Genomic DNA, 111824 nt, shown 5'->3' with positions numbered 1-111824 from the left:
AATGAAGTATACAGGTTTAGGAACCCGCCCTAGAGTTTAGAGTGTTACCAATCCTAATCCAATCAGCATAACTGTTCAAAGACTGGGACAGGGGCTCCAATATCTATTAAAGACAGAGGGTGAGAGTCTCAGTAATCTGACTCATTTAACTTACAATAGAGAGAACAGGACTGGCAGAAATCTCTTGCTGAAAACTTTGATTAACAGCTGATATCATCATCATAACCTTAAATGCTAAATTCAATGTGCTCTACCTTAGTCTTTCATGTTATGTTATGTAAGGACATAAGATCAGCAGATCTTATACAGATTCTTAAATTTGTAACTCCACAGGGCCTTCATATTCACATAGGGCCCAACAGTAAATTCGAGGGAGCCCTCATAGTCCAAGAGCCTTGTTTAAGAGGCCTTGTGTAGGCTATGGGACACATATATTACAGAATTAATAAACATTTGTTTTCATTGTTAATGGGTTTTCTGAACCAAACTGGATCGCGTGGCCTTAACCCCCAGGGCCCCCCTGGGCTTCTAGTAGTCAAGGGCCCCTGGGCACTGGCCCCATAGACCCGGTCAGTAATCCATCCTTGAAAGCACATGAAACAAGGCACACAGACCAGACAAAACAGTAGTGTCAGGGCTCTGTCACAAAAACAAAAAATAGACTAGACAGAAGTGACAGAACCCTGACACTACCATAAAAAATCGTATTTTCTGATGTATTTATGCTTAGTCAATGCCTATTTCTTGAACATCACATGATTTGCAAGAAACCATTTCTTTTAGCAGTAGGTTTCGAATGTGCAATTCCCACAGAAAAAAAATATAGACGATGCAAAACAAAACATGATGCATCATCAGTTGGAATGATTTTAGGGGCCCAGATGTACAGGGGATCTACTCAATTTCTACATTTTCTTTTAAAAGAGTAAAGGACATAAGGAAAGGGTAAAGGAATGCAGAATATTACTAATGCAGAACATTTTAGAAACAATTTACATTATTAGTAATGAAGTAAATATTACACTACAGATGCATCGTTAGTTCTGGTTTATGAGACGTGACAGTGGGTGGATTGTGTTCTGAAGGATTGTTATTTTAGGATATGGAAAATTTCCACAAAACTTGTTCTGGTTCCTCTTCTGTGTCTAAAATACATGTTACTCAATATTAGCTTCTTGTTTATTGAACTATTGTTCTGAATATCAGAAGAACTTTGCTTAAATATATCCATTCTTTACATTATTTTCACAACTGTACATTTTCAAAACTCTTAGTACAAAAATCCTAACTGATCATACTTGTAACAGTAAGACATTCTTTCAAAACCTTCATTACAGGTATGGACATTTTCAGTCCACATAATCATTGTTTCAAACACAAGATTATTATAATATGTAATGAGGACATTGGTTTAATCACAGAAACACAACAGTATGATCTTCTCTCAATTTAGTACTTTTAACAATCAGTTCATTTAACAGCAAACAATGCAAGATACATGTTTCAATTCACCCTTGTTGCTGAAATAATTACAGTAATACAGCCTACAGTTGCCATATTAGAAAATAAACTTACATTAAATAACTTATTTAACTGAATCCATATTGTTTTTAATAGTTTTATGTAGTGTGTTATAAAAAGGTGTGATGAAGTATGACACAGCCACAAGGTTTTCTGCTAGAACTGAGTTTGCTGCCAATAGATTAAATGTTTTCACTGTGCCATATGACTGATTCTATACTGTACTTGACCTTTACTGTATAAGGGTGAGTTACAGTAATGTGGCAGTCTCTACCATGGTAATCTGTTTACAGTATCACATGGCATACATACTGTAATGTAAAATGCTGTAATTGATGCCATCTGTCTCCGTTCTATTGATGCATCTCTAATCAATTTGATGTTTTACAGTCATTGGCCGTTTCCTTTCCCTTGTACTCTATCCTGCTTTATGTTCACAAATTGCAAATCTCTCTGTCACACACACACACACACACACACACACACACACACACACACACACACACACACACACACACACACACACACTTTGAACATAGTGGTTTATATAAGAATAATTCATTACGTTTGATTATCCGTATCAGAAATCGCAAATAAAGTGGAAACTATATCTATAGAATCTGTATCTATAGAAATAATTCATTGATTAACCATTAAGATCATTTGGATCAAATAATAGACAAATGTATTAAATTGAATGAAAATAGATGCAAATGAAAGATAATAGCATAATGAAAGGCATTACTTTCAATACTGTCAATGAAATGTTTATAGACGAAAAGGGTACTTTGTGATTTTGAGTATTGTACTAACACAATTGAAAATATGCTGAAATGTTTGAAAAAAAGAGCACTTTTGGTGATCTGTTGTGATATTAGTACTATGAGTTTTTACTGTAAAATGTAACTTGCCTGTGAAAATTGCACCAAACCAATTTTTTTTTTTAAATGCACATTTCTTGAAGATCAGGTGATTTATAAGAAAGTTACAAATTATTTTATTTCCCTTTATTGAAAGGATGCAATCTCCATAAGAAGGAAGGTCAACATTTGTTCACATGCTGATTAAGTGAATAGTTGTATTTAGTTTCAGTTCTGTTCATTATTACACAAGTATGTGGTGGAACAGTATTGTTGATTTCCCCCTCTAATAACTGCCATACTTTCACCTTGACTCAAGTCACTGAAAGTTCACTAAGAATGAATGACCATATATATCACGTATTATGTATCTTGTGAATCTTTTGAATTTTTCCCTTTCATGTTTGGTATCATTTTAAATGTCCCAGTGCAAATGGTCTGAATTTAATATAATAATATTTGTGTAGTAAATATTTAGAACTCCTTTGTTCTGGTCTGGGTAATAAAGGGAAAGTGGCAGAGCAGTCACTGGGAAATTATGTAGCCAAGACCCCCAAGCAGTGCAACTGATGTTATGTTTTTATCATTTATGATTCAGCTTCTAATTGTTTAATTGTGTAATTGGCATGATACATTTTTACCTTGCAAATAAAATGTTATGTTTCATTTATTCAGTGTTCTTCTGAAATCATTATGACCAGTCAGTATTTTTGCAAATCTATGTCAGGACAAACTAAAGGCTCCATGACAGGAGCATGTGGCACATCATGTGGGACCTTTTGATTTTTGTCTATCACGGACTTAGCAAGTTGCAGCATCGTGACAAAGAAAATTGGAGAATTTTTTATTTATTTTATTTTTTTATGAACAATGGAGCGGTCGACGTGAGTCTCTGTGTGACATCGAGTCCCTAATGAAAGAATAATTGAAAGATTACACACACAAAAAAATACATTTATGTCTAAACGATTTGTGTATTTTAATCACATATAAAAATTTCCATCCATTTGGATTACATTGTTTTAACATTAAAAAAAATTAAACTGAATGTGAATCATATTTCTCAGTGATACATAAGTGAAACATGGTACGATTTATGTGATTGTATTAACCAAACCTCTTTCCAGAGACCTTGGCATGGTTGTATATTATCAGTATACGGTTTTCTAATTTACATTAGAGGCAATATAGCAGTTAATAATTAAAATAATCTTTCATTTATTTGTTTTATGCATAATAAGTTTCTTCTTCTTCACTTTATTATTTTCAGATAAACAACAGTTTATCTTTCCATAAGATAACACGACTCTTCCATAGCCACACTCAACTTAGTCATTTGTATTTTATGCGTCTTATAAACTTCCTTTATCGTTCATGGTGTTCATTTAGTAGTTTTGTTATTCTTGTTTATCTTTTGTTAATAAAATCTATTTGATCACACTTGTGTCTTCCTTGTGCTGATAATACAGAAGAGGCTCTACAAGAAGTTTGCAGTCTCACCAATCTTTCAGATAAATCAGCTGACCAACTCCCTCCACTTTACATTAATTCTACATGGTTGAACAGCCTCTGCTGGAGTGTTCTCATACTGCTTGTGTAAAAGACGTTGACTGATATTCACAGTTGTCAAATGGGACGTTGGTTCAAAAAATTGAGCTTTATCGCCATCTGGTGAGTCTGTAAATATAGCGCCATGCCCTAAAATGTTTCTCACTTTTTAATTAAGGTTTGTAGCCTTAGTATTGTACTTTTGCAATTACGCTATTTTTGTTTTGTTTAACAAAAGGTGAATTTTAAAGCATTATTTAGGCTACATAAGGCATGAGTTGTTGTTTTTTTGCTAGCTTCACAGGTATACTGAAGGTATATGTCTGTGGAGTCTATCCAGGGTTAAATAAATGCACACAATGGCATTTTTCCCACACTGCCTGGCAAGAGCAAACTTGTGACGTTGATGTGATATTATGGCCTGACCCAGACCTGAGATGAGATGAGAACGTTGACGCTGAGTAATATAACCTGTACATTTTCTGTGTTTGGAAATAAAACTTTTGAAAATGTAAGTTTTTGACTGTGCATGGACTCTTCCTTCCATGTTTTGTCAGTGTGACATTTCAAAGGTCAGGTTTTATTATTATTTAGCAAATAAACAGTCAAGTACTTTGTGCTTTTGACAGATTTGACCGTTTGGTCAGGGAGTTTTTCAAATTCTGTGTGAAGATTTGACAAAAATGGTGAGTTGTTCCCAGAATTGTGTCAAAGCAATTGAGAATTTTTTTTAAAATTCAGATTAGTAAACTGGTTTAAAATTAATATTGTTTATTTTTGTTCAGGACTCCATAGTCCAGGTGTTAGTAATCTGTGTTTCAGAAAGCCATTTTTTTAAACTACAATGAACTATTCTATATTAAAGGTGCATTGCGCGAGAGTCTGAGTTTTCGCAGAACTACGCCCCCTCTGGCGGCAAGCGAAACTGCAACCAGAGGTGTGCACGCTCACGGACCACACGCACACGCACGCTTGCACGAGCTCGAGCTGGTCATAACCCAAGGAGCATCAGCCGCACAAATCTTTTGTTTACAATCATAATGTCTTCAGAGGTAATAAAGTTTTAAATCTGCAAGTAATTTAAAATATGTGAAAGGAAAGGCAATTGAGTAAATAACACACTTATGTGTGAGGGAAAAAATGGGGGTAGTAGAAAACTTCGTTTTTTATTCCCATCTATCTCCATGTTGAACTGTGTTATGTGTTTACTGTATCCACTTATGACTATTATTATGGAAACACGTTCATGAACAATATAAGTTATAACTTTGTAAAAGCTCAAAATTGTAATCATGATACCATACCATACACAGTCGGTCAACAAAGTACACCCAAATGTCTCAAGGTAATAAACAATCAAGTGGCACTATGACGTTACCATAAAAGCCAAACAGGCTAATCCGCCGAAGATTTGCGGGGGTTTAGCCTGTTTTATTGATCAGCTAAGTAGCATATTCCAATAGCAATACATCGTAATTAAGCAGTAATTTGCTCAAAATTTGTGTCTAAGTATCTAACTTATATATCAGCATTTTATATCACAATCATTCTGAACCTGATCACTGACAATGGTAAGTTAGTAAAACCTATTCCGATTGTACATTTATCTAGCTTACGCTAAAGCATTACACATTTTATGGATCGTCATTTATTGTCATTATTGGCCGTATCAGACATTAGAGAATGGGATATATCTTACCTTTTTATCAAGAAAAAAGCCAACTGAGGATCCCGTTTGAGCCCTAGAGCAGACCGGAGATCTCTCCATTTGTTGAAAGCCTTCCCTATGTTTACTCTCGTCTTACCCCGACGCCTGTCTGACTCCAATTTGGACCTTTTGGTTGCACTAGACAAAAGTTCTCTTTTTTTTATCTTACGTGGAGTTTGCGTTGGTGTTTGAAATGAACTACAAGCCGGTCTCTTAGAATCCATTTTCTACGGAGAATGGCGGCGTCGGCGCATACACAATCACAAACCTGCCAGACATATGAGCGTGCCGTGAACGCGCATGACGTCACGCCCAGTCTCAGATTCCGACCCGAATCCCTCTTATTTATTTTACTGTACAGGATTATAGAGGCAATCGCAGTGATCAGAGAAGGGCTCAGTCAGCCCATCAGGCAATTGTTTAAGCATGTATGGGTTAGAAAACGGGTATTTTTAACATGAAAAGTTGCGCAATGCACCTTTAAGGCCTGCTCCTGCCTTAATATAAATCCTGAAAAACTGAGCACTGCCACCTAGAGGTCATATGAGAAAACACAGAGTACCATCCTGCAGGGGGAAGAAAGTCAAATGCTTCATCATTCCTCCTTGCATTGTGATTCGGAGATTCATATGTAGATTCATGATGTCTGTGTGTGATTGTAAAACTTTCAGATCATTAAAACATTGCTGGAAGTAACTACTGTAATGAAAAATTAATAAACATGTGGATAATCAGTTTATAATGATGGGTACCATCATTGAATCAGGTCACTAGTAATTTCATCATCAAATCATAACCAGGTATTTATCCGCCTTGTTAGAGCGTCTGACTTCCACGCCGGAGACCCGGGATCGAGGCCCGCACAGCATTTCCCAAAAGCATCGTTAGCCAACTATGGTTGCAAGTTATCAGTAGTTCAACGAGTCGGTGTTTCCCATATTTCAAACTCTAGTTCTAACGAACATTCACAACTAGCATCGCAAAGTGTGTTTGGAACAACAGCTCGCGACCTGTGTTTAGAAGCAGAGTTTGACTGACATGTGGACTCAATAAATCCTTATCTTGAGCAAAATAATCTAGCTGACATTCAGTACAACCTGTATCTTTTATTTAGAATACTTACAAACGTCATTTAAGTCTTTTATTTTGTCAAGAGATTTAAATAACTGTTTTGAAGAGTGCGCAAGTGCGAAAGCATTTAATAATCTTTCTGTATATTCTGAATAAACACGTGAAGCATGAAGCAATAAATGCAAGGACCAAAAATTGAGCGTCAGCGTCAGGGGCGTCATGCAAGCCAAAATTCTGGGGGGGGCACAATCTGAGATGTTGCAATTGTTTTCTGACGGGTGACATGGATCATGTTAGGAGGGGTCAGGGGGTTTCTACCCCTGAAAATTTTTAAATTCTGGCTGCTAAACATACCATTTCAATGCAGTTTGGGAGATACCTTAACGGAGCTAGCAGCAACCCTCCTCTATTTGAGTACTAAGTTAAAGTATCTATTTTGTAATGATTCAGGATGGATGGCGTGCTCAATTCCTTTTGAGTTTGATTTGGGTGCTCTTCGGTCCAAGGTAGAACATCTAAGGTGCAGTGTGGAGAAAAAATCTCTGGTAGCCGAGGCACTCCTTAGTTAAAATGTCTTTATTAAAGAAATGACATGTCCTAAACGGACAACTTTAAAATGCCCACGCGTAGCGGCATGGGGCCTTCTTCAGGGCATAATGAAGCAGATAGAAAACAGGTCTTATAATGACAGAGACACACAAGTAGAAGCTAACACACAGGTGCTAACAATCAATGTTGAAGATCTGCAGGTAATTGCTAGGACACGCCTCTCACATGGCTCTCAGCACCAAAGCTACAAGTCACAATAATTAACAAAAACACAGGCACCAAATAGCATGCATATATATTCATGCATATACAGAACAAAACACAACCTTTCAAAACGCGAAAGAGATGCACTGAATTCCCTAACAAAGAATGAGCAGATAATAATAAAGCCTGCTGACAAAGGAGGTGCAGTTGTAGTAATGGATAAATGTTCATATATTGTTGAAGCTCAAAGACAATTAGGAAATAATATGTATTATGAGCAATTGCAAAGAAATCCAATTGTAAAAATGAAAAACGAATTGAGGGACATTTTATCCTATGGTAGAGACCAAAAATGGATCTCAGACAATGAATTTGTTTTTCTAATGAATGAGAATCCCCAAATGCCATGTTTCTACATGTTGCCTAAGATCCATAAGAATTTAGAACAACCTGAGGGTAGACCCATTATCTCAGGCAATGGATCTTTGACTGAGCCCTGCTCCCAATTTGTGGACTTTTTTATAAAACCTCTAGTGCGGAATCTCCCTTCTTTCATTGAAGACACTACTGATGTGCTATGTAAACTTATGAATATCACAAATGTTAAAGATTGTTATTTGGTGACTCTAGATGTAGCCTCCCTATATACCAATATTAATCATCAGGAAGGCCTATTAGCCTTACAATACTATTTGATACATAGGTCGGAGACGTCACCACCTAACCATTTTTTACTTTCTCTCACAGAATGGATTTTAAACAATAATGTGTTCCTCTTCCAAGACAATTTCTTTAGACAGCTCAAGGGCACAGCGATGGGTGCATGTTTTGCTCCTAATTATGCTAATTTATTTTTAGGTCACTGGGAAGAGCAATACATATATAATCGATCCAATAACAAATTCTGTGACAAGATGGTATTTTGGGGACGCTTTATTGATGATATCCTTTTTGTTTGGTCTGGAAATGAGGAAGAACTTTTGCAGTTTCATGAGTGCATCAATACAACTAACCCAAATATAAAACTTTCAATTGAACATTCAAAAACATCTATAATTTTTTTGGACTTGACTATCTCCATAGATGACAATAATCTCTTATACACAACAATATATAGGAAAAGCACAGATAGAAACACTTTATTGAGGGCTGACAGCTTCCATCCAAGGAGCCTGAAAGATAACATTCCTTTTGGACAATTTCAGCGTCTTAGACGCATTTGTAACAATGATTCTGATTTCGAAATGCAGGCTCAAGATATGTCATTAAGGTTCAGGGCTAGGGGCTACTCACCAATGATAATAGAAAAAGCAATAATAAAAGCACGTTCCACAACACGCTCTGACCTACTAAAGAAGAAAAAGAGGAGAAAAGACATGGTCAAAAACAATTCTAGACCTGTCTTTGTTACCCAATATAGTAGCAGTGCCTCTGAAATGAAACAAATAATTAAGTCCAACTGGGGGTTAATTCAAAGTGATCCTATTCTGAAAGACGTTTTTCCAGAGCCGCCTATGACAGTGTTCAAGAAGGCACCATCCATAAGGGACAAACTTGTAAGAAGTTATCTTCCAGGTCCTAAACAAAAAACATGGCTAGAAAAAGGGTTGTGGGGGACCTATAGATGTGGATCTTGCAGTCATTGTGAGGGTGTCATCCAAAGTAAAACTTTTTGTGATTTGAGAACACAGAGAGAATTTAAGACTAATGGTTTTATTAACTGTAACTCTGAATATGTGGTCTACCGGCTACAATGCCCATGTGGGTGTTTCTATGTGGGCAGAACTAAAAGAAAACTAAAAGAGCGGTTTTATGAACACAAATACGCAATCCGAGTCAACAACGATGATTACCCTATGGCCAAACACTATAAAGAAATACACCATAGTGACCCATCATCTTTGAGAATTCAGGGCATTGAAATTATTAAAAAATCAATACATGGAGGTGACATTTTAAAACAGTTATTGCAACGTGAAACCTTTTGGATATGGAGCTTTAAAGCGATGGACTATCCAGGATTAAATGAGGAGATAGATTATAGACCTTTTTTGTGATTTTGTAACATTGTTCTTTTTTGTGCCTACTTACCTTTTTTTTTTTTTTTTTTTTTTTTTTTTTGTGTATTGTATATGTATGCATGAATGTGTATACATGAATATATGTATGCTATCTGTTGCTTGTGTTTCCTGCTTACATTGTGACTAACAGTTTTAATGCTGAGAATCATGTGAGGGGCGTGTTCTAGCAATATGTGCATGAGTGTATACTATGCATGCTATCTGTTGCTTGTTTTTTGTTTATTATTGTGACCAACAGCTTTAGTGCTGAGAACCATGTGAGAGGTGTGCCTTAGCAATATATGCATGAATATATATGCATGCTATTTGGTGCCTGTGTTTTTGTTAATTATTGTGACTTGTAGCTTTGGTGCTGAGAGCCATGTGAGAGGCGTGTCCTAGCAATTACCTGCAGATCTTCAACATTGATTGTTAGCACCTGTGTGTTAGCTTCTACTTGTGTGTCTCTGTCATTATAAGACCTGTTTTCTATCTGCTTCATTATGCCCTGAAGAAGGCCCCATGCCGCTACGCGTGGGCATTTTAAAGTTGTCCGTTTAGGACATGTCATTTCTTTAATAAAGACATTTTAACTAAGGAGTGCCTCGGCTACCAGAGATTTTTTCTCCACACTGCACCTTATCTATTTTGTAAGTTTATGTAAAAGACAGGTTGATGAAAGAACTGTAAGCTCAAATTCAAAAGCTTTTGAAGTCTTCTTCAGTAAAGCATGTTTACACACACACTTACTGTACACTTAGGCCTACTACACATGATTTTAAAAACAGTACCATTGCAGTTTTTATGTTATGATTTTAAATTGGTATGTGACCTAAGAACGATCTTACATTAAAGGTACATAAAGGTGCTGAGGTCTGACTTTGTGGTGCTCTGAAATTAAGTTATTTTAATATTAATATGTGATGAAGGACTTTGAAAGTGTCCCAACTATGCTGTAGCTATGCTGTAGCTTTCGAACGGGTAGCCTATCTTTTTTCACTGCATTTGAATTAGCTGCCTGATCCGTGAAGAACCGTGAATAACAGTCTATGGGAGAAACATCAAGTCGATGCCTTGATAACGTTAGGTTGGATTTTGCAGTTAGCCTACAACAAATTTAACACCCTCGTTTCTATGAAACTGAAAACAATTGAACCAGCTGGAGACTTTGACACAAGACAAAACAGAACAGATGTTTCAAAACCGATCAGATAACGTTACTATGGCTTTGTATGGCAGTAACGTTAGCCAACTAGTTTACGGTTAGACTAGGCTAGCTATCGATAACGTTACACTGACACAACTTAAGTTAATGCTCTGAATTCGCAGCTAATATCAAATCCATAACTTTTTGATCAAGTTAAAATTTCCAGGTCAACCACAAATAATCCCACTACCTTTTAATATCATCCGATAACTAATTCAATGCTGATTTGTTGCTTTGCCCACTTACCACTTCAAGACCATCTGTAAAACATTGCCAGCTCAACGTGCGAGACGAGTGAGTTGCTTGAACATGCACAGCAAAGATTCTAGAGTGCTACGCGCATAGCGCTCTAGAACCTTTGATACAGACACCATTAGGAAAAAGGGCTGATGCAGTGATGCTGACCGATTTATTACACATCCAGAAGAATACATTTGAGTCGTTATAGGCTCTGGTATATCATGGAGCATAATAGGAATAAAGTTGTGACAAAAAAATGATCAGGGAGGAAAAATCTGAGGGGGCACGTGCCCCCTCACTTTGAATGGGCATGACGCCACTGGTCAGCGTCAGTTCTGGCAGGCCAGGTAGTCAAGACGCTGCTAATGCTGTTTGCTAACAACACTGTCCTGTCAGCTGATCTGCTCCAGCTGAGCTGCATTAGCTTATTAACTCCCCTCGCTGCTCAATGGCCAAAGCTCAAACAAGGCGCCCTATTTAAAGCACATTCAGTTTGCTCATACATGCTTGCTGCTCACTTCTGCTGCCCGCCACCTCCCCAGCTCCTCCTTATGCATAACGTGGCATTTGCTTTGTCATGTTGCTTGCTCTGTTCACAGGGGGGGATATTTTAGCTCTCACAGTCCTAAACTGTGTGAACGTTCCCTAATGCTGCTGCTGTCCTCTGACTCTCTGCTATTTCATGGTGCTCATGAAAGGTCAGAGGACTCCCTGAACAGATCCATACTGCCAAATTTCAATTCAGGAACATCAACTTGTTTGCAATCTATTCAATAAAAATTCTTAAATTATTTTTATTGTCTGTGTGTTCTTGACTTAATGGACCTGACAGAAATGTCATAGAGAATGAACAGCACAGTCCACATTTATAATAAAGCAGAGCTTAGAAATGTACAGTATATCATGTTTTTCACCTGTTGGATGATATTCAACAGTTTCTCATGTGGCCTCTATTGCAGTGCTTTATAATTCAATTAAACAGTCTCTAACAGCCTCTTAGTGACAATGATTACATGTGTAACCCCTCATCCAGGTCGTACTCGCCCCAACAGGAGAATTAGACAGCTATTTCAGAATGAGTTTGTTTCTCTCCCATACATTGTGTCCTATTGGAATGGCCAATTTGTCGATATTACATGGAAGAAAGTGTGGACTTTGTCATCTAAATATTTAATAACCAATAAGGTAAAAGAGGTGTCATATAAATTACTTCATCGTTTCTATCCTGTGAAGCTCTACTTAAAAAAAATGTTTCCTGATATTGACTCTTTATGTTCCTTTTGTGGTACCGAAGATTAATCTATCTCTCATCTCTTCTGGGAATGCACTTATACCAGTCTGTTTTGGAAGGATTTCTGTATCTTTGTACGCACATTTTCATCACAGAGTTTTTCTTTGTTGTACAAAGATGTTTTATTTGGTCAACACAACTTTGGTAAAGATGTAAAGGACCAATATTTTTTGATAAACTTATTTATTCTGTTAGCGAAATTTTTCTTACACAAATGTAAATTCCAGGGTGCTAAGCCCTATTTTTTCATATTCTGTAAGGAACTTAAATCGTACCTGGACACTCTCCTTACATCCAGCAACTCTAAAGCCCTTAAAACGGTTCCTTTATGTCATTTGTATGATATTTTCCTGATGTTGTAATATGTAATTGTAATCTAAATTGCATTTACCCCTGCATTGATTTATATATGTTCTAAGCATTAATAAAAAAAAAAAAAAAAAAAAAAAAAAGGTCGTACTCGCCCCGCTCTCGGGTGCGTTTCCTGTACAACGACGTAACTCGCTGCTAAACTACGATACATCGTTGAAGAAATCAACTAGCTATTAAAGACTGTTTCCTGAAACCATATTGTCGCAAATTGGTCGTTCAACCACATTGGTTAAAGATGTCATGCAGGTTGTGGAGTAAAAACTTTTTTTAAAAGATTCAGTTTGAGATCGAATTAACGCTAGATGTTTTGCTATGAATTACGGACATGGCATCTGAGGACTATTTCTTTCTCAGTTATTTTGCTTTATTTCCAGATTCAATCATAGACTCGTTCTTGAGCACTAGATCACGTTCACACATGCGCACTCTTCAAAAACGACACTTAAAATCTCTTGACAAACTAAAAGACGTAAATGATTTGTATTTATTCTAAATAAAAGACAAAGATTGTACTGAATGTCCAAATGTCAGCTAGCTTATTTTGCTCAAGATAAGGATTTATTGAGTCCACATGTCATGCAAAGAAGAAACTCTGCTTCTAACCCAAAACACACAACTTTGCAATGCTGTTTGCAAATGTTCGTTAGAACTATGGTTTTAAGAAACACGACTCGTTTAACTGCTGATAACGACAGAACTTGCAACCATAGTTGGCTAACGATGCTTTGGGAAACACACCCCTGATTGGTTCCATCGTCTTTCATAGGCATACATGATAGAAAATGTGTTCGCAGTTGGTGTAGGAAGGAGTAGGGGAGAGTGGGGCACAAACTAACACTTTTTGACCTACTCCGTTTGTGTAAATCCACTTGGGGCTCAGAGTACTTATTTTCCCCACGTTAATTTCCCATGTCTAGTACAATTATGTGGTTTTGTTTCTTTAATACAGTGTATGATAGTTGTTAAGGTGCAGTTCTTAAACTAGGTGACAACCACTACAGATTTAGGCAGAACGTGTTCACAATAAAGTCCTTTCCTGTTGTCTTTTGATTCATACATGAGTATGGGTGTGGTTCTATAAATGAACAATAATAACAATAATGAATATACAGTAGATACAGTCACGATGCAGAAAAAGTAATAACTGAACAATATAAAAGTAATAATGCAATAGCATAAAGATAAAAACATATTTATACAAGTTCAGCATCTGTAAATTTCCTCAGGTTTATACATGTATTCACTTATAACAATACAATATATGAAATGGATGCAATAAATAACGAACTAAACAAGAATACTGCCAGTTGACTCACTGTTATTGTTGATGAATGGTGGTTAAAAAAATAATGTTCTCAATTTCAACAAGACAGTGTATCAGAGACATAAAATAAGAAAAACACTTTTAGCTCAGCAGGGAAGACATGAAAGAACTAGCTTAAAGATCTGCTAATTGTCTTACCCAGTTGTGTACAATGTCAAGTCAAGTCAAGTATATTTGTATAGCGCTTTTCACAATACAGATTGTATCAAAGCAGCTTCACAGTATTCAATTAAAATAATACAACAAGGTTTGTTTCTAGTGGAATTTATTGATTGATAAAATCAAATTAAATATCCCCAGAATATCCCCAACTGAGCAAGCCAAAGGCAACAGTGGCAAGGAACCGAAAAACTCCATCAAATTACCTAATGGTGTCCTAAAACTCCATTAGGTGACCCAATGGTGTCCTAAAACTCCATCAGGTGACCCAATGGAGAAAAAAAAAACCTTGGCAGAACCCAGTTCTCCTCTGGCGTTTATTAACTAGAGACCGGATTTAACTGTAAGATAAAAAATATTATATGAATGCCTGGCTGAAGAGATGCGTCTTTAATCTAGTTTTAAACTGGGAGAGCGAGTCTGAGCAACAAACACTATCAGGAAGGCTATTCCAGAGTTTTGGAGCTAAATGTGAAAATGCTCTCCCTCCTTTGGTGGATCTGGATATCCTAGGTATGACCAAAAGCCTCGAATTTAGTGATCTTAAAGAGTGCGATGGATTATAGGGCGATAGAAGATCCGTTAAATAAACTGGAGCTAAGCCGTTTAGGGCTTTATAAGTCAGTAGCAATACCTTGTAATTAATGTAATATTATATGATCATATTTTCATTGTTACACAATGTGTAAACTAGCCGTTCTGACGGAAACACTGAGACGTTACAGTGTGCAATTATTTTATTGCAGTGTTTTCACCATCATTTTGCAAACAGCTAGTTAAACACTTGTGTTTTTGTCTCAGTTTTATCAAGAGGTAATGGGTTCCTACACTGATGCTTTGAATGCTCTACACTCACTCCTCATCTCTCTCCCTCTACTCATCTTCCTCACTGTGTGTGCCGGTGCTGCTGCAGAAAGCATATCAGTAACACTTTATAATAACGTTCAGTTGTAAGTCATTAATAAGTGGTTAGTTAATGATGAACTAATCATTTACAGAACATTCATAAATGATTAGCAAGTGATATACTAACATTTTATGTATGTTTTGTAAATTTCGTTACAAGCCATTTACAAGTGATTAGTAATGATTAACTAATAATTTACAAAACATGACTATGCATTCATAAATAATTAATTAGTGATATGTTCATTATTTTATGTATGTTTTGTAGATTCAGTTATAAGTCATTTACAATTGATTAGTTAATGATTTACAAAACATGAATATGCGTTTCATAAATGTTTAATAAGTGATGTTACATTTTTTTTGTATGTTTTACTCACATCAGGTGCACAGTGGTTAAAGACTCCATGTGTTTCAGAGAAGACAGCTGTCTAAACCCTCACCAGTCAGCACTTACACTGCAGTACACACTACACTACACTACCCTACACACTACAGAAAACAGCTGTCTATACCCTCACCAGTCAGCACTTACACTGCAGTACACACTACAGTGTTCAACACCTGTTATAGATGATGTGTAAAAGCATGAATAAATAATTAACAACACTTTCTGCATCCCCTAATCTAGTGTAAACTATTCATCACTTGTAAATGTGTAACACTTACCTGTTAAAAATGATCTGTACAGGTATTCAAGGCATTTACAACACTTTCTGCACCCTCTAATTGCTACATATATACATACTAAAAAATAACATTATTTATTAAACATTTATGAACACACAGTCATGTTTCATAAATAATTAGTTAACCATTTACTAATCACTTGTAAATGACTTGTAACAGAGTTTACAAAACATACATAAATGTTAGAATATCACTTGCTAATCATTTATGAATGTTCTGTAAATGATTAATTCATCATTAACCACTTATTAATGACTTACAACTGAACGTTATTATAAAGTGTCACCAGCAGCATATCTGTATCACTGAAGGGCCTGATTCTTTTTTCTAATTTTACACTATTTCTCTGCACCTCCCTTGTGTTTCTTCTCCATCTCTCTGAATATTTTGTCAGATACACACTGACATTGCACACTCGTCGCTCGCTCAGAGCCCAAAGGAGGACGTGTTCAAAGCAGTGGCAGAGCTGGAAGGGACAGAATTGTGGAACACCATTTATTAAATTCATTAAATGTTTAATAAAAGACAAGACAAATATGCTTAGTTCCTTTTTTATTTCAATTATTCTTTGTAAAGAAAAGCCAGTGATCAAGTCACCTTTTACCTGCAATAAGAGATATAAATACAAGGTCAGCAATAGTACTCTGTGTGAAATAATGTATTAGCACTTACTCTGAAGTTCCTTTGAAGCAACTCTATCTCTAGTGCCAGTGTTTTTAGAAGTAGTCTCTATTTAAGTTCTAGTTCTCTCCTAATTTTAGTTTTTTTCTAAATACTCTATTGTCTGTTGAAGACTCCTATATAGGGAACGGATATCACCCTGTGTCATTTGTGGGGGGAAACCCTGTCAACACACGCTTCATGCAACAAACATAAAAAGGAAAAGTCCAACACTGCCCACCTCTGTATCACTTCATTGTGCAGATTCTTCTGTAGATGTGGACTCCTGCAACTCAGAAATAATGCAGTCAGGAATAATAGGTACACAAGTATACATTAAGTAAAGCTATTTATGCACTTACAGGTACTTCCTCCAAAAGACATCATCTGAAAGGGTTTCTTCACTGTCCTGTGCATTGGAAACAAATGGGTATTACAAAGTGTTGCACTTTCTTCACTTTCTTTTGCTGTAAAGTCCACTTACTGCACATGCTTCAGCCAGCACTTGCTTGGGAACAGGTGAAATTGTTGATGTATTTTGTAAAACTGCACAAAAAAAAGTACACTGGAGAAAAATGTGATCAATAACTCATGGCAACATTTTTTTACATTGACTAGCCTACATGCAGTGTTCACTTTCACAAGTCAAAGCAATTCATCACTACTCAAGGTTTAACAGTTGATATGACTGGACCAGCCATTTGGATTATAGGCCTACTTAATTTAATTCAGCAACAAATTATTTTACAGTGTAAAATTCTAAGAGAATTTAAAGCTCATTTACCAGTAATGAAGGTATTGCTGCTACTGGTCCCAGCTGTGGGTCTAAGGAAGAGCTGAACCCAGGGATGCCCTCCACAATGGTTCGGTTCACATTCTGACAGACAAAGATACATATTTGATGCTGTTCAGTCTTTATTCTGGAGATATACTGCTGAAAACATGGTCTTGCTCTTCACACACTCAGATGGAGCTCAACCGAAAGATGACGGCTGTTAAAGAGGCTAAAATCAAGTGTGCAGTGAATGACAAGAGTAAACCAGTGTTTTTCCTGTTTGACAACTGTCAGGCAGACGCTGCTGATGAAGATGATGATGACATTCAGGAAAAATCATGGAAACTCAGTTTTAGAGAAATTAAAGGACTTTTCAAATTTCTTCATAACAAACAAACAAAAACCTTGAAGATGATCCAATATACTCTACAGAAAAGGTATATCACATATTTAAGAGATATACCCAAAACTAAATGAGCTGAAACATACACAAGAAGTTCTGGAGCAGAACAAGAAAGTTGTTGAAGAAAATAAGAACTTATGGGAAGTAGTATGATGTTCCCTACAAAGAAAAGATTCTGTAGTCTATAAGGCCACAAGCTGCAGCGTCTGTGAGGAGAACGGTCATTATCCAGGATCCTGGGTTTCCAGAAATCTCTCATGGTGAAGTTCGATGAGAAATAATCACTGTACAGTGTTTACGAATAAATGCATATCCAGCAAACACATATGCGATTATGCGATCAAATAAGCAAAAATATATGTTGAATCGGAAAATTTGAAAAAGTGCATGCATTTAATCATTGTATTCATTGAAGCAACAATGTGTTCATAATTTGTTAGTCTAACTAAAGCCTTGCTAAATATTGCAATTTAGCCAAATTTGTGTGTTGTCTAGAAAATATTTGTGAGGAAACAATTAAAAAAACATTTACACGTCAATTTACATGTTAATATTTAGTCTCTCTGTCACAATATGAACAATAATGTTACTTTCACTGCATCTTGTATAGTCAGTCACTAGTCCTTTAAAGCTGTAATATTCTATATAGCCTTATGCGCTTGCAGTGTCTCACGCTTTAGCCACGTGAAGTTATAATGAATCAACAGTTTAAGCTATTAGGTTATATCGGAATACGTTATCTGTTTTATTATAGAACTGCACACATCACAAACTTCACGAATTATACATCACACACACACAAGCATATCATGACACATACAAGGATGCATATCTATGAATATATCTGCCTGTTCAAGTTCCCATGTGAGGATTGCATGGAGCCTAAGGATCATCATCTGATCCTTATCAGTTCAATCAAGAAACTATTGAGACTTATTAGAACTGAGAATGAAACTTTCTTTAGAGATTTGACTGACCAGAAGAGGGCAGCAGAGACTGACATTTCACACCGAGTCAAACTATTGTAAATTATATTGATTTGATCCAAATCTTTAAAATAACATGCAGATAATTTTTTTTTTTTTTTTTTTTATATATATATTAACTGGCTCATTCCTGAATCCCTTCAACCCTGTAACTGGGAAAAACTAAATTAAGTGTTGTAATTTTAAGAGGTCATTATAGTGAATGTCAGACTTCAGACAAATCTGATTTTCAACTTCAATAACTCTATTTAATGACAGGAAAATGAACTGGATGTTCATATAGAGTATAGGTGAATCTCAGTGAAATACAGTTATCTTATATGAGGACGTCAACCTGAAGAACCGCTAAAAACAAACTTTACCCATTGATAATACTGATCCTTACTGATGTTTGTGCTGTTGTTTTCCTGCCAAAAAAACATATGCCATATATATATATATATATATATATATATATATATATATATATATATATTAGGGCTGTCAAAAGATTAATCGCGATTAATCGCATCCAAAATAAAAGTTTGTGTTTACATAATATATGTGTGTGTACTGTGTATAATTATTTTGTATATATAAATACACACACATGCATGTATATATTTAAGAAATATTTGCATACATATACTTTATATATTTATTTATATGTCATTTATATTATATATAAATATAATTTTTTTATATATAAATTACACATTTTTCTTAAATATATACAAGCATGTGTGTGTATTGATATGTACAAAATAATTATACACAGTACACACACATATATTATGTAAACACAAACTTTTATTTTGGATGCGATTAATCGCGATTAATCTTTTGACAGCCCTAATATATATATATATATATATATATATATATATTCAGGAATCTTCCAATGCAAGCCACCTATATGCAGATCTAAGAATGTTTGTTTAGTCATTCAAGAATGGAGATCGTTCATTCATTGTAACAGTTTGTGGGGGGTAACGTGGGGGGTAACGTGGGGGGTAACGGGGGGGGGGGGTAACGGGGGGGGGGGGGCGTCGGCTAAGTCACAATCGATGACAGGGTTCAATTGTAAATTTTGTAATTGATTGAAGCGCTCATCACACTTCAGATCTATCCATCTGTTATTATGTTTCTGTTATTAGTGGTCTGTTGAGAAATCAGGGGCCCTCTGATTTTCCATCCACCCTCATAACAATCAGAAAGTTTGAACATTTTGAAATTTAATAGCAGGTCTGTCTCTGCTTTATACTTTGCATCATTGATTTGTGACTGTAGCCATTCATATGTGTATTAAAGTGTTTTCCCATGAGTTGGCAGTGTGTTGTGAATGGCGTATTATGTGTGTCTCTGTTAGACTGTCATCATGGGATCAGCTTTACCATCCTATGTGTGTGAAGCTATCTGGATCTGTTTGTGTGAAGATGGACAATAGATCTTTAGAAAAGTGACACTTTTGGACTCTGTCATCTTTATCTTTTTATGATGTGTTCAGCCTGGATAGATTTGATCTATTCCAGGTGATGATGCTGTGAGGGTGTAGTGATGGAGGTGTGTGTGTTCAGTGTTCATGTCTAGGAGATAGATGAAATAAAATCTATAACAATTGTGTTGCAAATTTAAGGCGGGCATACACTGTGCGATTTTCGTCCGATTTTGAGCCGAATTCTGACTCGTGCGACTCTTTTTCGGGTCGGCCCGATTTTCAGCTTTGTCGTGCGTCGTTTGTCGTGCAGTGTTCGTGCAGTGTACAGGGGGAAACGAGAGGCGATTAACCTCTCACGACCGGCAATCGGATGGTCGGATGAATTTCTGGCATGTTAGACATTTTGGTCGCTCCTCGTGACTATATCGCACAGTTGAAGCAGAGATACGAACCGATTGCCCTAAACTCAGTGTTTTTTCCCTCACTGCGCCTGCGCGAAAACAGATTCATCTGCAGAAAAAAAACGAAAAAAGGGAGATCTTTAAGTTCTGTAGTTCAAAGCTACAAATTACTGTTGCTTACCTCCAGTTCGTGTTGCAAAATGGATTAACCATTACCCACTTCTTCCAAGCCACCTGCGATGTAGCCTACACTTTGCCTCTTTTATTGTTAAAAAATGTTTTTGAAATAAAGCTGTTTTTAATTTTCATTGATGAATTATTGCAGTGTTCGGACATATTATAGACTGTTAATAATTAATTATATGTATATAATTCATTGTAATCGACCTAAATGTTTTAGACAATTTTTAATGAGGAGAAGTAAGCTTCTATGTAATATTTTATTATCCTCACAGCGCGTTGGTTATGCGGTGATGGCATGCGCTATGAAATTGTTGCGTGGCAATTTAATTATAATAGTCTATCACTTTAATAATAAAAAGTAGCCTTCCCTAATAATAATAATAATAATGCAATAATACTAGCCTACTAATAATTCAATATATAAATTGGAAATGCTAAATCTTCTTGATATTGATAGCTGATGCTTGTTTTGACAATATCTCTGGATAGGCTACATTATATCGTCCATAGGCGCAACCCGGCACGAGGATTTATTGCGCTTATTCGCGCATATTTCACACGTATAGTGTGAGCAGTCAAGTCGCAGCTCGACGTTCGGACCGTAGTGTGAGCACATAAATCCTGAGATTTGGCTTTACATCGCATGCGATCTACTCGTTCAGTGTGAGAAGGTTCCTTGCTGAAATCGCACAGACATCGCACAGTGTATGCCCGCCTTAAGTTCCAGTTCTATACTGACAGGCCATATTTATGCAGTGATGTACTACTGTGAGGTGTGAACGGCCTCTTGAAGTGTCTTTTCACCCATCACCCGAGTCTCAGGTTATGTTTCAGTGCAGTGTGTGACACCTAAAGCTGCTCTTGAGTTCAGCCTTCACAGTCTGCTGTGTCATATGAGCATTAGAGATTAATCAGAGTTTTTATCACTCGTAGTGTCATGAGTTCCAATGGGTCAAAGCTCATGGCTTTACTTCAAGTTGCTCTCATTACAGTCAGATCTGTGGGTTGCCTGCTTGGCATTTGCTGTTTTATGGTGTCGTTCACACATTTAGTTAGTGCAGTTCTCTTGTGACCTGCAAAAGGCTGTGGTACTTCTGTCTGATGTTTAGCAGTTCACATCCTCCTTGTAAATTTACTTTCCTTCCTGATCAGATTCAATTTTAGTTGATGCACCCCAGTCAAGGATGATGGTTTGCTATTACCTGTGCCACACTCCTAGCCGTGTTTTTTTTTTTTTTTTTTTTTTTTTAAGGCAAAAAAGGCAAAAAACAAAAGCACATCCCTCCCCTTTTGGCACTGGGTAGTAGACCAATTAAATTGAATTGTAAGGATTAATGTCACACTTCTCCAATTAATGCCCTGCTTGGCGATTATAGCATAATGTATATTATAATTTGAGTTATAATACTATTATATTTAAGAGCATAAATTAAATTATATTGTTTCTGGTCTCTGAAGAGTCTCTGGAACAACTTATTTGTCAAAGAGGTTGTTTTGCAAAAGATGATTTATTTTAGATTAGGCCCTGTAGTCGCAGCTGTACTGGCCAGTGCATTGTATGTACAAGAACAGTCAGGCTGAAAGCAAATGAGGGACTGTTGTTGTTAACACCCAATGAACCGCAGGCACATGCTAAATGCAAATCTCTGCTCGATCTCACGTCAATACATTTGAATATGAAAAGGTTTTTGGCTCAGGGCAGATGAGATGCACATTCACCGTTTCTCTTTTTTCCTTGTTAGATTTCAAATGCCTTTTCGTTTCATTTAGTCTTTTTAAAGACTATATGAAGGCAAAGTGGCCATTTTAACATTTGATTATATTTTACTCGTATATTTAGATTAGGAAACTATGTCGCTCAGAGGTCCTCGCGTTTTCTGTTTAACGTTGGTCTCCCGATCACAATCCTGTCAGTTTCGGTCACTAAACAGAGGTAATTGGCTATATATCTGAGATTTGCCATATTCACATGTACACAATCAATACTTTGGTATAGCCCCCATGGAATTGCATCTACCTTTAATTTAATCGTTTTACTTCAGTAGAGGTTTTGGCCACCATTAAAGACGTTAGTCGACCAACTTTACTTCTCTTATAATAGCTTTGGATTGGCCAAGCCCGTGGTGTCCCACGTACACTTATCTGAAGTAACACTAAATTAAAACAGAGGTAAAACAGACAGCCAGATTTAGCCTGGTCAAGCAGCATTTTGCTCTTCTAAACAGAAATAAACCCGTCTTTGCAAACCAAGTACACTTGAATCTGTGCCGAATATTAGTCGTCACTAATCTGACGCAAAAATTGCGGTAACATACAAATCCGTTTCTACTTGGGAAAATAATTGCAGAGTAATTCAGAATAAATTCAAACGTAACAATTTATAAATTTTGTTCAAAGTTCAGAGTTGCTGAACCCTGTTGTGCGGCTAAACAGCTCCCATGGAATGGAGAGAAAGAGTGTGCGTTCTCTGAGTGGGTTTACCCATGTGCTTTGTTATGAACCACTCTCAGAGAAATTACATTATCCCAACTTTGCTTTTCATAAACAAATGCATAAACCTGCCTTTTTATTTATCCAATCACGTTTTCCGATCGTTTACAAACTTAGAATTTTCTTTCTGTTGTTTGCTCATTCTCATCACATGTTGCTAGTTTGTTTCAACAAAGCCAATACAACAATGGCTAATTTTGTCTCAACACTTCTAAAAAGGCAAAAAGAATTGACTTACCAAAACAGCGGAAGAAAGAGAAGATGTTCAAACCTTTTGATTTTAAAATCCCAATAGTTTGCTGGAAAAGACGTTTTGCTCGCCTGTGTTGCGAGATCACGGAGCCGAGGTCACCACCTGTAAACTCGCACTCGATCGGCCCAAAGTCCGGCATCCGACCAGCGTGGAGGGTCTTTACGTGTTACTGTCTTTTCTCGTGGCAAAGTATTTTTGATTAAATGCAACACATTTGAATATGTATTTTCTCGTTATTTCATCTGACTCTATTCATGATATCTGTGCATCATTAAAAGTGAGCGAATGTTTGACTATTCTTTTTAACTCTTTAATGAAAATAATGTAAAAGTCAGTTAGAATAATCAAATGTAACAATTTATTATGCCAGGTAAATGTATCAGGCCAATTACATAATCAATTCAAAGATAATCGAATGCTCTGGAATAAAGAGAAGAGATGTGAACCCGACATTAAAATAAATAATGCTAAGAGGAGCTATGCTTTTGGTCACTCTTAGCATCATGGGCCAACTTGAGTTACAAAAAGGCCCTGAACCCTTTGTTGTATTCCATTATATAGACAGAAACTTCTATAACATGGAAAACATCAGCTAACAATGGTAATTTACATTCAGAGTTTACACCTTTTGGGGGTAGGAGACAGAGACCACCTTCCTTTGTGTGCCAGTTATCTCTAAACTCTTAAAAACTTTATTACCTTTTGTTTTACTTATTTGGAAATGAGACATTTGTACCAGTCGCACTGAGACATTTCAAATGATACCAAACATGTATAAGACTCTATGATAATCATTCACATTAAACCATATGTATTTTGGGGTAATTTTCATGTGGTCTCAGCATGAGAGAGGGGGAGTGGGGAAGAGGGAAAGAGATATATTCTGAGGTGAGACTTCAGTCTCAAATGGTGAGTTCAAATGGTAATTTCCAGCAAGATCCTGTCTTCTCAGGGTCTGGTCGCTCCTCAACCAGACTGTCCGACAATTTCTAATTTCTCAATTCTTACATGGGATACCCAGAGTAATCAAAGATCTAAATTACTTAATAATCAATATTTATGATTATTACTTATTAAGAAACATTAGTGATTATTGATTATCCTTTGAAATTGGAGTCAGATTAAGTGTAGAGCTAAAGTAATACTGAAACTAAATTCTAATAAATTAAGTGAACTTCACTGGAGCGCTGAAAAGACATACACACATTATCCCTTCGCCCATATGATTGGACTTCCATCGTTGGGCCAATGGGTGATCTTTACAAGGCACAGCTGGCTAGAATTTGGAGAACAGAATTCATCAAAAAATAGGGCTAAATACAATTCTATTTGTCAATTAAATATTGAGGGGTCTGTCTCAGAAAATCCTAAAGAAATTTCCCAATATTGTTACTAAATTTTATTCAAATTTGGATAGTTCTAAACTGAATGTAGCTGATTTAGTTACTTTCTGTAAGCACCTTGTTATGTTAATTCTATTAGTCAGGATGAAAACGTTTTTTTGTGATTCACCAATTACTGTTGCTGAGGTTAAGGAAGCAATTTCTCAACTATAAAGTAACAAGTCGCTTGGTAACGACGAGATAACGGCTGAATTTTATAAGTCTTATTCTGAGATTGTATCCCCTTTCCTCCTTGAAGTGTATATACAGAGCTTAAATTGCTCTGAGCTTACAGCAAGTATGAAGCAGGGTGTCATTTCAAACCATTTCAAGTCGATTTTGAACTCCATTATTGATGAAAATCAATCAGGTGTTATGAAATGCCACCATATTTTTATTAGACTTGTCTCCGACCTCATTGATTACTCTGATCTTTTTGAGGATGACAGTTTAATTATTTTGTTGGACTTTTTCAAGGCCTTTGACACTATTGAGCATTCTTAAAAAAAATTCTGTTTAGAGCGTTTTGGGCCCTATTTTTGTAATGCCATGAAAACTTTGTAAGCAGGAGGAAATAGCTCAGTGAAATTAGTACACGGTACAACAAAGAGGAATTCGGCAGGGCTGTCCAGTTTCCGTATATCTTTTTCTTATTGTAGCACAGGCCCTCTGTCATTTTATTAAGGATAGTAAGCTAGAAGGAATTTATATTGCTTGTAGAAGTATTTTAGTAGATTTACATTTGGCAGACTCTTTTATACAAAGCGACTTACATTGCATTTCAATTCAAGGTACACATTTTACATTCTCATCAGTTCTTGCTTTCCCTGGGAATCAAACCCATGACCTCAGCATTGTAAGAGCCTATGTTCTGTTTGAGCTACAGGAAAGCAATTTTAATTAGTCAACTAGCGGATGACACAGCCTTATTTAAAAAAAAAAACTCTAGCCAAGTTTATCAGGCAATTAGAAGTATTCAGTTGTTTTCAAATGCCTCAGGTCATACCTTAATATTAAAAAATGAGAAATATTAGCCTTGAAAAGCTCCCCCATTGTACCTATGGATTTATTTATTTGTTTATTTGTCAGGGACAATGCAAAAGAGACACATTGTAACACGTTACAATAACTTGAACAGATGTGTTGCATATAGGGTTTCTAGCTGAAGCTAATTTGCAACCCCTGTCCCTGGTTAGGCTACATACATCACCATTACCAAGAGAACAGAAACAAACACCAGAAACAACAATAAAAAAATATAAAAAACACAACATTATATACATGTGTGTGTGTGTGTGTGTGTGTGTGCGTCTATCTCTCTATCCGTATGTACATATCCATTTATAAGTGCGTCTGCACAGTTACATAATCAGTGATCACAGATTTGGTTTTGTTTCAGCCAGTGTTTCACCATTTCATTAAATGGTTTCAGATTGGTTTGTGTTTTTATTTCTGTTGATAAGGCATTCCAAAAATGTATCCCTTTTACAGAAAAAGATGACTGACCGAAAGTGGTTTTGCGCTGTGCCACCCTGCAGTTGCCATTTGCTGATCCCCTAGTGGTGATTCTATTAGTATTTGTTTTTGTCACATATGGACAAAGTACAGCTGGTGCGAGATAATTCACCCATTTAAAAATCAATTTGATGGTATCGCTGTTAAAGAAGCTGTTAGTTATTTGGGTGTTGTCTCGAAAAGTGAGCAAGATAGAGTTTGCCCTTCCCTTAGATGCACTGAACTGTGACTCTTCACTCCCATAGCAAACACACACAATGCATACACACAATGCACCAGACTCAACTGCCAAACCCAACATAAGAATATAAGAAAGAAAAAAAAACAATACTTGTTTGGTTTTGTCCCGTCAGTCAGTCAGACAAATGATCTGTCCTCCATTGTCGTTTGTCTTGTGGATAATAATCTATTTATTTGGAATAAAGGAACAAATCTAACTCCATATTTATATTGTTGAAGTTTGATTATTTAAGAAATTCATAATATTTAAAGTGCAAAGGTAAAACATAAATTAAAATTATTGTGACAGATGTGAAAGGGGAGAATTTATATGTGTGTCAGTTTTTTTTGACAAGATAGACTTCCGCACAGGACACACTTTTTAATTTTCAACAGCACTAGTATATCAGATAAATTGCATTGGCTGTAATATTCTTGTAATTTTATCTTGTAAAATTTTGGTTGGACATGAAGAAGCATGCAGGTCATTCATCTCTCCTCAGGCAACATTATAACAAACAGGTCTGTTTCTATTTTAAAACACTGAGACCACAAATGATTTACTTTGAATTATTTTATTTATTTATAAGTTTATTTGAAGGGACAGTAAAAAAAAAAAAAAAACATGATTTCAGTCGAAAGCTGGAAATATGCACATAGAGAGTATACAGTAGCATAAGATAATTTGCATATCGGGTCTGTAAAAAGGCTTTTCTAATTTAAATTTTAAAAAGGAAAGAAAAAATGCTTATCATAGAATAAAGCTTTCAGCTAATGTACAGTAAAACATACATACATACATGCAAAAACATACCTAAATGACCTGTACCTATTTTAAGGATACTTCCAACCCTGGCAACATTAATAACTAATTAAATCAAACATTTATTAAATTTAAATACGTGTAAATATTTTTTTAACATAAATGTAAATTACTTTATATCATGTACTGCTTTAAACTCATTTGGCAACATGTACCAGGTTTGGGAGCCCTTTACAGAAAAGGTTCTTTGCCCTAGTGCAGTTCTACGGTAATCAATCCTACAATTATTCACCTGCTGTACTTCTAGTGGTTCTGTCTGTATTATCCTGTCTCTTTACCAATTTACATAATACAGGTGGTGCCTTATTGTGCCAACATTTAAAAATCTATTTTATATATATGACTCATTTTTTAAATTAGTAAAACTAAGCATATTCCAATTTCTTTTTTTATATGACAATTATCCAATCGATTTGGCTTTTTACCATTATTTTTAGAGCCTGATTATACAACATCTCAAGTTTTTAGTTAGCAATCACTAGTTTGAGTCCAAACTTACAGTACAAAATGCAAGACAAGATCATTGCATGCATAAAAAGATGAGCTGCTTCAATTGTGATATATTATCTAAGAAGTTAAACATACAGCAACACAAACTAAATTTTAAAAACATAGTCATTTATAAACTTTATAATAGTCATTTAAAAACATGATTGCAGCAGCTATAAAGGAATTCTTGTATCTCTTATTATTCAGTCGATAGATGTCACTGTTTAAGAGCAAATTGTCTGTGTAATGATTTTTTTATTTTTATTTTTTTTTTTACAATTGTCTGATTAATTGTTGCTGAAAAAAGCTAGCATGGGACAATACCTCATACACACAGTCATACTGTTTCAAGATTGGACACAAACTCAAAAAATGTAAATGTATATGAACACATCAATGCATAGTGATAATGCAGCTTTATATCACATAAAAGGACACATTCAGAGTGCACTTGTCTGATGTTCTTTAACTAGCTGCAGGATTAAATTTTTTTACTTGTCTTGTTATGTATCCCAGAGCTCCATGTTTTCCTTCTCCTGCTCTCTTCTTGATGTTTTCCAGTGTTTTTGCTTTTTCAGTCTCATTTATTTCCTTCAGCTTCTCAATCAGAAAATCAATGTGCAGGAGTGTGTTCAGAGAATCAGTGTTGAGTGCGATCATCTCCAGAGTTTCCACACAGTGAAAAGCTTCCTTCACCAGCTTTATTTTCTCTTTCTGTAATTCTTGCAGTTCTTCTTCCAGCTTCTGGACCAGAGACACACTGTCTCCAATTTTGTCTTCATATTTCTTCTTTAACTCTTCATATGTCCTCTTCTCCTTCTTTGTCTTTGTTTCATATATTTTTGCTTCTTTGACGTGTTTGCTGTAGTGGCATTTATTTGTGCACACTGTACAGTGATCATCTTTCATCACGCTGCACCATTTGAGATCTCTGGCCCACCAGCATCCTGGATAATGACAGTTCTCCTCACAGACGCTGCAGCATGTCGCCTTTTTAGTTAAGCGCCACTTTTTTGGATCAATATCAACACTTTCTTTGTAGGACACATCAACTTCAAACTCAAAGTCTTTATTGTCCTCTACATCTTTCTTGTTCTTCTCCAGAGCTTCTTGAGTTTGTTTCAGCTCATTTTGCTTTAATTCTATCACTTGAACACGTGAACGTAAATTGGAAACTTTTGCTTCCAACTGATTCCGTTGTTGTAACACATCTTGAGTCATCTGCAAGGTTTTTGGTTTTATGTTGTCAAGAATCTTGAAAAAATTTGTCATTCCTCTAAAACTGAGATTCCATGATTGTTCATGTATTGTTTCATATTCTTCATCAGCAGGTTCTGACTGACAGTTGTTAAACAGGAAAAACACCGGCTGATTCTTGTCATTCACTGCACACTTGACTTTAGCCACTTCAACAGCCTTCAGGGCATTTTTAGGGGGCTTTCCATCTGAGTGTGTGAAGAGCAAAACAATGTTTTCAGCAATATCTCGTCCAAATAAAGACTGAACAGCATCCAAAACGTATTGTTGTCTGTCAGAGAGTCGATTTTCAGTTGCTTTAATCACCAGGCAGACTATGTGTATTTCATGGATATAGTCATCACATCTGCTTAAATTAAGCAAACCTATGGTGATCTCTTTGTCATTCTCAATATTATGTGTGTCTCCATATCCTGGTGTATCAATTATTGTTAGATCGATTGGACTCTCTTGTAGATAAAACCCATAAACAGTGATGCTGGAGGTCTGACTGTGAACTAACTGATCATTCGTCTGTAAAGACTGATCCTCATCTGTGATCTCAAACCAAACCTTGTCTTCTCTCTGAACACACAACATGTAGTTGATCATCGCATTGATCAGGGTTGTTTTTCCTGTTCCTGTTTCTCCCACCATCAGAATGGTTTTATGAGGTTTGTTGTTGTCTCTTTCCCCGAAGGTCATTTGCCTAAATGGTTCAGATTTATCATGAGAGTCTGTTCTCGGTTTTAGACGACATCGACCTTGCTCATATTCACTTTGACTGATGATTTTAGACATATTATTTTGTTCCATGCTGACCATATTTTGTCTGTCATATAAAGCAGAAAGCAACATAGTTAGGCATGTAATTAGTAAAAGTAGTAATAATTTTTTTACCAATGAAATGAGGCAGAATTATGCAACTTTTCATCAACACTACTTTCATCATAATAATTCTTACAAAAAATCAAGGAACTCCCGCACACTATCGGTTCTTGCAAATAAGTATCAACATTTTTATTAGCAATGTTTCAGTCTCACAACCTTCATCAGGCATATACAAATATTCAAACTCAACACCATTTAAAATAATCACATGACCAATGTAGAATTGAAAATAATCCAAGATATTTTAAATGAACAAAGACCTTTGCATGACTGTTTTTCTACCCCCCTCTTTCTACCACAATGACCATTTGGAGTTCCTATAAGGCACAGAGGGGCTGATAGAGATCTAGGCCTGCAGGCCAAATGTTTGTACTTTGGGGGGTCGATGAATTGTCACACCTTTAGTACAGTGATGGAAGTGTAATTATCTGATTGGTCAGTTTGAATGTCTCACAGTTGGGTTTTAGTCACATGGTCAAGGAAAGGATAAAAGAAGATTGTAACTGTTGCTCTGGCCCCTTTGATGCTCTGGCTCTCTTCTTCTCTGGGGGTCCCTTTCTTGGGGGCTCTCTTCTTATTCTTGGGGCTCTCTCCTTTTGCCTCCTCTTTTCTCTCTCTCTCTCTCTCTCTCTCTCTCTCTCTCTCTCTCTCTCTCTCTCTCTCTCTCTCTCTCTCTCTCAGGTAACATTTTTCACATATGCTGGGTACATTTAATAATATAAGTTCCCTTTCGAAAGGGAACTCTACACTACGTCAGAATGACGCTATGGGGAACGCCTCAGGCGTGACAGGTGTCTGAAATAAATATCAACTCACGTCAATTATGTTGACCGGCGACAGCCCGTGAATCATCAGCTTGATTGATTAACGCGCAACCTGGATGTATAAAGGGAAGCCTTGCATACATGACAACATCTTTTCGTCTTCAGGGACTGTTTGTCTGTATTGAGAATATCGCTGAAGCGCGCGGGAGGCTCTCGAGAGAGCCTCTTGTGCAAACTGTGAGCGTTTTTTATTTAAAAATGCTCCGCTTTCGCGGACCCTTTTCTCGAGGGAGGAGGGTTCAGCATCTGAGCTGTGGTGCGTGCGATCTGTGAAACAATACTGTTTGGGTACGAGGCGTTCACAGTCAGTTCCTGAGGGTGCTGGCAGTGTTCATTAAGAAATATCTCGGCGCGCGTGAGAAAGAAAAAATCCGTGCGCTGTCGGATGTTTCAACCTCGCAACTGTTGACTTTCTTCTCGAGGGATGAAAGCCAAATATTTTTTAACGGAATATTATCTGACTTTTAAGAAGTTAGATATTTAGTAATTCAGCCTATCATCCAGATCGCGTTACCCAGTGTTTTTGGCTGCATTTTAATTGAAAAATGAGCAGTGAACAAAAAGAGCAGGTGTAATTCTGGTCTTTTTGTAAAATGTGAAATTAACACATTTCTGTTTCTTTTCAGACCACATCTCCTGTTTTAGAGTCTGGGGCAAAATGTTATGGGAGTAAATCTAAAGATTTTTTCGATGGTCAGGTAGTAGGTCTTAACAACCGGACAGTGCTTGGGCCTCCCTGAGGTGAGCTCCCAGGAATTGACTGTCAAGGAGTAATGTGGTTATCAGGTTATAGGCCTCACTAGGCCTTCCTGAATATGAGCTTCCACATACTATGGTTAAATGAGCTCCCACATATTATGGTTATCAGGTCATAGGCCTCACTAGGCCTTCCTGAATATGAGCTCCCACATACTGTGGTTATCAAGTTATAGGCCGCTCCAGGCCTTCTTGAATATAGCTCCCATATAATGTGGTTATCCGGTCATAGGCCTCACTAGGCCTTCCTGAAAATGAGCTCCCACATACTGTGGTTGAATATGAGCTCCCACATTCTGTGGTTATCAAGTTATAGGCCTCACCAGGCCTTCTTGAATATGAGCTCCCACATACTGTGATATGAGCTCCCACATTCTGTGGTTATCAAGTTATAGGCTTCACCAAGCCTTCTTGAATATGAGCTCCCACATACTGTGGTTATCAGGTCATAGGCCTCACCAGGCCTTCCTGAGTATGAGCTCCCACATACTGTGGTTGAATATGAGCTCCCACATACTGTGGTTATCAGGTCAGAGGCCTCACCAGGCCTTCTTGAAAATGAGCTCCCACATACTGTAGTTGCCAGGTTATAGGCCTCACCAGGCCTTCCTGGTTATGAGCTTCCACATGTCAGGTTACAGGCCTCACCGGCCTTCCTGAATGTGAGCTCCCACATACTGTGGTAATCAGGTTACAGGCCTCATCCGGCCTTCCTGGTTATGAGCTCCCACATACTGGGATATCAGGTTACAGGCCTTTCTAGGCCTTCCTGAATATGAGCTCCCATACACGGTGGTCGCCACGTTACAGGCCTCGCCAGGCCTTCCTGGTTATGAGCTCCCACATACTGTGGCGCCAGGTTACAGGCCTCACCAGCCTTCCTGGTGATGGGCTTCTACATGTCAGGTTCCAGGCCTCACCCGGCCTTCCTGAATGTGAGCTCCCACATACTGTGGTCATCAGGTTACAGGCCTCATCCGGCCTTCCTGGTTATGAGCTCCCACATACTATAGTCGCCAGGTTATAGGCCTTACCAGGCCTTCTTGGTTAAGAGCCTCCACATGTCAGGTTACAGGCCTCACCGGCCTTCCTGAATGTGAGCTCCTACATACTGTGGTCATCAGGTTACAGGCCTCATCTGGCCTTCCTGGTTATGAGCTCCCACATTCTGTGGTTATCAGGTCAGAGGCCTCACCAGGCCTTTCTGAGTATGAGCTCCCACATACTGTGGTTGTATATGAGCTCCCACATACTGTAGTCGCCAGGTTATAGGCCTCACCAGGCCTTCTTGGTTAGGAGTCTTCACATGTCAGGTTACAGGCCTCGCCAGGCCTTCTTGAAAATGAGCTCCCACATACTGTAGTTGCCAGGTTATAGGCCTCACCAGGCCTTCCTGGTTATGAGCTTCCACTTGTCAGGTTACAGAATATGAGCTGTATGCTTCCTGAATGTGAGCTCCTACATGCTGTGAGCTTCCACTTACTGTGATTATCAAGTTATAGGCCTCACCAGGCCTTCTTGAATTTGAGCTCCCACGTGCGGTGGTCGTTAGGTCACAGGCCTCACCGGCCTTCCTGAGTTTTAACCTTCCACAATTAGTGGTCACCAGGCTTTAGGCCTCTGCGGCCTTCCTGGTTATGAGTTCTTTCATGTCAGGTGGCAGGCCTCACCAGGCCTTACTGAATGAGAACTCCCACGTATTGTGTCTATCAGGTTGCAGGCTTCTTCTGGCTTTCCTGATTATAGGTTCCCACGTAAGGTGGTTCCCTGGTTACAGGCCTCACCAGGCCTTCCTGGTTTTGAGCTTTTACATGTCAGGTTACAGGCCTCATCCGGCCTTCCCGAATGTGGGCTCACACATACTGTGTTTTTAGAGTGATGAAGTACGAGCAAACCTTTACTTCATTCCTTTTTGGTACATACGTTCCGTACCTTTTTTATACCATGCTTATGGTAAGTCACACGACTTATGTCTTGTGTATTTTCTAAAATCCATTTTCTATGGTAAGGGTCATGCGCGTATCGCTTCTGTCCCTTCCTATGTGGCTCAGACCCTGGTCTTTCTCTTCGGGTCCCATTCTAGATTCTTCCTGTCGTCACTTTATTACGACAGATGTTTTTCTCTAGCTAACTTCCACATTCTGATGAGCTCCCACACACTGTGGTCACCGTGTTACAGGCCTCACCGGCCTTCCCGAGTATGAGCTCCCACATGCTGTGGTCGCCAGGTTAGAGGCCTCATCAGGCCTTCTTGGGTTCAGAATGGCTAAGTACATGCACTTTCTTTCATGTACTTTCTATTTCCATTTTTTATGGTAAGGGTTGTGCGCTGTACGCTTTATTCCCTTTCTGAAAGTGAGCTCCCACATCCTGTGGTCGCCAGGTTAGAGGCCTCACCGGCCTTCCTGATATGAGCTCCCACATGACGTGGTCGCCAGGTTAGAGGCCTCACCGGCCTTCCTGATAGGAGCTCCCACATGCTGTGGTCACCAGGTTAGAGGCCTCACCGGCCTTCCTGATATGAGCTCCCACATGTTGTGGTCGCCAGGTTAGAGGCCTCACCGGCCTTCCTGATAGGAGCTCCCACATGCTGTGGTCACCAGGTTAGAGGCCTCACCGGCCTTCCTAATATGAGCTCCCACATGTTGTGGTTGCCAGGTCAGAGGCCTCACCGGCCTTCCTGAAGGTAAGCTCCCACATATTGTGGTTGAATACAAGCTCCCCCATGTTGTGGTCGCCAGGTTAGAGGTCCTACCAGGCCTTCCTGGAGGTAGCTCCCTTTAGGCCCTCACAGGCCTCCTCAGTGTTTTGAAACACAAACACTGGGTAGATCCATGGATCGAGTAGAGAGACTCCCCTCGCTGGCAAGGGTTGTAAAGCACTATGCTGAGTCATACTCTCCAGGGTTTCCCGTCTCTGAGATCCGGGCTGAGTGGTTCACTGCCTGTTTTGCAGTCCCTCGGGTTGGATGCCTTCTAAAGGCAAGTGTCCAGAGGCTCTGTCTTCAGACAGACAGGAAGTGGCCAGACTCTAGTGTCTTATGTAGTGACACCAGGTCAGGCCTGCCTGGTGGTATTTCAGGTGGCACGCTCCCCTGAATAGTGACTGGCTGGGAGTCCCTTGGGCCCCCTAGCCACACTCCCTAGAAGGGACCCCTTCTTTTGGAAGCTGTGGTCCTAAGCCTTTGAGCTGGCCCAGATATACCCCCCATTAACTATGTTCTGGCGGTTTCTTGGTTCATTAGCTTGGGTGATGACCGGTAGGGAGTGCTGTCACTGACAGCCCGATGTGACCTAAGGGTGAGTGGTTCCAGTGTTTTCTGAATTACTGGTTCGGACAGTTGTCACTGCCTTTGGGCATGCACTCCCCTCAGCATGGTGGCGTTGGTATATCGTTCCCCATAGCGTCATTCTGACGTAGTGTAGAGTTCCCTTTCGAAAGGGAACGTCTCAGGTTACGACTGTAACCTATGTTCCCTGAGAACAGGGAACGAGACACTACGTCTTCCTGCCATGCCTCGGGGCCTGCCTGCAACAGTCCCTTCAGACGATAGGATGTTGTCATGTATGCAAGGCTTCCCTTTATACATCCAGGTTGCGCGTTAATCAATCAAGCTGATGATTCACGGGCTGTCGCCGGTCAACATAATTGACGTGAGTTGATATTTATTTCAGACACCTGTCACGCCTGAGGCGTTCCCCATAGCGTCATTCTGACGTAGTGTCTCGTTCCCTGTTCTCAGGGAACATAGGTTACAGTCGTAACCTGAGACGTTATCATCATTTCATACATTTATTTTGTAACTATTTTAAGTGTAACCATAACCATATTTTGTCATTAAACATTTTCAATTACAACTAATGTGCTAACTAGTTTTGATTTGGTATTGACTTTGAAGTGCTACATATTGCAATACAATATCGTCGCTATCTATAGCAACGCTCTCCCACAAATATTAAGCTACTGTAACTGTACTTATTTCCGCCGTTGGTATAAGTGGCAGTGGGTGGTTAAAGACAAGAAATGTGCAGTTTTCTACCATCTTGCCAATAACGTTTCTTTAGTCATTCGGCAGTTCTTGCAGCTTGAACCACTGCAGGAATTCCACCCTTACACCAATCAATGTCAAGATTCATTTGTAACCAATTAAGCTCAGTGACTGAATACATAATCAACACCACATCATCATAAACAGGTTCAAACATAATTGTAAATAATAAAGTAAAAAAAAATAATATATATATATATAAATAATACTAATTATAATTTATAACATCACATTAAATAATGCTTCATCATTCATACCCCGATGGTGATAAAGTCTGAAGGGTACAAATCCAAAACAGTTAACATCTCTGTAAGAGCAATTCAACATCATCCCCTCTAGGTGGCGCACTCACTTTTTCAATCCCACAAAAACGTAAGGAGGAAACATCATGATTCGAAGATAGAAAATGAGCCGCAACTGGATAATATACATATTTTTTCTGATAGAACTCTTATGTTCACTAATTCTTTGTTTCGATTGACAATTGACACATAACCTAAACCACAAGGACAACGGATCAAATAAACAACATGAGTGGAAGCACAAGTAATCACAGAATTGATTATATATATTTAATATTTATACAAGTTCTTGGATGAAAAAAAAAAAAGATGTTTTAAATGTATTATTGTACTGAGCAAAATTCCCACACCGATAATTCCCATTCTGTATAGGACTGAGTAAACTCTGAGACGGACGAGGACTGACACTCTGAAAACGAGCATGTACTGGGCAATCTTTTTAATTCCTAGCCCGTTTACACAATCTAAGGAGGATGCTGAAACATTTTGCTCAACTCTGGATCAGAAGACAACAAATGCCAGTACTGGGTTTTATAGCATAGGACTTAGGTGAGTAAGTCGTAATAAAAGTAAAATAATGCTTTTTAATTTTGTTATCTTCTTTTTAACAACTCAGAACTCTTTTGAAATGATGAATAAAATGCTTCATCAACCCATTCTGATTCTATTTAAAACAGTATTAATTTTTTAATTGGTAAAAATCTACTCTAACAGCCCAATTGAGCCAATGTCTATAGTCCTTCCTACCTTTCAGTAGAATCCACCACGACTGGTTCCAGCTTAGAGAGTCCAACAGGTTTTTTGCTAAACAAAGCAAACTGATGCTAAACAAAGTTAATACATGTTAAATTTGTTATTTAAAAGATGCAAGTTCAGAAAGATTTGACAGAATTTATAATGTGATTTTTTTTCAATGGAAACATGTAATCTTTCCTTTTCTTTTAATTTCTTTATTTATGAGTAGGTTTTAGCAATAATACACAATTTGAGATATATAATCAAAATCATTACTACACTTAGTCACAGAGCCTACAGAAGAGCAAAATAAGTAGAGTTAAAATATTACCTGTTTGTAACAATGCTTCCTTCTGTAACTCACTTCAGGAACTTGAAAAAAGGAAGAGACTTGGTTGTGTTTATACCAAGCCAACACCCATTTTTAACCATCACGTGATTTGCAGGAAAGAGTCAAACTTTTAGGTTTTAAACATGCAATTACTGGAAAGATATGTGGGTTGTGAAGGTTAATTTTAAAATGTATTTCATTACAGATTACAAAATGCTTTAAAAAGTAATTTGTAAATGTATTTTGTTAGATTACACAAGTGTTGTATCTTAATCCAAATACTTTAGAATACTTTGGAATACTAATAAGGTATGTAACAAAGGGACCACCAAGCATATAGTACTTGTTTTTTTCTCTGCATATTATTTTAAACAACATCAGTTTTCTACAATATTTGTTTAAGGAACAATCATTTGACATAATCTTTAAAAAAGAAAAAATGACTGATGCTCAAGAAGGCAACACGATGCATTAAGAGCTGGGGTGTGTAAACTTTTTGAATTGGATGAACAGGGTAAATTGTACTTATTTTGTCTTCGGGGAACATGTAATTACTAGGTTCTGAAGGGCAGTACTAAATAAAAAATATGATCTTTAAACAAAAATGTACACATCATCCTGTTCAAAAGTTTTCACCCCCAGCTCTTACAGTTTGCTGCTTACACACAAATCCTTACTTGTCACACAGTTTCTGAAACCTGACACTCAAACACCAGAACCTGCAAAACTATACGCTAATTATCTGCCAACACAACATGTATGTGCACAACAGCTAATATTTCCTGTTAGATTTTTGTGTTACATAGAGAATTGTATACAATTCTCTATGTAACACAAAAATCTAACAGGAAATATGTTGATTTCCTTTTTCAAACATAACCTATCAAAATGCCACAGTAATTCATCAGTGCCTCACACACACTCCTCACATGTGCAAACACTCATTGCTTTACTGAACACAAACCAATTAGGGATTTAGAATAGGCCAAAAGTCAGGTTATAGGTTTTTCGGACTGTGTAATACTGTATTAAAATGTGTGCTCAAAGAGAAGCAAGAGTCTGCATTAGTAAAATTCGAATTTTACTGATTTTAAGAAAATCTTGAATGGACGTGTAAGCCTCCCATGCCAACAGACTATGCACAGCTCTTTTTAAAACATACATTTGCTAAATGCTGGTTGAATTGGCACTGGTACACATTAGTTTCTATGACAATGACTTGTTACAGAAAACAGCAACTCCAAATAGGGCATACGTCACCCTGACGCCAGATTGTAAGCAAACCACCTGAGCTGGGTAAGCTAACACGACCTAGCGACCCTTCGTTTAAACTACTGTTAACCTAAAAGTGTGCATTTGATCATTCCGATCCAAATGGGACACAACATGCGATACGCATTTTGATCACTAGTTGATGGCTTGTTAAAATGCAGATAAAACGATAGCTGGAATTGACATCTCTACTGTAAGTGAAAGAGTCTTAACACCTCTTAGCATATTTTCAAATGGTATCGGTATAATTTTAATCAGATTTTGGCAAAGAAATCCTAATTTCAGCATTAAAAGCGTAAGTCTGTTTGACAAAGGAATCTCATCTCAGCGGCATGTAAACTGTACCGGTATTTATTATTCTGCTTTGGTTGAAGAAATCCAAATTGCAGTATTGCTTAATCAGTTTCTGATGAAGAAATCTCAGTACAGTGTTATACATACGTAGACTTGGGTGACACTCCACTTTCTACAATGTAAAGGCCTTACAAATTATTGTTAGATTGATGTAATTCATCTAAATTTTAGCTGCATCTACAAGCAGAGCTACCTGGCGATCAAAACTGTGTTTCACTCGCTGAAAGGAATGTCAGTATTCATGCACAAGATGGACGTCTATGCTATGTATACTTAGACAAGCTTTGACTTACAGCAAATCTATTTCCTTACCCTTTAAAGGTGCAATGTGTAATATTTCTGAGGATCTATTGACAGAAATGCAATATAAGATCCATAACTATGTTTTCAGTGGTGTATAAAGACCTTACTTAATAAACCGTTATGTTTTTATTACCTTAGAATGAGTCATTTATATCTACATAACCGAGGGCACCCCCTTCTATGAAGTTGTTGTGACGTCATGTTTCTACCGTAGCCGACAGCAAACAAACAGCTCTACAGAGCGCGTTTCATCACTAATTTGAATGAGAAGCAGCAGAAAAAGATGCAGAAGAATACTCAGGTTGTCCCTGACTCTGCAAACGTGGAGAAAAACATGCTGTCTGAATGACGCCTCGGACATCGTAACGTTAGCTATTTCGATTTGATTTGAGCAGAGGAGGTAATCATGGAGAGGAAGAGGCGATCTAAAGCTTGGCTTTATTTTATTAAACGAGACAAATTATGCTGTTTGCAATAACAGGGTTTTTCCTGCATTTAACTTGTTTTAGCGCCCGCCAAAGCGAATTTTTGTCCCGCCAAACTCTTTGATCGGTGAGTAACTGCTGCGCTTGTGACAGAGCGCATGTTTAACTGAAAGAACGAGCAGAGAGAGAGAAAAACCCGGTCGCGCGCTCTCTCTCTCTCTGTCTTCGGAGCCAGGCGAAAGTGTAAACAAGACTTCACCGTCTCCAAACTAAGTGCTGTCTTGCTCTCTCTCACTCGCACATATTAATCAAAATAAATTAAATGGTAAAAGGTCGGAAGACCAAAGTTTCATGTGGAGCATTCAGAGAATTTTTTTTTTTTTTTTTTTTTGAATTACCGCTGGGTGTGAATTGTGCTAAATAAGTTGCCTTATCTTCTCTGAAAAGCGTTCCGGAAATTCAGCTGACATAAAACAACACTTTAATTAAACAAAAAAACTATCCAGTGATGAAATGTTTTCTGTGTTGACACAAATGTACTAACTGCTGGAATAATCACGTCCCACGTCCAATTCGCGAACTAATGACTCCTTTTAAACAATTAATTGTAATGAATGGTTAAAACAACTGATCTTTCCAACAGTGAACTCAGGAGACGTCTGAATCGTTGTATAACTAATCAGTAACACTTTACAATAAGTTTCTGTTTATTACATAAATTACATAAAAAGTACAGTTTGCTTACTCAAGCTTAAGCTTTAAAATAAATAAAACCACTAGTTTTTTTGAAAAGCATATGACTACATTTTTCCACACAGTGCTATCAAGAATCGATAAGAGAATCGGATCGATAAGCAGAATCGTCAGTGGCATTGATATTGATAAAATCTTATCAATTCCCATCCCTAGTAAAGTCAGTGAATAAAAGACTAACACGATGAACAAATAAAAATAACAATCGCAATAACATGTGGTTTTACTGAATAATTAAGTAAATATAATTTAATATAAAATATAAAGAAACCTCATTGCTTGACTTGCTACTCTCTGCTGACTAAAGAGAAGAGTTACAGGAGTAAAATTGACAAATGCCAAACCATAGCTGCATTTACTGAATGTTAAATTGCAGTTACCTTGTCAATTAAACCTAAATTTAATTACATGTAAACTGTGTAGCTAGAGAAGAATTCTTATAGTAATGAGAATTTTCATATGCATGTTGACTAAACTTTTGGAGGGACACATACGGTGTGGTCTTGAACACGCAGCAGCTGTGACCCACTATGGAGTGTTGGTCCAAGCAAATCTAAAGGTTAGTCACTAGTGCTATTGATTATTCCCCAATTTCTGATCATTCCTGCTGTTTTGATCACTTATTTAAGTCCTTTTTATTTTATTTTACTTTGATAATAATAGCAGTCAGCTATTCACTTGTCTATTCTTTCATCTATATGATTTATTTACATTTCCCCTCTTGTTCTAATGTGGTTCCATTTCCCATAGGGCCCAGAACGGAACCAGAGACAACTTTATTTGTGATTTTGTTTATTCTCAACAAGTGCACTCATTTTTTATGACCCTGCTACACAAGTAATCTCAACGATTACTAGGGCATAACTATAGTCCTGAGTATTGATAATAAGCTTAATCTAAATAAGCTTAATCTAACTTCGTCAAGGCCGTCTTGAACCATCAGTTAAGTCCGGAGAAATAATTTAGCCATAAGAACCATTTTAAGTAATTTATTTAATCTCGGCTTATGCCCTTTCCAGAAAATATTCTCGGAACCACACAACTCTTAGCCTCCTAACATCCACAGCTAAGATGATAAGGATGACAAGCTAGCTACACATGAAACACCTAGCTTTATGCTACAGACCTAGCTAACCCATCAAACCTTAGCTCTGAACTCTTTAGGGTCATGCATTAGTCTCTCACCACAAGTGTGCCTAAATGTCGCAGATGCTCGACTTAACCTGACCTTAACCAGACAGGAGACCAAAAGGACCGACAAGCCATCACAAGGTACACTGACTGTTCCACCCATGGCTGCTGACATCCAGCACCAGAGCCAAACGTAACTGCACCATGAGAGAAGAGGACAACGACCCATGACCCAAGCCAGAGTTACAGCCACACTGAGCTGATCAAGAGTATCATCTCCTTACCCCACCTTATGGATATGAAACAGAAGGTAAACAACCTCACATAACAGATCACAGTGTCCCACAAGGAGCGGACCTGTGCTCAAAGCCTCACATACCAGCTAGAGACTGAGGTTCAAACCAGATTCAAGGCAGCTGGACTGAGCATGCCCAGGACCAGCACAGAACTGTCACAATGGCAACAACCCGGGTACCAGCCAAGCCCCTGGGAGAATCCATGGAAGGCAGCACCCTCAACCTGCAAATACCACAGGATGACCAACTGCTTTCGACAACAACATCCTCCTCCACACCCTTCACACAGGTGTCAATCGGAGGCTGCACAAGGACAGATGGATGCACCTGCCTCATAGTTTACAGGAGCTGCTGACACACGCAAAATAGCTCCCTGAACAGGACTCACCTGAGGAGTCCTACGAAGAACAAAACTCTGACTCTTGCCCAACACAACTCAGGCAAGCTCAAGTCAGCACTGCCACCAGAGCAGAGTAACACTGCAGACTTCAAACTGCTGGTGACTGGGTGCAGAACCAAGGGCGAATGACCACCTGCTGCCCCTTTGCTAACAGTACTAGGTCAGTCTGAAACTCTCTCCGCGCTACACAACGCCCATAACCACTTCCTGCAGCAACAAGCAAACACCTGTATCAAGCAAACTGACTTCATGATGACAGGTGACACACTGTCAAGGCACCTGCTGCAGAGACCTGGACTTGGCAACTGTCTACATCACCCACCGTGGAATGACCACTGCTCCAGGAGACACAAACCGGAAGGGTGTCTGATCTTTCTGCACTTTCGACGTCGCTCATGGTTGTCCATAGGAGGGACAACAACGATCAGAAGGGGGGAATTATGTAACGACTGAGACAATCAGACACATAACTATTTTTTTACATTTAACAAATAAGCTTCAAAGCCCACTCTTAGGAATGAAACATCCCCCCCAAAAGAGACAAAAGAGCAGGAAAGGTTTCAGTTGCCGGGGAGACGATCAGATAAGATATCTTTATTGCTGTGAAAAATGTGGTCATGTGGTCAGGACCTCGGCCACAGGAGAAAAAACCTACAGACATTAAAACAGACTTTCCTGCATTCATTTATCGACGAACTGATCTATAAATGAGCAAGCATCCCATAACATTTTGTGAATGATTTACTGTCTTGTGTCTTTTAATGTCTTTTAATACTATTATTTTGTTGATGCTGTGTATTTTACAATAGAATCAATGGTCACTTATACCATGTTTGGTCTCTATAAATTTGTACTTTGAAGATCGAAATGATCGTGTATATACAGTATGATATGTCAATAGCTGCGCAACATATTAGTATTACAAGAATCTTTCATAGTTTCTTCATCAGCAACCAATCCAGCTGCAAATGCAAAGGAGCCCGCTTAATTGCAGACCTTACTGAAGCGGTACAACTACCGGCCAAAGTGGCCATAGTGAAAGACAAAGGTCACTTGACTGGGGATGATGAAACATCTATGGGAAATAGGCACGCAGGTGAAGCAGCAAAGAAAGCAGCGCAGGAACAAATTCTGTCACCAGATAGCCATGATGTTATATCTGGCAGGCCTACATGGCATTGACATCAAAGTGATGCATAGTCAGCCCACAGTACTAGACTTACAGCATTGGAGCAAAAACAATTGTAAGACAGATGATGAGGGCATTCTGAGAGATGATCAGACTTTGATCATATTTGATTAATTTATTATTATTTAAAAAATTTTCGTGACCTTTCCAATGTGATGACATAATACACACAAACATGACAAACACACACAAAGTGTTCATGTAAACACTACGTTCGGATCCATCTATCGGAATGAATTCAGTCCGATTAAAACAAAAGATGTGCATGTAAACATAGCCACTTGTCACAAGATCGTTTGAATGGATTGGCCGAAATTACACACACTACATTATAGCCAAGCATGCGCCCTTAAAATAGCATCTGAACGCGCCACTGACTTTAGACGAGGTTTCTCCTGGTCAGTGGCGGAACTGTTTTCTGGAACTGCAAAATAGCACCAGGGAACGTTTGCGCCGGAACACGCCTCCTCTTTTCACTGAACCGCCCCCGGGAGCGCAAGTTCATTCCCTAATTTACCGACGTGCGTCTGTGGAGAGAAAAGTCCACTGTGTGTTGGGTGAAAATTAGGAATGATACGTGCGTCGGTGTACAAAGTACAGTACACATCGTTTTTCAATACAACACCAGAGACTATCCTTTGAATTAAAAATGATTATAATTCTGATAATTCTACTATCCTCTGTGAGGGGTCTTCCCATTGCAAAAGAAGACTGCTTTGGGATCTGATAGACATACAGAGTAGGTGTTTAGGTGAACGAGGGTCTGACAAAGTGAGTAATCACTGTCAGGGAAGCAATAGCAGTGTCTGTTCTTCTAGCCCAGCCTGAAACCTCAGATCATGAAGGATAAGCTTGCATTAGTAAAGGGTCTTTCCCCCACAAAAACAGCCTTGGCAAATGTGCAAACTCTGGTAAATCATAAATGATTTAAAGTGGCCAAAGGAGTTAAAAGAAAGGAAGTGTTTGCACATATTGTACTCTGTGTTTTTCCGATGTGCATGAGTGCATCGCATGAAATACCATATATGGATTTGTCTGTACAATGGTAGTTATCACACCACATCATCATCTACAAGGTTGTGGTTTACACCATTTCTTACACAACGCACACATAGTTTATAAGCTGAAGGCTCTCAATAAAGACTTGACTTTGAGTGAACTACACTTCTGTGTCATTCCTGATCTCTGATATCAGTGTCACTCTCTGTGTATTTAATTCGATAAGGAAGATCCTGTTGTGTCGTGCTGATTGAACACAGAAGACATATCCAAAAAAATTTTTACTTTTAATCTCAAAGAGTGAAGACAGAAGATTACATGCAGTTTAGCACTCACTCAGAAAAGTAACCTAACTGAAGGGAACAACCCATTTACAATAACATAGTCCCTCTTGTGGCCATTATGTGAACTGCACTCCAATATAAAGTATTGTAGTAAGGATACCAGAGATACATAATTATTATCTAACAGAAGTGTTTGTGAATCTAGAGGAGAGTTTTCGTAAAGGTCAATTTTTAACGTGCAAATTTCTCCGAATTTGCTTGTATATTTACGAAAGTTTCATGAATGAGGCCCAATATATTTTCATTATTTTTTCTGAATATCTGCTTGTCATAGTAATATCACTGGGTCAGCGGCACAATATTTAAACAAATAATTAACAAAAACGTCTGTAACATCAGTTCCCTGAAGAGGGAACGAGACGCTGTGTCGTAAGTTTTATGATACAATGGGAATGCCTCTGTGTGATTGCGGCTTTAAGCTTTTTAATGGGCTCGAAGGGAGCAGCCGAAAGGCCCTTCAAGACCAAGTCCCAGGCCGGAACCCTTGTGTGAGCTGCAGGCCTCAGCATCAAAGTACCAAGGAGGAAACAAGATACTAATGGGTCTCTCACCAAAGACTTGCCACACAAAGGAGTGTGCTAAGCAACTATGACCACCACGTAGACCTTTAAAGTGGAGTGGGATAACCCTGCAGTGAACCACTCAGGAACTCCAGCACTGCACCAACCGGGCAGTTAACTGGTCCAGCTGACGATTCCCACACCATGAAGTGAATAATCTGCACTTCAAGGCATACAGTTTCCTTGTGGAGGTAGCTCTGGAGTGAAGGGTGGTCTCAACAACCTCAGTTCAGGACACAATCACGCAGAGCCGTTCCCATCGTGTTGAAAAATTTACAACGCAGTGCAAGTTCCCTTGAAAGGGAACAGAAAACTACTGTTGAATTACAAAACCAAAGATGATCTATAAAACCCCCAGTAATTTCACTGTAAGATGCCTCAAATAATTTAAGATAAAAAAAACCTAATATTTATACTTTGTTAGTAATGCGAGAACATTATTACTGAGAACTTATTTCACAGAGTATTTCTTATTATTAAATTAAACTAAACACTGCACAAATCTGTGCATAGCAAAGTGAAATAATTAAACCTAAATACATACATTTAACTAAAATCTCTTGGAGTTAACCATTAGCTAGCAACAGCACACATGCATGAGCTAATAATAATACTGAGTGCATTATAGTCTCTAATATACAAATTCCCTTTGTTGATAACAAAACAGAGCAAAAACTGGATGAAACTTTGCTATAAAAAAGAATGCTATTGATTAATTTTCTCCAAATTCCCTGTCCCAAATGGTGCATTTGTGCACTTAATATACATCTGTCAATGAAGTGTGTGTGTGTGTGTGTGGGGGGGGGGGGGGGGGTGGGTGTGTGTGTGTGTGTGTGTGTGTGTGTGTGTGTGTGTGTGTGTGTGTGTGTGTGTGTGTGTGTGTGTGTATGTGTGTGTGTGTGTGTACGTTTATGAAGTTGAAACAACTTTTTTTTTATTGCATGTTACTGGAAGCAAGCATCATGGAAGCAAATGATGAAAAGAAGAAGTGGTGATTGATTATTATCAGTCATTTAGCTTCCTCTCAATTTGGAAATGTAAAAAATTTAAGTTTGTTTGAAGATTTTACTGACCAGAAGAGGGCAGCAGAGACTGACATTTCACACAAAGTCAAACTATTGTAAATTATGCTCATTTGATCAAAATCTTTCAAATAATGTGGAGATGAACTTGATGATGAACTTTTGAGAACTGAACTGGCTCATTTCTGGATCTTGTATAGCTTGGAAAAACTGAATTAAGTTTGGGTTGTCATTTTAAGAAGTCTTTGCATTACACGGTGTATCAGGCTTCAGACAAATCTCTGATCAAGTTCAAACATTTCAACTTAATTAATTAGGCTATTTAATGCACATGTAATGCATATATTTAATGACAAGAAAATAAATGTTCATAAAGGGTCTCAGTGTATTTACAGTTATCTTAAAGGACAAGTTCGGTATTTTACGCTTAAAGCCCTGTTTACAGATCGTTTCTGATGAAATAGAAGTGTTAAGATTAAAATTTGGACACATGCTGCTGTCCCAAGAATTTTAGGTTTCTTTCGCTTTCCCTGCCCACAGTAGACTGGTTGTATATGTGCACTGGAACACTCCTTCCTAAAACGCATTAAACTTTCGTTTACAAAGACGTGAAACTCAGGGGTGTTCACTGATATGCTCACACAAAAATCGCTGCAAAAGATGCTTTCCAACAGGTGTTTTACCATTCGTTGTAAAACTGTGGACCTATTTTTCCAAACGTCTCACACCCGTACATTCTTCCGCTGAGAGCTTGAATAATAAACACTCCAGCCCAGTTGGTGGCGATAATGCACCTTTGCAAGCAAACCACTGGCATTTCATTGTTTGCGATCATAGACAGTTTGCGATCCGCCGTAAAAAAAAAAAAAAAAAAAAAAAAACACAAAGAAGAAGAAGAAAACAGCCCCATTTCAGTTTCCAAGTAATACCGTACCTCACAGCACATCCAATACAAGTCAATGGAGTTGGACAAAAACTACGATAAAACCTGTTGGAAAGCATCTTTTGCAGTGATTTTTGTGTGAGCATATCAGTGAACACCCCTGACCACTCGGTGAGTTTCACGTCTTTGTAAACAAAAGTTTAATGTGTTTTAGGAAGGAATGTTCCAGTATACCTATACAACCATTCTGTAGGTGTTTGGGAAAGCGAAAGAAACCTAAAATTCTCGGGACAGCAGCATGTGTCCAAAATGTAATCTTAACCGTTCTATTTCATCAGAAACGATCTGTAAACAGGGCTTTAAGTGTAAAATACTGAACTTGTCCTTTAATTGAGGACATCAACCTGAAGAACCACTAAAAACAAAATTCATTCATTAATAAAACTGTTGCTGCGTCCCAATTCGCATACTATCCGTCCTAAATAGTATTCGAAAATAGAATTAGTACGTCCCAAATCGTAGTATGTTGAAATGAGTGTTCCAAAGATACCCGGATAGTCTACTATTTCCTGTCAGAATCCGAAGTGCAGATCGATGCGCACTATAACCATAGACAGTAAAAGAAAGACTATAACGGCTAATATTGCCCACAACCCATCGCGCGTTGGACGAGGATTCGGTTAGAACTACAAACGCGAGTGAAAAGTGTTAAAAAACTACAGACATGGAGGATGAACCCAAAAGAACCCAAAGCTTGCCTACTCTTTTGCTACACACTCAAAAATATGTACTTTTTCTTCACAAAAAGAGTACATACTTTTAGGGCGTAGTATCGAATTGGGACACAGCATGATCCTTACTACTACTACTTCTTCTTCGGTTTTATGGCGGGTGGCACCAACTTTAAGGTGCCATAGGCGTAATTCTATGGGGGGACAGGGGGACACGTCCCCCCCAATATTCAAAGAAGGACAATTTGTCCCCCCCCCCCAATATTTGATCATACTGTATGATTATGTGGGCAATATCGATGTGATTGCAAATACGTCTTTCTTTCCAGCTCCGAAAATATAAAATCCCGGCCGGTCCATTTCCCAAATCCATTCGACTGGCCTTACACTATACATTAACAAAACCTATTTCTCCTGAAAACCATGTCATGTTTTCCCTATACCTTTAGTAGCTCGTGCACCGTCAGTGAGTTAGGAAAAACCAAACAGAAGAAGAGTTAGGAGCGCAAAATCTGACAGACATTTACATACCTGTCAACACTCCCGTTTTTCCCGGGTTTCTCCCGTTTTTTAGCCCTATCCTCCGGACCCCTCCCGGTTTGTTATTTCTTCCGGGAAACTCCCATAATTTGCATGGCCCAAACTCCTTTATGAATAATCGGACCAATATGTTTGTCTAATGTTGACCAGTTGCCAGATCTTGTATTAAATGCATTATATTCACACAATCCACACACCAATTTCAACCCGTTTGTCACCTCAACCTGGCAACTATAACCCAGTTGCGCAGTCGTGGAAAGTTTAACCCGAAAGCGAGCCGATAGACATGGCAGGTGACGGCGGTGTCCTCGCAAAGAAACCGAAGTACAGTTGTAAATTTATGTTTCCATTTATGGGTATTGCCAGAGTTTTTCCTGCATAGAGAATTATGAGGCGGCCGCCTCCATCAAATTTCGTGCCGCCTCCGGCTCTCGACAAAACTCGGACAGACAGTCACATGGTCAGATACACTTTTCCCACCATGATGGTTCTGTTGCGGTTATAAAAATATTTAAAATAATCTAATTTAATACAGTTATAATTTTTCAATGTAAATTATTTAATTTGATTGGTAACAGCCTAGTGTCTTATTATTTTAATTGGATATCTAAGAATTTGAAATGAAAGATGGAGCATACAGTTAATAAAATTAGGGGGAAAATGCCCTTTATAAAGGTACAAAAAACTATTCTGAGTGTTTTCAAACAGTGATGTAATGAAAAATGGACAATTTTAAGTTTGAAGGGAGTAAAGCCTCTGTTTAGGCCATTAAGGAAATATAATTTTGCCAAAAGAAGAACTTTTATTTTAAATAAATGTTCATTTTAAATCAGCCTATGTCAGTGTGATATGTTACCATATTATCATGCTTAACACTAAGAATTTGAATAAATGTAATGTGATGATCAGATGTAGATATCTAAATCAGAGAATATCATAGGTTCGGGCGGTTTGCGGGTGGATGACTTATTTTTAACAGTGGATTTGGGTGACTCAGAGTTCACCAGATTAATGAACTTACCTTTAAAATGTACAAAATTTTCTTCCGGGGGAGCATGCCCCCGGACCCCCCTAGAGGTACCAAGTACACTTAACAGCATGGCTGTTGTATGCTGTTAAGTGTTCGGACTCTGACTTTTATTTTATTTTGATTAAAAAAATGTGTGCATGCGCCAACACAAAAATTCCCACAGCTGTCCCCCCCAATGTGTGATTGACAATTTCGCCCTTGTAAGGTGCAGTATCACCACCTACTGTATTGGAGTGTGAACCAGAGTTTACCCATTTAATTTAATTATCTTACAGTTTTTTTCTGATGGCTTAAGCTCATTTTTTGTAACTATTGCCTATTTTTGCAAAACTCTACACACAAATAAGAAAACCTTTCACCAAATCAGCAAAACATTGTAGTTCTCTTGCAAAAGCTAATAAACCTTGCTTAACTCTTCAAATCTTCGTAAAAAAATGTTTTTTTCGTATCAAACAGTTAACACAAGCCATCACATTAATAAGCACACAATCCGCCAACTATATTGATATATACTGATGGTATGAATAAAAAACACATCTGGCTTTTGGTTTCTCTGTGCACAAGGTAGGCTATGTCAGTTTGAGGTCATACTTTTGTCATAGTTCTGTAAACTTACAGGGATCCAAACTTCAAGTATTGTTGTTTATATACACACACATCAAAACAAACACAAGTGTTTTTTTTCCAAGTCAAAACACAAAATAGTAATTTCACTGAAAAAAAAAAAAAAAAAAATCAGTCTACATCATGTCATCTCTCTGGGTCCGACCGCAAAATTTCGTCTACATCACATGCAATGTCCTCTAGTCCAAGGCACCGGGGAAAATATCTTCTGGAATGCCGTATCCAGGCCTGACCTGGGAGGGGAGGGGAGGGATGCTGCTAAACTGTCAATGGATTGAGGTGTATATATGAATGTATACACTCCTCTTATCGTCGATTGCTGAGTGCTCTCCATTTATGTTAATTATCTGAACGTGCTCCTCCCGAACTTTGTTAATAAAAACATTGTGTATGTGTATAAAGTTATTTTTCTTAACTGTGTGGTTATTTTTGTCATTTACCTTTTTGAGTTATATTTTTGTCTTTGGCCTAAATATGAGAAAATGAAGCACATAATAATAATTCATTAGATTTATATAGCGCTTTTCTAGGTACTCAAAGTGTTTTACATGCACTGCATGAAAATTGGGATTCCCGACCCCGTAAACGGCCGCAAATCTCCCTAATTTTCGGCAGTTAACGACAATTCACAGCCTGTGAACGTCGCGTTCGTCTGTGCCGAATATTGTCGGAAACGAACCATGACGTATGCAGAGCGCTCGCGCCGGAGGTGTGAATGGCTCTAATTACCATATGAATAGCAGCTCCCGCCAGAGAAAGGCTTGAATTTCCTCACTCACTATTGGTTGAACCCACGTGTTAAACAAGAAAAATCACTCGTGATTGGTTGGCAGATCTGTTACTAGGTCACCCTCACTCATTAAAAATTCAAAAAATTATAATATTCATATAAATAATAATATATAAATTATTTTTTTATATTCATAATATGCTATTCTGTGGTATATTCATGTCATTGTTAACCTATGGACTACACTATTATTGCCATCAAGGACATGAATTTATAAAGGAATGGAAAATTTGCCAGGGACATGCTGTTTATTCAAAGAAAGAGCTTTATTAGCACAGACACAAAACAATATACACAAAGCATAGATCATCTGCACACACAACAAATTGGAAGCTCAGTGTCTGTTTTCATCTTCGGAGCTGTATGTGACTAGCGGCGTTCTCTCTGAATTCGATCCACTTTGAAAACGTCTGTGGTGCGTTGCCCTGTATTTAGGAGTCGCCTCTAATCTCGACTGCAGCGTAGCACAGAGCTCTGTGAGCTCCTGGCTGGTGGTTGAACTTCCTCAGACATCAGATCTATGGTGGCGCACTTCCAAATGCCCACGTCATCCTCACCTAGCACACCGTCTCGCTTCTAGCAGCTGTAAAAACAACCAATACAGACAATCAGTACTGTGATGCACTGTGTATGGACACAAAACATCTATTAATGCACGTGAAAAATAGTCACATTGACTAAAAATCTTACCCTCTTTCTTCTCGCTCGACTCCGAGCTGAACTCTTCACAGCTTCGGCCTGCAATGCCAGATCTGGTTGTTTGTACCTGAAGCTCCTGCGTACTGTCTCGTAGTATGTCTTACAGGCAGCTGGAAAACAATTAAATGAGAGTGATATGAATAAAAACAACGCAAGTCACAGTAAAATGAAACAAGGAGAAAATAGTAAAAGTTACTTACAATGTCGTCATGATCAGCGTCATGAAAATCTGGACTTGCAGACATAGCTCTGAGTAAATGTGAGGTTACGCCCTCGTTATGAGGCGAGGTTACTCTATGGAAACAAAATGTATGATTAAGATCGTAAACTATAACGGATCTATTTTCTTATACAAGAGAATGAAAGCATATTCTTTGAATCTTACCTTTAAAATGTTTGTAAGTTTTTATGAAAGTAAAAAAATAAAAGAATGTAAGATTCTTTTATTTATTTTTTTACCTTGCTCCAGTTCGTAGCGCCCACAATTTGTCTCAGAGTTGAGAAGATGGCATACTGCTTCCTGTAAATTACAGGATTATTTACAATTATTAAACAAATAATAGCCATCAATCCCATGACCTCTTGCTTTATGATGAAATCATGAAAAACAGAATATTCTTACATTTCACAAGGCCTGACAAAATACAGCTGCAGGTAACTAGCGGCATTCTGTCTGAATTCGGTCCATTTTGCAGACGTCTGTGGTGCATTGCCCTGTACTTTGGAGTCGACTCTAATCTCAACTGCAGCGTGGCACAGAGCTCGGTGAGCTCCTGGCTGCGAAAGGACGGAGGTCAGACAATCCATCCAGACACCCCGCCGACGATGCCGTCTTCCTCATCAGACATCAGGTCTATGGAAGCACACTTCCGAAGGCCCACCTCATCCTCAGCTAGCACACTCTGTCTCGCTTCTAGCAGCTGTTAAAACTAATAAACACAATCAGTACTGCGCAATGCACTGCATATGGACAACACACATCTATTAATGCACCTGAAAAATTGTCACATTGACCAAAAACGAATCTAATCTAATAAATCTTACTGTCTTTCTTCTCGCTCGACTCCGAGCTGAATTCACCACAGCTTCCGCCTGCAATGCAAGATCTGGTTGTTTGTACCTGAAGCTCCTGCGCACTGTCGTGTAATATGTCTTAAAGGCAGCTGGAAAACAATTAATTGAGAGTGATATTAATAAGAACAACATAAGTTGTGGGTAGGCCTAAGTTACAAGAGAAATAAAAGCACTTAAACAAAGCCACAACCCACGTTTAATCATGCCATGCGGAACCAGAAATATGCATTTAACCATAAAGTTATACTGTATAAATCACAGAATATAGATTCAACTCATTAACAGATTTATCAAATAAACATGCCATCAGTAATTTCCCCCATAAACCATGAAACGTACATACCCAATCCTTTACCGTCCGATCACCACGAGGTTCACTCGTCACACATGCCCACCAAACAGGGACGTCGTTAGGCCTATTTTAGGGGGGCTGAAGCTACCCCAAAATTTTCCTGAGCCCCCCTAAATGATAACAAGAACAACAATAACAATTCGATTTATCAATAACCTATCCTCATTCATATTTAGACGCAACAAATGATATACAGAGACACGCGTTCATACCAAACGCGAATAGAGCGTCTGGCGCGAGTGATTTACAAATATGCGTTTACGCGCGTCTGGAGGTCCTGCGGCGCGAATGAGGCGTTGGGCGCGGCGCGTCAATTTCGCTTCAAACTTTTGCCTGTTACGCGCGTCAAATTCGCGTCTGCCGCGTCTAGTTGGACGCTTGAACATTTTGAATCCATTCGCGCGTCCAGAGCTAAATTGACGCGCGAATGGATTCAAAATGTTCAAGCGACCAACTAGACGCGGCAGACGCGAATTTGACGCGCTATTCGCGTTTGGTGTGAACGCACAGTAATGGTGAAAGGAAGATTGGTAAGTGTCGTGATACAGAGTGAAATTGTAAGTTGTTTTTAATTGCCTGCTTACCTTTAGCTACGTTTTCTTGAGGTAAAGGAAAGGGGATATTTTGGTTTGCTATGGAAAACTGTAGTCTAGCTATAAAGTGAACAAGCAAAATACAAGAAATGGTTAACTTAGCATGACATAAGTGTAGCTCTAGATGTAAGTGCAAAGATTTTGCAAACGCAAGTTACAAATATCCTGGACCTGGGGGCTAAGCCCTCCCTGTCTTCCAATCCTAGTGACGTCCCTGCCACCAAATAAATCTATAAACAAAAATGTACACATCAAATGTTCTTTTAACTTCGCTTCACAACTTATTTGTGCATATTAAAGATATTGGAGTAATATTTACCAAGAAAGAAGAACGTATAACACAGAATCCGATCGATGCACGCACCGTCATGGAGCTCTCCTGAACAGTGTAAAATGGCTTCCGGTCTCTGGTCGCGCGCACGCGTCCAGCACAAGTGAATAGTATCGCGAGAAGAGAGGGATTTCTTAAAGCAGCACTCAGTAGCTTCGGGATTTTTTCGCTGTATTCTCGCTTTTCGCTCGCAGGTTTCTCTCTAGAGCTCCCCCCACAGCTTCGGAATAGATATTTGACAACACTGTTGTAAAAACTCTTTGGTGATTCTCAGACACCAGAGGCTAGTAGATCAACGACATCAAAGCAGATGGGACATTCTTTAAAACGTCTTCTTCCTTCGGGTTCGGACAGCGTGAGGGAGCGCAATAATGACAGTATTTGAGCAGATTTCTTTTGGCCGTAAAGCAATTGTTTACATCGCGAGACCTGATATCACGCGATACTTCCTGCCGCGGCGGCCGGCGGCCCGCCGTCTCAAAGTTGCAAGTGCGAATTTTCCGCTCACGGGCACCAGGGGGGTGCGAAACGACCACCATTCAACCCGAAATAAGTAATATAACCATTCCAATGACTCCGAAGCTGTTTAGTTAAGGTAAAAAAAAGTTACTTAGTTCACCTTTAAAGGCGCCACAAACATTTTTAATGCAAAATAGAAACGAGGAATATTTACACTACTACTAGGCCAGAAAAGTAACAAAAAAGTTACTTACACACAATATCGTCATTATCAGCATCATGTCAATTGATCTAAGTAAAAATATATGCACAGAATTGAGAAAATAGTATTTATAGAGATAAATTGTGGCCTATCACAGGGCAAACATGTGAATGTTCACGGTACATTTTATGCAAACAACTCTAATCGTAGTTGTAACTCTATATGTACAGTAGGCATAATTATTGTCATTGCGTATGTGTATGCAGCATGAGTCAAATACAATCTTCTGTTCGTGTTGTATTATGCACAGTTGTTGGGCTCTAAGAGATTGTGATGCTGTTTGCATGGAATGCACATTTTACCTTTGTGGCAAAGCCTGATTGAAATTAAATCAGGCTTTGCCACATTTTGTTCATTCAGATTGTGTTGCCTGCAAATTGCCGTGTGCAGTCGTAAACCTGAACTTCCACGACAATCTACAGTGCCGCTCACTGACAAAACAAGATTACGGCAAACAAGAATATTTTTAAGGATGGCCTTAGACTATTGTAACTCACTTTATTTTGGGCTATCTCAGGCCTCTCTCTCTCGTCTACAGCTAGTTCAAAACGCAGCGGCTAGACTTCTCACCAGGACACGCAAATATGAGTCGATCACCCACACCGTTATCCCCCTCCAATCTAAAGGTTTAAGTGGCGGCCTAGCTCCTACCACGCATCTTTGGGTGGTGTCTTTGGGGAGAAACTGTAGGGGTTTCGCCCATGGTGCGTCGGATCAGGAGGAGTATAGAGGCTTTGTAAGCCTTATATTAGGGGTATCCCTACAAGAAGTGTGTGCTGCGGCGGGCTGGTCCTTGGGGAGGATTGAGGTGAATGTTGGCATCAGCATCTGCAAACTCAGACATGTGTAAGTACCAATCTTTTATACTAGGAGTATTAGAACACGATTGGTTAGATGAGAAAGTAATAAGTGACTTAACAATTGAGTCTTCCTGGCAGACCTTACGCTAAAGCTTCCATTTCCCTTGAAAGTGAACGCTTCGGTTACGTCTGTAACCTCGGTTCCCTGAAGAGGGACGAGATGCTGCGTCACCCTGCCATACTTCCGGTGTGCCTGTGATCGACTTGCTTCAGCCTATCAGAAGCTGACAATGTCTCACAAGTGCTTCACGACATCTCGTTCCCTCTTCAGGAAACTGAGGTTACAGTCATCACCGAGGCGTTTTTGGAAGTAAAAACAATTTTCTCATTTTTGTTTTCAGTAAAGTACTGTATGTGTTAGTGTTTTAATTTGACATAAAATCCATCCATCCATCTTCTTCCGCTTATCCGGGGCTGGGTCGCGGGGGCAGCTGTCTAAGCAGAGATGCCCAGACTTCCCTCTCCCTAGACACTTCCTCCAGCTCTTCCGGGGGGACACCGAGGCGTTCCCAGGCCAGCCGGGAGACATAGTCTCTCCAGCGTGTACTAGGTCTTCCCCGGGGTCTCCTCCCAGTGGGACGCGCCCGGAACACCTTCCCGGGAAGGCATCCAGGAGGCATCCGGAACAGATGCCCGAGCCACCTCAGCTGACCCCTCTCGATGTGGAGGAGCAGCAGCTCTACTCTGAGCTCCTCCCGAGTGACCGAGCTTCTCACCCTATCTCTAAGGGATCGCCCAGCCACCCTGCGGAGAAAGCTCATTTCGGCCGCCTGTATCCGGAATCTTGTCCTTTCGGTCATGACCCAAAGCTCATGACCATAGGCGAAAGTAGGAACATAGATTGACCGGTAAATCGAGAGCTTTGCCTTGCGACTCAGCTCTTTATTCACCACGACAGACCGGTACATCAACCGCATTACTGCAGAAGCTGCACCGATCCGTCTGTCAATCTCCCGTTCCATCCTTCCCTCACTCGTGAACAAAACCCCAAGATACTTAAACTCCTCCACTTGAGGCAGGAACTCTCCACCAACCTGAAGTGGGCAAGCCACCCTTTTCCGACTGAGGACCATGGCCTCGGATTTGGAGGTGCTGATTCTCATCCCAGCCGCTTCACACTCGGCTGCAAACCGTCCTAGTGCATGCTGAAGGTCCTGGTTTGATGAGAACACGACAACATCATCCGCAAAGAGCAGAGACGAAATCGTGTTTTCACCAAACCTGACACCCTCTGGCCCCTGGCTGCGCCTAGAAATTCTGTCCATAAAATTATGAACAGAACTGGCGACAAAGGGCAGCCCTGCCGGAGTCCAACATGCACCGGGAACAAGTCTGACTTACTGCCCGCAGTGCGAACCAAGCTCCTGCTTTGGTCATACAGCGACCGGACAGCCCTTAGCAAAGGACCCCGGACCCCATACTCCCGGAGCACCCTCCACAGGCTGCCGCCAGGGACACAGTCGAATGCCTTCTCCAAATCCACAAAGCACATGTGGACTGGTTGGGCAAACTCCCATGAACCCTCCAGCACCCTGTAGAGGGTATAGAGCTGGTCCAGTGTTCCACGGCCTGGACGAAAACCACACTGTTCCTCCTGAATCCGAGGTTCTACTATCGGCCGTATTCTCCTCTCCAGTACCCTGGCATAGACTTTCCCAGGGAGGCTGAGAAGTGTGATCCCCCTGTAGCTGGAACACACCCTCCGGTCCCCCTTCTCAAAAAGAGGGACCACCACCCCGGTCTGCCATCCCAGAGGCACTGTCCCCGACTGCCACGCGATGTTGCAGAGGCGTGTCAGCCAAGACAGCCCCACAACATCCAGAGACTTGGGGTACTCAGGGCGGATCTCATCCACCCCCGGTGCCTTGCCACCGAGGAGTTTTTTGACTACCTTGGTGACTTTTTGGGTGATGGACGAGTCCACCTCTGAGCCCTCGGCCTCTGCTTTCTCAATGGAAGACGTGACGACGGGATTGAGGAGATCCTCAAAGTATTCCTTCCACCGTCCGACGACATCCCCAGTTGAGGTCAACAGCTCCCCACCTCTACTGTAGACAGCGTTGATAGGGCACTGCTTCCCTCTCCTGAGGCGCCGGACGGTTTGCCAGAATCTCTTCGAGGCCAGCCGATAGTCCTTCTCCATGGCCTCACCAAACTCCTCCCAGGCCCGAGTTTTTGCCTCCACAACCACCCGGGCTGCAGTTTGCCTGGCCTGCCGGTACACGTCAGCTGCCTCAGGTGTCCCACAAGCCAACCAGGCCCGATAGGACTCCTTCTTCAGCTTGACGGCATCCTTTACTTCCGGTGTCCACCATTGCCGCCTCGACAGGCACCGGAGACCTTACAGCCACAGCTACGAGCGGCCGCTTCGACAATGGAGGTGGAGAACATGGTCCACTCGGACTCAATATCTCCAGCCTCCCTCGGGATCCGGTCGAAGCTCCGCCGGAGGTGGGAGTTGAAGATCTGTCTGACAGGAGACTCGGCTAAATGTTCCCAGCAGACCCTTACAGTACGCTTGGGTCTGCCGAGTCTGTCCAGCTTTCTCCCCCGCCATCGGATCCAACTCACCACCAGGTGGTGATCAGTTGACAGCTCCGCCCCTCTCTTTACCCGAGTGTCCAAGACATACGGGCCGCAGGTCAGATGAAACGACCTCAGAGTCGATCATCGACCTACGGCCTAGGGTGTCCTGGTGCCACGTGTACTGATGGACACCCTTATGCTTGAACATGCTCCAACACATGGTGGCTGAGCTGGGGGGCTATAAGCAAACCCACACCAGCCCGCCGCCTCCCACCATGGGCAACTCCAGAGTGGTGAAGAGTCCATCCTCTCTCAAGGAGTGTGGTTCCAGAGCCCAAGCCGTGCGTAGAGGTGATCCTGACTATCTGTAGTCGGAACCTCTCAACCTCACGCACAATCTCAGGCTCCTTCCCCGCCAGCGAGGTAACGTTCCACGTCCCTAGAGCTAGTTTCCGTGTCCAAGGATCGGGTTGTCGAGGCCTCTGCCTTCGACTGCCGCCTGATCCTCTCAGCACCGGCCCCTTACGGTCCCTCCTGTAGGTGGTGAGCCCACGGGAAATGAAAAAAACCCTTTTGGTGAATTACAGTATTTTTCTGCAGAATACAGGCTACATACATGAAGGGAAGTATTGTCCAAATTTTACTTGTAAGTCAGTCTTACAGGAAGCTTCTACGAGCTTTGGAATTTGAAAATGTCTGTTTTTAAATATTAAAAATAATTTGAATTAAAACAAATTATACGTTTTAACACAGTTAGTGGAATTGGCAGACGTTCCCTTGTGCATCATGAGCTGTGGTACTTAGCACGTCAAAGCATTCTCATGTGTATATGCAGCTATACACGCGTAGGGCCTAGGTGATTTTCAGTTAATATTTCATGTCGATATACAATGGTTGCATATTGTTAAAACTCATCGTGCTATAGTAGCCTACAGACTATAGCCTGTAACAGTGGCTAAGGGTCAAGGGAAAACAAATGTACTGCGAAAATCTTCTTTAACATTTAAAAATAGACATTTTCAAATTCCAAAGCTTGTATACTATGTGTAGTCAGATAAAAATAAGCCTATAATATGAACGCAACTGCGAAATTTCACGTTTTTTTAACAGGAAAAAATGCCATTAACGTGAAACGCAGTGCGTCGCGTTCATATAGGCCCTTGTCTGTAGCCTATATAGTTTTCCTCCCATAGAGCATATTATAAAGAAAAAGCTTAACATCAGTGCAGTAAGACGGTGATATTTAAACTCAGTAGCCAATACACCTTATTGAACATGTAATGTGCTATTGCACGTTAAGCGTTATAATGGTTTTCTGTGGGTGTTGTTCATAATCTGATGCAATCTGTTTGCCTCTATAAAGTATGCTTTATTAATAAGGTAGGCCTATATTGTGTACTAAATTTGGTGCTTCAATATCACTCTCATTAAGCGTCTTAAATGGGGAAGAACGCTTGATTACGCTGCCGTTGTCTGTTTCAGCAGAATACTGCCATCTAGTGGTAGCAGCTTTTCTCAGACATCTGTGTGTGGATCGTGCAAGGCGAAACCTGCGAAATGAAAGTCTCAAAATCCAAATGAATCAAATAGGATCGACTCAGAAACGAGTCAATGAATGCACGCGTGTCACCTGATCCACAAATGCAATCTTACTTGTTGCATGCACAAATTCTGGCCTACATTAATACAAAATCGAGGTTTTGTATTAACAACTATGTCTCTATTTGTACAAAATGCTGCACATTCATGTGATTTTTAATTTTGCACACACAAGTTGTACTGTATTAGTTTAAATGTAGTGACGCACATTTGTGAATTTGTCAAATAGATGGGTAGTTGTGCACACATTAATAATTAGCACCAGGCCTATTCATTTGTAGTTGTTTGTGTTGTGAAATGCATAAAAATCGCGAAAAAAACGTCCAAATGATCCAAATGAATCAAATGAGATCGACTCAGAAAAGACGTGAATGAATGCACGCGTGTCACCTGGTCCACACATGCACATCTTCTTTGTTGCATGTGCAAATTATGATACACTAATACAAAGGAAAACATTGCCTTCACAAAAATGTCTCTATTTGTACAAATTGCTTCACATTCATTCAATTTTGAATTTTGCACACGCAAGTTGAAAGGCATGGAAAAACATTTCTGCAACATGTATCAAGTTCATTGAAAAGTGTGCTTGCACGTGTTAATCATTTTGATACAATATTCATCCCATAGTTTTTCAGTGGCCGTCATAACATTCTGTCTCGGACTGGTTCTGGTTCTAAAGCCTCAGTCACCAATATTACCTCTATGACCTATGGCACTTCCATGGATGGTGGAATGTCTATTGAATGACCCTGGACTACATTCAGAGTTAAATATACTTTTTTTTTCCTCCAAAAAATAGAAACTTTTTAAACTTCCTAAAATTCATAAAGCTTGTAAAGACATTCCCCTTGGGAGGCCTATATAGTAGCAGCTATTGGTTCACTCACAAAAAAAGATGTCAGCCTTTGTTGATTTCTTTCTTCAACCTTTAGTCTCGTTATTTATGGCCCTCTTATCAGAGACACTTATTGAACTCATTCATTCTGTGATATTACCTAACTCTCGTTTTTTTAGTGACTATGGATGTTGAATCTCTTTATAAAAATGTTCCATTCCAGGGTGGGCTTTTTTTTTATCAACGTTCTGGTAAAGTTCTCAGTATGGTGTTGGTGTTGTCATACAATTATTTTTTATTTGGGTCTGATTTTTATTTACAGATTTCTGTTGTCATTATGGGTTCGAAAATGGTCCCCAGTTTTGCATCCCTGTTTTGTGGTATGTTTGAACAACGATTTGTGTACCACCCAGGTTGCAACCCTTTTTAAAAATATATTGTGCTATGGAAACGGTACATAGATGAAGGTTTTATTTTTTATAATTTTTTCTATGGAATGGTACTGAGTCTCAGTTCATAGACTGGTTGATGATAGCTTCTGTGCACTGAAATACATTTTTTATCGTTATCAAGTCTGTATATCAGGTCTTGAACAGCTCGTATCATAGACCCACTGATTGCAATACAGTTTTACAGTACATGATCCGTCTTATCCTGCGTCATTAAAAGTTCCTTATCTATCTCTCAATTTAGTCATATACGTTGTGTTTGCAGTAGAGACGATTTTTCCAACATCAAGCAGAAATTTTATCAGATAGGTTTAGAGCAATAGCAAATAAGGAAGAGTTTTTTTATGAATATGTCTCAACGTATGTGTCTGGTTAAGAGACCAAAGACCTTTGAACATCGAGTGAACTGTTATAGTCAATATTCCCCACTGGCAAACGACATATAAGGCATTTTACTTAAACATAGGCATATTGTGGACAGTAACCCTAATCTCAAGAAATGCTTTCAAAAACCACCACCATGTGTAGTATACAAGAGACCAGCTAATCTTAGCAATATTTTGATTCAAATGTGGATTTAACCCCTCCCTCACATTATATAAATAAAGTGACTTTTGACAATTATAGATGCGGCGTAAGGATCAACTGTGTAATCCAATGGCGTGGGCGAAGGCATAATGGGTGTATGTCTTTTCAGCTCTCCGGTGAAGTTCACTTAATTTATTAGAATTTAGTTTCAATTTGACTTTATCTCTACACTTAATCTGACTCCAATTTCATATGCTTAACAAATTTAGATTGTGTTTCTAATTAGAAACTAATCATGTAGCTACATTTGTTATTGATTCATTTAGATATTTGATTATTTAATTACTTTCAATTATCTGTTCAGTCGGGACCCAATGCCGCATCAAGGCCTCATTTACACTGCAGGTCTTGATGCCCAATACTGATTTGTTGCCTATATCCATTTTTTAAACTGTCCGTTTACACGTTCTTTCAATTGTAACCCATATCCGATTCATGTATTTACACTTGCCATACTATCTGAAACATTGCGTATGCTTTAAAGGGTTAAATTATCTTGCACAGATGGACGAACGCAAAATTTGCTTGATGCTAGCTCTGCGATATATGCAAAGTTTGACATATTTTTAAAAACATATTGTGCTATGGAAACGGTACATTGATGAAGGTTTTATTTTTTATTTTTTTGCTATGGAATGGTACTGAGTCTCAGTTCATAGACTGGTTTATGATAGCTGCAATGCACTGAAATATTTTTTTTTTATCATTATCAAGTCTGTATCAGGTCTTGAACAGCTCGTATCATAAACCCACTGATTGCAATACACTTTTACATGATCCGTCTTATCCTGTATAAACTCGCGCTCGATCGGCCCAAAGTCCGACATCCGACCAACGCGGAAGGTTTCTACGTGTTACTGTCTTTTCTCGGGGCAAAGTATTTTTTGATTAAATGCAATACATCTGAATATGTATTTTCTCGTTATTTCATCTGACTCCATAAATGAAAAGGTTTTAATGATATCTTTGCATCATTAAATGTGAGCGAATGTTTGACTAATTCCTTTTAACTCTTTAATGAAAATAATGTCAAAGTCAGTTAGAATAATCAAACGTAACAATTTATTATGTCAGGTAAATGTATCATGCCAATTTCATAATCAATTCAAAGATAATCGATACAAAACATCAAATGCTCTGGAATAAAGAGAAGATGCAAACCCAACATTATACATGAAGCTGAGAGTCTCGGCCTCAAAGGCTAATCTGAAATACAGAAAGGCCACGACCTAACATTAAGATACATGATGCTAAGAGTTTATACTTAAGTAAGAGTCACTCTTAGCATCATGGGCCAACTTGAGTTACAAAAAGGCCCCAATCTTCTCGTTGCATTCCATTATATAGACAGAACCTCTTTCACATGGGAACATGTGCTAACAATGGAAATTTGCATTCAGAGGTTACACCTTTTGGGGATGTGAGACCATTTGCCAGGAGACCTTCCTTTGTGTGCCAGTTATTCCTAAACTCTTAAAAACCTTATTACCTTTTGTTTTACTTATTTGGAAATGAGACATTTGTACCAGTCGCACTGAGACATTTTAAATTATACCAAAATGTGCAATACTCGATGATAATCATTCACATTAAAACTATATATTTTCTTGAGTGAATTCAGGTGATCGGAGTATGAGAGAGAGGGGGTGGGGGATGAGGGAATGAAATGTAGATTAGGATGACTCGGAGGTGAGACTTTTGTCTCAAATGGTGAGTTCAAATGGTAATTTCCAGCAAGATCCTGTCTTCTCAGGGTCTGGTCGCTCCTGACTGTCTGGCATTTTCAGACTTTAGCCATGAAAATGTCACAAGTAACAGAAATAAGCACAAATGTCAGAGCATGTCAGAACACCTCCAGAGCCCAGAAAACACCTCAGACCCAAATACAATACAATAATACATTTAATTGGTTTAAATATACAACATATCACTGTTGCAGAACACATTCAGACAGCTGAGTAATGTAAAACGTTCATGGTTTATTTAGCTTTATTTACAATTAAAGATGGCATTATTTTTTTTTTATTCAGATGTCAGATGTTGTAAAACAATGCATGTAAAAATATATATAGTAAAATAAACAAAACCAAAAACCAGCAGCCTCCTTCACTTCATTTCTCATTTGCACACTTACATTTAGCAAATTTAAATATACAACATAATTTTTGAGTCATGTTTACTCAGCAAATCAGTAACTACAAGGTGTTTACAGTGATGTCCTCTGATTCCTATTGGGCAGCTACAAAAACTCTCAGATGGACAAACTTTGTAGGACAGACCAGGAGTTTGTTCTGATGGAACTTCATAAAGGTACATACAAACAACGAATGTTGGATATAAGATAAATGCTATCTTGCCAACCTTTTTCCACCAATCTACAGGCAGACTTAAAGGGATACTCCACTTTAAAATGCAAATTCTGTCATCATAAACTCACCCTCATGTTGTTTCAAACCTGTATGAATTTCTTTCTTCTGCTGAACAGAAAGGAAGATATTTAAAAGAATATCAGTAACCAGACAGTTTCTGGTCTCATAGTATATATATTTTTTTCCTACTATGGAAGTCAATGAGACCAGAAACTGTCTGGTTACTGATATTCTTTTAAATATCTTCCTTTCTGTTCAGCAGAAGAAAGAAATTCATACAGGTTTGAAACAACATGAGGGTGAGTATATGATGACAGAATTTTTATTTTAAAGTGAAGTATCCCTTTAAGTATTTCTCCTGACTTCAAAGAGGCATTTTTTATTCTTCCAACTGCCTGCAAATCGTGAATGAATTATCCATCTGTCTTCTTGATGAGAATGCTGATAAGATCATCCAGTCTCCGGTTCCTAATGCCACCCAAAAACTGATATTTTTTAGGAGATGGAAAAATCTAATTGGACAAGCAAAGAAAAACAATGCATGTTTTAATGTGATTGTGTTAGTTTGATCTTCTGATATGATAACTACATTCTAAATACTTGTGATTCTATTACATTAATTTGCATTAACTCATAATCAAATTTCAAATATTACCTTTCAACAAGATTGTTTGTATCAGAGTCAGCGTTGTTGTAGCACCGTCCAAAGTCAGACCATGTGTGTCCTATTTCCAGCCAGTGATCCTTGAAGTATGAGCAAAGAGCTGGGACATCTTCAAAGCTCTTGAGGAATTGTTCAGCAGTTGACTTAAAATCTTGATGCTATTTTAACAAAATTAAAAAAGAATAGGTGATTTCATGTTAAATGTAACTGATGTAATGTTTATTTTAAAAATTGTTATATAAATAGTAATAGTACAATTAAGGAAGCAACATTTAATTTTTTTATTTTACGCACTGTTGCACAAAGCTTCATCTTTCTGATGAAGGAAATTATTTCTTTTCTAACATCAGCGATGCCAGCGGACAGCCTGAAAACAGAGACAATAAATAACTTTGGTACATTTTTCAAATATAAAGATATATAAATTTGTATGTATACATACTTGCATAACATGATACCAGCAATGCAAGATATCTGACTCGAAGACTTTCCGTAAGGCAATCATCTCACACATATCCTTGTCCACCATAAAGCACCTAGAGGAAACAAAATAGCATACAAGAAGGAAGAAGAAACTATAGCCATGTTAACTAATATATATATATATATATGTAATATATATTATATATGTATATATCTGCCAGTGGATTAAGACATAATGGATCTATATTAAAGATACATTCTCTGAAAACAAGTCTTTTACAACTAATGCAGTGTTGCATTAGAACATTTATTTTTTATTTTATTTTATTTTTATTTTATTAATTTAGCTGACGCTTTTATCCAAAGCGACTTACAATTGCTATATATGTCAGAGGTCGCACGCCTCTGGAGCAACTAGGGGTTAAGTGTCTTGCTCAGGGACACATTGGTGTCTCACAGTGGATTTGAACCCGGGTCTCTCACACCAAAGGCATGTGTCTTATCCATTGTGCCACACCACCACGGAACATAATTTTTTTTCTTGTTTTAAGGATGTAATTACTATGGTAAGTACATGTAAGATATGTAAAAAGGACACTGTAAAATAAAGTGTTACAGAGTAACTTTTTGGCAGGGCAGTGATATCTCTGGGGCTAGACCAATGATTCTACTTCAAGTATGTAAATTTAAAAATAAAAAAATAAAAAAAAACTAACTAAAATATACATACCTTGGTGTAGCAGGACACACTCTCCTTAACTGCTGTAAAGCTATCTCTAGTGTTGCCTCTTTCTCATTGCCTGTTACTATAAAAAAAGACTGGAACTCCATGGCCATAGTCATCTCTTATAGCCAGGGTATAAAGTGGAAAATTATACTGGTTGACGCAATGAGTAGCATCCCAAAATATAACGTTCTTTCCATGTCTGTGTAGATTCTCTCTCATGTTGGGAGTCTGAAGGATAATTAAGAGATCCTTCTCATGGGAAAAAGGCTGGAAAAAAAAACATATTCTTTGAGGTGACTGGTCAATAATTTGGCTGAACTAACAGCATCATCTTTATCCTAATGACTTCGGCGTACCAAGCATCTACGTATATTCTCAATGTCCACTGGAGTGACAAAGTACTGACGGGATCTGACCATTTGTGGGTTTCCAGTAGAATGATATCTGGCTTGACACCCAATGAGATCCATTCTTCAATTTGTTTGATCAAATCTGGACACACTGTTTGAAAGTGTCCTTCTTGTTCACAGGTTGCATTGTGCCCCATTGTGCTCTTTGCTGGTGGGTTGTACAATGATTTTGTTGCTCAGCCAATCACTTTTAACCTTAAATAATGTGTAAGCCATACATCCTGAGCTCTTGTAACTTCCATCAACAGGGTTCCCTGACCGAATACAGCAGAACATGTAGTAGCCTACCCTTTATCCTTGTCCTTTTGACTTGCAGACTAAAATTTGTCAAAGTTTTAAGTTTTTCTTGAATTAATGTCTCATGATTTTCTTCTTTCTTCAGGATATGCACATCAACAGCAATATTTTAGTTTTTTTCCTCTCTGTCTTTCTTCTCGCAACACTGTTTTCTTCATGAAATCCTCAATTTCTTTTTACATTCTGGGCAGAAAAAAAACCCATTTATTAACTCTATAGGGTTGTTGTCTCAAGATGAAGGTCTTGGTAACAAATAATAATAATAAGAAGAAGAAGAAGAAGAAGAAGAAGAAACTATCACCAATTATTATATTCTTAAGATAGTGTAACCACTATTATTATTAGAGTAAATACAACTTAATGATGTTCCCAGGTCAACAATAGACTGCAAACGCTCTACATAATATTTGAATTTCATTCATACAAGATACACAAAAAAATTCATTATTATTATTATTAGTATTATTATGAGTAGATTACTGTTTGTCTTGTATTCGATATTGTATTATTATTATTATTATTATTATATTATTAAATTGATTACTGTTTGTCTAAAATTAGAAAATGTTTTATGATTATGATTATTTAATACAGTAATTGATTACTGTTTGTCTTATATTAGATGAGTTATAAAGAATGATGTCCCTGGGTCAACACAAGATATTTCATTATTATTATTACATAGTGGTATTTTACAGTTGTCTTAAATTAGATATTGTATTATTATTATTTAAATTCAGTGATTGATTACTGTTTGTCTTATACAGGTGAAACTCGAAAAATTAGAATATTGTATAATTTATTTCAGTAATTCGACTTAAAATGTGAAACTAATATATTATATTGACTCATTACATGCAAAGTGAGATATTTTAAGCCTTTATTTGTTATAATTTTGTGACCTGACCAATAGTTTTATTGTCTTCAATTGCCCATCCTATGCATATTTTGAGATTTAACAGTGATTTAGAGGTGATTCTGAACATGTTAGTATTCTGAATTAAGAAGTGACTGATTCAGCTGTGAATGTACACATTTATACTTCTACTAATGTAATATGTTTTTGTTTGTTATTTCAGACTAATATTCAATATACTTTGGAAAGAAGCACCAGTCCCCTCATTCTTTGTGTCCTGACCAACACCCAGGGGTGTATACTGCTAACAAGTAGAACTAGAGCCTAGCAGTATCCTTTCCTCTCCAACAGTCGTCATGTGTCTCTCAGTGTCATCAGCTGTGAAGAAGGCAAAGCTTTGGCAGAAACGTGGACACAGCGTTCATGGAGTCCTCAGCCAAAGAGAATCAGGAGATGATGCGTTTCCTGTCCTCGTGTTTCCTGAGGAAGTGCTGTATCTGCTGATGACTTCAGCGTTACTCTCAGAAGACCATCATCGATCTCCACTCTCTCTAATGCTCAATAAAGTTTATCCAGCCGTCAGTCTGCATGCATTACTAAATTACTCGCTCCATCTCTGATCACTCTCCTTTAGCTGACGTCATCAGTCTCTTATTATAATTTATAATAATTTATAAATTCTCCTATAATTTGCATTATGCACAAACTAAGAAACTTATTGCATGTCAGTTATACATAAATGAAACAGGTCATATTTCTTCAATAGTACTAATAAACATAATGTGTTTTAAATTCACAATAACCAGGTTAATATTATATTATCATCAATAAATCCAACAGAATATTGCGTATTCCACAGCTAGACATATTTTAACCATGTTCATACTATGGAACTTATAAACTGAATTGTTTTCACAAGGAACATATTTTAATGAATGCATTTCTAAATGTTTCTAAATTTTGTTACATTTAAATATGCAAATAGTTAATAATAAACTTATTTATGGGTTCAGGACTCCAAAGTCCAGAGGGTTGTTCCATAAAACAAGATTAGAATACAAGCCAGGCTTATTTTGGTTAGTCAGACTTATTGTTGGTGGATTCTGTTTCATAAAGCAAACTTAAAATAGTTCAAACTCAGTTACTCTGGCAACTTATGCTGGGAAACTAGCCTGGTCCAGGGCAGGCTAACTGTCAGGCTAAGCCTCAGTTGTTACACAGATCCTCTAACACTGACCGACAAGAACACAATGATATTACCACTGACACTCTCTCATACCATTATTGGACTTTAACCACTATTAGTCCAAACATAAATACACAGTATACAGAAAATCAACTTAAATAAGGCTACAATGATAAATTAGACAATATATGTATATATATATATATATATATATATATATATATATATATATATATATATATATATATATATATACACACTGTATATATATTGATAGATAGGCCTAAATACAATATATATACTACAGGTTTTCTTTTTTTACTGGCTGAATGTTTTGTGCCCAAGATTTAATTAGATTGTTTTAAAGATTTATGAATACATTTCTCTCTGGTTTTGTTTGGCTGCTGTAGTACATGTTTATGATTAGAAGAACATTAGAACACAATCTAATAAAAAGCTTTGTAAAGCAGAAGTTAAAATCACAAAATTAAAAATAAATAATTACAAAAGCACAGTATAAATTTTAACTGGTAAGATGAATCTGAGCTTAGTAATTGACAGTATATTAGCCTACATTTGATTTACCCCATTACAATAGTCCCTTTACAGTTATTGCTATCATAAAAATACACTTGTAGGTTTAAAATTCTAAATAAGCCACATCTAATGTCCAAATAACAAATATTTTAGCACACACACACACACACACACACATATATATATATATATATATATATATATATATAATGTACTTTATAATGTCTTTCAATTCAAACACATTTAACACAATTATACAAATGGACAGTTCCTTTAAAGACATCACATTTCCCCCCAATAAATATTCCTTATTTTTCCTTCTACTTTTTTTATTTTGTGATAATACCCACCAACACACATTAGAACAATAACCAAAAAGTACATAGTTAGACACTTTTACATATGATTTAAGGGGGAAAAGACAAAAAACAATAAATAAATATTAATACAAATGTAACATTCACATATTTATATCAAACTCTTATAATGACACATTATTCCTAATAGTTATTCAAGTAACATTATTTGAATATCAAATATTCAATATTAAATAAGTAAATAAATAAAATAACAAATAACTAGGCTAGAAATAAAAGGGAGGGAGGGTTATATAAAAATTAATGTAGGCTAATATATATTCCTTTATTTTATGGAATATTCTTTGATTTTAGAGTTGCACATATCTTTTCAAAATGTATACATTTGCTCTTAATTTCATGTTATCCTCTCCATAATATATTTTAGAAACTAAATCTACTCATTTAAAACTGGGGATTCTTGCTTTCTCCAAAAAATGATTTCATTAAAAGCTGTAATTCTCAGCATTCTAAATACTAGAAGTTCACTGCAACTTATCCAACATCCTAAAGATAAATGATTATAATTGGAAGATATTTCTAGTGTTATAAAATATCGCATATTAATTTTCCGAGCAAAATGTCAGCGCTCGTTCAATATGAAGATTAGCAGCAAAATGGATACATTTGCATGACTTTCTAACATTTACAGATGGAGAATATAACTGTAAAATGTAAGTTTTGCACTGAGGGGGAAAAATAAACATGTCACAAACGCATAAAACAGCACAAAATATACGCTGTTTGATGGTGGATCGATTTGATCCACAATCGACCTCTAGGGCTGCTTCAGAAACGCGTGCACATGCAATTATCTAGACTTGATAAACCTGGATCAAATTAGTGGGATTGGCTGAACTTCAATTACCTTTTATGGAACCACTTTAGCCCCAACTTATTTGTTAGGCTCATTCAAGTCCGGTTTTGGAGTTTAATCCCCGCTTTTCTAAGCGTCTTTTATGGAACAACCCTCAGGTGTTAGTAATCTGTGTTTCAGAATGCCATTTTTTTTAAACTACAATAACTATTCTATATTAAGGCCTACTCCTGTCTTAATTTAAACCCTGTTCAGGAAACCACTCAATGTTAGTTTATCCATTTGCAATTTGAGTTAGCATTGTGATGTGTTAAACCTGTGTAAAATGAGAGCATTTTTGAGTGTTTTGCAGAAATCATTAAGAAAATTGGAATGTGTGTCAAAACAACGTGTTAAACATTTAGAGAAATGTGTCTTTGTTTTAATAACAGAATGTATGGTTTGGGAAATTGTGCCAAATGATTCAATTATAGTGTGTTAGCAACTGAGAAAAACTGAGCACTGCCACCTAGAGGTCATATGAGAAAACACAGAGTACCATCCTGCAGGGGGAGAAAGTCAAATGCTTCGTCATTCCTCCTTGAGTTGTGATTGCAGACATGTCTTTACACTGGTTTTCCTAAAATCACATGACTTTAAGAAAATGGGTGTTGACTTCAGAACCCTATAAATAAGCGAGCTGGTCCGATTATTTGTCTAGTTCTCCTTATCAGCTGAAGAAGGACAGACTGTTTATCAGATCATATTGTAAGTAGATCCATTTTACTGAATTATAATCTTAACTGAATTATGACTGACTGTCAAGACATTCTTTGTATATGACTTAAGGACATATAATTGTATACAAAGTAGCATATATAACAATGTAACTATATGTGTATGCTAAGAATTTGCATTTCTCTTCATAGTGTATTATTAAATTACATTTATTGATGTTGATCTAAATCAATAATGAAGTACTGCAAATATAATATTTGCTAATACTGACACCTATAAAATAGCTTTAAGGTGAGTGGGAGATGTAATGTTCCCATCCATTAAAAATAAATATTTATTTTATGTTGTGAAAAATAAAAGCCATCAAATTATCGTAGAAATGTGATAACAGTAAAATAATAAATGCACTTCATATGCAAGTCATTAGTCCTATTTTTGGACCTTCCAGCCGCCATAATAGACGGGCTTGAAGTGAACTTTTTGCAGTTGGTAAAAAGGAAACCAGCCCCTTCCGACAGATCACCAAAGATACAATTCTACAATTTATTTAAGTTATTTTATTTAAATAAATTTATTTATTTAAGGTGAAAAATTTATTAAATTAAGGATCAATGGCTTCAGGGTGCCCCAAGGCCAAAATACTAAACAAAATAGAATTATAAATAAAACATGAACAAATTACTTAATCAGGAAATAAACAAAATTACAAAGAAACTTCCCTAACTCCCTATAAATAAACAAATCACAAAGTCAAAATAAATGGCAGGACACCCCTACGCTCCTAAAACATAAGAAAATTCAGTAGCACTGAAACAATTGAAGCAAATGTGCTGAGGCTTTGAAACAATCCGACACCCGTCTCCACGGTGGTTCCACTGTTCAGTGGTCAGATCAGTAAAATGCAATCAAAAACCTGGGACAAACATGCATAAAAACACCTTTTACAAATCTATTGCATTATTTGTATTAAAAGTAAAACTTTTTTATAAATGCTGCTCATGGATTGAGAACCTATACCGACTCTTACCCTGCATTGTCACACATATGTTTAATCCAAGGATATTTTTAACTCTTTCACTGTAGAGGCTTGATATTCATAACTGGCTTTACCCAAAGGTTCCTCATCTCGCAGTCTTCTCTCACAAAGATATTATTTATGGACAGCAATAAAGACAGTGAAACTTAAGTTATGTATATTTCACAATGAGATTCTTTCTTAATCAAATGCCCTAAAAATGATGAAAAGTAAAAATGCAAAAAAAACTTTTTCCTACAATAGCAGAATATGACTTGAAAAGTAAACGCTAGCAAACGCTAGTATAAATAGTATAAACTGACTTCAGTATAAATAGGCGCTCTGATCCAATTATTCGTCTTATCAGCTGAAGGACGGACTGTTTAACATATATTGTAAGTAGATCCATTTTACTAAATTATGATCTTAAACTGAATTATGTCTGACTGTTAAGACATTCTTTGCAGTATATGACTTAATAACATTTTATAGGCCTACATGAAGTATATAACAGTGTATATGTGTATGCTAAGAATTTGCAATGCTCTTTATAGTATATTATTAAATTACATTTATTGATGTTGAACTTAATCAATAATGAAGTACTGCAAGTAAAATATTCACTAATACCCAACACTAATAAAAAAATAGCAATAAGGTGAGAGGGAGATTTGATGTTCCCACCCGTTAAAAATAAATACTTGTTTTATTTTATGTTTGTTTTTGTATTATTTAGCATCAAATTGCTTTGTAAGCTGAAAGACGCCCACCTTCTGAACCAGTTAAGACAGAATCTCTGCTGTTATCAGAAAGGTAAGACTATTATTATTCAGTGACATCTATCTAAAATTGTAACATTCTTTTCCCTGTGCTTTTCCCATTTCAACCATGTCCAATTCTGCACATCAACCTCCTTAGTTGACCGTTGAAGAAATTTTTTATGAGGGCTATAAAAAACCCAGCATTTAACTTCTGAGTTCGCCTTTAATTTGAAATAAGGTAATAAGATCATTCATCATTGTTAAAAATAAAAATCTTAGCCTATATATATTATCGAGACAGGTTGGACATGTCCCAAATATTATCTCTTTTTGAAACATCTACCTAATATAAAAGAAACATCTCCAGATGATTAGTTAAATAAGAGGCGATCTGGTGCTGGAATGTGTTGTAGCCTAATAATGATATTAATCTAGGGCGGGTTTGATCCCAGAACCTCTGGCACGCTTAACAAAAGTTCTACCACAAGTCCATTTGGACATACATATTTTTGAAGCGGATTTATTTATTCACTAATTTGAATAATCTCGAGACTAACAATATATTGTATTGTAGATAAAAGGAGGAAGCTATAACATTAAACATGAATCTATGAATGAATGAATCTACTGAAATTGATTTCTGTACATGGTCATTTTATTTGTGCATTTATTATTGTAGCCTACATTTATTGTTCCCCTCCCTCATACACACACACACACACACTCATATCTTTTTTTACACACACTCCTGTCCCTTTGTCTTTTTAAAACAGTCACTGTTACTCATTATTTGTGTCCCAGCTCTAATGTTTTCACTCTAATGTTTAAGCGATTTTCTTTGAATATCCACCTTATTTTTCACGCAAGAGCGGGCACCGCCATTTTTTAAATAATGTGTTAGATTTCTGGTAAGCCACTTATGCTAATCGTAGTTGTATTGTGAACTTGTAGTTTTGCGTTGACTGTGTAGTTTTGACTGGCTAGCTAACCTTAAATATGGATTACAGACAGACTGGTGTCCTTTGTGCAGTTAGGGTGTGCCATAATAGCTGGTTCAAGTGTAAAAAATACCTGAAAGATATTTGTCTTGACCATAATCCACGCAGCAGAACTGAATGTGGGGCACCTATGATCTGCGCTCATCGGCTTTGGTTAAAAGCATTATTGTAATATGTGAACACACTGTCAATGCGAGTTGCTTGTAATTTTTATGTTTCTATCAAATAGTTAACAGTGTATCTTTTGCATTAACCGTTCAATCTCCTATTGACACATTTGTGAGAAACCGCCAAAATTCCTGTACATTTGCTCTTTCCACTTCGTTAGTGGCAGACCCACGGAAGATCATCCCTTTAATATTTGGCCACTTATTTACAATAGAAATGTAACAGCCACTGTAATTTCTTGTGGACATCAAGACACGCAAACTCATGAGAGTGTAGTGGCTTCCTTTCCTTCTTTAACCACTTCTGTGAGGGAAAGTATCTTTGACTCTACGAACCTGTTTTAGCAAGACTTGAAATTTATTGTAACAAAAAGGTGAAAACTTCAAGACAAAACTCTGTCATTTGTTAAACGAGCTGCTGAGACGCGCATCGAAGACTACTCGTCTACGAGTCACAACACAAAATAACAACATAACAATATAAAATGTTCTTATAAGACGTCAGGCCACTTCTTCATTTCATCCCCTTATACACCGCCTGTGAGATAAACATTAACCATCATGATGTTTAATAGTATTTTGTGTGTGCTTCCACAACATGGCTTCTTAACAGTATGCGAAATGGAAGACTAACACATTAGAAGGAATTACGTCATCGTATTTACTTCCACGTTGCAAAATAAGGTGGATACAAGACTTCTGAAACATCAAACATGTACAGCTTTAACAACTTAAACTGTAAAATAACGTTTTTCTGTTTTAAAATGACAGGGGGAAATATGGCAAGTTCATGTCAAGAAGGTAAAATTGCTGCAATCATCAAGAACAGCATCTTAATTAAAGATGGAAATCCTGCTCGATATCGTCTGCAAAAAAAGACAGAAAATTTGGATCAGTCTAAACCATATAACAAAATGACCTTTGGAGAGAGAGACAAAAATAAACCCCATAAAACCATTCTGATGGTGGGAGAAACAGGAACAGGAAAAACAACCCTGATCAATACGATGATCAACTACATGTTGGGTGTTCAGAGAGAAGACAAGGTTTGGTTTGAGATCACAGATGATCAGAGTAACCGAACATCAGCTCACAGTCAGACCTCAAAAATAACTGTTTATGGGTTTTATCTACAAGAGAGTCCAATCGATTTAACAATCATCGACACACCAGGATATGGAGACACTCGTGGAGCTGATCTTGATAAACAGATCGCTGTGAGTTTGCTTAGTTTAAGTGAATCTGCAGAAGGCATCAATGAAGTACATGCAGTGTGTCTGGTGATTAAAGCAGCACAGAATCGACTCTCTGACAGACAGAAATACATATTTGATTCTGTTCAGTCTTTATTTGGGAGAGATACTGCTGGAAACATTGTCTTGCTCTTCACACACTCAGATGGAGCTCGACCTAAAAATGCTCTGACGGCTGTTAAAGAGGCTAAAATCAAGTGTGCAGTGAATGACAAGAATCAGCCTGTGTTTTTCCTGTTTAACAACTCTCAGTCAGAAGCTGCTGATGAAGAAGATGAGGAAGATGAGGAAGACCGTGAACAGAGGCTGGATCAATCATGGAATCGCAGTTTTAAAGGAATGGCAGGATTGGTCAAGTTTCTGGACTCAATACAACCAAAATCCATGCAGTTGACTCGAGAAGTGTTGCTTAAACGGACGCAGTTGGAGGCAAATATCTCTAATATACCATTACGTGTTAAAAATATAGAACTAAAGAAAGTTGAGCTGAAACAAACTCAAGAAGCTCTGGAGAAGAACAAGGAACATGTCAAGAACGAACAGAACTTTGAGTATGTAGTTGACGTGGCCTACAAAGAAAAGGTTGATATTGATCTTGATTTAGCTTATAATGCGGTGTGCTGCACCGTCTGTCAGGAGAACTGTCATTATCCAGGATGCTGGTGGTGGACCAAAGTCTCATCGTGCGTCATGATGGATTGGAATTATAACTGTACAGTGTGCACAAAAAAATGCAGCTACAAAAAACATGTCAAAGAAGCAAAAATATATGAACTAAAGACAAAGAAAGAGAAGAGGACAAATAAAGATTTAATGAAGAAATATAAAGACAAAATTGGAGAAGGTGTGTCTCTGGTCCAGACGCTGGAAGAAGAACTGCAAGAATTAGAGAAAGAGAGAATAAAGCTGGTGATTGAAGCTTTTCACTGTGTGGAAACTCTGCAGAGGATCGCACTCAACACTGTTTCTCTGTTCATACTTCAGCACATTGATGATCTGATTGAGAAGTTGAAGGAAATAAATGAGCCTGAAAAAGCTGAAACACTGGAAAAAATCAAGAAGAGTGCAGGAGAAGAAAAAAAGGGGCACTGAAATACAATACATACAAAAAAAAAAAAAACACAAATCAAAATAGGATCCTGAAAATGTTTCTGCTTCATTCATAAGCATGTCCTTCATGTGATGTATAGCTATATTTCATTGATCATAATTGCAATGTTTTATGAATCTCATTTCATTTGAATTTGAAATATTCATATGAATTTTCCAGTTGTAAGTTGCTTTGAATAAACTGCATCTGCTAAATTAACTAATGTAAAAGTGATTACTGTGAATTCTGTATATTTGTTCATACAGTAAGATACTATTCAGAATATAGCAGTGATACTGTAAAAGCAACACATAGCCAGAACATTATTATTCATCATAAAATTATGTGCATATAGGCCTAATCATTGCCACTAAGAGGCTGTTAGAGACTGTTTTAACTGTATTACACTGTCATCAAGAGGCCATATGAGAAACTGTTGAATATCATCCAATTGGTGAAAAACATGATATACACTTTTAAGCTCTGCTTTAGTATAAATCTGGACTGTGCTGTTCATTTTCTATGATATTTTTGGGCCTTGTGTTTATTACTTTATGCTTCACGTGTTTTTTGAGAATATACAGAGACAATATTAAATGCTTTCACTTGTGTTTCACTTATATCAATAAATATATTTAACCAGCAGTTTGTTTCTGTTCGTTTTTCATATAAATGTGTTCATTTAACTGTGAAATGCAGGAATCAATATAAAAAAAAAAATATTTAATCAATATTCACATTTTTACAATCATGAAATTGTGCACAGCTTTAGCACCCACATAGTTTGTATTGTATTGAACACCCATTCCCATTTTTTCTAGTATCCCATCATAGAGATTGTAATATTGTGTTATATTTTACCTTTATTTACCAAATAAGATTTATTAATATTGTGTTGTGTTTTTTATAAGTTTATATCCATATTTATATTTGTATTTTGTATTCACAGAACCACATGCACATTTAAAGCTCCAGTCCGTAACTTTTTTGGATTAAAAATTATCCACAAATTTTTTTTTTGAGCAAGTACATCACCAGCCAGTGTTCAAAACTCTCTGCTTGCCGTAGCTCGATTCAAAACGGTAAGCTTGTAATAATGTTTTTAACTCCAGTGGTACTGGTGGATTTCCGCGGGAGATTCAAGCATGTCTTTGCGTCATTCTGTCACATCTGTCCACATAAAGAAGAGTCTCGGATAGTCGGCTATGAGTGTGAGGATGCCGGAGGTGGAGATTTATAGCCTTTTCTCACAGCACTGGATATAATTAAATGTATCAATTTGATGGCGGATTCAGAAAGGTTCAAACAACAATCAGTGACAACTGGAGATTCACCCGTTGTAAAATGCAAAAGACTTCGGAGCGGCTACAGAAAAAAAGAGACTGCAACCGGCCCATGCGAAAACAAGGATACATATCGGAAGGGCATTAAATGTAGTCACGCAATGCTGATGTTGTTAACATTAACAATTTAAGAACAAAGTATAATTTGCACAGTTTGACGTGATATGTCAATCAGAAGCACTCACTTCCTGATGGCGGAGCATACTGCGCAGACTCAAACTGAGCTTGAAGACGTAGATGTGACGTGAGCAACCCGTCTGTCTTCTAGTAGCTGTGCCAAGAGAAATCTGAATCATTCCCTTCCGAATCTTGCAGAGACGGAGAGTGTGAGTAGGAGCTGTCCATGAGCAGGAGAAACTTTATGACTCTCTATGGGCTTCTCCCTTGACTTTATGCCTCCACGTCCCCCCGATTTCCTGCAAGCTTCTTCCTGTCTATATACAGTCATTCTCTACTGTGCGACAGAGAGGTGCATGGTTATGGCGCAATCATTAGCCTATTTTTACAAAAACAACTTCTACGGGGCCATAACGCAAGATACAAGGTAATGGAGCCTTTTATACATTGTTGTGTTTCTTTAGAAATAAACAATGGACAAACAGAGTCTTTAAACACCTCAGATGTAAAGTTATTCGATGTCAAAGTGATGCCAATATGAATGGGAGTCAATGGAATGCTAACAGCAGGTGATGGCTTGTTAGCCAGTGGATCCCCCCATAGAAGGTACGCTTTCCGGGTGCTGGATTACCCCCTTGGATTTAATCAGTGCGATTTATTGCAATGCTTTTTTTCCCCATAGTTGATCAGAACAAAAGTGCATGTTCCAAAAAGTAGAATATGTGATTGCAGCTTTATTTGAAAATCCAGAATCGTAGTCATGCCAGGCCAAGGGTCAAAACACGTGCCAAAACTGAAGTTCATGGCTGAGTGGCAAAGGTTAGAGAAGGAGTGCCCTCTGGTGGTCAACCTGGGCACATCAGCTGGTAACTGTGTCATAATGAGTGAGACATCATTGTTCTGACCGGAGAAACTGTAGCCTTCAGCCAAACCTGGACTAGAATTACAGTGAAGTCATCCATCATTTCACAAGGTTCACCCAAGCCTACCCAACCAAGAACAAGTCAGGGCAGATGTTACGCCCCGTGGCTCAAAAGGGATGCAACAAAAAGTAGGACACACGAGAAAGCCAAATTTTGAAAGGAAGTTATTTATTAACAAAAGAAAAAACTATACAAAACTGTGTAATGTAGCACAGGTGTCAGTAATGTCATGTTAGATGAATGCATGGAAATGTAATGTTCTGTAGTGCAATGATGCATGCAAAAAAGAAAACATAACCAAACGAATATCCAAAAACAATCAAATAGGCCGCCCCCTCTGCCATCCGTCTTGCATATTTTTAAAGGAGAAAAGGGAAATCAGCAACAGGTGTCACTAGGGGGTGTAACGGTACGCAAAAATCACGGTTCGGTACGTACCTCGGTTTTAAAGTCACGGTTCGGTTTATTTTCGGTACAGTAAGGGAAAGAAATGCAAACATTAAATTGCAGGTTGTTTATTACTATAAACTTTTTTTAACAATTTGTTTACACTTTTTTAAACACTTTTTAATAAAATATAATAATATATAAAAAAAAAAAAAAAAAAAAAATACTGCTGCAAAGTTCTCCACTAAATAAAATACTCTCAGTCTCAAACCAATATCACATAATAAAATATAATATATAATATAATAAATATAAATAAATAAATAACTATGATTACAGTGCAGCATTACCAATCCCACAGTAGGGGTTCAGCGAAAAATCGGCAGCTGGCAGCAGGAAGTAGCTGCCATTGGCAGCTGACGTCAGCTGCCGCTAATAACCGGAAGTCGGAGGTGGATGCCGCTTTTAGCAAGGCAAATAAATTATTATATCAATGTATATATATCATTTTAGTACTTATTTAAATAAAATACTTACATTTGTAATTATTTTGTAATTGATTTAAAAAGGTTTATCAAATATAAATTAAGTAACGAAGATCATAGACACAGTACAAAAAACAAACATTAAGCTACACTTGAAATTATGAATTTGAACGTGTATAAATGTGTACATGTTTGTCAAATAATGAAATATATACATAAATGAATGCCTATATAATATTGTATTTTTATTAAACGTACAAAAACATTCATTAAACAAATAATGAATGTCCTGTCTAAAAGAAAAAAAAAAAAATAATTCTCAATGACCCAAAAAACATATTTTGCTATCATTTAAGTTCAGTTTTACATCTGTAGTATTTCCATACATTCTTGTCTTACAGTTCATAGAAAAACTAAGTTTCTAGTGTTAGGGAATAACAGCTTAAAGACCCAGGACCAGATATGATGAAAGAAGACCAGGAGTCGTGAGGTTCAATCAAATAAGTACAAATTTACTGAAGAATAGTTTCATCGGTAGAGCCAGGCATCAAATTCTCACGGGGTCGCAGGCCAGAGACTCTACTGTACACACAATCTCACACCAGTTATACCATTTCTGAAGGCATGATTGACATCAGTACATACATGTTGGCTACTTCTCATTGGCAAAAGAACAAAGTTAAAACAATTCTACACTTATGTACAGATAGGAGGGTAAGTCGACATTGTCATCCGAGTCCAAGATGGTCCGGTGATGACCTTGGAGGTCGTAGAAAGGCGTCTTGGGGTCAGCTGTTGCATATTACAAGACCTGTACAGAGCATTCAACACACAAAAGCATAAGGGAATCGCAGTTCCTCCAAAAGTAGTACAGATATGTTCACTTTAAAGAAATACACATAAAAGTACAATTCTGTGAATCAGATCACATAGTGTTTGACCCCTGAAACCTTAGTAAGAAAGACAGATGTTAGAAAAAGATAGACAAGTTAGAAAGAAAGAAAGAAATAAAGAAAGAAAGAAACTTTAGAGTAATGTTGCTGTCAGAGCATAAACAATATCTGCAATATGAATAAGTTACGACGATCAAAGTTCAAAGCAAAGGGAAACTTTTTTTTTTTTTTTACAGAAATCACACACACACACACACACGAAAAACAAAATTAATTGAGATCAGCCTGATGTCTTTTGATGACAATTATGGATGTTGGGTTATCCGTAAAATAAAAGTTATGGGGAAACAAAACCACTGTAATAACTTACCATTAGCATGAATACACCGCAGTCCACAGATCCCAACTGAGCTGGAACACCCTGGAAAAAAAGAAATCTAAATGGAAAAACTAATATTTTATTTCTACACTAAAGATAGCAAAGAAATCAAAATTGTTGCAACATGAAATCAAACCCTTATTTTTAACAAGCTTCCAGGATCCCGGATCCATCTTTATTGCAATTGAGCTTAAAAAGAAGAAAAAAAAAAAAGTTTGTTATTTTATACACACGAGAGAAAAAGCAGGTGTAATTTATTTTTTAAATGCCACTGTCTATTCCCATCTAAAGCCAGAGAACAAAGTGTTGAACTGAACCACTGGACTAATATGTAAAACTCTGAAGCCCGGTTTCACAGATAGGGTTTAGATTATGACAAGATTAGGCCTTAGTGCAATTAGGACTTTTATAAATATGCCTTAGAAAAAAACATTACTGTTGTGAATCTTAAAAGAAACAATGGCACTGACATTTTAAGATATGCAAGTGTAATTTGCTTTCAGTTAAACATGCATTTTAGTCTGGGACCAGTTTGAGCCTTGTCTGTGAAACTTATATGGAAAAAGTGAACAGTTCCAGTATATCTTGAATAGATATATATAAAATAATTTAACATACATACATACATACATACACACACACACACACACACACACACATACACACATATTCTGGTCTCATCTGGTGATTGGGTCCCATCCAAAACATAATCAAACAAAGAAAATAGACACTGAAATGTCAAATTTTCGATACAATCTAGAATTTGTATAAAAAAATAAAAAGATAAAAAAACAGTATGCCTTTTGCCTGCTTTGATCAAGACAGGATATAATACATTTAACATTATGTTCCTTATGTGAAAACATACCAGTGAGTTTGGATGGATTTGCAAATCTGGGGTTTCCTTCCTGGCAGTATGTTTGTCCGTCCCCAGAAATCTGTGACAGGCTCTGGTGAACCTACAAAAAACAGAAGTTTAGAATATGGTGAAGTAATGTTGATTAAAATGGTGTTTTGTATTAAAACATGGCACATTTGGGATATGTTTTGTTAGCGTTGCACGTGTATCATCAAGGCTGAGCTTGTCAATAATTCCAATAAATCAGCATGAGCTTTATTCTAATCAATAGATTAAGTTAACATGTTAACAAACGCTAATATTTAATGATAATGGTAACGTAGTATTTGAAGTTAATGATAGCCCCTCACAAACCAGGAGCACACGGTGCACAAGCTGCGTTTCTACAAATGATTACATTAACCAATTCAACTTAAGTAGTCACAGATACACTGTCTCTAACATAAAAGTTAAACTCCAACGTACAGAGCAACAATTATTTATTAATCTGATAATATATACGAACTTACCGAGCCAAACACCGCCGCCATTACTGAAGATTCGCCGGCGCCACCATTGGCTGCTGTCGCTTGACTTAAAGTTAAATGTGATTGGTTGCTACTACGTTGGACGATACTGATTGGCTGTCACGAAATAGCAGGTCCCTCCTAATATGGCAGGGCTTCCGGCTGTCAACGGCAGCTACTTCCGGCTGTCAACGGCAGCTACTTCCTGCTGCCAGCTGCCGATTTTTCGCTGAACCCCCTCTCCAATCCCAGCTTGTAGGCCTGCTCATATTTAAAAATTAAGGCTGGGAATCGATGAAAAAACAAAAAAAAAACTAATTAATTGCACAATTTGCTGTAATTAATTGCAATTAATTGCATTTTCTCCAAGCTTGTAATCATCAATAATTAAACTTAGAATCACCTAATTAAATGAAAATAGCCCTATATTAAAATAATATTAAACATAAATATATAATGTATTATTATTTTTCAATAATCAATCAATATAATCAATTTAAGATTTTTTTTTTTTTTTTTTTTTACTAATTATCAAAATAAAATATAGTCTTATAAAGCTATTATTACCAGAGCATGTGATCAGAGCAGGTCATTTTACCATTGTTGCCAGCATGACTATACCAGCTCAGCAAACAGAAGTCTACTACTGAGAAATTTCACCTTATTTGAGCGGACTTTGCTTTTCCAGTGCGTGATCGGTACATGATTGGAGTGTTTGGGCCGCCGTTAACGACAGAGCAGAACGCGCAGCGCAAACATGGACTCGAACATTGAGCAGAGAGGAGTATGGAGCTATTCTTGTGCCAATAAAAATGAACGTAGCTTTTCAAGAAACTAATGAAAATATAAATTGAAACTAAATAAATTATCTCTAAAACTGAAAAAGAATAAATCGCAGGCAAATTTTTTGAATTCGTTTTTAATACACTGCATGTTTTGCTAACTATTTCTCATATTTCAATCGCTGATCTGAACTTACAAATGCGCTTCCAGAGTTTTCATTTACGCTTCTGAAGTTTTCGTTTACGCTCCCAGAGTTTTCGTTCGCCGTTCTGACACATTTCTCTCGTGGGGGCGGGGCTAGTAGCAGTGTGTTCTCATTGGTTACTGAGCTTTTGATTGATAGCTTCGTGACCTGGAAGTGAAGACGTCAGTGGTGTGTTTATGTGTGGATGTGAGCGTCTGTAATCGCAGCTTTCTATTTCATTTTAGTGATAATTATGTTTGTTTTTTAATTTTATCTGTATTTACCTGCTGCTACTACTTAGTTGGCAGAAGCTTTTTAGGAGCACAAGAGATCTATTCAGTCTATTCAGGTGTAATTGCACATTAAAGTACTGTCTGTATATAATACTTAAAATATTGTGATGTCCAATGTTTTCGGAGAACATTTGTTTCTTCCTGATGATTATTTTGCATGTTAGGCTCTGATTAGGTTCAGCTGTTACAATTTAAAGAGAATATTAGCAAACGTGTGTGATATATTCAGCCGTCAAGAAAGTCAAACTTCAACCAGGTAATCAAGGTTGGCAGCCATGGCTATCACACTACTCATTGTTAGCATGATATACGTTTACACCATCAAAATTAATGATCACTTAAATAAGAGGAATTTAAACAAAATGAAAATTACAGTCGTGGCCTGCTGTCAGATACAGACCTCAAAGGGCATTTCATTACATATGTCACACAAAGAATGTTCTTACTGCCATTTTTTTTTTAAATTGATAATTATATTTAGTTATTTCATTTAATTAACATTTTCATTTAATTTAAATATATTTGAACAATCATCAACCGTTTCAATCGTGACTTATACAACCAGTTAAATTAATGTAATTGAAAATATGAATTCAAATAAATGTACATTCTTTATTGTCACTAAAGCATATACACAAGTGTCAAAGACGTCTTGGATGCAATTATGTTGTGACAGGAAAGACCAGAATCCACAAAACATTAACTGCATAATATACATGTAATGCACAGTATTCTCATGATATACATTACTATACAAAATGCACAATTACAAATACAGAATACATTTTAAAAATTCATATACATTTTAATTGTTGCAATGATTCTTTGAGCAGTTCCTGTTGCAGTACAATAGCAAAGCAGTGACTGGACACAAGCAGTGCAAGGATAGTCCACCCAAAACATGAGCATTCTCTCATCATTTACTCACCTTCATGCCATCCCAGATGTATATGACTTTCTTCTTCATATAAACATAGACAAAGAGTTTTAAGGAAATAATCCATCTCTGTGAGTCCATAATACGAGTGGATTGTAACCCATGTACGTAAGATTTTTAATAGTTAAAACAGTTTAGATTATTATTATTTTATCTAGCCTATTGTTTGACTTCAGAAGGCATTGATTCATCCACTGAGGTCGCATGGATTACCGTCACGCTCACTATGTGTGTGGTTTTTAAAGCGTCTTTAGGACTCGCAGAGATGGATTACAACAAATGTCCTTACAATCTTAATTCGTGTTTATCTGTAGAAAGAAAGTAAAATGCATCTGGGACAGCATGAGGGTGAGTAAAATAAGAGAGAATTGTATTTTTGGGTGAACTATCCCCTCAACATTCATATGCTATTGGTATGCTAATCCAAGATCATCATAGATTAATAAGAATAAAGTGAAACCTCTTGTGTACTTGCAAACTATGTTTGTTTTAATCTAGACTAGAGGAAATTGAAATATTTGCTAGTTTATATTAAAATAAATCAGGTGTCTGAAGATCAAGATCCCAGTCATTCAAAGGTGATGTGTCTGAACAAAGTAAGATTATTGTCTGACAGGGACAGTGGATCTCTGGTACTATCACTCCATCCTGTGTCAGCATCAGAATTTTGTTTATGGAAAAGTTGCTCCACTCCCTGGAAAATGAGAGAAGAAATGTATTATAATCTAACAATACAAACTGCTTTGAACTCCCCTAGTAACAAGTTGCAGACTTAAAATATTTATTATATATATATTTAAGGGATTTTACAGTACTAAATATTTACCTCGGAGTCAAACAGCATTTATCATCTGTAATACTGTTGTGTAACCAGTAGATGGCTGTATAGCCCTATATATAAACATATATCCATGGCTGTGCATTCCCTAGTTGCTGGATGTTTTCAGTCATAATTACTTGCATGTATTAAGTGGACATATATTTATTATTAAAGACTATTAAAGATTTAACATTTGTCAAAGAAATGTTCATTTGAAGTGCACTTTTTTCATTATTATTAGTCAAATGTGGACACAGAAAAAGCAATTTGTTACTCATACTAGATACATATAATAGCTTTATCAGTAATCTTTATCACACAAAAGTAATCAGAATAAATATTGCAATCAGGGCGATACTTCAAAATAATTGAGTGTTTACATATTATGCACAGAGACGTGGTCTGTGGTCAAGTCGTGTCTCTCCTCTTTCAAAAACTTTGCATCGCAAATTAATCAGCAATTGAGAAATTCAGGTTTAAATAGCTTTATTGGCATGGTAGAAAAGGCTTTACATTGCCAAAGTTGAATCAGGCAGTGATTGACAGCACTCTGGTCCTATGGCATCAGTCATTGACTGATACAGTACAGATAGGCTACTGTACAGTACTCTAGCTCAATGTTGTTTGGGGTGGCTGGGGGGAAATATGATCTAATCGAAGCAAATATGATCTAATCGAAGACTGTAACCGAATGTAGATAAACAAGTCATGTAATGATTGGGCTAACACAGTTAAATCAAGACAACACAGCTCAGCTGTTTAAAGTTATGGGCTCTTACTGAGCTCTAAAATGCCTCTCCACCTGAAAAAAGCCAGTACTGTATTATAAATAGTATTAGTATAGTATTAAAAAAAAACAAAAATCAGACTTACCACGAGTAGGCTAACGTTATCCAGTATCCTCCTGATATAGCGACGATGACTAACGTTAATGATAAATATCATTCGTCTGTACTATTCCTTCTATAAGAGATCATCTCAACAATATAGTGTAGCAGCAAATAAATACAGATATAAACTTAATATCACTAAAATGAAATAGAAAGCTGCGATTACAGACGCTCACATCCACACATAAACACACCACTGACGTCTTCACTTCCAGGTCATGAAGCTATCAATCAAAAGCTCAGTAACCAATGAGAACACACTGCTACTAGCCCCGCCCCCAAGAGAGAAATGTGTCAGAACGGCGAACGAAAACTCTGGGAGCGTAAACGAAAACTTCAGAAGCGTAAGTGAAAACTCTGGAAGCGCATTTGTAAGTTCAGATCAGTGATTGAAATATGAGAAACAGTTAGCAAAACATGCAGTGTATTAAAAACGAAGTCAAAAAATTTGCCTGCGATTTATTCTTTTTCAGTTTTAGAGATAATTTATTTAGTTCCAATTTATATTTTCATTAGTTTCTTGAAAAGCTACGTTCATTTTTATTGGCACAAGAATAGCTCCATAGTGGAGGAGACGACACACACACACGGAACGGAGAGTGCGGCGGCGCACACGGAGCGGAAAAGCCCCGCTCAGCATGCGGTGTGTGTTTGTTTTTGTTTTTTTTGTGTTTTTTTTTGCCCTGCAGTCGATTTCCTTGGTTTAGGTTACAGTGACGACGGGTAAAACTTTAGAATCAGCTGCAGGGCGGGATTTGCGCATAGACAGTATATAAACTGGACACAGCGACCCCATTGGATTCAACGGAGACAAGTGAAGCCAATTAGAAGCACTAACTTCCTGATGGCTGAGCCTACTGCGCAGACTCAAACTGAGCTTGACGACGTAAACCAAGCCTAAACAAATTACTGGTCTTTCCTTATAAATTTTGATACAGAATTTTATTTTATTTTGTCACTTCGGGGTAGGTACGCAAAACGAATTTTCGCAACAACGCCTTATCTGTAGAGTGGTAAAGGGATCCTCTATAGGGAGAGACTAGTTGGCACTTCAGCACTGCGTTATCATCGGGTCCAGGCGCAGGTCCCTGAAAGTGGGAGACCGAGTGCTTGTCAGAAACCTTGGAGAACGAGGGGGTCCAGGGAAGTTACGATCCTACTGGGAAAAGGTGGTTTACATGATGAAGGGGCAGGTATCTGATAACCCAGTTTATGTAGTCTCCCCTAAAAATGGGGACAATAAGAAAACTAGGACACTGCACCGAAATCGACTACTACTGGTGAATGACTTATCTGTGGAGGCTCCCACGATCGACAAAACCTGAAAGGCAAAAAAAGACAAAAGGTCAGACACCCAACATTGAAAACATCTGAGACAGTGACATGACGGACTCCGATGATGAAAGTAGTGGAGGGGGATACTGGTTGAGGAACCCAGTTAGCTGGACAGAACCAATGAATAGCCATCTACCTGAGCGAGCACCTGTAAGAGAAGAGTTAAATCAAACACAAAAGAAGGGAAGTATTAAGGATACTTGAAAATTCATCAGAAAGAGAACCAAATACTTACCTGGTACCATCTATGGAGGATGATGTGCACGAGGAGAGGGAAACAGCTGCTTGTGTTGAGCCAGAGGGAGTAGCAAGAGAGGCTGAAAGTCCAAGTGTAGGGGATGAAACTGCAGTAAGAAGGTCTACTAGAGAGAAAAGGCCACGACAGATTTACACTTATGACACTTTAGGTCAGCCTGTGCTACTACAGCAATACCCAACACTCAATGCAGTGACAGCTTATCCGATCACACATGTACCTGTCTGGGGTATAAATAGTTAGGCCTACTTACCATAAATTGGTTATACCAATTCATACACTCCTCACACATACATACCTTACAATTTCACTGTGCCCGTGTGTTGACTGCATATAGGAGGTAAGAGGTTGACCACTGGAGCTTTTCTTATTTTGTCAGGGAGAGTGTGATACACACAAAGTATGTATACAATTGTGTGTGTGTGTGTGTGTGTGTGTGTGTGTGTGTGTGTGTGTGTGTGTTTTTTTTTCTGAATATGTATATTGTAATGAGGTAAATGATTGCATTATTTTCTAATGCAGTGTTGGTATGCAAATCAACAAATGTATATTTACATTTATATGGACAGAAAAAAAAGGACAGTATGTTGACATACTGGTTGGAGAGTTGCGAACGAAACAGTGAACTGGAGCTGTAAAGAAGCAGACGCGACTCTCTTGTTCTGTTCATTGTTTCCTTTTTTACAGGTAAAAACATGGATATTCAAAAGAGAAACATTTAACTATACCACAGCGACTGCACTATTACCATGTTTGGTAAATGTAAAGTGTTAAATGTGTTTTAGTTGATGCTGTTTTGTTTGTCTTGATGGATGCTCATTATAACATGAGGAAAATAAGATAAGTAACGTTATGCTCCAGTGGTCATTATATCTAACTATAGTGTTGTATTGATAGTTTTTGTTTCTTAAAAAGTGACAAAAAGTGATTTATTTTGATGTTGATGACAAAAGTGATGTAACGAGACAGACAAAAGAATGTGAATTAATGCTTTAAAAGCAACTGTTGTGCTAAAATGGACTTATTGTGCATTAAATAAAGATATCTGCAGAGGAGCTGTAAATAAACAGACACGACTCTCTTGTTCTTTTCATTGTTTCCTGTTTTACAGATAACCGTACTCTGTCAGCTGGGTCTCCTGAGCCGGGGCGCTAAACTTCTGCCTGGAGACCCTCAGGTTCTGACGCTACTGTGACGTTTGGCTTGAGCACGTCCTCAAGGTTATTTTAAAAGCAGGTCATTTATTTGAGATGTTGCTATGGTTACATATTTACATGTTTGTTTGTTTTTACCATGCACCACATAAAGAGACAGTACACAAATTTAAATAAATGTTAATATTTTATTAAATCAACATTTAACTCAGCATTTAGTGTGTAATATGAGTGTTTATTTTATACGTTTATGGTGTTGTTGTCCATTTGAAGCACATTGCGTGTTAATTGAATGTAATATGTTGATACTGTAACGATTACGTTGGTTCTGTCTGCACCTGTTCTTGTTAGTCCTAATTAGTTCAATCTTCCTCCACCTGTGCCTGTTTAGTTCCCTCATTCCTCTTGTGTATTAATACTTCTACCAGAAAGACTCGGGAGATAAATTGATATAACAAGCGAATATAACCCAGCAAGCATAAATTTATAAAGCTCTTTGGCGTAGGCCTCGTCCTTAGCGCGCAATGCGAGGGTAGCGGAAGCTGCATATCCTGCCTGAAGACGAAGGCAGGGGCGCAGCCGACCCCCTGGAGGTAAAGGAAGGGACCATCCTGGTGATGGTGGGGAGGATGAAGGGGAAGGTACCATCTTGGTGGTGGTTGGGGAGGATGGAGGTAATTGGCAATGTCAGCATCTGCAAACTCAGACAAATGTAAGTACCACTCTTTTATACTGCGAGTGTTAACACATGATTGGTTAGAAGTGAGGTAATACATGACACACTGATTGAGTCTTCCTGGCAAAACTTACGCTAAAGCTTTCATTTTCTGTTCTGTTCTATCCTTTGTTGGTTATTGTTGAATGTTCTTGTCAGACACCAGTAAACTCTTTGTGAACTATATTTATTAGTAATCAAGCAAATATTGCACTACATATTCATCTTTATACAACAGTTAGCTTTAGTTTATGTGACATGACAGTGAGTGGATTGATTGTGTTCTGAAACTTGTTCTGGTTACTCTTCTAAAATGTATGTTTAATATTAGTTATTGTTTGTTTGTTGAACTATTGTTCTGAATATCAGAATAACTTTGCTTAAATATATCCATTCTTTAAATAGAAATAATTGTTTAGGCCCAATTAAATTTCGTTGAAGAACAAGTGATTTACAAGAAAGTTACAAATAATTTGATTTGCCTTTATCGAAGGGACACATGAAATCTCCATAATAGGACAATCTAATGTTTGCGTGATACACATGCTGATAAAATAAACAGAATGGATGGTGAATAGTTTCAGTTAAATTTTAGTCCAGCCTTACACAAGTATATGGTGGAACGAATAGTTGTTTTTCTACATTCACAACACAGAGGTACTGTAAAAGTTGAAAGAAAAAGGTATGCAGGAAATACTGCAGATAACTATAACCTACAAAGAACTTGACTATAAAGTACATTTATAATGTGCATTCTCTGAAGAGCTTGTGATACTGGGGAACAAATGATAAATACTGGGAAGAAGGGACCAGTTGACAGACAGTAGCCATTGATTTCCATAGGAAAAAACAATACTACTTAAGTCAGTGGCTACCGTCGTCAACCGTCTGGTTATCAACATTCTTCAAAATAACTTATTTTGTGTTCAACAGAAGAGAGAAACTCGTACAGGTTTGGGACAACATTTAGTATGATGACAAAAAAAAACCTCAGATATTGAGCTCAGAGTGGCAGTGCTGATCGAGCTTTGAGGCCACGGTGACATCTTGTGGTGTGATCAAATTAAATTTAAGTGGTTTGTCAACATGCCTTTGCAAGTCACACAGGGAATGAATGTCTTAAGAGATGGGCAATATGGCCAAAATTGTATATCATGGTTTAAGTCATTTAATATCACGCTAACTGTATGCATTTAGGGTTACCATACTCTTTGTTCCGGACATGGCCATGGCAGAACGTGGAGAGAAACCTGCGCACATTTCACTGAAGTCTACACAAGCAAATTGATCAATGCATTTGAAACGCAACTCAAATTCTGTTTGCATTTACGTTTCCTAATTGTGCATGCAAGACTTTTGACAATTCAAATGCTTAAAAATATTACGCATATTTCAAAAATGCTGCTCTTAATACTGATTAATTGTCAGCAATTATTCGGAATTAAATCAAACAAAAGGTGCTCATGTGTGACCTTTGCTTTTTATCTGACCGGGTTTGTCCCACCCTTCATCATCTCACACACTCGGAACATGGATGATATTAGAATTTACTCGCCTGCACACAGAGCAGTGAAAGAGAGAAGGTAGTAATTCGTAATGTTATTAAAGCTCCACACACAGCAGTTCTCTTTTAGCTCTGCTGCTCTCAGTGTAACAGTAAACATTACTCTTCACATTATATTGTACTGAACAAAACTGTAAACAAAAATAAAACAAAGCTGAAATTTAATAATCTCTCCTGGGGCCTGTTTCAGAAAGGAGGTTCAACCAACTCTGAGTTAAAACTTGAACTCTGACTTACCCTAAGATGGGAAACTCTGAGTTTTCGGTTACAGAACAGCTGAAATGAGTTAGTTCAATCAACTCTGAGTTGACCTACTCTGAGTTAAGCGCGTGCACCACAACTATAAAAAGCCATTATCAATGGAGCGCAGATATTATGAGTCACCATGGCAACAGCGCCAGACAAAAAGAGGTCTGCATTTTCTCACCTTTACATTTTAATTAGTTATACAGTGTTGGGTGTAATTAATTACCAAGTAATCTAAATACTGCAATTTAATTAAAGGGATTACTCTTAATTCTTCTGTATTTTAAAGTAAAATCTGATGTAATTGCATTAGACTATACAATTCTGTATATTTAACATACATTTTTAAAAGGTATATTTTTTTATGTAACCTTCTCCCTCTACACACTTTGGTCAATTCAAGAATAATTCATGCAATTGTATATTGTTTATTTGAAAGCATTAAAAGTGCAGTTTCTTGTCTCTCCTTGTATTGTTGAAATGGTTGAGGTTGATATGGGATTTAGTAATTAGTAATAAGTAGACATTAATCTAATTACACTGTTGAAGATGTCATTTGTAGTTAGTAATACAAGTAACTGTTATAATATCAGAGGTGAAAGAACAGTATGTTATTCAACCTAATTTTAATGTTCATGTGGTGCAATCCTGCAGGTATTAAAAGAACATGGCAGCAGCTGAAAATTAAATATAAAAACATAATTCAATCAAGTAAGGCTTGAGCATATCATGGGTGTAGGCTACCTGACTTTACATTTGACATAAATAACTAAATAGCATCCAGTGTCTAGCAGTGCAGCAGCATTTACAGCTGAGGGAATTCCTGGAGGAACTTCAGAGCCAGTCACTCCCGAAGGTCCAAGGGCCTTCATAAAATGTAAGAGGTGTGTTATTTTTTATATAGGCTATTTTTGATATTTCCATTTATTTTACTTTGGTTTGGGTTTTTGTTGGTCCCAACAGATTCTGATGGTAATATCTGTCTGTTGGAGCCTCCTGTCCCAACAGAAGCCCTGGCAGTTGTAAGTAACCTACTCAAGACACCATTATGACAAATAGTGTTATAACCCCCTGAGGTCGGCGGTATCGCCGGCGATACCAGCTCGCTTTTTTTATATCAGTGTAAAAGAAACTCATAAATACTCTGTTGACTTTGATTTTCCATAGGAGTTTCATACATCAATCGATTCTGTTAAATGTGTATTATTTTTCTGTATACTCACAATAAAAACAAAGTGTTGTGCTTTTCGCCAAATTAAGAAAAATAATCACGGAGCGAGTTCTGCCTTCTCTCTGTCCATGTAGTCCATTCTGAAACGCGTCCGAAAATGAATCATAACTCAGCGAATACTTCTCACACAGGCACGTGATATATGTCTTTATGAAGCTTGGAATCTCTTCTTTTAAATGAAGTAATTAATAAAAAAACAAATGTTTTCAACTCATGTAATCCGTTTGAAAGCAAGGAGAGGTACCGTTTTTTCCTTCTGCCTAATTATCTCTATAATGAACTGAGGCCGCCCCGCCCCCGGCGCTATTGACATGGTAAATAGTTTAGGTGATCTATGCTTCGCACCCGCCCCCCGATCAATGCCTTGAAAACACGAAGTTTCATCAGATCAGATTCACTGATAGTTCATCGCGTTTAGAGAGGATGGCGCATTTCTCCGGTAAAGACGCTCTTCAGATGATTCTGGACAGCGAGGAATAACTCACCTTGGCTTTTCCTCAGAGGAAGATTGTAACTCAGACGAACGGCAGCATGTTCAAGTTTTCACGTGAGTAAATACGTGAACTCAAGTGGTCTAGTGGTAGAACATTTGCCTAGCGTGTCAGAGGTTCTGAGTTCGAATCCGCACTCATATAGTTTTTTTTTTTTTGTCAAATCAGATTATGTTTATCAGTGGTTGTATATCAGGCAGAGACATGTGTGTGTGTGTATTTTGTTTTGTAATTTCACTGGAACGAAAAGAGAGTCTCCACAACGGATTGAAGTGCGTGTCCGAGTGAAGACTGCGCGAGCCTAAAACAAACACAGTATCCGCGTCTGACTCGCGGGAATCCACGGCGCAAACCTGTGAGGGGCTGTGTTTTCTCGTTTATATTCCTTTTAGCATTTTAGCATTTATATTCCTTATAATAAAAATGAAAGACCTATGTTACAGACATATGAAAGACAACATTTCGTTGATTAGTTTTGGATAGATTATACATTTTTACTGTAAAATATCTGCCACCTTAAATAAGCTTTTATTTGCCAATTTTTTTGTCAAAAATAATCAAATAATCAATCAAATCCTTAACTTTGAAATATGTATGATAAAATGTATACTTTAGTTTGTACAAAGAAAGATTACACTTGAATTGTTGTTTATTTAAATATTTACAAGGTAGATGTAAACAAACTATTAAAAGGTAAATATAAGCCTTTTCTTTAGATAATTTTTATTGTGTTTTATTAGTGACAAATTTGGGGAGAAGATAAATATTCCAAAACTGAAAATACAGTATGAGAATTAACTGCACAATTACATGTTTTCCTTGGCTATTATAGGCCAAATTGCAAGCACAATATGTGGAAAAATAAAAAAGAATTGAGATGCTTCCAACTGTTGCTCTTGCATTCTTGTGGCTCAGTGACTCACCTGAATGAATGGCTCATTAAGTATGCGGTCCTCAGGTGTGAACCACTACATATGCATGATCAAAGTGCACTCGGCCAAATGCTCATCTTCACAGGACGATGGGGATAAAGAGTTTCTGCTGCCACAGAGAGGCCTACAGTGTCTACACATCAAACAATCTACACATTCAGATTTTTTCACATATTTATGTGGAGTAGCCTATAGAATCAAAGTTTAAATCTAAGTAAAAACGGGTATTCTTATCTCTCCCCCTGCCCCAAGAGTGTGGAAGAACAGCAGGAGGACGGTCCATCAACTTCTGGTGCACAGATCAACACAGTTCAGTGATTCTCAGTAAATGCCAGGTGAATTCTGTAGAATTTGTTTAGAACTACATTATGCAACTCTAATCTACTACTGTATTTTCAATTGCCAGGTAAGGAGTTATATAGACTTCATCTTATTTACAAAAAAAAAAAAAAACAGTAAAAATAGTAATATTTAATTTATTAATAAAAGATTAATTTTATTAATAAAAATGTACTGAAAGAATGAATGAGGTGTTTAAACACTACTTCCTCTTTAAAAAAGGGGAGGAGACCAATAGGAACTCTGGGTTTACCGAAGAAAACCTGCTCCTGACCAGGTTAGGTTCACAGAGGTATATAAGTCGACTTATATGGAACGAAGGACCTTCGTTCCTCCTTATCAATCTCACCGAAGCCTTGCAGAGGTGTTCATCCTTTGGGAAGTCATGGAAGCTTAGGTATGGCTGCCGTTGTTTTGACGTTGAGCAGCCCGGCACACTGCAATAGCACCGGCGAAAGGAGGCCGCCATAGTTTCGCTGGTAACTAAGTAACGTTTGTGTGCAGCTCAAATTTTAGACAAGGAGAGCATATACGTCTCGTAAAGTGGGCAGAAGAGACTCAAATCTGGTACTACACCAAGTCGATTTTCGTGGAACAGCTGGGGGGAGACTCCTGTTCTTCGCCAGTCAGTTTTCGATCGGGTTAATGCGCGTCTTGGAGAGTTTCAGGATAGCGACTCTGCTATAGAGGAAGCGGATGAACAGCCTAACGTTACAGTCGCGGAGGATCAAGAACAGGCCAGAGATCACAACTACACCCGTGACTCCGCAGGTGGACTAGATGCCGATGCTGCTGCTGAAACCATCAGGCAACTGGAGGCTAAGGTCAGGAGTTTAGAAAGACAACTGAGGGACCTGTCCTGCTCACTAAACATCAACAGATACTGTGCCAATCAATACCTTTTCAGATACCTTTTCAATCAGAGAAGGTGTTTTGGTCGTTTTGGGAATTGGCTGCCCCCTCAGCATCCAGGCTAGTCTACAGGAGCAGAGCTCAGAAGACAAGCAATGTCATGGCATTGGAGAAACCGAGCCCGAACTGGAGGCTGGTACTCTTAACCGGAGGCTGGAACTCATAATACGCATGAGCACGCCATCAGCATTCTCACGGGTTTGCGTTTTTAAAGTGTGTGCAGAAAGAACTTAAGAGTTTTCTGTTAGAACGGTGTCGTGTTAGCGGCCCCTAAGTTAATAACTAATGATCATTGTGACGGAAGTGAATCAATCAAACTAACTTTAGCTGGACAATAACTTTATTCTAGAGCTGCTGTAAAGCCAAAACAATCTCTGTTACTGTAATTTCCTATTATTACTGTAAAGCTGCTTTGGAACAATCTACATTGTTAAAAGCGCTATAAATGAAGATGACTTGACTACTTGTGGATGAACTGTTTCTTTACTGCTGTCGAGTTGCCGTTGGAATGAAGGAGAAGGTGATTGCCGACATCTTCGGCATCAGCCTCACTACAGTGAGTAGAATAATAATTACATGGGCCAACTATCTATTCATAGTTTTGGGGTCAGTACCAATCAGGATGACAAGGGAACAGGTGCAAGTAACAATGCCACCAAAGTTTGCACAGTACAAAACAAAAACTATGCCAGGAAATTGATTGAGAATCACCGCTGTTTATGAGACATCATACTTTTCATTGAAAGTAAAAGTTTTATTTTAGTTCAATTTGATGGCATTTGTAAGTGTTTTTTTTTAAGTATTTTTTTTTTTTTTTTTTTTTAAATGATAATTATTTGTGGACTGGACAAGCTCTCACTAAATGATAAGCACAGATATGTGAAAAGTTAGAAGTTGTTGTTTAATTTTTCTGATAACAATTTATTTTATTTAATGGATGTTTATGACAAACACATGGGATTTCTGCTGTCATGTTCTCTAGTGTTTTATATAGACGTCTGTCTGATCTAAACTCATATTCACATGAGCCTGAGGCTTCATTAACATCCACTGTCTGTTTCCTCTTGTGTCGTGTGTTTTCTCATAGATACGGATATGAGGATAACTACGGATAAATACGGATAACTCATATGAGGAGTTTCCAAACCTACAGCCGCTCTTCACACACAACATGAGAAAGAGCGGCTGTTACTGATGAGACTGAAGATCAGGCTTTGAGTCACAGAGAGAGTCTTTATTTCCACAATATCACGTGAAATAAAGACACCACTTATTTAAAATAACATATTAAATGCAGCATATCTGTGCTACTTTATCTCATCCGGGTCTGTTATGAATCTCTTCATCCATAAGATTAAATGAAGCCAAATTGTATCATGGTTTCAAAACAGGCTTTTGTTCAGAATTATTAGAGCTATTAAACTTTGGTTTGATTTGAGACATGAATCAGAATCCCACACAGATCAGATGACTGGATGATCTGGGTCTTGTTGTGCCCTCATATATGTTTAGTTGTAATGTTTTCTTGAGTTGTGTCGGTTCAGTCCTCAGCATTTACTGTTCCAGTCTCTCAGGCTTTGTTTCAGCTGCTGTGGGTTATTTTAAGAGACGGACAAAGTGGGACGAGATGATTCACATACTATTGACCAACACAACACACACTAGTGGAGATGAGACATGCTATTCTGACATGAAATGCTGCACAAATACTGATTATTAACCTCAAACAAATATAAATAAAACACTAAACCTAAAATTATATATAATGAAGATTTAATATTATTTTACAAAATCTAGGTTTATGACAGGACTGGATTTTGAAAATGTCTCATAAGTTCACAAGAAGACATATGATTGATAATTCATTCATAACTCTTTGGGCCCCTCATTTCTTCATTGGCAGAACTCTTTGGAAAACCTTTAGGAATCTTTACAGAAAGGGCATTCTCTGGATTTACTATGAGTACAGACAAGAGACTGGTCCAAAATAAATCTTTTTTTTTATCAATATTTTTCTTTTTCTTTTTGTCCAACATGATCTACTGTACATTCAGTAAATTTTTGAGGTTGGATGTCAGATTCATTTAAATCCAAGGTATAGTTGAAGATGTAGTGAACATATAATTAAATAATACTGTAAGGAAAACTTTAAATTCAGAAGTTGTTTAAAATGGTAATATTCTTTTTAAACTTAATACTTTCTTTTATTTTTAATTTGTCTGATTACAGTAGGATTGTACAAAGTTCAAAACTTATGGCAGTTTCTCTGAAAACCATGTATATTTAATGTTGTATGAGGTTATGATCTTATTATTTTTCAATCTCTCAGTGTGTAATGTGTGTTCAGAGTGTCTGTTTGGATGATTTTGAGAGCCATTTGAAGCCAAAGTTTGAATCAGATTAACAATAATGTAGTTTTGAATAAAGTGTTTGGTCAATTATTTTAGTGGTTTTGAATTTGCAGTTATAGCTTTAAGAAATGTGTTAATGTTTTCAGGAAGGATGTCTTAGCAATTAAGCACAAATAAACAAAACAAAAATCTTCAAAACTTATTATTTTTTTTTATTAATAATGAGACAAATGTCATACAAGTGAAAACATTTCATATTCTTTCTGTTCTATTTGTATCATTATAAAACATTATCACTAATGTTAGCACCGTTTCAAAGACAATCAATGAAGCAATAAACACGTGAGCCTCAAACATGTCATATAAGTCCAGATTTATAGTCCAGTAAAGTTTTTATTAAAGCCATTACACAACTGTCTCTCACTATATCTCATGAAGGATACTCATAATTTTATCATATGGCCTCTAGGTGGCAGATTTTAGTAATACAACTAACAGTTTCTACAGCCAGTGTGACGGTTTTAATGCACATAATTACTGTAGAAACTCTTTTGCAGTGCTGTTGTCAATTTCAAATAGCAAGAAATTACAATTATCAATAGTCTTTATGACATATATATATATAACAAGCTGGTTGGTTTATGCTAATGTGGTTTTGGTGGAGAGCCAGCATTGACCTTGTTTTTACATGCAAAACTTAACTTGTGACCACAGAGGTTGAGTTGCAATTAAAAATACTTCTAATGAATTATTTTTTTATGAATCTTAGTGCTCTGTCTTTTTCTTCTCCTGCTGTCTTATTGATGTTTTCCAGTATTTCAGCCTTTTCAGGTTCATTTATTTCCTTCAACTTCTCAATCAGAAAATCAATGTGCTGAATTATGAACAGAGAATCAGTGTTGAGTGCAATCATCTCCAGAGTTTCCACACAGTCAAAAGCTTCCATCACTAGCTTTACTCTCTCCATCTCTATTTTTTTTAGTTTTTCTTCCAGATTCTTGACCAGAGACACACTAGCCCTAACTTTAATTATATTGTCATCATATTCCTTCTTTAACTCTTCATATGTCCTCTTCTCCTTCTTTGTCTTTGTTTCATATATTTTTGCTTCTTTGACATGTTTGCTGAAGTGGCATTTATTTGTGCACACTGTACAGTGATCATCTTTCATCACGCTCCACCATGAGAGATCACTGGCCCACCAGCATCCTGGATAATGACAGTTCTCCTCACAGACGCTGCAACACGTCGCCTCTTTGGCTAAACTACGATCAATATCAACCCTCTCTTTGTAGGGCACTTCAACTTCATACTCAAAGTCATTATTTTCTTCTACATATTTCTTGTTCTTCTCCAGAGCTTCTTGAGTTTGTTTCAGCTCATTTTGCTTTAGTTCTGTCATGTGAACACGTGACTGTAGATTAGAGATATTTGCCTCCAGCTGCCTTCGTTGTTGTAACACATCTCGACTCATCTTCAGGGATTTTGATTTTACACTCCCAAGAAACTTGAACAATCCTTTCATTCCTCTAAAACTGCGATTCCATAATTGATTCCGCCTCTGTTCACGCTCTTCATCATCATCTTCATCTTCATCATCTTCTTCATCAGCAGTGTCTGACTGACAGTTGTTAAACAGGAAATACACTGGCTGATTCTTGTCATTCACTGCACACTTGACTTTAGCCTCTTTAACAGCCATCAGGACATTTTTAGGTCGATTTCCATCTGAGTATGTGAAGAGCAAGACAATGTTTTCAGCAATATCTCTCCCAAATATAGACTGTACAGAATCAAATATGTATATTTCTCTGTCAGAGAGTTGATTCTGTGTTGCCTTAATCACCAGACACACTGCATCTACTTCATGAATCCCTTCTTCAGATTCACTTAATCTGAACAAACTTTCAGCGATCTGTTTATTAAGATCAACTCCACGAGTGTCTCCATATCCTGGTGTGTCGATGATTGTTAAATCGATTAAACTCTCTTGTGGATAAAACCCATAAACAGTGATGATGGAGGTCTGACTGTAAACTGATGTTCGGTCACTCTGATCATCTGTGATCTCAAACCAAACCTTGTCTTCTCTCTTCACACCCAACATGTACACTGTAAAAAAAAATCCCGTAAAAAAACGGTAAATCTCTGGCAGCAAAGTTTCCAGACGGGTTCTGTTAAATTACAGCAAATAACCATTTCACAAAATTACAGGCAAAAACCGTAAAAATACAGAATTGACTTTACGGTCAAAATTAATTAAATTACAGTACTTTACTGTTGATAATGGCTTATTAAACCGTGGAAAAACGGATAAATTATGTCAAATTACATAAAAAGAACATTTAACTTTAAGGTTAAACTGTAAATTTAGGGTTTTATAAAGTTATTTTATAATAATGCTCTTGTCTATCTACAGTAATTATCTTTTAATATATAGTTTTTCTGTGTAAAATAACTATGAAGTTATGTATAAAAATGGAATAAGTACATAAATTCAAATACAAAGTTTGTATATTTACAGTTTTATTTTTTGCAGATCCAGTTTCACAACTTTGACCAATCTCTAATTAAGTACTTAATAATAGCAAATGTACAGTCAATTTCTGTTAAATTAACTAAATGTACAAGTACGGAATACCTGCACATTTACAGTATTACTCATTAAACAAACACTGAACATCAAGATACGTGAATGATAGGAAATACAAGCTTAGTATATAATTTAGAACATGTAAAAATATTCACATTAAAAAAAAATTACTGTATACCTTTATACTCTAATATAACTTATTTTAAACATTTACAATTACATTTTATCCAAAGTGACTTAAAATTAAGAGAACAATAGAAACAACAGGAGCAGTGACAAGTCCCAGTTAGTGTAGCACAGTGCACAATTTTTCTTTTTTTTTATTAAAACAAAAATGTAGTATTATTGGGTCAAGTGTTTATGAAAAGATGGATCTTTAGCAGTTTCTTGAAAATGTGTTGAGTTGGGCAGGTCATCCCACCAGCAGGGAACAGTCCAGGGAAAGGTCAGTGAAAGTGATTTTGTGTCTCTTTGGGATGATGGCACCACAAGGCGCCGTTCACTTGCAGAACACAAGCTTCTGGAGACACATAGATCTGAAGCAGTGAATTTAGGTCTTGCTGCAGCATCTGGATCAGTTGCAGAGGTTTGACTGATGCTGGAAGAGCTGCCAGGAGAGCATTACAATAGTCCAGTCTGGATAGAACAAGAGCTTAGACAAGGAGTTGTGTGGCTCCGATAGGAAGGGCCGGATCTTTCTGGTGTTGTATAAGGCAAATCAGCAGGATCACACAGCAAGGATGGTTTGGCTGAAACCATAAGCAGTTCTGCCTTGGCAAGGTTGAGTGGAAGGTGAAGGTCATTCATCCAGCAAGAATTTTCCATCAGGTAGGCTGAGATGCGAGCAGCAAACGTCAGATCCTTTAGCTGGAATGAAAGGTAGAGATATGTGTCATTAAGTGATAGGAAAAGTCATGTTTCTAAATGACAGAGCCTAGTTACGCTAAAAAAAAAAAAAAAAAGAAAAAAAAAAAAGATGAGTGGAATCTATTCAATCGCGGTCTTACTGTAGTAAAACCAAACCTTGTGCAGCTACAGTGGCCTCACAAGGATCAAATGAATATTCACATGGGAAAATACAGTATAAAACAAATACAATTTTCTGCCACTTTTAGTGCAATCATATGGAATCAGAAGACTCGGCCATTATGATATTTTAAATTACTTCTTCCCATACCTGATTTGCCATGATCATTCTGCTTTCCACTTGACCTGAAATCACAAAAAAATATTTTTTAACAACTCAGTATTACATTTACACATGTAAGAATATGTTCCACTGAGACAATGCAAAACCTCAACTGACTATGATCTGGAAGCTGAGCAGGAAAGGCTAACAGTGAAGTTTTGAGCTGAGACACCTAACGTTAGGGGTGTAACTGTCTGTTCATCTGGATCAATGCAATTTTCATAACCAATGATCAAAAGTATCCTATGAAAAAGTCTACTATGGTGACCCCAGGTCATCCAAAATGTAGATAAGTTAATTTCTTCATCAGAACACAAACATTCTATCAACTTTTATTTTATAAGCCTAATATATGCACATATAGGCTATGCATTCTATAGGCTAGCTGTGTGTTAACAAGCAGATGCAGCCAGAATATGCAATTTATCATGCTGTGTTCATATTCTAGTCTCGTTTTCTTAACAGTCTTGATAGCCACGTTAACCCTTATGAAAATTAACTAACGTTATGGTTTAACCACAAAGAAAAAACAAACAAACAAACAAACATGGTAGGCCTATTTCAAAATATTCCGCCATTTAAGAGATCGATTTAACGTTACTGACAGATAGCCTACTATCGCGTATAAAGGAAGATTTTATACACAATTAAACAGAATTTGATATGTATAACAAGTCTATGAAAGCTTGTTTTAGGTCTTTTGAGATGTGGGTTCAACTGATCTTTCTTAAAACAGATGGAAAATGTAAAGACGCATGCTACATTTTCAGTGTTTTGCCCTCCAGCTCTCGCCAGTTATGACTGAACATAATTTAAGAATGCTAACGTTAGCTTGAAAACTGTAAACGTAACACAAATGTAATATAAAATATCGTTCACATGTTAACTTACTTAGTATAATGAGACTCTTACCTCAGCCGGTGATCGGTTGGCATGATGTCCGCCGTGACGAACAAGGCTCACAGAAAAGGGCGTTATTTCCGTAGAATTCAAACGGACTGACTCTGACAACAGCTCCTGCTCACAACTGCTCTTGACGAATACGATTGCTTTGAACCACTGTTGATCTCACAATCCACTTCACGAGAGTACCGGTAAACTGAATTCAAATCTCCCGCTTGCCCAAACTCGACTGATCAGCTAACGTTAACCGTTGTGGGCGGGAGTAAACAGCGGAAAAGTAATGGCGGCGAATTTGAATCTGCGTCATCGCGCACGCGCACTCACACACACAAAGCCCTGAATGAGCAGCAACGGAGATTTGGAAAAATATTAATAAAATATACATGAAATTATGGGAGAATAAGACAATGAAATAATGATCAAAATGAGTATAAAATAAAATGTGAAATAAAAAATAACTGTAGCATATGTAGGGTACTGTATGTACAAAAACTATTATTTAACCTTTAAAAAGCTCACTTTAACCCCCACATGCTTAATAATCTGTAAGGCAAACATATTGAATAGATGCAGATTTCCGCAGTTATACCTTCTTTTCTTTGTTTTCTAATTTCACAGAAAAAATCTGTAAAATATTACTTATAATTTCTGTAAAATTACACATAACTCTGTAAAAATACAGACAAGTTCCTTTTAAAAAAAGTAAAATTGATGTAAAACCAAAATACAAGCAATTACCTGTAAATTTAACAGTGGACCTTTAAATTACAGAAAATGCCTTTTATTTTACAGATATTTGCTGTATAATGACAAAACGGTAAAATTCTGTAAAAAAATACAGACAATTACCTGTAAAATTACACTTTTTTTTTACAGTGTAGTTGATCATCACATTGATTAGTTTTGTTTTTCCTGTTCCTGTTTCTCCCACCATCAGAATGGTTTTATGGGGTTTGTTTTTGTCTCTCTCTCCAAAGGTAATTTTTTTATATGGTTCAGATTGATCAATATTGTCTGTCTTTGTTTCCAGACGATATCGAGCAGGATTTCCATCTTCAATTAAGTTGCTTTTCTTGATAAGATCATTTTTGTTCTGTATGTAAAGCACAAAAAACACAATAACAATAAAGATGGTCATGCATAAATGTTCTACAATGTCATATTTTGAAATCATCATCATCATATTATAAAACATCCCTGATATAATAAAGGCCCTTTCACACTAACTCAAGCAAGAAAAGGTAAGCATTATACATTTATTATTTGTCATTTCCCCTCATGTGCTAACGCCTGATTATAATTGATGCAATGTTTTCTGTTTACTTTTGTAATTAAATTATTTGTTAGTTCATTTGCATCCCACACGTCTTCTGTGAGGCTAGTTTACCTGGTTCTCTACTGTAGAAACATAAAACTGCCCTTTAATGAGATTCTATCAGCAATGTTTTTCATGTGAACATCAGAACAGTGATTGTGTTGGAGGATACAAGTCATGTGAAAACACCTCGAGATTAGAATAAAAGTGTTTAATGATGTAAAAATAAATTCTATAGCTGATATTTCATGAATGTTCATCATACCTTTGTGATAACTGTGATGACATCAGATTCTACGGTGTAGTCGAGTTTTCCCACCGCTGCACATTTAATATTGTACTCAGTATCTGGTCTGAGATCAGTCAGAGTAACTGTGTCCTCGTTCTTTGACACAGTTTGAGATCTCCAGTCTTTCTCTTCCTTCATTTTATACAGTAATTTGAGCTCCTCTGTATCAGGACCCGGTGGAGACACTTTCAGGACCACTTCTCTACATCTGACATCTTCAGTGATTGGACAGTCTGGTTTTGATGGAGGAGTGAAGCAAACAGCTTCATTAGATCCATTTTCATACAGGAGAATGCAGGAACCTGGATGCTTTTCATGCTCTTTTATGGAAACCATAAATTTAGTGCTTTTACTGCTATATGACGTCATCAGCTCTTTAAATGTTTTCAGATGTTCTCTCATTTTCTCCCTGATGCTTCCAGTGAGCCATGATTGAGACGCCACATCAGGTTTCTTCTGAGGATTTCTCATCATTTGAGGATTCATGTAATTTTCTTGCTCATTAAGCAACTCATCTGGCTGCTCAAGAGAACTGAAAGTGTAGCAAAACACCTTCTCCACCTGAACATCAGACAAATACGAGTCCAAGCTTGTGTTCACTTCGGCTCCAAAGTCCATTAACTGTCGAAGAAACTCATTAACGGTGTTTAATTCATTATCTTTCACTGTGATCCACTCTTTCAGGCTCTTTTCATTGAATGGAGACTCATCATGAGCTTGAAGAAGATCCATCAGAGCACGAGACTTTTTCTCACAGGCTTTCACTGACTGGATCACAGATTTAATTCGGTCACTGAAATCTTGTCTGTACGTTTGGCAGTTTTGTTGCATATCTTGTATTTTCTTATGAAGTGCACTAAAAGTTGTTTCCTTGATGTTTTCCAAAAGTAAATTGCACTTGTCTTCAGTCCAACTGAGATTTTGGATAGCAGACTCTTTGGCCTTGATGAGATCCTGGTTTATGACTGTGAGACGCGTCACATCACTCTCTACGGTGTAGTCGAGTTTTCCCACCGCTGCACATTTAATATTGTACTCGGTATCTGGTCTGAGATCAGTCAGAGTAACTGTATTCTGGTTCTTTGACACAGTTTGAGATCTCCAGTCTTTCTCTTCCTTCATTTTGTACAGTAATTTGAGCTCCTCTGTATCAGGACCCGGTGGAGACACTTTCAGAACCACTTGTCTATATCTGACATCTTCAGTGATTGGACAGTCTGGTTTTGATGGAGGAGTGAAGCAAACAGCTTCATTAGATCCATTTTCATACAGGAGAATGCAGGAACCTGGATGCTTTTCATGCTCTTTTATGGAAACCATAAATTTAGTGCTTTTACTGCTATATAACGTCATCAGCTCTTTAAATGTTTTCAGATGTTCTTTCATTTTCTCCCTGATGCTTCCAGTGAGCCATGATTGAGACGCCACATCAGGTTTCTTCTGAGGATTTCTCATCATTTGAGGATTCATGTAATTTTCTTGCTCATTAAGCAACTCATCTGGCTGCTCAAGAGAACTGAAAGTGTAGCAAAACACCTTCTCCACCTGAACATCAGACAAATACGAGTCCAAGCTTGTGTTCACTTCGGCTCCAAAGTCCATTAACTGTCGAAGAAACTCATTAACGGTGTTTAATTCATTATCTTTCACTGTGATCCACTCTTTCAGACTCTTTTCATTGAATGGAGACTCATCATGAGCTTGAAGAAGATCCATCAGAGCACGAGACTCTTTCTCACAGGCTTTCACTGACTGGATCACAGATTTAATTCGGTCACTGAAATCTTGTCTGTACGTTTGGCAGTTTTGTTGCATATCTTGTATTTTCTTATGAAGTGCACTAAAAGTTGTTTCCTTGATGTTTTCCAAAAGTAAATTGCACTTGTCTTCAGTCCAACTGAGATTTTGGATAGCAGACTCTTTGGCCTTGATGAGATCCTGGTTTATGACTGTGAGACGCGTCACATCACTCTCTACGGTGTAGTCGAGTTTTCCCACCGCTGCACATTTAATATTGTACTCAGTATCTGGTCTGAGATCAGTCAGAGTAACTGTATTCTGGTTCTTTGACACAGTTTGAGATCTCCAGTCTTTCTCTTCCTTCATTTTGTACAGTAGTTTGAGCTCCTCTGTATCAGGACCCGGTGGAGACACTTTCAGGACCACTTCTCTACATCTGACATCTTCAATGATCGGGCAGTCTGGTTTTGATGGAGGAGTGAAGCAAACAGCTTCATTACATCCATTTTCATACAGAAGAATGCAGGAACCTGGATTATTTTCCATTTCTTTTGATGCAACAATAAATTTGACCGATTTGATATTGTTTAAATCAATCAACTGTTTAAATACCCTCAAGTTGTTCCTCATAGTTCTTTGGATGTCAGGCGTGATCCAAGTCTTGTGTTCAGATTCAGAGCTTTTCTCTTCATTTTCTCCTTTCGTTGAAGGACTCAGGAAGGACTTTTGTTTAGAAAGCAGAACATCTGTCCAGCTCAATGATGTGAAAGTGTAGCTGACCAAATGTTTAACTTCCAGATCCATTAATTCTTTATTGAGGTTGTTTTCTACCTTTACTCCTGAGTCATTCAGTTGTGTGAGCAATGCTTTAATAATGTCAGATTCTTCCTCTTTCTCTGTCAGCCATTGTTCAAGAGCGCTTCTTTCAAATGGAGATTCCTGATGATCTTGTAGAAGATCGATCAATGCTGTGTCCTCTATGAATTTTCTACGGATCTTTGGTAAGAGCGAGCCGAGTTCCTTCATGAGACTCAATCTGCACTGGTAGCAGTTTTTCTTCATGTCGTTGATTTTGTCATGAAATGCAGTAAATGTTGAAGCTGGCGTGTCTGTCAGAAGATCACTGCATTTCATCTCAGTCGTACTCAAACTCTCAATTACAGATTCAACGTCTGAGCTTAAACCCATGCTGATTTCATGTTGAAAGTTTACAACTCTTGAGAAAAGTTTGTCCAAAGGATAAAGCCAAACTCTCAGAGGAACCGCAAGCTCTTTGTTTTCTCCCAGCAGTTTCGGAAGATCTTCAAAAACCTTCATAGCATCTTCAAAAGTGGTCGGGTTACGTGGAAGCTGGAAGTCACCATAAAATGTACAGCTGAATTTTTGGGCAGAAGTCTTCAGATTGTCATTCAGATTAATGTTTGCACCAGCTGAAATGCCTTTAAGCTGCTCTAATGCAGCTTCTACTTCTCCTGCTATCACTGTCTTGTCTTCATCTGAAGAAACTTCTCTATCAAAAACAAAGCAGGCGTCTGCTCCGTACAGCACTGCGGTCACTACATGTGTGGCAAGTGCAACGTCATTCTCATAGTGAGCCATGTCTCTTAAGTGGTTCATGATCAGTTCTTCAAACTTACTGGTGGAATGATAATGTAATGTCAGTCTCTGTTGATTGAATGATTTCTTGGTGTCCTTGAGATAATTAGCAGCTCCAGTTACACTGATGAGTCCTCCTAAAACACTCAGTTTCAGACTACCATCAATATTCAGCAATCGAGACTTTTCCTCAATTGAGTCTGAAGCGGTGACTGTGCAATCTGTATTGATTTGGGGTTTCTCGCTTATGTTCTCCTTCAGCTGCTCTTTACTCCAAAGTCTGATTTCTGTAATTGAGAATTTTTATGTCTAAATACTTTATTCATTAAACAGTGATTTAATCAGGCTCTTTGCAAAATGCAATTTGCATTTTCTCCCAGTAGAACAACACCACATTATTTTGTTTCTTGTCACCATTGACCATTCTCTTACATTTACTTTTATATTTAATGTATTTACATAAATGACTCTGAGCAAGTGAATCACTAAATATAAACACTGGCTGACAATCACATTAATAATGCCAACAATCATGATGTAGAGCAACCAACACTCTCATCCTGTAACAATTCCTTCCCTCGTACCTTAAAAATGTAAGCCCTAAAATTATACTTTTTTTGTCCAGAAAGCTTATTTCATTTCATTTTTTTATATTTTTTCTATTTTTTTTATTTTTTAATATTTTTTTATTTACCTTTAAATTACTAGACTTTATCAATAAATAAAAAATAAATAGAATTTAAGCACATTCTTCACATTAGTTAAAAAAAACCTCAACATTTCATGCATAACCCTTTTATTTCAGCTCAAAATATCTAATCAGAGACATTGGGTGTCTCTGCCGACCTCTTGTGGAAAAAAATTAATATAACATGACATTTCATGACTCTTGCCACTAGATGGCGTTATAGATCTATATGCAGCATATGAGCTGTTCCTCTGGGTCCTAAAGTCAGTTCAGTTCAGTATGCATTCAGATACACATGTAGGCATTATATATAAAAAAAATTGTTGGTAAAGTTTTAGCATTTTTAGTTTGAATTTTGAGCATTTTTAGGTTTTTCTATGTGTACTAAAGCATTCCTCGCATTCTATTCATTCCTAAGGAGGTCAAATTGACCCACGAGGGAAGAATTTGTTACTTTTTTTTTATTACAACCACATAAACTCCTCAAATCCAGTCTTTTTTCTTTTTTGAACAGTTTCAGGTTAAAATGTCCTGAGGGAAGGATGAGAAACATTTACATTTACATTTATTCATTTAGCAGACTTACAAATGAGAACAATAGAAGCAGTTAAACTAACAATAGGACAACAATATGCAAATGCTATGACCCTTCCCAGTTTAATCTAATGCAGTACATGCTTTTTTTTTAAAAAAATAGCTATAGAATAGAAGAGAAAGTGATAAAATTCAAACAGTTCAAACTAGAGTAAATTAATAAAATAAATGATTAATGAATATAAAATCAGAAATACTGAAAAATAGGCTACACAATACAATTAATAATAATATCTCGATATATCACATTACATGTATGATAAAATGGTAATATATTTGCAATGGGGATTTAAAGGCTGTAAGATGTGAATAAGTGATGAGAAAGCTTTTAATTTAGGGATTTGTATACATTAATATTGCTAAATGATTTAGTACATTTAATATTTTAAGTTCTTTACTACAACAACATAAATAATAGATAAGTTATTTAATTGAAGGCTTCACAGATTCTAGTGAACAGTGGTTGATCACCTGGTACGAGAGCATCTCTCCTGCAGTCATACAGCATCCCCAGCTGGAAGGGTCTCCCTAGAGCTGCAGTCTCTATTGAATTCACTCCCACTGGATCCATGCTAGACAAAACACAGTAAAGAAGTAATCAACCAGTGAGATTACTGATAGAGGTTTGACAAATCATTTTTAAAGCTATTCATTGCTATCAATTCGGAAGTTGGATCTTAAATATGAGCTTTAGCGCCATCTGGCGTAAATTCCTCAATTTAAATAAACGTTTCTATTGTTGGTGTTAAAGCAGGGCTCAGTAGTTTCGGGATTTCTTCGCTGTATTCTCGCTTTTTGCTCGCAGGTTTCTCTCTAGAGCTCCCCCCACAGCTTCGGAATAGATATTTGACAACACTGTTGTAAAAACTCGTTGGCTATTCTCAGACACCAGAGGCTAGTAGATCAATGACATCAAAGCAGATGGGACATTCTTTAAACCGTCTTCTTCATTCAGGTTCGAACAGCGTGAGGGAGCGCAATAATGACAGTATTTGAGCAGATTTCTTTTGGCCGTAAAGCAATTGAAACATCGCGAGACTTGATATCACGCGATACTTCCTGCCACGGCGGCCGGCGGCCCGCCGGCTCAAAGTTGCAAGTGCAGATTTTCCGCTCACGGGCACCAGGGGGTGCGAAACGACCACCATTCAACCCGAAATAAGTAATATAACCATTCCAATGACTCCGAAGCTGTTCAGTTAAGGTAAAAAAGTTACTTAGTTCACCTTTAAACTTTTCCAAGTAGGATAAAGCAGACCGAATTCAGTCTATTTTTGTTAAACAAAAGGTGCATTTAAAATATATATTTACATAAGGCACAATTGCATAGTTTCATTAACCGTCAAATAGCTTAAATAAAACAATCACAGACACAATTTACAATGTATTATAAGTCTTGTCTTACCCTTTCGAAGACAGTTCAGTGTCTGTCATGACTGGCTTCACAGGCGTCTGGGTAACACAGCAATGTTGTAAAGTATGCTAAAATGCAAATAAAATATATTTTTTTCCCACAAAAGACAAAATGTCTACTGATGAAGACCTAAACAAGCTGTTGATGAGTTGCGTTTCCACTGAAGGACTGATACACGCAGCGCAAACTGATGTTTATGAAGAGAAGCACATTCATATTCAGGCGAGCATATGAAATATGCGGATGAGTCAAAATACGAAGTCCAGAATCACGGAGAAGAGATGCACATTGACAAATGAAACATGAATCCACATATATACGATGACAGTGCATGAATTGTCTGTGTTCATGAAGCAATGTCTTTTTTTTTGTAAAGAATAATGTGTTGCATTACACATTAATATATTCATAGCCTATAGCCTATCTTATGCCTCAACCTGTAATCCACATAACGGATTTCAAACACTCGCCTGTGAGTTATGAGCTGACAAAATCGATTAAAATGTCTTAAATGTTGATGCTTACTGAAGTGAAACTAATATAAAAAGGATAAATGGCATCTGTGCTGATCCTGTCCTCTTATTGTGTATTTAGTCTTTCATTACTTTGAAAGTTTTTACAGTAATCAGTTGATAATTAAGTTAATTTAATCTACTTACTGTTTTAGGATCCTTCCTGTTCCAGATGACTTTAAACTCTTGCAGGCAAAAAGATCAACCTGTGTATTCACAGTAAACTGAGGGAAACACCCTCATGGTCATGTGATTTAGAGGAAATATTGCTGTTTTCTGTTTCAGAATGGGAGGTAGCCTATGTCAAACCCAAGAAAGCAGAGTAAGTCAAGCCCGTTTCTGAAAGAGAGGTAGCTTATACTCAGAGTCAGTTACCATGGTAACTTACTCTGTGAACCTAACCTGGTCGGGAGCAGGTTTTCTCCGTAAACCCAGAGTTTTTCCTTATGTAGTAAATGCATCTTGATGTAAGGTTTTTTTTTTTTTTTTTTTTTTTTTTTTTTGACTGGAAACAACAAGACAAAAAGGCTAAGTAAGAAAAGCATTTTTTGCTGTGCAGTTCATTCATTCATTGCACATTTTTCTATATAACATCGGAGATGCAGAGAACATTAGGAAGGCCACTGTATCAGAGCAGGAAGGAAAGTGTACCTCGCTCTCAAGCTCTTTCTGAAAGTTTTTGTGTTGTTTCCTAGACACAAACTTGTGAGATCCATCAAAGAGGAGATTCACAGGATTGCAGGTCAGTGGTGGAGAAATCGGTTTCATTGAGGATAATCTGATGAATGACGTTCACTTGATAACATCTTGCTGTGACCTCTGAAAGTAACGGGATAATTCGAATTTCCTTAAGAATTTCCAGTGTAGTTGGATGCATTGATGACACATATATTCCCATCATATGGGATCCCCGAATTTAGTGAATCAGGCAGTTAGGGATACTAACAAAAATAGAGTTGTTTGCCAGGGATGCATCAGGAACAATCCTGAGAGAAAAATAAAAATGTTGTGACCCAAACTGGTGTGGACCAGTATATGTAACTGTCATGTTGGAGTATACTTTGCAGTTTCATCACGCAGAAGCCAAGCTGTGTTGTTCAAAGATCGCCGCCTCCTTTTCTGCAATAACTTCAGGTGAGTTTGAACTGTGACTAAGATATGGCAGACAAATTGAGTAACTTGATCAATAACCTGAACAGCCCTGAAACAAATAGTGAGACAGAAGAGAGCAAACACTGTAAGCAGCTGTGCTCTGAAGCTCTGACTTCAATGAAATGTGGAGAAATTATTAAGAAAATGGGTAATCAGGGTTTTGATTCTGTTTGGAAATTTAAACAACAACTTGACTGGCTACAAACAAAGAAAGAAACTGAAAAATGTAAATTTTTAGCCTTGTATTGCTTCCGATGATTACAAAAAGCAAGTAAATGTAATTATGGGTCAGGGATCATTTCCTTGGACAAATGTGATTCAAGTTAAACACACTGTAAAAAAAATTTAACACTGCCCAATCAAAAATTTCAATTGACCGATAACATCTAAATTTTTCAATTGGCCCAAGTGAAATTCTGTAAATTCTAAAATTAAATGTACAGATTTTCACTTGGGCCAATTGAAAAATTTAGATGTTATCGGTCAATTGAAATTTTTGATTGGGGAGTGTTACAAATTTTTTACAGTGCAGGAACATTGTGAAAACCCCTTATATGTTGAGTGATTTTCTGTGCAGCTTATGAAAATGTGCTGCCAATGATAATGATGAAGATTATGATTCAGCTATTGTGATTGAATCCGCCACTGGTGGACTGTAAAAGAATACAGAACTGCTTATCAGTGGCTCTGCTTACATTCCTGATTGGGACACACTGCTTCAAGGGTGTGCAGTAAGTTGGAGCCGTTTGCAAGCTAACAGTGATCA

The 111824-nt window shown here is 37.5% G+C and overlaps 3 protein-coding genes and 2 long non-coding RNA genes across 12 annotated transcripts; 1 reads left to right on the top strand and 4 right to left on the bottom strand.

The window, feature by feature from the left end:
- Nucleotides 1–27597: 27597 nt before the first annotated feature.
- LOC311284458 (uncharacterized protein) lies at nucleotides 27598–36856 on the bottom strand. The gene is made up of 3 exons (XM_084399507.1): nucleotides 36830–36856; nucleotides 36511–36587; nucleotides 27598–29774 (listed from the first exon to the last, which is right to left on the bottom strand). The coding sequence occupies exon 3, from the start codon at nucleotides 29765–29767 to the stop codon at nucleotides 28172–28174; it is 1596 nt and encodes a 531-aa protein (XP_084255633.1). The 5' UTR covers nucleotides 29768–29774; nucleotides 36511–36587; nucleotides 36830–36856; the 3' UTR covers nucleotides 27598–28171.
- Nucleotides 36857–50862: 14006 nt separating this feature from the next.
- LOC311284383 lies at nucleotides 50863–51898 on the bottom strand. 3 transcript variants are annotated; one of them, XR_014626203.1, is made up of 5 exons: nucleotides 51797–51898; nucleotides 51634–51694; nucleotides 51375–51468; nucleotides 51166–51284; nucleotides 50863–51058 (listed from the first exon to the last, which is right to left on the bottom strand). It is a non-coding gene; the product is annotated as an uncharacterized lncRNA (long non-coding RNA). The 3 variants fall into 3 exon arrangements; XR_014626204.1 differs by having other exon boundaries at nucleotides 51634–51859; XR_014626205.1 differs by lacking the exons at nucleotides 51634–51694; nucleotides 51797–51898 and having other exon boundaries at nucleotides 51375–51612.
- An 18560-nt stretch (nucleotides 51899–70458) lies between these two features.
- LOC311283845 (uncharacterized protein) lies at nucleotides 70459–76393 on the top strand. Its single transcript, XM_084398579.1, has 3 exons — nucleotides 70459–70494; nucleotides 72216–72292; nucleotides 74177–76393. The coding sequence occupies exon 3, from the start codon at nucleotides 74185–74187 to the stop codon at nucleotides 75748–75750; it is 1566 nt and encodes a 521-aa protein (XP_084254705.1). The 5' UTR covers nucleotides 70459–70494; nucleotides 72216–72292; nucleotides 74177–74184; the 3' UTR covers nucleotides 75751–76393.
- Nucleotides 76394–78890: 2497 nt separating this feature from the next.
- On the bottom strand, nucleotides 78891–81942 carry LOC311284303. Its single transcript, XR_014626186.1, has 3 exons — nucleotides 81644–81942; nucleotides 81144–81234; nucleotides 78891–80464 (listed from the first exon to the last, which is right to left on the bottom strand). It is a non-coding gene; the product is annotated as an uncharacterized lncRNA (long non-coding RNA).
- A 1546-nt stretch (nucleotides 81943–83488) lies between these two features.
- Nucleotides 83489–110165, bottom strand: LOC311284444 (uncharacterized protein). 6 transcript variants are annotated; one of them, XR_014626215.1, is made up of 9 exons: nucleotides 110054–110165; nucleotides 109386–109462; nucleotides 108452–108552; nucleotides 103339–106985; nucleotides 102608–102851; nucleotides 87118–87244; nucleotides 87019–87030; nucleotides 85531–86868; nucleotides 83497–84531 (listed from the first exon to the last, which is right to left on the bottom strand). XR_014626215.1 is itself a non-coding variant. In XM_084399478.1 (8 exons), exons 2-8 carry the CDS (start codon nucleotides 109412–109414, stop codon nucleotides 86796–86798), a joined length of 4233 nt encoding a protein of 1410 aa, XP_084255604.1. In that variant the 5' UTR covers nucleotides 109415–109462; nucleotides 110054–110165; the 3' UTR covers nucleotides 83489–86795. The 6 variants fall into 6 exon arrangements, 5 of the variants coding, with proteins under 5 accessions (XP_084255604.1, XP_084255600.1, XP_084255602.1 ...); XM_084399478.1 differs by having other exon boundaries at nucleotides 83489–86868; XM_084399477.1 differs by lacking the exons at nucleotides 83497–84531; nucleotides 85531–86868; nucleotides 87019–87030; nucleotides 87118–87244 and adding exons at nucleotides 98064–98801; nucleotides 98920–99185.
- Between the last annotated feature and the right edge of the window lie 1659 nt (nucleotides 110166–111824).

Source organism: Rutilus rutilus (genome assembly GCF_951802725.1).
Source record: "Rutilus rutilus genome assembly, chromosome: 24".
NCBI lineage: Eukaryota > Metazoa > Chordata > Actinopteri > Cypriniformes > Leuciscidae > Rutilus > Rutilus rutilus.
This window is presented reverse-complemented; position numbering and strand designations above follow the sequence as displayed.

What these genes read in the sequence shown, in the direction of transcription:
- LOC311284458 (XM_084399507.1), bottom strand. Translation starts at nt 29,767, where the DNA reads ATGGTCAGCATGGAACAAAATAATATGTCTAAAATCATCAGTCAAAGT.
- LOC311283845 (XM_084398579.1), top strand. Translation starts at nt 74,185, where the DNA reads ATGGCAAGTTCATGTCAAGAAGGTAAAATTGCTGCAATCATCAAGAAC.
- LOC311284444 (XM_084399474.1), bottom strand. Translation starts at nt 109,414, where the DNA reads ATGACAGACACTGAACTGTCTTCGAAAGG. An exon ending in ACTGAACTGTCTTCGAAAGG is followed by an intron (nt 108,553 to 109,385) that starts GTAAGACAAGAC and finishes TGTTTTGTCTAG; the next exon opens with CATGGATCCAGTGGGAGTGA. An exon ending in AAAAAAGTGTAATTTTACAG is followed by an intron (nt 99,186 to 102,607) that starts GTAATTGTCTGT and finishes TTTTTTTTACAG; the next exon opens with TGTACATGTTGGGTGTGAAG.